Raw genomic sequence first — 144,179 nt, forward strand, 5'->3', positions numbered from 1 at the left:
ATCTAAATGCTGTTTCAGTGTTTGTAGTCCGTTTAGTATATCTTCACTTTTAATGGTGTCGTAAAAATTATCTGATATTATTATACTGTAAACTTTGTATGAGCCATTTGCTGATTCTATTACGTCTCCTTTCTGCGGTTTCTTTGACATGAGCTGTTGTAAATCTATTGCTTCTGTGTCCAGTAACAGTTTTCCAATGGGGGTTACCAATTTACAGTCCGCAGGTATGAAATGTGCGTAATGACCTTCCTCGGTGGTCAGGGTGTTTGGAGAGATAATAACCTCAAGTGTCTGTGAAGGTTGCACTTTTCTTCGCAGGTCATCTCCCTCCGTGGAAAGAGTGTCTGTGTCCAGAAGTGTGAACGGATAAGGGTCAACGGTACGGTCAAAGTTTTCCTGTGGTTGCTGGATTGCCGTTCCTATTGTTTCGTTAACAGGTTGTGGTTGTAAAATTCCCTCATTTGTTACAAGTGATAATGGTGTATGGTTAAGTAAATCCTGTTGCGGGTTTGCGATTATCGTGTTTTCCGTAATGGTATTTTCTGATGGTTCTTCGAATGAAATCAAGTTTACGTCTTCTTCTGTCGATGTGATTTTAGTAGAATTTGCTTGCGGATGAAAGTTTATTGTTTCCATGTGTTCATCTGGCATGCTTATCTCGTGCGATAAGTTAGGTAAGACTCTCGGTCTATCTGCTATTGGAGAATGTTGAACCTTCCCACGGGCTGGTTCTTCATCAGAGCTAGTGTTTTCCTCTTGATATTTCGGTCTCCTTTCCCTGTCCCTTTGTAGTTGCCGCACACGAAATCCTATGGAATCCGTGTCGATTTCTGGTTTCTGTCCTATGTGCTTGTAATCGGGGTCTTGAGGATCTCGGGGTATAAGTGGTAAGCAAGATGGTACTGGGTTACGTGATAATGCGTCTGCGTTCTTGTTCGTCTTTCCTGCTTTATGGATAACCTGATATTCGTACTCTAAGAGTCTGAGTCTCCACTTCATAAGTCGTGATGTCGGATCCTTGACAGAGTGTAACCAGACTAACGGTCGGTGATCTGTGACGAGTGTGAATTTTGTTCCATAAAGATACGGTCTGAAATATTGTACTGCGTAAACCATTGCAAGACATTCCTTTTCTGTAGCAGAATAATTCCTTTCGGCTTTATTTAAGGTACGAGATGCGTAGGCAATTGGTAGATCGTTTCCTATTTCTCCTTGACTAAGTACAGCTCCAATTGCGTAATCTGATGCGTCAGTGGTAACAATGAACGGTCGATTAAAATCCGGATATTGTAAAATTGGTTGTGTACAGAGTTCGTCGCGTAAATTTTCAAAACTTTTTTGCTGGTCTTCGGTCCACTTAAAACGAATTCCTTTACCTAATAACTGAACTAATGGTTTTGATTTAATAGAATAATCTTTTATGAAACGGCGATAATATCCTGTCAGTCCCAAGAACTGCTGGACATTTTTCTGTGTTTTAGGAATGGGAAATTCTTTTACAGCTTGTAATTTACGAGGATCTGGCTTAACACCATTTTCTGTTAAAATGTGTCCTAAATAAGTAACCTCCTTACGTAAGAATTCGCATTTATCAATCTGCAGTGTAAGTCCAAATTCTCTGAGCCGATTGAGTAATTTTTTTACTTTTATTTCATGTTCTCGTAGTGATGAAGAGAAAACAACCATATCGTCTATGAATACATGAGCGTTCTCTAGACCAGATATAACTTGATTCATTAAGCGTTGAAATGTCGGTGGTGCATTTTTTAAACCAAATGGCATGCGTACAAATTCAAAATGCCCATCCGGTGTTGTGAATGCTGTTTTCGGACAATCCTTAGGATCCATTTGAACTTGATGAAATCCATTTGCTATATCAAAAATTGTGAAATATTTTGCTCCTCCCAATTTATCTAGAATTTCGGTGATATTCGGCAAAGGAAATTTATCACTCAAAGTCTTTTCGTTTAAGGCTCGGAAATCGATTACCATACGCCAACGCTTATTGCCCTTAGCGTCTGGTTTCTTTGGTACAATCCATAACGGAGAATTATATGGTGAACTAGATGGCTGTATGACTCCTTGTAATAACAGAGCCTTTACTTGACGTTGTATTTCGTCTTGGTGTACTGGTGGATATCGGTATTGTCTTGTATTAATCGGTACGTCATCTGTTGTATGAATTGAATGGTAAAAATTCGGTACTTCTCCTAGTTTGTCTCCAGGCAAGTAAAATCTGTCTGAAAATTCGTCGACGATGTTGAATACATGTTTACGTTCTTCTGCATTGAGATGATCGGTTCTTAAAAGATTTCTAATTCGTGTTGCTCTATTTTCTGGTGTGTTTTCGGTCATATATGAAGAAATTGGGTCGTCGTCCGACGAGTCGTAAATATCGTAAGGATGAATGTATTGAGGTTCAATTTCGATGTCTACATCGTCTTCTCCGGTATTCGTTGCTAACGCGTAACAAATGCCGTCACGATTATATACTGCTGCTTCGCCAATGTATATATTTTCTGATGTTTCGAGTCGCGGTAAGTATCCCTCTTTAATATTTGGATTAGCTATGTGAATTGCAATTTGTTTTGTTGTTCGAGCTTCGATACGGTGTTTAGTCGATTTCGGATTTTTCTGCTGAGCTAAATCTCGGTAATTTGAAAAACGAAGTGGTCGAATAGGTTTATCTTTCAATACTAGTGTTCCATGATAATATGAAATTTCTGCTTCTTCTTGTAATAAAAATGGGCTGCCTATAATTCCATCGGCTTCTATTGCAAGGTTCTCTACTACGTAAAATAATGCAGGCTTACCGTGAATGTGAAGAATTGTGGTACCTATGCTATAAATAGGTGATTTTGTAAGTCCTGTGATTTCAATAACTTCTTTAGTGATACGTTTGGCTTGATCTCCGAGAACATCGCGCACTATTAAGTTAACTGCCGCGCCACCGTCAATTAAAAATTCAGCTGTTTCTAATTCTAATTCCGGAACTTTGATTTTTATTCTTGGTGCTGGGGTTTCCTTGATGAGGATTCTCCCGTGAATCTGACTATCTTTTGGCGAGGTCTTTGCAGATCGCTCACCGCCTCGCCTTTCCGTTGAGCGTTTTCTGAGTTTAAAGACTTGTTTGATTCGACTGAAGAATTTCGAGAGTATGATCGCTGTCTGAAATTTTGCGAATTCCTCCTACAACGTTTTTCATCGTGTCCTTGGGTATCACATCGCCAACAATATAGCTGCGAAGTATCATCCTTTTCACTGCGTTTTAAAACTGTAAACCGTTTTTCATCTTGATCTGTGCGTGGTGAATTTGAACGATAAGAAGGTGAATTCGATTGATTCCTGGATCGCACAGTCCATGCTGATGTACGTGGTCGTCCTTCTCTCTCGTCTTCAGAGTTAGATGGTCTCCTCTGTCGATCTCTATATCGATCGTGTCGTGTTGGAGATTGAGGGTATGAAATTTCATTTCGACGTTCGTTGCTGTGGTGATCCCTGTTGTTCCAGCCTCCTGGTGATGTGTTTCGTGCCAAATCACGACGACTTCTTAATTTCCTGTCTACCTCTAGCACAGCGTCAAAAGCTTCCTCTAAGTTTTTAATGTCTCTATTTTGTGCTGATACCTTAAAAGAGATGCGGTCTGGTAATCCATCTAGGAAATTTTCTAAAATATCCATTTCCATTTGTTTAATATTTTCCTCTGAATGTCTAGGATATTTCTCTTTAATCGCTCCTCTTGTACAATAAACAAGATGGCTTGTTCTATCGATGTAGTTTCTCAAACTTTCGTATTCCCTAATTTGAAGCCTGGCAATTTCTGTTTGAAATTGCGATAAGCTCTTTCCTGGTCCAAATCTTCTCTTCAAATGCTTGATCAACGCGGATACCGAAGTGAATTGATGTTCTAAAGTACTTCTTCGCGCCGGACCGGTGAGTTTAGTTAAAATAATTGTAAGGTATTCCCTTTCTGTTCCCTCAGGAATCAAGGTCAATCCATCTTCTACCAGTTGTGCAAAACGTGATAAAGGTGGATTCTCACCATCAAATGTTGGTATTGTTAACGCAACATTTTGTATGCAGGATCTTTGTGTCAAAAGTGTCATAGAATTTGCGATCGAAACTGTTAAGTTCATAAGATCGGCTGAAGAAATATTGGCTTGTTCATTCGCCATGTTGAATGAATTTGTTGGTTAAAGAATGTAACTAGGAAAACTAGTATATACCTCTTGTTACCCGATTGACTAGGAAAACTAGTATACAATCGTTGTTCAACAAAGTAATAGCCATGTGTCAAATTCCACGAAAGTAATTATGCCAGTGAAAATGATCTATGTGACTGTATCCCACCGCTGTCACCAGTTCTGTTACGTGGCCGACGGCTTGGCAGCGCGCGTGGCTATCAGAGGCTTTCTGATTGGCGGCCGCGTAACTTATTTTATTATCAATACAACCCGAGCGGTAAGATTGTATTGTGGTAGGAACTGTCACAAGGTTTCACTGGGTTTAAAGGAGAATGCTAATGTGGGTTTGACACAGCAATGTATATATTCTACAATCTTGGTCTATTACAGATGTTGTTGTCGCGAATATAGGTGTATAATGTGATATATTACCTATTTCCACTATGCTCGGTGTTCACGCACTGGCAATGCGGGGGTGTTGTGTGTGGTTGATTGTAATGCCAAATAGAAACACGACTCGCGGATTCTATAAGGTGAATGTTGCTCGAAGGGGACTTCAACCCGATCTCACTAATAGTAACCAACTCACTACCGTACACGACGTGCTCGACACGAGATGAACTCTGGTACTGCCCCCGATCGTTGGTACGAACGGGTTTATATACTAATTAAGAAGGGTGGTCTGGTTACTATTCGAGTGATCAGGCTGGGTCCACCTGCCTCTGCGACAGTTTAGAGTGGTTGCATCTGCTATTTGATTACGGCGGACCCATTGCTTTCCCAAGTGTTTGGTTCTGCTATCGGTGGGCCTTCTGTTTATTACGAGAGTAAATGGTCGGTTTGCCCGAGAGTTTTCCTTTCCAGATGTTTAAGCTTATTTGAAAGGAGACACGTTTGATAAAAACGGTCTGTCTACGTGACAGAGATGAATCTGCAAATATCTCGGAAACGAAGCGAGCTATGGCAAAATGATAAGAGACGTTTTTTGTAGAGAATTATGTTTCCTACAATTTATGTTCTATGATATTTTTTGATCAGAAGCGTAGTTTTCGAGATATATCGAGATATTTAAAAGTTCCGAAGCCGCACCAACATAATAGAGATACAGAAACACCGTGGCCCCTTTCTTTGAGATAACTCTGCACGATTGCGAGCTGGAAATGCCACTTCCAGTTTAGCTGTGCAGAAGAAGAACAACAAGAAGAAGAAATATCTCGAAATATGTCCATCAGGACCCTTCCCTTGAGATAAATCTGCAAATATCTCGGAAACGAAGCGAGCTATGGCAAAATGTTAAGAGACCTTTTTTGTAGAGAATAATGTTTCCTATAATTTACGTTCTATGACATTTTTTGATCAGAAGCGTAGTTTTCGAGATATATCGAGATATTTAAAAGTTCCGAAGCCGCACCAACATAATAGAGACACAGAAACACCGTGGCCCCTTTCTTTGAGATAACTCTGCACTATTGCGACCTGCAAATGCCACTTCCAGCTCAGCTGTGCAGAAGAAGAACAACAAGAAGAAGAAATATCTCGAAATATGTCCGACAGGCCCCTTCCCTTGAGATAAATCTGCAAATATCTCGGAAACGAAGCGAGCTATGGCGAAATGTTAAGAGACCTTTTTTGTAGAGAATTAAGTTTCCTACTTTTTATCTTCTATGATATTTTTTGATCAGATGCGTAGTTCTCGAGATATATCAAGATATTTAAAAGTTCCGAAGCCGCACCAACATAATAGAGATACAGAAACACCGTGGCCCCTTTCTTTGAGATAACTCTGCACTATTGCGCGCTGCAAATGCCACTTCCAGCTTAGCTGTGCAGAAGAAGAACAACAAGAAGAAGAAATATCTCGAAATATGTCCGTCAGGCCCCTTCCCTTGAGATAAATCTGCAAATATCTCGGAAACGAAGCGAGCTATGGCAAAATGTTGAGAGACCTTTTTTGTAGAGAATTAAGTTTCCTACTTTTTATGTTGTATGATATTTTTTGATCAGAGGCGTAGTTCTCGAGATATATCAAGATATTTAAAAGTTCCGAAGCCGCACCAACATAATAGAGATACAGAAACACCGTGGCCCCTTTCTTTGAGATAACTCTGCACTATTGCGAGCTGCAAATGCCACTTCCAGCTTAGCTGTGCAGAGGAAGAACAACAAGAAGAAGAAATATCTCGAAATATGTCCGTCAGGCCAGTTCCTTTGAGCTGAATCTGCAAATATCTCGGAAACGAAGCGAGCTATGGCAAAATGTTAAGAGACGTTTTTTGTAGAGAATTATGTTTCCTACAATTTATGTTCTATGATATTTTTTGATCAGAAGCGTAGTTTTCGAGATATATCGAGATATTTAAAAGTTCCGAAGCCGCACCAACATAATAGAGATACAGAAACACCGTGGCCCCTTTCTTTGAGATAACTCTGCACTATTGCGACCTGCAAATGCCACTTCCAGCTCAGCTGTGCAGAAGAAGAACAACAAGAAGAAGAAATATCTCGAAATATGTCCGTCAGGCCCCTTCCCTTGAGATAAATCTGCAAATATCTCGGAAACGAAGCGAGCTATGGCAAAATGTTAAGAGACCTTTTTTGTAGGGAATTAAGTTTCCTACTTTTTATGTTCTATGATATTTTTTGATCAGATGCGTAGTTCTCGAGATATATCAAGATATTTAAAAGTTCCGAAGCCGCACCAACATAATAGAGATACAGAAACACCGTGGCCCCTTTCTTTGAGATAACTCTGCACTATTGCGAGCTGCAAATGCCACTTCCAGCTTAGCTGTGCAGAGGAAGAACAACAAGAAGAAGAAGTATCTCGAAATATGTCCGTCAGGCCCGTTCCTTTGAGCTGAATCTGCAAATATCTCGGAAACGAAGCGAGCTATGGCAAAATGTTAAGAGACGTTTTTTGTAGAGAATTATGTTTCCTACAATTTATGTTCTATGATATTTTTTGATCAGAAGCGTAGTTTTCGAGATATATCGAGATATTTAAAAGTTCCGGAGCCGCACCAACATAATAGAGATACAGAAACACCGTGGCCCCTTTCTTTGAGATAACTCTGCACTAGTGCGAGCCGCAAATGCCACTTCCAGCTTAGCTGTGCAGAAGAACAACAACAAGAAGAAGAAATATCTCGAAATATGTCCGACAGGCCCCTTCCCTTGAGATAAATCTGCAAATATCTCGGAAACGAAGCGAGCTATGGCGAAATGTTAAGAGACCTTTTTTGTAGAGAATTAAGTTTCCTACTTTTTATCTTCTATGATATTTTTTGATCAGATGCGTAGTTCTCGAGATATATCAAGATATTTAAAAGTTCCGAAGCCGCACCAACATAATAGAGATACAGAAACACCGTGGCCCCTTTCTTTGAGATAACTCTGCACTATTGCGACCTGCAAATGCCACTTCCAGCTCAGCTGTGCAGAAGAAGAACAACAAGAAGAAGAAATATCTCGAAATATGTCCGACAGGCCCCTTCCCTTGAGATAAATCTGCAAATATCTCGGAAACGAAGCGAGCTATGGCGAAATGTTAAGAGACCTTTTTTGTAGAGAATTAAGTTTCCTACTTTTTATCTTCTATGATATTTTTTGATCAGATGCGTAGTTCTCGAGATATATCAAGATATTTAAAAGTTCCGAAGCCGCACCAACATAATAGAGATACAGAAACACCGTGGCCCCTTTCTTTGAGATAACTCTGCACTATTGCGCGCTGCAAATGCCACTTCCAGCTTAGCTGTGCAGAAGAAGAACAACAAGAAGAAGAAATATCTCGAAATATGTCCGTCAGGCCCCTTCCCTTGAGATAAATCTGCAAATATCTCGGAAACGAAGCGAGCTATGGCAGAATGTTAAGAGACCTTTTTTGTAGAGAATTAAGTTTCCTACTTTTTATGTTCTATGATATTTTTCGATCAGAGGCGTAGTTCTCGAGATATATCAAGATATTTAAAAGTTCCGAAGCCGCACCAACATAATAGAGATACAGAAACACCGTGGCCCCTTTCTTTGAGATAACTCTGCACGATTGCGAGCTGGAAATGCCACTTCCAGTTTAGCTGTGCAGAAGAAGAACAACAAGAAGAAGAAATATCTCGAAATATGTCCATCAGGACCCTTCCCTTGAGATAAATCTGCAAATATCTCGGAAACGAAGCGAGCTATGGCAATATGTTAAGAGACCTTTTTTGTAGAAAATAATGTTTCCTACAATTTACGTTCTATGATATTTTTTGATCAGAAGCGTAGTTTTCGAGATATATCGAAATATTTAAAAGTTCCGAAGCCGCACCAACATAATAGAGATACAGAAACACCGTGGCCCCTTTCTTTGAGATAACTCTGCACTATTGCGAGCTGCAAATGCCACTTCCAGCTTAGCTGTGCAGAAGAAGAACAACAAGAAGAAGAAATATCTCGAAATATGTCCGTCAGGCCCCTTCCCTTGAGATAAATCTGCAAATATCTCGGAAACGAAGCGAGCTATGGCAAAATGTTTAGAGACCTTTCTTGTAGAGAATTAAGTTTCCTACTTTTTATGTAGTATGATATTTTTTGATCAGATGCGTAGTTCTCGAGATATATCAAGATGTTTAAAAGTTCCGAAGTCGCACCAACATAATAGAGATACAGAAACACCGTGGCCCCTTTCTTTGAGATAACTCTGTACGATTGCGAGCTGGAAATGCCACTTCCAGTTTAGCTGTGCAGAAGAAGAACAACAAGAAGAAGAAATATCTCGAAATATGTCCATCAGGACCCTTCCCTTGAGATAAATCTGCAAATATCTCGGAAACGAAGCGAGCTATGGCAAAATGTTGAGAGACCTTTTCTGTAGAGAATAATGTTTCCTACAATTTACGTTCTATGACATTTTTTGATCAGAAGCGTAGTTTTCGAGATATATCGAGATATTTAAAAGTTCCGAAGCCGCACCAACATAATAGAGATACAGAAACACCGTGGCCCCTTTCTTTGAGATAACTCTGCACTATTGCGCGCTGCAAATGCCACTTCCAGCTTAGCTGTGCAGAAGAAGAACAACAAGAAGAAGAAATATCTCGAAATATGTCCGTCAGGCCCCTTCCCTTGAGATAAATCTGCAAATATCTCGGAAACGAAGCGAGCTATGGCAAAATGTTGGGAGACCTTTTTTGTAGAGAATTAAGTTTCCTACTTTTTATGTTCTATGATATTTTTTGATCAGAGGCGTAGTTCTCGAGATATATCAAGATATTTAAAAGTTCCGAAGCCGCACCAACATAATAGAGATACAGAAACACCGTGGCCCCTTTCTTTGAGATAACTCTGCACTATTGCGAGCTGCAAATGCCACTTCCAGCTTAGCTGTGCAGAGGAAGAACAACAAGAAGAAGAAGTATCTCGAAATATGTCCGTCAGGCCCGTTCCTTTGAGCTGAATCTGCAAATATCTCGGAAACGAAGCGAGCTATGGCAAAATGTTAAGAGACGTTTTTTGTAGAGAATTATGTTTCCTACAATTTATGTTCTATGATATTTTTTGATCAGAAGCGTAGTTTTCGAGATATATCGAGATATTTAAAAGTTCCGGAGCCGCACCAACATAATAGAGATACAGAAACACCGTGGCCCCTTTCTTTGAGATAACTCTGCACTATTGCGCGCTGCAAATGCCACTTCCAGCTTAGCTGTGCAGAAGAAGAACAACAAGAAGAAGAAATATCTCGAAATATGTCCGTCAGGCCCCTTCCCTTGAGATAAATCTGCAAATATCTCGGAAACGAAGCGAGCTATGGCAAAATGTTGGGAGACCTTTTTTGTAGAGAATTAAGTTTCCTACTTTTTATGTTCTATGATATTTTTTGATCAGAGGCGTAGTTCTCGAGATATATCAAGATATTTAAAAGTTCCGAAGCCGCACCAACATAATAGAGATACAGAAACACCGTGGCCCCTTTCTTTGAGATAACTCTGCACTATTGCGAGCTGCAAATGCCACTTCCAGCTTAGCTGTGCAGAGGAAGAACAACAAGAAGAAGAAGTATCTCGAAATATGTCCGTCAGGCCCGTTCCTTTGAGCTGAATCTGCAAATATCTCGGAAACGAAGCGAGCTATGGCAAAATGTTAAGAGACGTTTTTTGTAGAGAATTATGTTTCCTACAATTTATGTTCTATGATATTTTTTGATCAGAAGCGTAGTTTTCGAGATATATCGAGATATTTAAAAGTTCCGGAGCCGCACCAACATAATAGAGATACAGAAACACCGTGGCCCCTTTCTTTGAGATAACTCTGCACTAGTGCGAGCCGCAAATGCCACTTCCAGCTTAGCTGTGCAGAAGAACAACAACAAGAAGAAGAAATATCTCGAAATATGTCCGACAGGCCCCTTCCCTTGAGATAAATCTGCAAATATCTCGGAAACGAAGCGAGCTATGGCGAAATGTTAAGAGACCTTTTTTGTAGAGAATTAAGTTTCCTACTTTTTATCTTCTATGATATTTTTTGATCAGATGCGTAGTTCTCGAGATATATCAAGATATTTAAAAGTTCCGAAGCCGCACCAACATAATAGAGATACAGAAACACCGTGGCCCCTTTCTTTGAGATAACTCTGCACTATTGCGACCTGCAAATGCCACTTCCAGCTCAGCTGTGCAGAAGAAGAACAACAAGAAGAAGAAATATCTCGAAATATGTCCGACAGGCCCCTTCCCTTGAGATAAATCTGCAAATATCTCGGAAACGAAGCGAGCTATGGCGAAATGTTAAGAGACCTTTTTTGTAGAGAATTAAGTTTCCTACTTTTTATCTTCTATGATATTTTTTGATCAGATGCGTAGTTCTCGAGATATATCAAGATATTTAAAAGTTCCGAAGCCGCACCAACATAATAGAGATACAGAAACACCGTGGCCCCTTTCTTTGAGATAACTCTGCACTATTGCGCGCTGCAAATGCCACTTCCAGCTTAGCTGTGCAGAAGAAGAACAACAAGAAGAAGAAATAACTCGAAATATGTCCGTCAGGCCCCTTCCCTTGAGATAAATCTGCAAATATCTCGGAAACGAAGCGAGCTATGGCAGAATGTTAAGAGACCTTTTTTGTAGAGAATTAAGTTTCCTACTTTTTATGTTCTATGATATTTTTCGATCAGAGGCGTAGTTCTCGAGATATATCAAGATATTTAAAAGTTCCGAAGCCGCACCAACATAATAGAGATACAGAAACACCGTGGCCCCTTTCTTTGAGATAACTCTGCACGATTGCGAGCTGGAAATGCCACTTCCAGTTTAGCTGTGCAGAAGAAGAACAACAAGAAGAAGAAATATCTCGAAATATGTCCATCAGGACCCTTCCCTTGAGATAAATCTGCAAATATCTCGGAAACGAAGCGAGCTATGGCAAAATGTTAAGAGACCTTTTTTGTAGAAAATAATGTTTCCTACAATTTACGTTCTATGATATTTTTTGATCAGAAGCGTAGTTTTTGAGATATATCGAAATATTTAAAAGTTCCGAAGCCGCACCAACATAATAGAGATACAGAAACACCGTGGCCCCTTTCTTTGAGATAACTCTGCACTATTGCGAGCTGCAAATGCCACTTCCAGCTTAGCTGTGCAGAAGAAGAACAACAAGAAGAAGAAATATCTCGAAATATGTCCGTCAGGCCCCTTCCCTTGAGATAAATCTGCAAATATCTCGGAAACGAAGCGAGCTATGGCAAAATGTTTAGAGACCTTTCTTGTAGAGAATTAAGTTTCCTACTTTTTATGTAGTATGATATTTTTTGATCAGATGCGTAGTTCTCGAGATATATCAAGATGTTTAAAAGTTCCGAAGTCGCACCAACATAATAGAGATACAGAAACACCGTGGCCCCTTTCTTTGAGATAACTCTGCACGATTGCGAGCTGGAAATGCCACTTCCAGTTTAGCTGTGCAGAAGAAGAACAACAAGAAGAAGAAATATCTCGAAATACGTCCATCAGGACCCTTCCCTTGAGATAAATCTGCAAATATCTCGGAAACGAAGCGAGCTATGGCAAAATGTTGAGAGACCTTTTCTGTAGAGAATAATGTTTCCTACAATTTACGTTCTATGACATTTTTTGATCAGAAGCGTAGTTTTCGAGATATATCGAGATATTTAAAAGTTCCGAAGCCGCACCAACATAATAGAGATACAGAAACACCGTGGCCCCTTTCTTTGAGATAACTCTGCACTATTGCGCGCTGCAAATGCCACTTCCAGCTTAGCTGTGCAGAAGAAGAACAACAAGAAGAAGAAATATCTCGAAATATGTCCGTCAGGCCCCTTCCCTTGAGATAAATCTGCAAATATCTCGGAAACGAAGCGAGCTATGGCAAAATGTTGGGAGACCTTTTTTGTAGAGAATTAAGTTTCCTACTTTTTATGTTCTATGATATTTTTTGATCAGAGGCGTAGTTCTCGAGATATATCAAGATATTTAAAAGTTCCGAAGCCGCACCAACATAATAGAGATACAGAAACACCGTGGCCCCTTTCTTTGAGATAACTCTGCACTATTGCGAGCTGCAAATGCCACTTCCAGCTTAGCTGTGCAGAGGAAGAACAACAAGAAGAAGAAGTATCTCGAAATATGTCCGTCAGGCCCGTTCCTTTGAGCTGAATCTGCAAATATCTCGGAAACGAAGCGAGCTATGGCAAAATGTTAAGAGACGTTTTTTGTAGAGAATTATGTTTCCTACAATTTATGTTCTATGATATTTTTTGATCAGAAGCGTAGTTTTCGAGATATATCGAGATATTTAAAAGTTCCGGAGCCGCACCAACATAATAGAGATACAGAAACACCGTGGCCCCTTTCTTTGAGATAACTCTGCACTAGTGCGAGCCGCAAATGCCACTTCCAGCTTAGCTGTGCAGAAGAACAACAACAAGAAGAAGAAATATCTCGAAATATGTCCGACAGGCCCCTTCCCTTGAGATAAATCTGCAAATATCTCGGAAACGAAGCGAGCTATGGCGAAATGTTAAGAGACCTTTTTTGTAGAGAATTAAGTTTCCTACTTTTTATCTTCTATGATATTTTTTGATCAGATGCGTAGTTCTCGAGATATATCAAGATATTTAAAAGTTCCGAAGCCGCACCAACATAATAGAGATACAGAAACACCGTGGCCCCTTTCTTTGAGATAACTCTGCACTATTGCGACCTGCAAATGCCACTTCCAGCTCAGCTGTGCAGAAGAAGAACAACAAGAAGAAGAAATATCTCGAAATATGTCCGACAGGCCCCTTCCCTTGAGATAAATCTGCAAATATCTCGGAAACGAAGCCAGCTATGGCGAAATGTTAAGAGACCTTTTTTGTAGAGAATTAAGTTTCCTACTTTTTATCTTCTATGATATTTTTTGATCAGATGCGTAGTTCTCGAGATATATCAAGATATTTAAAAGTTCCGAAGCCGCACCAACATAATAGAGATACAGAAACACCGTGGCCCCTTTCTTTGAGATAACTCTGCACTATTGCGCGCTGCAAATGCCACTTCCAGCTTAGCTGTGCAGAAGAAGAACAACAAGAAGAAGAAATATCTCGAAATATGTCCGTCAGGCCCCTTCCCTTGAGATAAATCTGCAAATATCTCGGAAACGAAGCGAGCTATGGCAGAATGTTAAGAGACCTTTTTTGTAGAGAATTAAGTTTCCTACTTTTTATGTTCTATGATATTTTTCGATCAGAGGCGTAGTTCTCGAGATATATCAAGATATTTAAAAGTTCCGAAGCCGCACCAACATAATAGAGATACAGAAACACCGTGGCCCCTTTCTTTGAGATAACTCTGCACGATTGCGAGCTGGAAATGCCACTTCCAGTTTAGCTGTGCAGAAGAAGAACAACAAGAAGAAGAAATATCTCGAAATATGTCCATCAGGACCCTTCCCTTGAGATAAATCTGCAAATATCTCGGAAACGAAGCGAGCTATGGCAAAATGTTAAGAGACCTTTTTTGTAGAAAATAATGTTTCCTACAATTTACGTTCTATGATATTTTTTGATCAGAAGCGTAGTTTTCGAGATATATCGAAATATTTAAAAGTTCCGAAGCCGCACCAACATAATAGAGATACAGAAACACCGTGGCCCCTTTCTTTGAGATAACTCTGCACTATTGCGACCTGCAAATGCCACTTCCAGCTCAGCTGTGCAGAAGAAGAACAACAAGAAGAAGAAATATCTCGAAATATGTCCGTCAGGCCCCTTCCCTTGAGATAAATCTGCAAATATCTCGGAAACGAAGCGAGCTATGGCAAAATGTTAAGAGACCTTTTTTGTAGAGAATTAAGTTTCCTACTTTTTATGTTCTATGATATTTTTTGATCAGAAGCGTAGTTTTCGAGATATATCGAGATATTTAAAAGTTCCGAAGCCGCACCAACATAATAGAGATACAGAAGCACCGTGGCCCCTTTCTTTGAGATAACTCTGCACGATTGCGAGCTGGAAATGCCACTTCCAGTTTAGCTGTGCAGAAGAAGAACAACAAGAAGAAGAAATATCTCGAAATATGTCCATCAGGACCCTTCCCTTGAGATAAATCTGCAAATATCTCGGAAACGAAGCGAGCTATGGCAAAATGTTAAGAGACCTTTTTTGTAGAAAATAATGTTTCCTACAATTTACGTTCTATGATATTTTTTGATCAGAAGCGTAGTTTTCGAGATATATCGAAATATTTAAAAGTTCCGAAGCCGCACCAACATAATAGAGATACAGAAACACCGTGGCCCCTTTCTTTGAGATAACTCTGCACTAGTGCGAGCCGCAAATGCCACTTCCAGCTCAGCTGTGCAGAAGAAGAACAACAAGAAGAAGAAATATCTCGAAATATGTCCGACAGGCCCCTTCCCTTGAGATAAATCTGCAAATATCTCGGAAACGAAGCGAGCTATGGCGAAATGTTAAGAGACCTTTTTTGTAGAGAATTAAGTTTCCTACTTTTTATCTTCTATGATATTTTTTGATCAGATGCGTAGTTCTCGAGATATATCAAGATATTTAAAAGTTCCGAAGCCGCACCAACATAATAGAGATACAGAAACACCGTGGCCCCTTTCTTTGAGATAACTCTGCACTACTGCGAGCTGCAAATGCCACTTCCAGCTTAGCTGTGCAGAAGAAGAACAACAAGAAGAAGAAATATCTCGAAATATGTCCGTCAGGCCCCTTCCCTTGGGATAAATCTGCAAATATCTCGGAAATGAAGCGAGCTATGGCAAAATGTTAAGAGACCTTTTTTGTAGAGAATTAAGTTTCCTACTTTTTATGTTCTATGATATTTTTTGATCAGATGCGTAGTTCTCGAGATATATCCAGATATTTAAAAGTTCCGAAGCGGCACCAACATAATAGAGATACAGAAACACCGTGGCCCCTTTCTTTGAGGTAACTCTGCACTATTGCGAGCTGCAAATGCCACTTCCAGCTTAGCTGTGCAGAACAAGAACAACAAGAAGAAGAAATATCTCGAAATATGTCCCTCAGGCCCCTTCCCTTGAGATAAATCTGCAAATATCTCGGAAACCAAGCGAGCTATGGCAAAATGTTAAGAGACCTTATTTGTAGAGACTTAAGTTTCCTACTTTTTATGTTCTACGATATTTTTTGATCAGATGCGTAGTTCTCGAGATATATCAAGATATTTAAAAGTTCCGAAGCCGCACCAACATAATAGAGATACAGAAACACCGTGGCCCCTTTCTTTGAGATAACTCTGCACTATTGCGAGCTGCAAATGCCACTTCCAGCTTAGCTGTGCAGAAGAAGAACAACAAGAAGAAGAAATATCTCGAAATATGTCCGTCAGGCCCCTTCCCTTGAGATAAATCTGCAAATATCTCGGAAACGAAGCGAGCTATGGCAAAATCTTAAGAGACCTTTTTTGTAGAGAATTATGTTTCCTACAATTTACGTTCTCTGATATTTTTTGATCAGAAGCGTAGTTTTCGAGATATATCGAGATATTTAAAAGTTCCGAAGCCGCACCAACATAATAGAGATACAGAAACACCGTGGCCCCTTTCTTTGAGATAACTCTGCACTATTGCGAGCTGCAAATGCCACTTCCAGCTTAGCTGTGCAGAAGAAGAACAACCAGAAGAAGAAATATCTGGAAATATGTCCGTCAGGCCCCTTCCCTTGAGATAAATCTGCAAATATCTCGGAAACGAAGCGAGCTACGGCAAAATGTTAAGAGACCTTTTTTGTAGAAAATTAGGATTCCTACTTTTTATGTTCTATGATATTTTTTGAACAGATGCGTAGTTCTCGAGATATATCAAGATATTTAAAAGTTCCGAAGCCGCACCAACATAATAGAGATACAGAAACACCGTGGCCCCTCTCTTTGAGATAACTCTGCACAATTGCGAGCTGCAAATGCCACTTCCAGCTTAGCTGTGCAGAAGAAGAACAACAAGAAGAAGAAATATCTCGAAATATGTCCGTCAGGCCCCTTCCCTTGAGATAAATCTGCAAATATCTCGGAAACGAAGCGAGCTATGGCAAAATGTTAAGAGACCTTTTTTGTAGAGAATTATGTTTCCTACAATTTATGTTCTACGATATTTTTTGATCAGAAGCGTAGTTTTCGAGATATATCGAGATATTTAAAAGTTCCGAAGCCGCACCAACATAATAGAGATACAGAAACATCGTGGCCCCTTTCTTTGGGATAACTCTGCACTATTGCGAGCTGGAAATGCCACTTCCAGTTTAGCTGTGCAGAAGAAGAACAACAAGAAGAAGAAATATCTCGAAATATGTCCGTCAGGACTCTTCCCTTGAGATAAATCTGCAAATATCTCGGAAACGAAGCGAGCTATGGCAAAATGTTAAGAGACCTTTTTTGTAGAGAATTAAGTTTCCTACTTTTTATGTTGTATGATATTTTTTGATCAGATGCGTAGTTCTCGAGATATATCAAGATATTTAAAAGTTCCGAAGCCGCACCAACATAATAGAGATACAGAAACACCGTAGCCCCTTTCTTTGAGATAACTCTGCACTATTGCGACCTGCAAATGCCACTTGCAGCTTAGCTGTGCAGAAGAAGAACAACAAGAAGAAGAAATATCTGGAAATATGTCCGTCAGGCCCCTTCCCTTGAGATAAATCTGCAAATATCTCGGAAACGAAGCGAGCTACGGCAAAATGTTAAGAGACCTTTTTTGTAGAAAATTAGGATTCCTACTTTTTATGTTCTATGATATTTTTTGAACAGATGCGTAGTTCTCGAGATATATCAAGATATTTAAAAGTTCCGAAGCCGCTCCAACATAATAGAGATACAGAAACACCGTGGCCCCTTTCTTTGAGATAACTCTGCACTATTGCGCGCTGCAAATGGCACTTCCAGCTTAGCTGTGCAGAAGAAGAACAACAAGAAGAAGAAATATCTCGAAATATGTCCGTCAGGCCCCTTCCCTTGAGATAAATCTGCAAATATCTCGGAAACCAAGCGAGCTATGGCAAAATGTTAAGAGACCTTTTTTGTAGAGAATTATGTTTCCTACAATATATGTTCTATGATATTTTTTGATCAGAAGCGTAGTTTTCGAGATATATCGAGATATTTAAAAGTTCCGAAGCCGCACCAACATAATAGAGATACAGAAACATCGTGGCCCCTTTCTTTGGGATAACTCTGCACTATTGCGAGCTGGAAATGCCACTTCCAGTTTAGCTGTGCAGAAGAAGAACAACAAGAAGAAGAAATATCTCGAAATATGTCCGTCAGGACCCTTCCCTTGAGATAAATCTGCAAATATCTCGGAAACGAAGCGAGCTATGGCAAAATGTTAAGAGACCTTTTTTGTAGAGATTTAAGTTTCCTACTTTTTATGTTCTATGATATTTTTTGATCAGATGCGTAGTTCTCGAGATATATCAAGATATTTAAAAGTTCCGAAGCCGCACCAACATAATAGAGATACAGAAACACCGTGGCCCCTTTCTTTGAGATACCTCTGCACTACTGCGAGCTGCAAATGCCACTTCCAGCTTAGCTGTGCAGAAGAAGAACAACAAGAAGAAGAAATATCTCGAAATATGTCCGTCAGGCCCCTTCCCTTGGGATAAATCTGCAAATATCTCGGAAACGAAGCGAGCTATGGCAAAATGTTAAGAGACCTTTTTTGTAGAGAATTAAGTTTCCTACTTTTTATGTTCTATGATATTTTTTGATCAGATGCGTAGTTCTCGAGATATATCCAGATATTTAAAAGTTCCGAAGCGGCACCAACATAATAGAGATACAGAAACACCGTGGCCCCTTTCTTTGAGGTAACTCTGCACTATTGCGAGCTGCAAATGCCACTTCCAGCTTAGCTGTGCAGAAGAAGAACAACAAGAAGAAGAAATATCTCGAAATATGTCCCTCAGGCCCCTTCCCTTGAGATAAATCTGCAAATATCTCGGAAACCAAGCGAGCTACGGCAAACTGTTAAGAGACCTTATTTGTAGAGAATTAAGTTTCCTACTTTTTATGTTCTACGATATTTTTTGATCAGATGCGTAGTTCTCGAGATATATCAAGATATTTAAAAGTTCCGAAGCCGCACCAACATAATAGAGATACAGAAACACCGTGGCCCCTTTCTTTGAGATAACTCTGCACTATTGCGAGCTGCAAATGCCACTTCCAGCTTAGCTGTGCAGAAGAAGAACAACAAGAAGAAGAAATATCTCGAAATATGTCCGTCAGGCCCCTTCCCTTGAGATAAATCTGCAAATATCTCGGAAACGAAGCGAGCTATGGCAAAATCTTAAGAGACCTTTTTTGTAGAGAATTAAGTTTCCTACTTTTTATGTTCTATGATATTTTTTGATCAGATGCGTAGTTCTCGAGATATATCAAGATATTTAAAAGTTCCGAAGCCGCACCAACATAATAGAGATACAGAAACACCGTGGCCCCTTTCTTTGAGATAACTCTGCACTACTGCGAGCTGCAAATGCCACTTCCAGCTTAGCTGTGCAGAAGAAGAACAACAAGAAGAAGAAATATCTCGAAATATGTCCGTCAGGCCCCTTCCCTTGGGATAAATCTGCAAATATCTCGGAAACGAAGCGAGCTACGGCAAAATGTTAGGAGACCTTTTTTGTAGAGAATTAAGTTTCCTACTTTTTATGTTCTATGATATTTTTTGATCAGATGCGTAGTTCTCGAGATATATCCAGACTTTTAAAAGTTCCGAAGCGGCACCAACATAATAGAGATACAGAAACACCGTGGCCCCTTTCTTTGAGGTAACTCTGCACTTTTGCGAGCTGCAAATGCCACTTCCAGCTTAGCTGTGCAGAAGAAGAACAACAAGAAGAAGAAATATCTCGAAATATGTCCCTCAGGCCCCTTCCCTTGAGATAAATCTGCAAATATCTCGGAAACCAAGCGAGCTATGGCAAAAGTTTAAGAGACCTTATTTGTAGAGAATTAAGTTTCCTACTTTTTATGTTCTACGATATTTTTTGATCAGATGCGTAGTTCTCGAGATATATCAAGATATTTAAAAGTTCCGAAGCCGCACCAACATAATAGAGATACAGAAACACCGTGGCCCCTTTCTTTGAGATAACTCTGCACTATTGCGAGCTGCAAATGCCACTTCCAGCTTAGCTGTGCAGAAGAAGAACAACAAGAAGAAGAAATATCTCGAAATATGTCCGTCAGGCCCCTTCCCTTGAGATAAATCTGCAAATATCTCGGAAACGAAGCGAGCTATGGCAAAATCTTAAGAGACCTTTTTTGTAGAGAATTATGTTTCCTACAATTTACGTTCTCTGATATTTTTTGATCAGAAGCGTAGTTTTCGAGATATATCGAGATATTTAAAAGTTCCGAAGCCGCACCAACATAATAGAGATACAGAAACACCGTAGCCTCTTTCTTTGAGATAACTCTGCACTATTGCGACCTGCAAATGCCACTTGCAGCTTAGCTGTGCAGAAGAAGAACAACAAGAAGAAGAAATATCTCGAAATATGTCCCTCAGGCCCCTTCCCTTGAGATAAATCTGCAAATATCTCGGAAACCAAGCGAGCTATGGCAAAATGTTAAGAGACCTTATTTGTAGAGAATTAAGTTTCCTACTTTTTATGTTCTACGATATTTTTTGATCAGATGCGTAGTTCTCGAGATATATCAAGATATTTAAAAGTTCCGAAGCCGCACCAACATAATAGAGATACAGAAACACCGTGGCCCCTTTCTTTGAGATAACTCTGCACTACTGCGAGCTGGAAATGCCACTTCCAGTTTAGCTGTGCAGAAGAAGAACAACAAGAAGAAGAAACATCTCGAAATATGTCCATCAGGACCCTTCCCTTGAGATAAATCTGCAAATATCTCGGAAACGAAGCGAGCTATGGCAAAATGTTAAGAGACCTTTTTTGTAGAGAATTATGTTTCCTACAATTTATGTTCTATGATATTTTTTGATCAGAACCGTAGTTTTCGAGATATATCGAGATATTTAAAAGTTCCGAAGCCGCACCAACATAATAGAGATACAGAAGCACCGTGGCCCCTTTCGTTGGGATAACTCTGCACTATTGCGAGCTGGAAATGCCACTTCCAGTTTAGCTGTGCAGAAGAAGAACAACAAGAAGAAGAAATATCTCGAAATATGTCCGTCAGGACCCTTCCCTTGAGATAAATCTGCAAATATCTCGGAAACGAAGCGAGCTATCGCAAAACGTTAAGAGACCTTTTTTGTAGAGAATTAAGTTTTCTACTTTTTATGTTCTATGATATTTTTTGATCAGATGCGTAGTTCTCAAGATATATCAAGATATTTAAAAGCTCCGAAGCTGCACCAACATAATAGAGGTACAGAAACACCGTGGCCCCTTTCTTTGAGATAACTCTGCACTATTGCGAGCTGCAAATGCCACTTCCAGCTTAGCTGTGCAGAAGAAGAACAACAAGAAGAAGAAATATCTGGAAATATGTCCGTCAGGCCCCTACCCTTGAGATAAATCTGCAAATATCTCGGAAACGAAGCGAGCTACGGCAAAATGTTAAGAGACCTTTTTTGTAGAAAATTAGGATTCCTACTTTTTATGTTCTATGATATTTTTTGAACAGATGCGTAGTTCTCGAGATATATCAAGATATTTAAAAGTTCCGAATCCGCACCAACATAATAGAGATACAGAAACACCGTGGCCCCTTTCTTTGAGATAACTCTGCACTATTGCGCGCTGCAAATGGCACTTCCAGCTTAGCTGTGCAGAAGAAGAACAACAAGAAGAAGAAATATCTCGAAATATGTCCGTCAGGCCCCTTCCCTTGAGATAAATCTGCATATATCTCGGAAACGAAGCGAGCTATGGCAAAATGTTAAGAGACCTTTTTTGTAGAGAATTAAGTTTCCTACTTTTTATGTTCTACGATATTTTTTGATCAGATGCGTAGTTCTCGAGATATATCAAGATATTTAAAAGTTCCGAAGCCGCACCAACATAATAGAGATACAGAAACACCGTGGCCCCTTTCTTTGAGATAACTCTGCACTACTGCGAGCTGCAAATGCCACTTCCAGCTTAGCTGTGCAGAAGAAGAACAACAAGAAGAAGAAATATCTCGAAATATGTCCGTCAGGACCCTTCCCTTGAGATAAATCTGCAAATATCTCGGAAACGAAGCGAGCTATGGCAAAATGTTAAGAGACCTTTTTTGTAGAGATTTAAGTTTCCTACTTTTTATGTTCTATGATATTTTTTGATCAGATGCGTAGTTCTCGAGATATATCAAGATATTTAAAAGTTCCGAAGCCGCACCAACATAATAGAGATACAGAAACACCGTGGCCCCTTTCTTTGAGATAACTCTGCACTACTGCGAGCTGCAAATGCCACTTCCAGCTTAGCTGTGCAGAAGAAGAACAACAAGAAGAAGAAATATCTCGAAATATGTCCGTCAGGCCCCTTCCCTTGGGATAAATCTGCAAATATCTCGGAAACGAAGCGAGCTATGGCAAAATGTTAAGAGACCTTTTTTGTAGAGAATTAAGTTTCCTACTTTTTATGTTCTATGATATTTTTTGATCAGATGCGTAGTTCTCGAGATATATCCAGATATTTAAAAGTTCCGAAGCGGCACCAACATAATAGAGATACAGAAACACCGTGGCCCCTTTCTTTGAGGTAACTCTGCACTATTGCGAGCTGCAAATGCCACTTCCAGCTTAGCTGTGCAGAAGAAGAACAACAAGAAGAAGAAATATCTCGAAATATGTCCCTCAGGCCCCTTCCCTTGAGATAAATCTGCAAATATCTCGGAAACCAAGCGAGCTATGGCAAAATATTAAGAGACCTTATTTGTAGAGAATTAAGTTTCCTACTTTTTATGTTCTACGATATTTTTTGATCAGATGCGTAGTTCTCGAGATATATCAAGATATTTAAAAGTTCCGAAGCCGCACCAACATAATAGAGATACAGAAACACCGTGGCCCCTTTCTTTGAGATAACTCTGCACTATTGCGAGCTGCAAATGCCACTTCCAGCTTAGCTGTGCAGAAGAAGAACAACAAGAAGAAGAAATATCTCGAAATATGTCCGTCAGGCCCCTTCCCTTGAGATAAATCTGCAAATATCTCGGAAACGAAGCGAGCTATGGCAAAATCTTAAGAGACCTTTTTTGTAGAGAATTATGTTTCCTACAATTTACGTTCTCTGATATTTTTTGATCAGAAGCGTAGTTTTCGAGATATATCGAGATATTTAAAAGTTCCGAAGCCGCACCAACATAATAGAGATACAGAAACACCGTAGCCTCTTTCTTTGAGATAACTCTGCACTATTGCGACCTGCAAATGCCACTTGCAGCTTAGCTGTGCAGAAGAAGAACAACAAGAAGAAGAAATATCTCGAAATATGTCCCTCAGGCCCCTTCCCTTGAGATAAATCTGCAAATATCTCGGAAACCAAGCGAGCTATGGCAAAATGTTAAGAGACCTTATTTGTAGAGAATTAAGTTTCCTACTTTTTATGTTCTACGATATTTTTTGATCAGATGCGTAGTTCTCGAGATATATCAAGATATTTAAAAGTTCCGAAGCCGCACCAACATAATAGAGATACAGAAACACCGTGGCCCCTTTCTTTGAGATAACTCTGCACTACTGCGAGCTGGAAATGCCACTTCCAGTTTAGCTGTGCAGAAGAAGAACAACAAGAAGAAGAAACATCTCGAAATATGTCCATCAGGACCCTTCCCTTGAGATAAATCTGCAAATATCTCGGAAACGAAGCGAGCTATGGCAAAATGTTAAGAGACCTTTTTTGTAGAGAATTATGTTTCCTACAATTTATGTTCTATGATATTTTTTGATCAGAACCGTAGTTTTCGAGATATATCGAGATATTTAAAAGTTCCGAAGCCGCACCAACATAATAGAGATACAGAAGCACCGTGGCCCCTTTCTTTGGGATAACTCTGCACTATTGCGAGCTGGAAATGCCACTTCCAGTTTAGCTGTGCAGAAGAAGAACAACAAGAAGAAGAAATATCTCGAAATATGTCCGTCAGGACCCTTCCCTTGAGATAAATCTGCAAATATCTCGGAAACGAAGCGAGCTATCGCAAAACGTTAAGAGACCTTTTTTGTAGAGAATTAAGTTTTCTACTTTTTATGTTCTATGATATTTTTTGATCAGATGCGTAGTTCTCAAGATATATCAAGATATTTAAAAGCTCCGAAGCTGCACCAACATAATAGAGGTACAGAAACACCGTGGCCCCTTTCTTTGAGATAACTCTGCACTATTGCGAGCTGCAAATGCCACTTCCAGCTTAGCTGTGCAGAAGAAGAACAACAAGAAGAAGAAATATCTGGAAATATGTCCGTCAGGCCCCTACCCTTGAGATAAATCTGCAAATATCTCGGAAACGAAGCGAGCTACGGCAAAATGTTAAGAGACCTTTTTTGTAGAAAATTAGGATTCCTACTTTTTATGTTCTATGATATTTTTTGAACAGATGCGTAGTTCTCGAGATATATCAAGATATTTAAAAGTTCCGAAGCCGCACCAACATAATAGAGATACAGAAACACCGTGGCCCCTTTCTTTGAGATAACTCTGCACTATTGCGCGCTGCAAATGGCACTTCCAGCTTAGCTGTGCAGAAGAAGAACAACAAGAAGAAGAAATATCTCGAAATATGTCCGTCAGGCCCCTTCCCTTGAGATAAATCTGCAAATATCTCGGAAACGAAGCGAGCTATGGCAAAATGTTAAGAGACCTTTTTTGTAGAGAATTAAGTTTCCTACTTTTTATGTTCTACGATATTTTTTGATCAGATGCGTAGTTCTCGAGATATATCAAGATATTTAAAAGTTCCGAAGCCGCACCAACATAATAGAGATACAGAAACACCGTGGCCCCTTTCTTTGAGATAACTCTGCACTACTGCGAGCTGCAAATGCCACTTCCAGCTTAGCTGTGCAGAAGAAGAACAACAAGAAGAAGAAATATCTCGAAATATGTCCGTCAGGCCCCTTCCCTTGGGATAAATCTGCAAATATCTCGGAAACGAAGCGAGCTATGGCAAAATATTAAGAGACCTTTTTTGTAGAGAATTAAGTTTCCTACTTTTTATGTTCTATGATATTTTTTGATCAGATGCGTAGTTCTCGAGATATATCCAGATATTCAAAAGTTCCGAAGCGGCACCAACATAATACAGATACAGAAACACCGTGGCCCCTTTCTTTGAGGTAACTCTGCACTATTGCGAGCTGCAAATGCCACTTCCAGCTTAGCTGTGCAGAAGAAGAACAACAAGAAGAAGAAATATCTCGAAATATGTCCGTCAGGACCCTTCCCTTGAGATAAATCTGCAAATATCTCGGAAACGAAGCGAGCTATTGCAAAACGTTCAGAGACCTTTTTTGTAGAGAATTAAGTTTCCTACTTTTTATGTTCTATGATATTTTTTGATCAGATGCGTAGTTCTCGAGATATATCAAGATATTTAAAAGCTCCGAAGCTGCACCAACATAATAGAGGTACAGAAACACCGTGGCCCCTTTCTTTGAGATAACTCTGCACTATTGCGAGCTGCAAATGCCACTTCCAGCTTAGCTGTGCAGAAGAAGAACAACAAGAAGAAGAAATATCTCGAAATATGTCCGTCGGCCCCTTCCCTTGAGATAAATCTGCAAATATCTCGGAAACGAAGCGAGCTATGGCAAAATGTTAAGAGACCTTTTTTGTAGAGAATTAAGTTTCCTACTTTTTATGTTCTATGATATTTTTCGATCAGAGGCGTAGTTCTCGAGATATATCAAGATATTTAAAAGTTCCGAAGCCGCACCAACATAATAGAGATACAGAAACACCGTGGCCCCTCTCTTTGAGATAACTCAGCACAATTGCGAGCTGCAAATGCCACTTCCAGCTTAGCTGTGCAGAAGAGGAACAACAAGAAGAAGAAATATCTCGAAATATGTCCGTCAGGCCCCTTCCCTTGAGATAAATCTGCAAATATCTCGGAAACGAAGCGAGCTATGGCAAAATGTTAAGAGACCTTTTTTGTAGCGAATTAAGTTTCCTACTTTTTATGTTCTATGATATTTTTTGATCAGATGCGTAGTTCTCGAGATATATCAAGATATTTAAAAGTTCCGAAGCCGCACCAACATAATAGAGATACAGAAACACCGTGGCCCCTTTCTTTCAGATAGCTATGCACTATTGCGAGCTGCAAATGCCACTTCCAGCTTAGCTGTGCAGAAGAAGAACAACAAGAAGAAGAAATATCTCGAAATATGTCCGTCAGGCCCCTTACCTTGAGATAAATCTGCAAATATCTCGGAAACGAAGCGAGCTATGGCAAAATGTTAAGAGACCTTTTTTGTAGAGAATTAAGTTTCCTACTTTTTATCTTCTATGGTATTTTCTGATCAGATGCGTGGTTCTCGAGATATATCAAGATATTTAAAAGTTCCGAAGCCGCACCAACATAATAGAGATACAGAAACACCGTGGCCCCTCTCTTTGAGATAACTCTGCACAATTGCGAGCTGCAAATGCCACTTCCAGCTTAGCTGTGCAGAAGAGGAACAACAAGAAGAAGAAATATCTCGAAATATGTCCGTCAGGCCCCTTCCCTTGAGATAAATCTGCAAATATCTCGGAAACGAAGCGAGCTATGGCAAAATGTTAAGAGACCTTTTTTGTAGAGAATTATGTTTCCTACTTTTTATGTTCTATGATATTTTTTGATCAGACGCGTAGTTCTCGAGATATATCAAGATATTTAAAAGTTCCGAAGCCGCACCAACATAATAGAGATACAGAAACACCGTGGCTCCTTTCTTTGAGATAACTCTGCACTATTGCGACCTGGAAATGCCACTTCCAGTTTAGCTGTGCAGAAGAAGAACAACAAGAAGAAGAAATATCTCGAAATATGTCCGTTAGGCCCCTTCCCTTGAGATAAATCTGCAAATATCTCGGAAACGAAGCGAGCTATGGCAAAATGTTAACAGACTTTTTTGTAGAGAATTAAGTTTCCTACTTTTTATGTTCTATGATATTTTTTGATCAGACGCGTAGTTCTCGAGATATATCAAGATATTTAAAAGTTCCGAAGCCGCACCAACATAATAGAGATACAGAAACACCGTGGCCCCTTTCTTTGAGATAACTCTGCACCTTGCGAGCTGCAAATGCCACTTCCAGCTTAGCTGTGCAGAAGAAGAACAACAAGAAGAAGAAATATCTCGAAATATGTCCGTCAGGCTCCTTACCTTGAGATAAATCTGCAAATATCTCGGAAACGAAGCGAGCTATGGCAAAATGTTAAGAGACCTTTTTTGTAGAGAATTAAGTTTCCTACTTTTTATGTTCTATGATATTTTTTGATCAGACGCGTAGTTCTCGAGATATATCAAGATATTTAAAAGTTCCGAAGCCGCACCAACATAATAGAGATACAGAAACACCGTGGCCCCTTTCTTTGAGATAACTCTGCACCTTGCCAGCTGCAAATGCCACTTCCAGCTTAGCTGTGCAGAAGAAGAACAACAAGAAGAAGAAATATCTCGAAATATGTCCGTCAGGCCCCTTCCCTTGAGATAAATCTGCAAATATCTCGGAAACGAAGCGAGCTATGGCAAAATGTTAAGAGACCTTTTTTGTAGAGAATTAAGTTTCCTACTTTTTATGTTCTATGATATTTTTCGATCAGAGGCGTAGTTCTCGAGATATATCAAGATATTTAAAAGTTCCGAAGCCGCACCAACATAATAGAGATACAGAAACACCGTGGCCCCTCTCTTTGAGATAACTCTGCACTATTGCGAGCTGGAAATGCCACTTCCAGTTTAGCTGTGCAGAAGAAGAACAACAAGAAGAAGAAATATCTCGAAATATGTCGGTTAGGCCCCTTCCCTTGAGATAAATCTGCAAATATCTCGGAAACGAAGCGAGCTATGGCAAAATGTTAACAGACTTTTTTGTAGAGAATTAAGTTTCCTACTTTTTATGTTCTATGATATTTTTTGATCAGACGCGTAGTTCTCGAGATATATCAAGATATTTAAAAGTTCCGAAGCCGCACCAACATAATAGAGATACAGAAACACCGTGGCCCCTTTCTTTGAGATAACTCTGCACCTTGCGAGCTGCAAATGCCACTTCCAGCTTAGCTGTGCAGAAGAAGAACAACAAGAAGAAGAAATATCTCGAAATATGTCCGTCAGGCCCCTTCCCTTGAGATAAATCTGCAAATATCTCGGAAACGAAGCGAGCTATGGCAAAATGTTAAGAGACCTTTTTTGTAGAGAATTAAGTTTCCTACTTTTTATGTTCTATGATATTTTTTGATCAGACGCGTAGTTCTCGAGATATATCAAGATATTTAAAAGTTCCGAAGCCGCACCAACATAATAGAGATACAGAAACACCGTGGCCCCTTTCTTTGAGATAACTCTGCACCTTGCGAGCTGCAAATGCCACTTCCAGCTTAGCTGTGCAGAAGAAGAACAACAAGAAGAAGAAATATCTCGAAATATGTCCGTCAGGCCCCTTACCTTGAGATAAATCTGCAAATATCTCGGAAACGAAGCGAGCTATGGCAAAATGTTAAGAGACCTTTTTTGTAGAGAATTAAGTTTCCTACTTTTTATCTTCTATGATATTTTCTGATCAGATGCGTAGTTCTCGAGATATATCAAGATATTTAAAAGTTCCGAAGCCGCACCAACATAATAGAGATACAGAAACACCGTGGCCCCTCTCTTTGAGATAACTCTGCACAATTGCGAGCTGCAAATGCCACTTCCAGCTTAGCTGTGCAGAAGAGGAACAACAAGAAGAAGAAATATCTCGAAATATGTCCGTCAGGCCCCTTCCCTTGAGATAAATCTGCAAATATCTCGGAAACGAAGCGAGCTATGGCAAAATGTTAAGAGACCTTTTTTGTAGAGAATTATGTTTCCTACCTTTATGTTGTATGATATTTTTTGATCAGACGCGTAGTTCTCGAGATATATCAAGATATTTAAAAGTTCCGAAGCCGCACCAACATAATAGAGATACAGAAACACCGTGGCTCCTTTCTTTGAGATAACTCTGCACTATTGCGACCTGGAAATGCCACTTCCAGTTTAGCTGTGCAGAAGAAGAACAACAAGAAGAAGAAATATCTCGAAATATGTCCGTTAGGCCCCTTCCCTTGAGATAAATCTGCAAATATCTCGGAAACGAATCGAGCTATGGCAAAATGTTAAGAGACCTTTTTTGTAGAGAATTATGTTTCCTACTTTTTATGTTCTATGATATTTTTCGATCAGAGGCGTAGTTCTCGAGATATATCAAGATATTTAAAAGTTCCGAAGCCGCACCAACATAATAGAGATACAGAAACACCGTGGCCCCTCTCTTTGAGATAACTCTGCACTATTGCGAGCTGGAAATGCCACTTCCAGTTTAGCTGTGCAGAAGAAGAACAACAAGAAGAAGCAATATCTCGAAATATGTCCGTTAGGCCCCTTCCCTTGAGAGAAATCTGCAAATATCTCGGAAACGAAGCGAGCTATGGCAAAATGTTAACAGACTTTTTTGTAGAGAATTAAGTTTCCTACTTTTTATGTTCTATGATATTTTTTGATCAGACGCGTAGTTCTCGAGATATATCAAGATATTTAAAAGTTCCGAAGCCGCACCAACATAATAGAGATACAGAAACACCGTGGCCCCTTTCTTTGAGATAACTCTGCACCTTGCGAGCTGCAAATGCCACTTCCAGCTTAGCTGTGCAGAAGAAGAACAACAAGAAGAAGAAATATCTCGAAATATGTCCGTCAGGCCCCTTCCCTTGAGATAAATCTGCAAATATCTCGGAAACCAAGCGAGCTATGGCAAAATGTTAAGAGACCTTTTTTGTAGCGAATTAAGTTTCCTACTTTTTATGTTCTATGATATTTTTGGATCAGATGCGTAGTTCTCGAGATATATCAAGATATTTAAAAGTTCCGAAGCCGCACCAACATAATAGAGATACAGAAACACCGTGGCCCCTTTCTTTCAGATAGCTATGCACTATTGCGAGCTGCAAATGCCACTTCCAGCTTAGCTGTGCAGAAGAAGAACAACAAGAAGAAGAAATATCTCGAAATATGTCCGTCAGGCCCCTTCCCTTGAGATAAATCTGCAAATATCTCGGAAACGAAGCGAGCTATGGCAAAATGTTAAGAGACCTTTTTTGTAGAGAATTATGTTTCCTACTTTTTATGTTCTATGATATTTTTTGATCAGACGCGTAGTTCTCGAGATATATCAAGATATTTAAAAGTTCCGAAGCCGCACCAACATAATAGAGATACAGAAACACCGTGGCTCCTTTCTTTGAGATAACTCTGCACTATTGCGACCTGGAAATGCCACTTCCAGTTTAGCTGTGCAGAAGAAGAACAACAAGAAGAAGAAATATCTCGAAATATGTCCGTTAGGCCCCTTCCCTTGAGATAAATCTGCAAATATCTCAGAAACGAAGCGAGCTATGGCAAAATGTTAAGAGACCTTTTTTGTAGAGAATTAAGTTTCCTACGTTTTATGTTCTATGATATTTTTTGATCAGATGCGTAGTTCTCGAGATATATCAAGATATTTAAAAGTTCCGAAGCCGCACCAACATAATAGAGATACAGAAACACCGTGGCCCCTTTCTTTGAGATAACTCTGCACTATTGCGAGCTGCAAATGCCACTTCCAGCTTAGCTGTGCAGAAGAAGAACAACAAGAAGAAGAAATATCTCGAAATATGTCCGTCAGGCCCCTTCCCTTGAGATAAATCTGCAAATATCTCGGAAACGAAGCGAGCTATGGCAAAATGTTAAGAGACGTTTTTTGTAGAGAATTATGTTTCCTACAATTTATGTTCTATGATATTTTTTGATCAGAAGCGTAGTTTTCGAGATATATCGAGATATTTAAAAGTTCCGAAGCCGCACCAACATAATAGAGATACAGAAACACCGTGGCCCCTTTCTTTGAGATAACTCTGCACTAGTGCGAGCCGCAAATGCCACTTCCAGCTTAGCTGTGCAGAAGAAGAACAACAAGAAGAAGAAATATCTCGAAATATGTCCGTCAGGCCCCTTCCCTTGAGATAAATCTGCAAATATCTCGGAAACGAAGCGAGCTATTGCAAAATGTTAAGAGACCTTTTTTGTAGAGAATTGAGTTTCCTACTTTTTATGTTCTATGAAATTTTTTGATCAGATGCGTATTTCTCGAGATATATCAAGATATTTAAAAGTTAAGAAGCCGCACCAACATAATAGAGATACAGAAACACCGTGGCCCCTCTCTTTGAGATAACTCTGCACCTTGCGAGCTGCAAATGCCACTTCCAGCTTAGCTGTGCAGAAGAAGAACAACAAGAAGAAGAAATATCTCGAAATATGTCCGTCAGGCCCCTTACCTTGAGATAAATCTGCAAATATCTCGGAAACCAAGCGAGCTATGGCAAAATGTTAAGAGACCTTTTTTGTAGAGAATTAAGTTTCCTACTTTTTATCTTCTATGATATTTTCTGATCAGATGCGTAGTTCTCGAGATATATCAAGATATTTAAAAGTTCCGAAGCCGCACCAACATAATAGAGATACAGAAACACCGTGGCCCCTCTCTTTGAGATAACTCTGCACAATTGCGAGCTGCAAATGCCACTTCCAGCTTAGCTGTGCAGAAGAGGAACAACAAGAAGAAGAAATATCTCGAAATATGTCCGTCAGGCCCCTTCCCTTGAGATAAATCTGCAAATATCTCGGAAACGAAGCGAGCTATGGCAAAATGTTAAGAGACCTTTTTTGTAGAGAATTATGTTTCCTACCTTTATGTTGTATGATATTTTTTGATCAGACGCGTAGTTGTCGAGATATATCAAGATATTTAAAAGTTCCGAAGCCGCACCAACATAATAGAGATACAGAAACACCGTGGCTCCTTTCTTTGAGATAACTCTGCACTATTGCGACCTGGAAATGCCACTTCCAGTTTAGCTGTGCAGAAGAAGAACAACAAGAAGAAGAAATATCTCGAAATATGTCCGTTAGGCCCCTTCCCTTGAGATAAATCTGCAAATGTCTCGGAAACGAATCGAGCTATGGCAAAATGTTAAGAGACCTTTTTTGTAGAGAATTATGTTTCCTACTTTTTATGTTCTATGATATTTTTCGATCAGAGGCGTAGTTCTCGAGATATATCAAGATATTTAAAAGTTCCGAAGCCGCACCAACATAATAGAGATACAGAAACACCGTGGCCCCTCTCTTTGAGATAACTCTGCACTATTGCGAGCTGGAAATGCCACTTCCAGTTTAGCTGTGCAGAAGAAGAACAACAAGAAGAAGCAATATCTCGAAATATGTCCGTTAGGCCCCTTCCCTTGAGAGAAATCTGCAAATATCTCGGAAACGAAGCGAGCTATGGCAAAATGTTAACAGACTTTTTTGTAGAGAATTAAGTTTCCTACTTTTTATGTTCTATGATATTTTTTGATCAGACGCGTAGTTCTCGAGATATATCAAGATATTTAAAAGTTCCGAAGCCGCACCAACATAATAGAGATACAGAAACACCGTGGCCCCTTTCTTTGAGATAACTCTGCACCTTGCGAGCTGCAAATGCCACTTCCAGCTTAGCTGTGCAGAAGAAGAACAACAAGAAGAAGAAATATCTCGAAATATGTCCGTCAGGCCCCTTCCCTTGAGATAAATCTGCAAATATCTCGGAAACCAAGCGAGCTATGGCAAAATGTTAAGAGACCTTTTTTGTAGCGAATTAAGTTTCCTACTTTTTATGTTCTATGATATTTTTGGATCAGATGCGTAGTTCTCGAGATATATCAAGATATTTAAAAGTTCCGAAGCCGCACCAACATAATAGAGATACAGAAACACCGTGGCCCCTTTCTTTCAGATAGCTATGCACTATTGCGAGCTGCAAATGCCACTTCCAGCTTAGCTGTGCAGAAGAAGAACAACAAGAAGAAGAAATATCTCGAAATATGTCCGTCAGGCCCCTTCCCTTGAGATAAATCTGCAAATATCTCGGAAACGAAGCGAGCTATGGCAAAATGTTAAGAGACCTTTTTTGTAGAGAATTATGTTTCCTACTTTTTATGTTCTATGATATTTTTTGATCAGACGCGTAGTTCTCGAGATATATCAAGATATTTAAAAGTTCCGAAGCCGCACCAACATAATAGAGATACAGAAACACCGTGGCTCCTTTCTTTGAGATAACTCTGCACTATTGCGACCTGGAAATGCCACTTCCAGTTTAGCTGTGCAGAAGAAGAACAACAAGAAGAAGAAATATCTCGAAATATGTCCGTTAGGCCCCTTCCCTTGAGATAAATCTGCAAATATCTCAGAAACGAAGCGAGCTATGGCAAAATGTTAAGAGACCTTTTTTGTAGAGAATTAAGTTTCCTACGTTTTATGTTCTATGATATTTTTTGATCAGATGCGTAGTTCTCGAGATATATCAAGATATTTAAAAGTTCCGAAGCCGCACCAACATAATAGAGATACAGAAACACCGTGGCCCCTTTCTTTGAGATAACTCTGCACTATTGCGAGCTGCAAATGCCACTTCCAGCTTAGCTGTGCAGAAGAAGAACAACAAGAAGAAGAAATATCTCGAAATATGTCCGTCAGGCCCCTTCCCTTGAGATAAATCTGCAAATATCTCGGAAACGAAGCGAGCTATGGCAAAATGTTAAGAGACGTTTTTTGTAGAGAATTATGTTTCCTACAATTTATGTTCTATGATATTTTTTGATCAGAAGCGTAGTTTTCGAGATATATCGAGATATTTAAAAGTTCCGAAGCCGCACCAACATAATAGAGATACAGAAACACCGTGGCCCCTTTCTTTGAGATAACTCTGCACTAGTGCGAGCCGCAAATGCCACTTCCAGCTTAGCTGTGCAGAAGAAGAACAACAAGAAGAAGAAATATCTCGAAATATGTCCGTCAGGCCCCTTCCCTTGAGATAAATCTGCAAATATCTCGGAAACGAAGCGAGCTATTGCAAAATGTTAAGAGACCTTTTTTGTAGAGAATTGAGTTTCCTACTTTTTATGTTCTATGAAATTTTTTCATCAGATGCGTATTTCTCGAGATATATCAAGATATTTAAAAGTTAAGAAGCCGCACCAACATAATAGAGATACAGAAACACCGTGGCCCCTCTCTTTGAGATAACTCTGCACAATTGCGAGCTGCAAATGCCACTTCCAGCTTAGCTGTGCAGAAGAGGAACAACAAGAAGAAGAAATATCTCGAAATATGTCCGTCAGGCCCCTTCCCTTGAGATAAATCTGCAAATATCTCGGAAACGAAGCGAGCTATGGCAAAATGTTAAGAGACCTTTTTTGTAGAGAATTAAGTTTCCTACTTTTTATCTTCTATGATATTTTCTGATCAGATGCGTAGTTCTCGAGATATATCAAGATATTTAAAAGTTCCGAAGCCGCACCAACATAATAGAGATACAGAAACACCGTGGCCCCTCTCTTTGAGATAACTCTGCACAATTGCGAGCTGCAAATGCCACTTCCAGCTTAGCTGTGCAGAAGAGGAACAACAAGAAGAAGAAATATCTCGAAATATGTCCGTCAGGCCCCTTCCCTTGAGATAAATCTGCAAATATCTCGGAAACGAAGCGAGCTATGGCAAAATGTTAAGAGACCTTTTTTGTAGAGAATTATGTTTCCTACCTTTATGTTGTATGATATTTTTTGATCAGACGCGTAGTTCTCGAGATATATCAAGATATTTAAAAGTTCCGAAGCCGCACCAACATAATAGAGATACAGAAACACCGTGGCTCCTTTCTTTGAGATAACTCTGCACTATTGCGACCTGGAAATGCCACTTCCAGTTTAGCTGTGCAGAAGAAGAACAACAAGAAGAAGAAATATCTCGAAATATGTCCGTTAGGCCCCTTCCCTTGAGATAAATCTGCAAATATCTCGGAAACGAATCGAGCTATGGCAAAATGTTAAGAAACCTTTTTTGTAGAGAATTATGTTTCCTACTTTTTATGTTCTATGATATTTTTCGATCAGAGGCGTAGTTCTCGAGATATATCAAGATATTTAAAAGTTCCGAAGCCGCACCAACATAATAGAGATACAGAAACACCGTGGCCCCTCTCTTTGAGATAACTCTGCACTATTGCGAGCTGGAAATGCCACTTCCAGTTTAGCTGTGCAGAAGAAGAACAACAAGAAGAAGCAATATCTCGAAATATGTCCGTTAGGCCCCTTCCCTTGAGAGAAATCTGCAAATATCTCGGAAACGAAGCGAGCTATGGCAAAATGTTAACAGACTTTTTTGTAGAGAATTAAGTTTCCTACTTTTTATGTTCTATGATATTTTTTGATCAGACGCGTAGTTCTCGAGATATATCAAGATATTTAAAAGTTCCGAAGCCGCACCAACATAATAGAGATACAGAAACACCGTGGCCCCTTTCTTTGAGATAACTCTGCACCTTGCGAGCTGCAAATGCCACTTCCAGCTTAGCTGTGCAGAAGAAGAACAACAAGAAGAAGAAATATCTCGAAATATGTCCGTCAGGCCCCTTCCCTTGAGATAAATCTGCAAATATCTCGGAAACGAAGCGAGCTATGGCAAAATGTTAAGAGACCTTTTTTGTAGCGAATTAAGTTTCCTACTTTTTATGTTCTATGATATTTTTGGATCAGATGCGTAGTTCTCGAGATATATCAAGATATTTAAAAGTTCCGAAGCAGCACCAACATAATAGAGATACAGAAACACCGTGGCCCCTTTCTTTCAGATAGCTATGCACTATTGCGAGCTGCAAATGCCACTTCCAGCTTAGCTGTGCAGAAGAAGAACAACAAGAAGAAGAAATATCTCGAAATATGTCCGTCAGGCCCCTTCCCTTGAGATAAATCTGCAAATATCTCGGAAACGAAGCGAGCTATGGCAAAATGTTAAGAGACCTTTTTTGTAGAGAATTATGTTTCCTACTTTTTATGTTCTATGATATTTTTTGATCAGACGCGTAGTTCTCGAGATATATCAAGATATTTAAAAGTTCCGAAGCCGCACCAACATAATAGAGATACAGAAACACCGTGGCTCCTTTCTTTGAGATAACTCTGCACTATTGCGACCTGGAAATGCCACTTCCAGTTTAGCTGTGCAGAAGAAGAACAACAAGAAGAAGAAATATCTCGAAATATGTCCGTTAGGCCCCTTCCCTTGAGATAAATCTGCAAATATCTCAGAAACGAAGCGAGCTATGGCAAAATGTTAAGAGACCTTTTTTGTAGAGAATTAAGTTTCCTACGTTTTATGTTCTATGATATTTTTTGATCAGATGCGTAGTTCTCGAGATATATCAAGATATTTAAAAGTTCCGAAGCCGCACCAACATAATAGAGATACAGAAACACCGTGGCCCCTTTCTTTGAGATAACTCTGCACTATTGCGAGCTGCAAATGCCACTTCCAGCTTAGCTGTGCAGAAGAAGAGCAACAAGAAGAAGAAATATCTCGAAATATGTCCGTCAGGCCCCTTCCCTTGAGATAAATCTGCAAATATCTCGGAAACGAAGCGAGCTATGGCAAAATGTTAAGAGACGTTTTTTGTAGAGAATTATGTTTCCTACAATTTATGTTCTATGATATTTTTTGATCAGAAGCGTAGTTTTCGAGATATATCGAGATATTTAAAAGTTCCGAAGCCGCACCAACATAATAGAGATACAGAAACACCGTGGCCCCTTTCTTTGAGATAACTCTGCACTAGTGCGAGCCGCAAATGCCACTTCCAGCTTAGCTGTGCAGAAGAAGAACAACAAGAAGAAGAAATATCTCGAAATATGTCCGTCAGGCCCCTTCCCTTGAGATAAATCTGCAAATATCTCGGAAACGAAGCGAGCTATGGCAAAATGTTAAGAGACCTTTTTTGTAGAGAATTATGTTTCCTACTTTTTATGTTCTATGATATTTTTTGATCAGACGCGTAGTTCTCGAGATATATCAAGATATTTAAAAGTTCCGAAGCCGCACCAACATAATAGAGATACAGAAACACCGTGGCCCCTCTCTTTGAGATAACTCTGCACTATTGCGAGCTGCAAATGCCACTTCCAGCTTAGCTGTGCAGAAGAGGAACAACAAGAAGAAGAAATATCTCGGAATATGTCCGTCAGGCCCCTTCCCTTGAGATAAATCTGCAAATATCTCGGAAACGATGCCAGGTATGGGAAAATGTTAAGAGACATTTTTTGTAGAGAATTAGGTTCCCTACTTTTTATCTTCTATGATATTTTTTGATCAGATGCGTAGTTCTCGAGATATATCAAGATATTTAAAAGTTCCGAAGCCGCACCAACATAATAGAGATACAGAAACACCGTGGCCCCTTTCTTTGAGATAACTCTGCACTATTGCGAGCTGTAAATGCCACTTCCAGCTTAGCTGTGCAGAAGAAGAACAACAAGAAGAAGAAATATCTCGAAATATGTCCGTCAGGCCCCTTCCCTTGAGATATATCTGCAAATATCTCGGAAACGAAGCGAGCTATGGCAAAATGTGAAGAGACCTTTTTTGTAGAGAATTATGTTTCCTACAATTTACGTTCTATGATATTTTTTGATCAGAAGCGTAGTTTTCGAGATATATCGAGATATTTAAAAGTTCCGAAGCCGCACCAACATAATGGAGATACAGAAACACCGTGGCCCCTTTCTTTCAGATAACTATGCACTATTGCGAGCTGCCAATGCCACTTCCAGCTTAGCTGTGCAGAAGAAGAACAACAAGAAGAAGAAATATCTCGAAATATGTCCGTCAGGCCCCTTACCATGAGATAAATCTGCAAATATCTCGGAAACGAAGCGAGCTATGGCAAAATGTTAAGAGACCTTTTTTGTAGAGAATTAAGTTTCCTACTTTTTATCTTCTATGATATTTTCTGATCAGATTCGTAGTTCTCGAGATATATCAAGATATTTAAAAGTTCCGAAGCCGCACCAACATAATAGAGATACAGAAACACCGTGGCCCCTCTCTTTGAGATAACTCTGCACAATTGCGAGCTGCAAATGCCACTTCCAGCTTAGCTGTGCAGAAGAAGAACAACAAGAAGAAGAAATATCTCGAAATATGTCCGTCAGGCCCCTTCCCTTGAGATAAATCGGCAAGTATCTCGGAAACGAAGCGAGCTATGGCAAAATGTTAAGAGACCTTTTTTGTAGACAATTATGTTTCCTACAATTTATGTTCTATGATATTTTTTGATCAGATGCGTAGTTCTCGAGATATATCAAGATATTTAAAAGTTCCGAAGCCGCACCAACATAATAGAGATACAGAAACACCGTGGCCCCTCTCTTTGAGATAACTCTGCACTATTGCGAGCTGGAAATGCCACGTCCAGTTTAGCTGTGCAGAAGAAGAACAACAAGAAGAAGAAATATCTCGAAATATGTCCGTCAGGCCCCTTCCTTTGAGATAAATCTGCAAATATCTCGGAAACGAAGCGAGCTATGGCAAAATGTTAAGAGACCTTTTCTGTAGAGAATTAAGTTTTCTACTTTTTATGTTCCATGATATTTTTTGATCAGATGCGTAGTTCTCGAGATACATCAAGATCTTTAAAAGTTCTGAAGCTGCACCAACATAATAGAGATACAGAAACACCGTGGCCCCTTTCTTTGAGATAACTCTGCACTATTGCGAGCTGCAAATGCCACTTCCAGCTTAGCTGTGCAGAAGAAGAACAACAAGAAGAAGAAATATCACGAAATATGTCCGTTAGGCCCCTTCCCTTGAGATAAATCTGCAAATATCTCGGAAACGAAGCGAGCTATGGCAAAATGTTAACAGACCTTTTTTGTAGCGAATTAAGTTTCCTACTTTTTATGTTCTATGATATTTTTTGATCAGATGCGTAGTTCTCGAGATATATCAAGATATTTAAAAGTTCCGAAGCCGCACCAACATAATACAGATACAGAAACACCGTGGCCCATTTATTTCAGATAGCTATGCACTATTGCGAGCTGCAAATGCCACTTCCAGCTTAGCTGTGCAGAAGAAGAACAACAAGAAGAAGAAATATCTCGAAATATGTCCGTCAGGCCCCTTCCCTTGAGATATATCTGCAAATATCTCGGAAACGAAGCGAGCTATGGCAAAATGTGAAGAGACCTTTTTTGTAGAGAATTATGTTTCCTACAATTTATGTTCTATGATATTTTTTGATCAGAAGCGTAGTTTTCGAGATATATCGAGATATTTAAAAGTTCCGAAGCCGCACCAACATAATGGAGATACAGAAACACCGTGGCCCCTTTCTTTCAGATAACTATGCACTATTGCGAGCTGCAAATGCCACTTCCAGCTTAGCTGTGCAGAAGAAGAACAACAAGAAGAAGAAATATCTCGAAATATGTCCGTCAGGCCCCTTACCATGAGATAAATCTGCAAATATCTCGGAAACGAAGCGAGCTATGGCAAAATGTTAAGAGACCTTTTTTGTAGAGAATTAAGTTTCCTACTTTTTATCTTCTATGATATTTTCTGATCAGATTCGTAGTTCTCGAGATATATCAAGATATTTAAAAGTTCCGAAGCCGCACCAACATAATAGAGATACAGAAACACCGTCGCCCCTCTCTTTGAGATAACTCTGCACAATTGCGAGCTGCAAATGCCACTTCCAGCTTAGCTGTGCAGAAGAAGAACAACAAGAAGAAGAAATATCTCGAAATATGTCCGTCAGGCCCCTTCCCTTGAGATAAATCGGCAAGTATCTCGGAAACGAAGCGAGCTATGGCAAAATGTTAAGAGACCTTTTTTGTAGACAATTATGTTTCCTACAATTTGTGTTCTATGATATTTTTTGATCAGATGCGTAGTTCTCGAGATATATGAAGATATTTAAAAGTTCCGAAGCCGCACCAACATAATAGAGATACAGAAACACCGTGGCCCCTCTCTTTGAGATAACTCTGCACTATTGCGAGCTGGAAATGCCACGTCCAGTTTAGCTGTGCAGAAGAAGAACAACAAGAAGAAGAAATATCTCGAAATATGTCCGTCAGGCCCCTTCCCTTGAGATAAATCTGCAAATATCTCGGAAACGAAGCGAGCTATGGCAAAATGTTAAGAGACCTTTTCTGTAGAGAATTAAGTTTTCTACTTTTTATGTTCGATGATATTTTTTGATCAGATGCGTAGTTCTCGAGATACATCAAGATATTTAAAAGTTCTGAAGCTGCACCAACATAATAGAGATACAGAAACACCGTGGCCCCTTTCTTTGAGATAACTCTGCACTAGTGCGAGCCGCAAATGCCACTTCCAGCTTAGCTGTGCAGAAGAAGAACAACAAGAAGAAGAAATATCTGGAAATATGTCCGTTAGGCCCCTTCCCTTGAGATAAATCTGCAAATATCTCGGAAACGAAGCGAGCTATGGCAAAATGTTGAGAGACCTTTTTTGTAGAGAATTAAGTTTCCTACTATTTATGTTCTATGATATTTTTGGATCAGATGCGTAGTTCTCGAGATATATCAAGATATTTAAAAGTTCCGAAGCCGCACCAACATAATAGAGATACAGAAACACCGTGGCCCCTTTCTTTGAGATATATCTGCACTATTGCGAGCTGCAAATGCCACTTCCAGCTTAGCTGCGCAGAAGAAGAACAACAAGAAGAAGAAATATCTCGAAATATGTCCGTCAGGCCCCTTCCCTTGAGATAAATCTGCAAATATCTCGGAAACGAAGCGAGCTATGGCAAAATGTTAAGATACCTTTTTTGTAGAGAATTAAGTTTCCTACTTTTTATCTTCTATGATATTTTTTGATCAGACGCGTAGTTCTCGAGATATATCAAGATATTTAAAAGTTCCGAAGCCGCACCAACATAATAGAGATACAGAAACACCGTGGCCCCTTTCTTTGAGATAACTCTGCACTATTGCGAGCTGCAAATGCCACTTCCAGCTTAGCTGTGCAGAAGAAGAACAACAAGAAGAAGAAATATCTCGAAATATGTCCGTCAGGCCCCTTCCCTTGAGATAAATCTGCAAATATCTCGGAAACGAAGCGAGCTATGGCAAAATGTTAAGAGACCTTTTTTGACGAGAATTATGTTTCCTACAATTTATGTTCTATGATATTTTTTGATCAGAAGCGTAGTTTTCGAGATATATCGAGATATTTGAAAGTTCCGAGGCCGCACCAACATAATAGAGATACAGAAACACCGTGGCCCCTTTCGTTGAGATAACTCTGCACTAGTGCGAGCCGCAAATGCCACTTCCAGCTTAGCTGTGCAGAAGAAGAACAACAAGAAGAAGAAATATCTCGAAATATGTCCGTCAGGCCCCTTCCCTTGAGATAAATCTGCAAATATCTCGGAAACGAAGCGAGCTATGGCAAAATGTTAAGAGACCTTTTTTGTAGAGAATTAAGTTTCCTACTTTTTATGTTCTACGATATTTTTTGATCAGATGCGTAGTTCTCGAGATATATCAAGATATTCAAAAGTTCCGAAGCCGCACCAACATAATAGAGATACAGAAACACCGTGGCCCCTTTCTTTGAGATAACTCTGCACTATTGCGAGCTGCAAATGCCACTTCCAGCTTAGCTGTGCAGTGGAAGAACAACAAGAAGAAGAAATATCTCGAAATATGTCCGTCAGGCCCCTTCCCTTGAGATAAATCTGCAAATATCTCGGAAACGAAGCGAGCTATGGCAAAATGTTAAGAGACTTTTTTGTAGAGAATTAAGTTTCCTACTTTTTATGTTCTATGATATTTTTTGATCAGATGCGTAGTTCTCGAGATATATCAAGATATTCAAAAGTTTCGAAGCCGCACCAACATAATAGAGATACAGAAACACCGTGGCCCCTTTCTTTGAGATAACTCTGCACTATTGCGAGCTGCAAATGCCACTTCCAGCTTAGCTGTGCAGTGGAAGAACAACAAGAAGAAGAAATATCTCGAAATATGTCCGTCAGGCCAGTTCCTTTGAGCTGAATCTGCAAATATCTCGGAAACGAAGCGAGCTATGGCAAAATGTTAAGAGACGTTTTTTGTAGAGAATTATGTTTCCTACAATTTATGTTCTATGATGTTTTTTGATCAGAAGCGTAGTTCTCGAGATATATCAAGATATTTAAAAGTTCCGAAGCCGCACCAACATAATAGAGATACAGAAACACCGTGGCCCCTTTCTTTGAGATTACTCTGCACTATTGCGAGCTACAAATGCCACTTTCAGCTTAGCTGTACAGAAGAAGAACAACAAGAAGAAGAAATATCTCGAAATATGTCCGTCAGGCCCCTTCCCTTGAGATAAATCTGCAAATATCTCGGAACCGATGCCAGGTATGGGAAAATGTTAAGAGACCTTTTTTGTAGAGAATTAAGTTCCCTACTTTTTATCTTCTATGATATTTTTTGATCAGATGCGTAGTTCTCGAGATATATCAAGATATTTAGAAGTTCCGAAGCCGCACCAACATAATAGAGATACAGAAACACCGTGGCCCCTTTCTTTGAGATAACTCTGCACTATTGCGAGCTGTAAATGCCACTTCCAGCTTAGCTGTGCAGAAGAAGAACAACAAGAAGAAGAAATATCTCGAAATATGTCCGTCAGGCCCCTTCCCTTGAGATATATCTGCAAATATCTCGGAAACGAAGCGAGCTATGGCAAAATGTTAAGAGACGTTTTTTGTAGAGAATTATGTTTCCTACAATTTATCTTCTATGATATTTTTCGATCAGAAGCGTAGTTCTCGAGATATATCAAGATATTTAAAAGTTCCGAAGCCGCACCAACATAATAGGGATACAGAAACACCGTGGCCCCGTTCTTTGAGATAACTCTGCACTAGTGCGAGCCGCAAATGCCACTTCCAGCTTAGCTGTGCAGAAGAAGAACAACAAGAAGAAGAAATATCTCGAAATATGTCCGTCAGGCCCCTTCCCTTGAGATAAATATGCAAATATCTCGGAAACGAAGCGAGCTATGGCAAAATGTTAAGCGACCTTTTTTGTAGAGAATTAAGTTTCCTACTTTTTATGTTCTATGATATTTTTTGATCAGACGCGTAGTTCTCGAGATATATCAAGATATTTAAAAGTTCCGAAGCCGCACCAACATAATAGAGATACAGAAACACCGTGGCTCCTTTCTTTGAGATAACTCTGCACTATTGCGAGCTGCAAATGCCACTTCCAGCTTAGCTGTGCAGAGGAAGAACAACAAGAAGAAGAAATATCTCGAAATATGTCCGTCAGGCCCCTTCCCTTGAGATAAATCTGCAAATGTCTCGGAAACGAAGCGAGCTATGGCAAAATGTTAAGAGACCTTTTTTGTAGAGAATTAAGTTTCCTACTTTTTATGTTCTATGATATTTTTTGATCAGATGCGTAGTTCTCGAGATATATCAAGATATTTAAAAGTTCCGAAGCCGCACCAACATAATAGAGATACAGAAACACCGTGGCCCCTTTCTTTGAGATAACTCTGCACTATTGCGAGCTGCAAATGCCACTTTCAGCTAAGCTGTACAGAAGAAGAACAACAAGAAGAAGAAATATCTCGAAATATGTCCGTCAGGCCCCTTCCCTTGAGATAAATCTGCAAATATCTCGGAAACGAAGCGAGCTATGGCAAAATGTTAAGAGACCTTTTTTGTAGAGAATTAAGTTTCCTACTTTTTATGTTCTATGATATTTTTTGATCAGACGCGTAGTTCTCGAGATATATCAAGATATTTAAAAGTTCCGAAGCCGCACCAACATAATAGAGATACAGAAACACCGTGGCTCCTTTCTTTGAGATAACTCTGCACTATTGCGAGCTGCAAATGCCACTTCCAGCTTAGCTGTGCAGAGGAAGAACAACAAGAAGAAGAAATATCTCGAAATATGTCCGTCAGGCCCCTTCCCTTGAGATAAATCTGCAAATGTCTCGGAAACGAAGCGAGCTATGGCAAAATGTTAAGAGACCTTTTTTGTAGAGAATTAAGTTTCCTACTTTTTATGTTCTATCATATTTTTTGATCAGATGCGTAGTTCTCGAGATATATCAAGATATTTAAAAGTTCCGAAGCCGCACCAACATAATAGAGATACAGAAACACCGTGGCCCCTTTCTTTGAGATAACTCTGCACTATTGCGAGCTGGAAATGCCACTTCCAGCTTAGCTGTGCAGAAGAAGAACAACAAGGAGAAGAAATATCTCGAAATATGTCCGTCAGGCCACTTCCCTTGAGATAAATCTGCAAATATCTCGGAAACGAAGCGAGCTATGGCAAAATGTTAAGAGACCTTTTTTGTAGAGAATAATGTTTCCTACAATTTACGTTCTATGATATTTTTTGATCAGATGCGTAGTTCTCGAGATATATCAAGATATTTAAAAGTTCCGAAGCCGCACCAACATAATAGAGATACAGAAACACCGTGGCCCCTTTCTTTGAGATAACTCTGCACTATTGCGAGCTGCAAATGCCACTTCCAGCTTAGCTGTGCAGAGGAAGAACAACATGAAGAAGAAATATCTCGAAATATGTCCGTCAGGCCAGTTCCTTTGTGCTGAATCTGCAAATATCTCGGAAACGAAGCGAGCTATGGCAAAATGTTAAGAGACGTTTTTTGTAGAGAATTATGTTTCCTACAATTTATGTTCTATGATATTTTTTGATCAGAAGCGTAGTTCTCGAGATATATCAAGATATTTAAAAGTTCCGAAGCCGCACCAACATAATAGGGATACAGAAACACCGTGGCCCCGTTCTTTGAGATAACTCTGCACTAGTGCGAGCCGCAAATGCCACTTCCAGCTTAGCTGTGCAGAAGAAGAACAACAAGAAGAAGAAATATCTCGAAATATGTCCGTCAGGCCCCTTCCCTTGAGATAAATATGCAAATATCTCGGAAACGAAGCGAGCTATGGCAAAATGTTAAGCGACCTTTTTTGTAGAGAATTAAGTTTCCTACTTTTTATGTTCTATGATATTTTTTGATCAGATGCGTAGTTCTCGAGATATATCAAGATATTTAAAAGTTCCGAAGCCGCACCAACAGAATAGAGATACAGAAACACCGTGGCCCCTTTCTTTGAGATAACTCTGCACTATTGCGAGCTGCAAATGCCACTTTCAGCTTAGCTGTGCAGAAGAAGAACAACAAGAAGAAGAAATATCTCGAAATATGTCCGTCAGGCCCCTTCTCTTGAGATAAATCTGCAAATATCTCGGAAACGAAGAGAGCTATGGCAAAATGTTAAGAGACCTTTTTTGTAGAGAATTAGGTTTCCTACTTTTTATGTTCTATGATATTTTTTGATCAGATGAGTAGTTCTCGAGATATATCAAGATATTTAAAAGTTCCGAAGCCGCACCAACATAATAGAGATACAGAAACACCGTGGCCCCTTTCGTTGAGATAACTCTGCACTAGTGCGAGCCGCAAATGCCACTTCCAGCTTAGCTGTGCAGAAGAAGAACAACAAGAAGAAGAAATATCTCGAAATATGTCCGTTAGGCCCCTTCCCTTGAGATAAATCTGCAAATATCTCGGAAACGAAGCGAGCTATGGCAAAATGTTAAGAGACCTTTTTTGTAGAGAATTATGTTTCCTACAATTTATGTTCAATGATATTTTTTGATCAGAAGCGTAGTTTTCGAGATATATCGAGATATTTAAAAGTTCCGAAGCCGCACCAACATAATAGAGATACAGAAACACGGTGGCCCCTTTCTTTGAGAATACTCTGCACTAGTGCGAGCCGCAAATGCCACTTCCAGCTTAGCTGTGCAGAAGAAGAACAACAAGAAGAAGAAATATCTCGAAATATGTCCGTCAGGCCCCTTCCCTTGAGATAAATATGCAAATATCTCGGAAACGAAGCGAGCTATGGCAAAATGTTAAGAGACCTTTTTTGTAGCGAATCAAGTTTCCTACTTTTTATGTTCTATGACATTTTTTGATCAGATGCGTAGTTCTCGAGATATATCAAGATATTTAAAAGTTCCGAAGCCGCACCAACATAATAGAGATACAGAAACACCGTGGCCCCTTTCTTTGAGATAACTCTGCACTATTGCGACCTGCAAATGCCACTTCCAGCTCAGCTGTGCAGAAGAAGAACAACAAGAAGAAGAAATATCTCGAAATATGTCCGTCAGGCCACTTCCCTTGAGATAAATCTGCAAATATCTCGGAAACGAAGCGAGCTATGGCAAAATGTTAAGAGACCTTTTTTGTAGAGAATTAAGTTTCCTACTTTTTATGTTCGATGATATTTTTTGATCAGATGCGTAGTTCTCGAGATATATCAAGATATTTAAAAGTTCCGAAGCCGCACCAACATAATACAGATACAGAAACACCGTGGCCCCTTTCTTTGAGATAACTCTGCACTAGTGCGAGCCGCAAATGCCACTTCCAGCTTAGCTGTGCAGAAGAAGAACAACAAGAAGAAGAAATATCTCGAAATATGTCCGTCAGGCCACTTCCCTTGAGATAAATCTGCAAATATCTCGGAAACGAAGCGAGCTACGGCAAAATGTTAAGAGACCTTTTTTGTAGAGAATTAAGTTTCCTACTTTTTGTGTTCTATGATATTTTTTGATCAGATGCATAGTTCTCGAGATATATCAAGATATTTAAAAGTTCCGAAGCCGCACCAACATAATAGAGATACAGAAACACCGTGGCCCCTTTCTTTGAGATAACTCTGCACTATTGCGAGCTGGAAATGCCACTTCCAGTTTAGCTGTGCAGAAGAAGAACAACAAGAAGAAGAAATATCTCGAAATATGTCCGTTAGGCCCCTTCCCTTGAGATAAATCTGCAAATATCTCGGAAACGAAGCGAGCTATGGCAAAATGTTAAGAGACCTTTTTTGTAGAGAATTATGTTTCCTACAATTTATGATCAATGATATTTTTTGATCAGAAGCGTAGTTTTCGAGATATATCGAGATATTTAAAAGTTCCGAAGCCGCACCAACATAATAGAGATACAGAAACACGGTGGCCCCTTTCTTTGAGAATACTCTGCACTAGTGCGAGCCGCAAATGCCACTTCCAGCTTAGCTGTGCAGAAGAAGAACAACAAGAAGAAGAAATATCTCGAAATATGTCCGTCAGGCCCCTTCCCTTGAGATAAATATGCAAATATCTCGGAAACGAAGCGAGCTATGGCAAAATGTTAAGAGACCTTTTTTGTAGCGAATTAAGTTTCCTACTTTTTATGTTCTATGACATTTTTTGATCAGATGCGTAGTTCTCGAGATATATCAAGACATTTAAAAGTTCCGAAGCCGCACCAACATAATAGAGATACAGAAACACCGTGGCCCCTTTCTTTGAGATAACTCTGCACTATTGCGACCTGCAAATGCCACTTCCAGCTCAGCTGTGCAGAAGAAGAACAACAAGAAGAAGAAATATCTCGAAATATGTCCGTCAGGCCACTTCCCTTGAGATAAATCTGCAAATATCTCGGAAACGAAGCGAGCTATGGCAAAATGTTAAGAGACCTTTTTTGTAGAGAATTAAGTTTCCTACTTTTTATGTTCGATGATATTTTTTGATCAGATGCGTAGTTCTCGAGATATATCAAGATATTTAAAAGTTCCGAAGCTGCACCAACATAATAGAGGTACAGAAACACCGTGGCCTCTTTCTTTGAGATAACTCTGCACTATTGCGAGCTGCAAATGCCGCTTCGAGCTTAGCTGTGCAGAAGAAGAACAACAAGAAGAAGAAATATCTCGAAATATGTCCGTCAGACCCCTTCCCTTGAGATGAATCTGCAAATATCTCGGAAACGAAGCGAGCTATGGCAAAATGTTAAGAGACCTTTTTTGTAGAGAATAGTGTTTCCTACAATTTACGTTCTATGATATTTTTTGATCAGAAGCGTAGTTTTCGAGATATATCGAGATATTTAAACGTTCCGAAGCCGCACCAACATAATAGAGATACAGAAACACCGTGGCCCCTTTCTTTGAGATAACTCTGCACTATTGCGACCTGCAAATGCCACTTCCAGCTCAGCTGTGCAGAAGAAGAACAACAAGAAGAAGAAATATCTCGAAATATGTCCGTCAGGCCCCTTCCCTTGAGATAAATCTGCAAATATCTCGGAAACGAAGCGAGCTATGGCAAAATGTTAAGAGACCTTTTTTGTAGAGAATTAAGTTTCCTACTTTTTATGTTCTATGATATTTTTTGATCAGATGCGTAGTTCTCGAGATATATCGAGATATTTAAAAGTTCCGAAACCGCACCAACATAATAGAGATACAGAAACACCGTGGCCCCTTTCTTTGAGATAACTCTGCACTATTGCGAGCTGGAAATGCCACTTCCAGCTTAGCTGTGCAGAGGAAGAACAACAAGAAGAAGAAATATCTCGAAATATGTCAGTCAGGCCAGTTCCTTTGAGCTGAATCTGCAAATATCTCGGAAACGAAGCGAGCTATGGCAAAATGTTAAGAGACCTTTTTTGTAGAGAATTAAGTTTCCTACTTTTCATGTTCTATGATATTTTTTGATCAGATGCGTAGCTCTCGAGATATATCAAGATATTTAAAAGTTCCGAAGCCGCACCAACATAATAGAGATACAGAAACACCGTGGCCCCTTTCTTTGAGATAACTCTGCACTATTGCGAGCTGCAAATGCCACTTCCAGCTTAGCTGTGCAGAGGAAGAACAACAAGAAGAAGAAATATCTCGAAATATGTCCGTCAGGCCAGTTCCTTTGAGCTGAATCTGCAAATATCTCGGAAACGAAGCGAGCTATGGCAAAATGTTAAGAGACGTTTTTTGTAGAGAATTATGTTTCCTACAATTTATGTTCTATGATATTTTTTGATCAGAAGCGTAGTTTTCGAGATATATCGAGATATTTAAAAGTTCCGAAGCCGCACCAACATAATAGAGATACAGAAACACCGTGGCCCCTTTCTTTGAGATAACTCTGCACTAGTGAGAGCCGCAAATGCCACTTCCAGCTTAGCTGTGCAGAAGAAGAACGACAAGAAGAAGAAATATCTCGAAATATGTCCGTCAGGCCCCTTCCCTTGAGATAAATCTGCAAATATCTCGGAAACGAAGCGAGCTATGGCAAAATGTTAAGAGACCTTTTTTGTAGAGAATTAAGTTTCCTACAATTTATGTTCTATGATATTTTTTGATCAGAAGCGTAGTTTTCGAGATATATCGAGATATTTAAAAGTTCCGAAGCCGCACCAACATAATAGAGATACAGAAACACGGTGGCCCGTTTCTTTGAGATAACTCTGCACTATTGCGACCTGCAAATGCCGCTTCGAGCTTAGCTGTGCAGAAGAAGAACAACAAGAAGAAGAAATATCTCGAAATATGTCCGTCAGACCCCTTCCCTTGAGATGAATCTGCAAATATCTCGGAAACGAAGCGAGCTATGGCAAAATCTTAAGAGACCTTTTTTGTAGAGAATAATGTTTCCTACAATTTACGCTCTATGATATTTTTTGATCAGAAGCGTAGTTTTCGAGATATATCGAAATATTTAAAAGTTCCGAAGCCGCACCAACATAATAGAGATACAGAAACACCGTGGCCCCTTTCTTTGAGATAACTCTGCACTATTGCGACCTGCAAATGCCACTTCCAGCTCAGCTGTGCAGAAGAAGAACAACAAGAAGAAGAAATATCTCGAAATATGTCCGTCAGGCCCCTTCCCTTGAGATAAATCTGCAAATATCTCGGAAACGAAGCGAGCTATGGCAAAATGTTAAGAGACGTTTTTTGTAGAGAATTAAGTTTCCTACTTTTTATGTTCTATGATATTTTTTGATCAGATGCGTAGTTCTCGAGATATATCAAGATATTTAAAAGTTCCGAAGCCGCACCAACATAATAGAGATACAGAAACACCGTGGCCCCTTTCTTTGAGATAACTCTGCACTATTGCGAGCTGCAAATGCCACTTCCAGTTTAGCTGTGCAGAGGAAGAACAACAAGAAAAAGAAGTATCTCGAAATATGTCCGTCAGGCCCGTTCCTTTGAGCTGAATCTGCAAATATCTCGGAAACGAAGCGAGCTATGGCAAAATGTTAAGAGACGTTTTTTGTAGAGAATTATGTTTCCTACAATTTATGTTCTATGATATTTTTCGATCAGAAGCGTAGTTTTCGAGATATAACGAGATATTTAAAAGTTCCGAAGCCGCACCAACATAATAGAGATACAGAAACACCGTGGCCCCTTTCTTTGAGATAACTCTGCACTAGTGCGAGCCGCAAATGCCACTTCCAGCTTAGCTGTGCAGAAGAAGAACAACAAGAAGAAGAAATATCTCGAAATATGTCCGACAGGCCCCTTCCCTTGAGATAAATCTGCAAATATCTCGGAAACGAAGCGAGCTATGGCAAAATGTTAAGAGACCTTTTTTGTAGAGAATTAAGTTTCCTACTTTTTATGTTCTATGATATTTTTTGATCAGATGCGTAGTTCTCGAGATATATCAAGATATTTAAAAGTTCCGAAGCCGCACCAACATAATACAGATACAGAAACACCGTGGCCCCTTTCTTTGAGATAACTCTGCACTAGTGCGAGCCGCAAATGCCACTTCCAGCTTAGCTGTGCAGAAGAAGAACAACAAGAAGAAGAAATATCTCGAAATATGTCCGTCAGGCCCCTTCCCTTGAGATAAATCTGCAAATATCTCGGAAACGAAGCGAGGTATGGCAAAATGTTAAGAGACCTTTTTTGTAGAGAATTAAGTTTCCTACTTTTTATGTTCTATGCTATTTTTTGATCAGATGCGTAGTTCTCGAGATATATCAAGATATTTAAAAGTTCCGAAGCCGCACCAACATAATAGAGATACAGAAACACCGTGGCTCCTTTCTTTGAGATAACTCTGCACTATTGCGAGCTGGAAATGCCACTTCCAGTTTAGCTGTGCAGAAGAAGAACAACAAGAAGAAGAAATATCTCGAAATATGTCCGTTAGGCCCCTTCCCTTGAGATAAATCTGCAAATATCTCGGAAACGACGCGAGCTATGGCAAAATGTTAAGAGACCTTTTTTGTAGAGAATTAAGTTTCCTACTTTTTATGTTCTATGATATTTTTTGATCAGATGCGTAGTTCTCGAGATATATCAAGATATTTAAAAGTTCCGAAGCCGCACCAACATAATAGAGATACAGAAACACCGTGGCTCCTTTCTTTGAGATAACTCTGCACTATTGCGAGCTGGAAATGCCACTTCCAGTTTAGCTGTGCAGAAGAAGAACAACAAGAAGAAGAAATATCTCGAAATATGTCCGTTAGGCCCCTTCCCTTGAGATAAATCTGCAAATATCTCGGAAACGACGCGAGCTATGGCAAAATGTTGAGAGACCTTTTTTGTAGAGAATTAAGTTTCCTACTTTTTATGTTCTATGATATTTTTTGATCAGATGCGTAGTTCTCGAGATATATCAAGATATTTAAAAGTTCCGAAGCCGCACCAACATAATAGATATACAGAAACACCGTGGCCCCTTTCTTTGAGATAACTCTGCACTATTGCGACCTGCAAATGCCGCTTCGAGCTTAGCTGTGCAGAAGAAGAACAACAAGAAGAAGAAATATCTCGAAATATGTCCGTCAGGCCCCTTCCCTTGAGATAAATCTGCAAATATCTCGGAAACGAAGCGAGCTATGGCAAAATGTTAAGAGACCTTTTCTGTAGAGAATTAAGTTTGCTACTTTTTATGTTCTATGATATTTTTTGATCAGATGCGTAGTTCTCGAGATATATCAAGATATTTAAAAGTTCCGAAGCCGCACCAACATAATAGAGATACAGAAACACCGTGGCTCCTTTCTTTGAGATAACTCTGCACTATTGCGAGCTGGAAATGCCACTTCCAGTTTAGCTGTGCAGAAGAAGAACAACAAGAAGAAGAAATATCTCGAAATATGTCCGTTAGGCCCCTTCCCTTGAGATAAATCTGCAAATATCTCGGAAACGACGCGAGCTATGGCAAAATGTTGAGAGACCTTTTTTGTAGAGAATTAAGTTTCCTACTTTTTATGTTCTATGATATTTTTTGATCAGATGCGTAGTTCTCGAGATATATCAAGATATTTAAAAGTTCCGAAGCCGCACCAACATAATAGATATACAGAAACACCGTGGCCCCTTTCTTTGAGATAACTCTGCACTATTGCGACCTGCAAATGCCGCTTCGAGCTTAGCTGTGCAGAAGAAGAACAACAAGAAGAAGAAATATCTCGAAATATGTCCGTCAGGCCCCTTCCCTTGAGATAAATCTGCAAATATCTCGGAAACGAAGCGAGCTATGGCAAAATGTTAAGAGACCTTTTCTGTAGAGAATTAAGTTTGCTACTTTTTATGTTCTATGATATTTTTTGATCAGATGCGTAGTTCTCGAGATATATCAAGATATTTAAAAGTTCCGAAGCCGCACCAACATAATACAGATACAGAAACACCGTGGCCCCTTTCTTTGAGATAACTCTGCACTAGTGCGAGCCGCAAATGCCACTTCCAGCTTAGCTGTGCAGAAGAAGAACAACAAGAAGAAGAAATATCTCGAAATATGTCCGTCAGGCCCCTTCCCTTGAGATAAATCTGCAAATATCTCGGAAACGAAGCGAGGTATGGCAAAATGTTAAGAGACCTTTTTTGTAGAGAATTAAGTTTCCTACTTTTTATGTTCTATGATATTTTTTGATCAGATGCGTAGTTCTCGAGATACATCAAGATATTTAAAAGTTCCGAAGCCGCACCAACATAATAGAGATACAGAAACACCGTGGCCCCTCTCTTTGAGATAACTCTGCACTATAGCGAGCTGCAAATGCCACTTCCAGCTTAGCTGTGCAGAAGAAGAACAACAAGAAGAAGAAATATCTCGAAATATGTCCGTCAGACCCCTTGAGATGAATCTGCAAATATCTCGGAAACTAAGCGGGCTATGGCAAAATGTTAAGAGACCTTTTTTGTAGAGAATAATGTTTCCTACAATTTACGCTCTATGATATTTTTTGATCAGATGCGTAGTTCTCGAGATATATCAAGATATTTAAAAGTTCCGAAGCCGCACCAACATAATAGAGATACAGAAACACCGTGGCTCCTTTCTTTGAGATAACTCTGCACTATTGCGAGCTGGAAATGCCACTTCCAGTTTAGCTGTGCAGAAGAAGAACAACAAGAAGAAGAAATATCTCGAAATATGTCCGTTAGGCCCCTTCCCTTGAGATAAATCTGCAAATATCTCGGAAACGAAGCGAGCTATGGCAAAATGTTTAAAGACCTTTCTTGTAGAGAATTAAGTTTCCTACTTTTTATGTTCTATGATATTTTTTGATCAGATGCGTAGTTCTCGAGATATATCAAGATATTTAAAAGTTCCGAAGCCGCACCAACATAATACAGATACAGAAACACCGTGGCCCCTTTCTTTGAGATAACTCTGCACTAGTGCGAGCCGCAAATGCCACTTCCAGCTTAGCTGTGCAGAAGAAGAACAACAAGAAGAAGAAATATCTCGAAATATGTCCGTCAGACCCCTTGAGATGAATCTGCAAATATCTCGGAAACGAAGCGAGCTATGGCAAAATGTTAAGAGACCTTTTTTGTAGAGAATAATGTTTCCTACAATTTACGCTCTATGATATTTTTTGATCAGAAGCGTAGTTTTCGAGATATATCGAAATATTTAAAAGTTCCGAAGCCGCACCAACATAATACAGATACAGAAACACCGTGGCCCCTTTCTTTGAGATAACTCTGCACTAGTGCGAGCCGCAAATGCCACTTCCAGCTTAGCTGTGCAGAAGAAGAACAACAAGAAGAAGAAATATCTCGAAATATGTCCGTCAGGCCCCTTCCCTTGAGATAAATCTGCAAATATCTCGGAAACGAAGCGAGGTATGGCAAAATGTTAAGAGACCTTTTTTGTAGAGAATTAAGTTTCCTACTTTTTATGTTCTATGATATTTTTTGATCAGATGCGTAGTTCTCGAGATATATCAAGATATTTAAAAGTTCCGAAGCCGCACCAACATAATAGAGATACAGAAACACCGTGGCTCCTTTCTTTGAGATAACTCTGCACTATTGCGAGCTGGAAATGCCACTTCCAGTTTAGCTGTGCAGAAGAAGAACAACAAGAAGAAGAAATATCTCGAAATATGTCCGTTAGGCCCCTTCCCTTGAGATAAATCTGCAAATATCTCGGAAACGACGCGAGCTATGGCAAAATGTTAAGAGACCTTTTTTGTAGAGAATTAAGTTTCCTACTTTTTATGTTCTATGATATTTTTTGATCAGATGCGTAGTTCTCGAGATATATCAAGATATTTAAAAGTTCCGAAGCCGCACCAACATAATAGAGATACAGAAACACCGTGGCTCCTTTCTTTGAGATAACTCTGCACTATTGCTAGCTGGAAATGCCACTTCCAGTTTAGCTGTGCAGAAGAAGAACAACAAGAAGAAGAAATATCTCGAAATATGTCCGTTAGGCCCCTTCCCTTGAGATAAATCTGCAAATATCTCGGAAACGACGCGAGCTATGGCAAAATGTTGAGAGACCTTTTTTGTAGAGAATTAAGTTTCCTACTTTTTATGTTCTATGATATTTTTTGATCAGATGCGTAGTTCTCGAGATATATCAAGATATTTAAAAGTTCCGAAGCCGCACCAACATAATAGATATATAGAAACACCGTGGCCCCTTTCTTTGAGATAACTCTGCACTATTGCGACCTGCAAATGCCGCTTCGAGCTTAGCTGTGCAGAAGAAGAACAACAAGAAGAAGAAATATCTCGAAATATGTCCGTCAGGCCCCTTCCCTTGAGATAAATCTGCAAATATCTCGGAAACGAAGCGAGCTATGGCAAAATGTTAAGAGACCTTTTCTGTAGAGAATTAAGTTTGCTACTTTTTATGTTCTATGATATTTTTTGATCAGATGCGTAGTTCTCGAGATATATCAAGATATTTAAAAGTTCCGAAGCCGCACCAACATAATACAGATACAGAAACACCGTGGCCCCTTTCTTTGAGATAACTCTGCACTAGTGCGAGCCGCAAATGCCACTTCCAGCTTAGCTGTGCAGAAGAAGAACAACAAGAAGAAGAAATATCTCGAAATATGTCCGTCAGGCCCCTTCCCTTGAGATAAATCTGCAAATATCTCGGAAACGAAGCGAGGTATGGCAAAATGTTAAGAGACCTTTTTTGTAGAGAATTAAGTTTCCTACTTTTTATGTTCTATGATATTTTTTGATCAGATGCGTAGTTCTCGAGATATATCAAGATATTTAAAAGTTCCGAAGCCGCACCAACATAATAGAGATACAGAAACACCGTGGCCCCTCTCTTTGAGATAACTCTGCACTATAGCGAGCTGCAAATGCCACTTCCAGCTTAGCTGTGCAGAAGAAGAACAACAAGAAGAAGAAATATCTCGAAATATGTCCGTCAGACCCCTTGAGATGAATCTGCAAATATCTCGGAAACGAAGCGAGCTATGGCAAAATGTTAAGAGACCTTTTTTGTAGAGAATAATGTTTCCTACAATTTACGCTCTATGATATTTTTTGATCAGATGCGTAGTTCTCGAGATATATCAAGATATTTAAAAGTTCCGAAGCCGCACCAACATAATAGAGATACAGAAACACCGTGGCTCCTTTCTTTGAGATAACTCTGCACTATTGCGAGCTGGAAATGCCACTTCCAGTTTAGCTGTGCAGAAGAAGAACAACAAGAAGAAGAAATATCTCGAAATATGTCCGTTAGGCCCCTTCCCTTGAGATAAATCTGCAAATATCTCGGAAACGAAGCGAGCTATGGCAAAATGTTTAAAGACCTTTCTTGTAGAGAATTAAGTTTCCTACTTTTTATGTTCTATGATATTTTTTGATCAGATGCGTAGTTCTCGAGATATATCAAGATATTTAAAAGTTCCGAAGCCGCACCAACATAATACAGATACAGAAACACCGTGGCCCCTTTCCTTGAGATAACTCTGCACTAGTGCGAGCCGCAAATGCCACTTCCAGCTTAGCTGTGCAGAAGAAGAACAACAAGAAGAAGAAATATCTCGAAATATGTCCGTCAGACCCCTTGAGATGAATCTGCAAATATCTCGGAAACGAAGCGAGCTATGGCAAAATGTTAAGAGACCTTTTTTGTAGAGAATAATGTTTCCTACAATTTACGCTCTATGATATTTTTTGATCAGAAGCGTAGTTTTCGAGATATATCGAAATATTTAAAAGTTCCGAAGCCGCACCAACATAATAGAGATACAGAAACACCGTGGCCCCTTTCTTTGAGATAACTCTGCACTATTGCGACCTGCAAATGCCACTTCCAGCTCAGCTGTGCAGAAGAAGAACAACAAGAAGAAGAAATATCTCGAAATATGTCCGTCAGGCCCCTTCCCTTGAGATAAATCTGCAAATATCTCGGAAACGAAGCGAGCTATGGCAAAATGTTAAGAGACCTTTTTTGTAGAGAATTAAGTTTCCTACTTTTTATGTTCTATGATATTTTTTGATCAGAAGCGTAGTTGTCGAGATATAGCGAGATATTTAAAAGTTCCGAAGCCGCACCAACATAATAGAGATACAGAAACACCGTGGCCCCATTCTTTGAGATAAATCTGCACTAGTGCGAGCCGCAAATGCCACTTCCAGCTTAGCTGTGCAGAAGAAGAACAACAAGAAGAAGAAATATCTCGAAATATGTCCGTCAGGCCCCTTCCCTTGAGATAAATATGCAAATATCTCGGAAACGAAGCGAGCTATGGCAAAATGTTAAGAGACGTTTTTTGTAGAGAATTATGTTTCCTACAATTTATGTTCTATGATATTTTTCGATCAGAAGCGTAGTTTTCGAGATATATCGAGATATTTAAAAGTTCCGAAGCCGCACCAACATAATAGAGATACAGAAACACCGTGGCCCCTTTCTTTGAGATAACTCTGCACTAGTGCGAGCCGCAAATGCCACTTCCAGCTTAGCTGTGCAGAAGAAGAACAACAAGAAGAAGAAATATCTCGAAATATGTCCGTCAGGCCCCTTCCCTTGAGATAAATCTGCAAATATCTCGGAAACGAAGCGAGCTATGGCAAAATGTTAAGAGACCTTTTTTGTAGAGAATTAAGTTTCCTACTTTTTACGTTCTATGATATTTTTTGATCAGATGCGTAGTTCTCGAGATATATCAAGATATTTAAAAGTTCCGAAGCCGCACCAACATAATACAGATACAGAAACACCGTGGCCCCTTTCTTTGAGATAACTCTGCACTAGTGCGAGCCGCAGATGCCACTTCCAGCTTAGCTGTGCAGAAGAAGAACAACAAGAAGAAGAAATATCTCGAAATATGTCCGTCAGGCCCCTTCCCTTGAGATAAATCTGCAAATATCTCGGAAACCAAGCGAGGTATGGCAAAATGTTAAGAGACCTTTTTTGTAGAGAATTAAGTTTCCTACTTTTTATGTTCTATGATATTTTTTGATCAGATGCGTAGTTCTCGAGATATATCAAGATATTTAAAAGTTCCGAAGCCGCACCAACATAATAGAGATACAGAAACACCGTGGCTCCTTTCTTTGAGATAACTCTGCACTATTGCGAGCTGGAAATGCCACTTCCAGTTTAGCTGTGCAGAAGAAGAACAACAAGAAGAAGAAATATCTCGAAATATGTCCGTTAGGCCCCTTCCCTTGAGATAAATCTGCAAATATCTCGGAAACGAAGCGAGCTATGGCAAAATGTTTAGAGACCTTTCTTGTAGAGAATTAAGTTTCCTACTTTTTATGTAGTATGATATTTTTTGATCAGACGCGTAGTTCCCGAGATATATCAAGATATTTAAAAGTTCCGAAGCTGCACCAACATAATAGAGGTACAGAAACACCGTGGCCTCTTTCTTTGAGATAACTCTGCACTATTGCGAGCTGCAAATGCCGCTTCGAGCTTAGCTGTGCAGAAGAAGAACAACAAGAAGAAGAAATATCTCGAAATATGTCCGTCAGACCCTTTCCCTTGAGATGAATCTGCAAATATCTCGGAAACGAAGCGAGCTATGGCAAAATGTTAAGAGACCTTTTTTGTAGAGAATAATGTTTCCTACAATTTACGCTTTATGATATTTTTTGATCAGAAGCGTAGTTTTCGAGATATATCGAGATATTTAAAAGTTCCGAAGCCGCACCAACATAATAGAGATACAGAAACACCGTGGCCCCTTTCTTTGAGATAACTCTGCACTATTGCGAGCTGGAAATGCCACTTCCAGTTTAGCTGTGCAGAAGAAGAACAACAAGAAGAAGAAATATCTCGAAATATGTCCGTCAGGCCAGTTCCTTTGAGCTGAATCTGCAAATATCTCGGAAACGAAGAGAGCTATGGCAAAATGTTAAGAGACCTTTTTTGTAGAGAATTAAGTTTCCTACTTTTTATGTTCGATGATATTTTTTGATCAGATGCGTAGTTCTCGAGATATATCAAGATATTTAAAAGTTCCGAAGCTGCACCAACATAATAGAGGTACAGAAACACCGTGGCCTCTTTCTTTGAGATAACTCTGCACTATTGCGAGCTGCAAATGCCACTTCGAGCTTAGCTGTGCAGAAGAAGAACAACAAGAAGAAGAAATATTTCGAAATATGTCCGTCAGGCCCCTTCCCTTGAGATATATCTGCAAATATCTCGGAAACGAAGCTAGCTATGGCAAAATGTTAAGAGACCTTTTTTGTAGAGAATTACGTTTCCTACAATTTATGTTCTATGATATTTTTTGATCAGAAGCGTAGTTTTCGAGATATATCGAGATATTTAAAAGTTCCGAAGCCGCACCAACATAATAGAGATACAGAAACACCGTGGCCCCTTTCTTTGAGATAACTCTGCGCTAGTGCGAGCCCCAAATGCCACTTCCAGCTTAGCTGTGCAGAAGAAGAACAACAAGAAGAAGAAATATCTCGAAATATGTCCGTCAGGCCCCTTCCCTTGAGATAAATCTGCAAATATCTCGGAAACGAAGCGAGCTATGGCAAAATGTTAAGAGACCTTATTTGTAGAGAATTAAGTTTCCTACTTTTTATGTTCTATGATATTTTTTGATCAGATGCGTAGTTCTCGAGATATATCAAGATATTTAAAAGTTCCGAAACCGCACCAACATAATAGAGATACAGAAACACCGTGGCCCCTTTCTTTGAGATAACTCTGCGCTAGTGCGAGCCGCAAATGCCACTTCCAGCTTAGCTGTGCAGAAGAAGAACAACAAGAAGAAGAAATATCTCGAAATATGTCCGTCAGGCCCCTTCCCTTGAGATACATCTGCAAATATCTCGGAAACGAAGCGAGCTATGGCAAAATGTTAAGAGACCTTTTTTGTAGAGAATTAAGTTTCCTACTTTTTATGTTCTATGATATTTTTTGATCAGATGCGTAGTTCTCGAGATATATCAAGATATTTAAAAGTTCCGAAGCCGCACCAACATAATAGAGATACAGAAACACCGTGGCCCCTTTCTTTGAGATAACTCTGCACTATTGCGAGCTGCAAATGCCACTTCCAGCTTAGCTGTGCAGAGGAAGAACAACAAGAAGAAGAAATATCTCGAAATATGTCCGTCAGGCCAGTTCCTTTGAGCTGAATCGGCAAATATCTCGGAAACGAAGCGAGCTATGGCAAAATGTTAAGAGACGTTTTTTGTAGAGAATTATGTTTCCTACAATTTAAGTTCTATGATATTTTTTGATCAGAAGCGTAGTTTTCGAGATATATCGAGATATTTAAAAGTTCCGAAGCCGCACCAACATAATAGGGATACAGAAACACCGTGGCCCCTTTCTTTGAGATAACTCTGCACTAGTGAGAGCCGCAAATGCCACTTCCAGCTTAGCTGTGCAGAAGAAGAACAACAAGAAGAAGAAATATCTCGAAATATGTCCGTCAGGCCCCTTCCCTTGAGATATATCTGCAAATATCTCGGAAACGAAGCGAGCTATGACAAAATGTTAAGAGACCTTTTTTGTAGAGAATTATGTTTCCTACAATTTATGTTCTATGACATTTTCTGATCAGAAGCGTAGTTTTCGAGATATATCGAGATATTTAAAAGTTCCGAAGCCGCACCAACATAATAGAGATACAGAAACACCGTGGCCCCTTTCTTTGAGATAACTCTGCACTAGTGCGAGCCGCAAATGCCACTTCCAGCTTAGCTGTGCAGAAGAAGAACAACAAGAAGAAGAAATATCTCGAAATATGTCCGTCAGGCCCCTTCCCTTGAGATAAATCTGCAAATATCTCGGAAACGAAGCGAGCTATGGCAAAATGTGAAGAGACCTTTTTTGTAGAGAATTAAGTTTCCTACTTTTCATCTTCTATGATATTTTTTGATCAGATGCGTAGTTCTCGAGATATATCAAGATATTTAAAAGTTCCGAAGCCGCACCAACATAATAGAGATACAGAAACACCGTGGCCCGTTTCTTTGAGATAACTCTGCACTATTGCGAGCTGCAAATGCCACTTCCAGCTTAGCTGTGCAGAAGAAGAACAACAAGAAGAAGAAATATCTCGAAATATGTCCGTCAGGCCCCTTCCCTTGAGATATATCTGCAAATATCTCGGAAACGAAGCGAGCTATGGCAAAATGTTAAGAGACCTTTTTTGTAGAGAATTATGTTTCCTACTTTTTATGTTCTATGATATTTTTTGATCAGACGCGTAGCTCTCGATATATATCAAGATATTTAAAAGTTCCGAAGCCGCACCAACATAATAGAGATACAGAAACAGCGTGGCCCCTTTCTTTGAGATATCTCTGCACTATTGCGAGCTGCAAATGCCACTTCCAGCTTAGCTGCGCAGAAGAAGAACAACAAGAAGAAGAAATATCTCGAAATATGTCCGTCAGGCCCCTTCCCTTGAGATATATCTGCAAATATCTCGGAAACGAAGCGAGCTATGGCAAAATGTTAAGAGACCTTATTTGTAGAGAATTAAGTTTCCTACTTTTTATGTTCTATGATATTTTTTGATCAGATGCGTAGTTCTCGAGATATATCAAGATATTTAAAAGTTCCGAAACCGCACCAACATAATAGGGATACAGAAACACCGTGGCCCCTTTCTTTGAGATAACTCTGCACTAGTGAGAGCCGCAAATGCCACTTCCAGCTTAGCTGTGCAGAAGAAGAACAACAAGAAGAAGAAATATCTCGAAATATGTCCGTCAGGCCCCTTCCCTTGAGATATATCTGCAAATATCTCGGAAACGAAGCGAGCTATGACAAAATGTTAAGAGACCTTTTTTGTAGAGAATTATGTTTCCTACAATTTATGTTCTATGACATTTTCTGATCAGAAGCGTAGTTTTCGAGATATATCGAGATATTTAAAAGTTCCGAAGCCGCACCAACATAATAGAGATACAGAAACACCGTGGCCCCTTTCTTTGAGATAACTCTGCACTAGTGCGAGCCGCAAATGCCACTTCCAGCTTAGCTGTGCAGAAGAAGAACAACAAGAAGAAGAAATATCTCGAAATATGTCCGTCAGGCCCCTTCCCTTGAGATAAATCTGCAAATATCTCGGAAACGAAGCGAGCTATGGCAAAATGTGAAGAGACCTTTTTTGTAGAGAATTAAGTTTCCTACTTTTCATCTTCTATGATATTTTTTGATCAGATGCGTAGTTCTCGAGATATATCAAGATATTTAAAAGTTCCGAAGCCGCACCAACATAATAGAGATACAGAAACACCGTGGCCCCTTTCTTTGAGATAACTCTGCACTATTGCGAGCTGCAAATGCCACTTCCAGCTTAGCTGTGCAGAAGAAGAACAACAAGAAGAAGAAATATCTCGAAATATGTCCGTCAGGCCCCTTCCCTTGAGATATATCTGCAAATATCTCGGAAACGAAGCGAGCTATGGCAAAATGTTAAGAGACCTTTTTTGTAGAGAATTATGTTTCCTACTTTTTATGTTCTATGATATTTTTTGATCAGACGCGTAGCTCTCGATATATATCAAGATATTTAAAAGTTCCGAAGCCGCACCAACATAATAGAGATACAGAAACAGCGTGGCCCCTTTCTTTGAGATATCTCTGCACTATTGCGAGCTGCAAATGCCACTTCCAGCTTAGCTGCGCAGAAGAAGAACAACAAGAAGAGGAAATATCTCGAAATATGTCCGTCAGGCCCCTTCCCTTGAGATATATCTGCAAATATCTCGGAAACGAAGCGAGCTATGGCAAAATGTTAAGAGACCTTATTTGTAGAGAATTAAGTTTCCTACTTTTTATGTTCTATGATATTTTTTGATCAGATGCGTAGTTCTCGAGATATATCAAGATATTTAAAAGTTCCGAAACCGCACCAACATAATAGAGATACAGAAACACCGTGGCCCCTTTCTTTGAGATAACTCTGCACTATTGCGAGCTGTAAATGCCACTTTCAGCTTAGCTGTGCAGAAGAAGAACAACAAGAAGAAGAAATATCTCGAAATATGTCCGTCAGGCCCCTTCCCTTGAGATATATGTGCAAATATCTCGGAAACGAAGCGAGCTATGGCAAAATGTTAAGAGACCTTTTTTGTAGAGAATTATGTTTCCTACAATTTATGTTCTATGATATTTTTTGATCAGAAGCGCAGTTTTCGAGATATATCGAGATATTTAAAAGTTCCAAAGCCGCACCAACATAATAGAGATACAGAAACACCGTGGCCCCTTTCTTTGAGATAACTCTGCACTAGTGCGAGCCGCAAATGCCACTTCCAGCTTAGCTGTGCAGAAGAAGAACAACAAGAAGAAGAAATATCTCGAAATATGTCCGTCAGGCCCCTTCCCTTGAGATATATCTGCAAATATCTCGGAAACGAAGCGAGCTATGGCAAAATGTTAAGAGACCTTTTTTGTAGAGAATTAAGTTTCCTACTTTTCATCTTCTATGATATTTTTTGATCAGACGCGTAGCTCTCGATATATATCAAGATATTTAAAAGTTCCGAAGCCGCACCAACATAATAGAGATACAGAAACAGCGTGGCCCCTTTCTTTGAGATATCTCTGCACTATTGCGAGCTGCAAATGCCACTTCCAGCTTAGCTGCGCAGAAGAAGAACAACAAGAAGAAGAAATATCTCGAAATATGTCCGTCAGGCCCCTTCCCTTGAGATATATCTGCAAATATCTCGGAAACGAAGCGAGCTATGGCAAAATGTTAAGAGACCTTATTTGTAGAGAATTAAGTTTCCTACTTTTTATGTTCTATGATATTTTTTGATCAGATGCGTAGTTCTCGAGATATATCAAGATATTTAAAAGTTCCGAAGCCGCACCAACATAATACAGATACAGAAACACCGTGGCCCCTCTCTTTGAGATAACTCTGCACTATTGCGAGCTGGAAATGCCACTTCCAGTTTAGCTGTGCAGAAGAAGAACAAGAAGAAGAAATATCTCGAAATATGTCCGTTAGGCCCCTTCCCTTGAGATAAATCTGCAAATATCTCGGAAACTAAGCGAGCTATGGCAAAATGTTAAGAGACCTCTTTTGTAGAGAATTAAGTTTCCTACTTTTTATGTTCTATGATATTTTTTGATCAGATGCGTAGTTCTCGAGATATATCAAGATATTTAAAAGTTCCGAAGCCGCACCAACATAATAGGGATACAGAAACACCGTGGTCCCTTTCTTTGAGATAACTCTGCACTAGTGCGGATCGCAAATGCCACTTCCAGCTTAGCTGTGCAGAAGAAGAACAACAAGAAGAAGAAATATCTCGAAATATGTCCGTCAGGCCCCTTCCCTTGAGATAAATCTGCAAATATCTCGGAAACGAAGCGAGCTATTGCAAAATGTTAAGAGACCTTTTTTGTAGAGAATTATGTTTCCTACAATTTATGTTCTATGATATTTTTTGATCAGAAGCGTAGTTTTCGAGATACATCGAGATATTTAAAAGTTCCGAAGCCGCACCAACATAATAGAGATACAGAAACACCGTGGTCCCTTTCTTTGAGATAACTCTGCACTAGTGCGAGCCGCAAATGCCACTTCCAGCTTAGCTGTGCAGAAGAAGAACAACAAGAAGAAGAAATATCTCGAAATATGTCCGTCAGGCCCCTTCCCTTGAGATATATCTGCAAATATCTCGGAAACGAAGCGAGCTATGGCAAAATGTTAAGAGACCTTTTTTGTAGAGAATTATGTTTCCTACAATTTATGTTCTATGATATTTTTTGATCAGAAGCGTAGTTTTCGAGATATATCGAGATATTTAAAAGTTCCGAAGCCGCACCAACATAATAGAGATACAGAAACACCGTGGCCCCTCTCTTTGAGATAACTCTGCACTATTGCGAGCTGGAAATGCCACTTCCAGTTTAGCTGTGCAGAAGAAGAACAACAAGAAGAAGAAATATCTCGAAATATGTCCGTTAGGCCCCTTCCCTTGAGATAAATCTGCAAATATCTCGGAAACGAAGCGAGCTATGGCAAAATGTTAAGAGACCTCTTTTGTAGAGAATTAAGTTTCCTACTTTTTATGTTCTATGATATTTTTTGATCAGATGCGTAGTTCTCGAGATATATGAAGATATTTAAAAGTTCCGAAGCCGCACCAACATAATAGAGATACAGAAACACCGTGGCCCCTTTCTTTGAGATAACTCTGCACTATTGCGAGCTGTAAATGCCACTTCCAGCTTAGCTGTGCAGAAGAAGAACAACAAGAAGAAGAAATATCTCGAAATATGTCCGTCAGGCCCCTTCCCTTGAGATATATCTGCAAATATCTCGGAAACGAAGCGAGCTATGGCAAAATGTTAAGAGACCTTTTTTGTAGAGAATTATGTTTCCTACAATTTATGTTCTATGATATTTTTTGATCAGAAGCGTAGTTTTCGAGATATATCGAGATATTTAAAAGTTCCGAAGCCGCACCAACATAATAGAGATACAGAAACACCGTGGTCCCTTTCGTTGAGATAACTCTGCACTAGTGCGAGCCGCAAATGCCACTTCCAGCTTAGCTGTGCAGAAGAAGAACCACAAGAAGAAGAAATATCTCGAAATATGTCCGTCAGGCCCCTTCCCTTGAGATAAATCTGCACATATCTCGGGAACGAAGCGAGCTATGGCAAAATGTTAAGAGACCTTTTTTGTAGAGAATTAAGATTCCTACTTTTTATGTTCTATGATATTTTTTGATCAGATGCGTAGTTCTCGAGATATATCAAGTTATTTAAAAGTTCCGAAGCCGCACCAACATAATAGAGATACAGAAACACCGTGGCCCCTTTCTTTGAGATAACTCTGCACTATTGCGAGCTGCAAATGCCACTTCCAGCTTAGCTGTGCAGAGGAAGAACAACAAGAAGAAGAAATATCTCGAAATATGTCCGTCAGGCCAGTTCCTTTGAGCTGAATCTGCAAATATCGCGGAAACGAAGCGAGCTATGGCAAAATGTTGAGAGACGTTTTATGTAGAGAATTATGTTTCCTACGATTTATGTTCTATGATATTTTTTGATCAGAAGCGTAGTTTTCGAGATATATCGAGATATTTAAAAGTTCCGAAGCCGCACCAACATAATAGGGATACAGAAACACCGTGGCCCCTTTCTTTGAGATAACTCTGCACTAGTGCGGATCGCAAATGCCACTTCCAGCTTAGCTGTGCAGAAGAAGAACAACAAGAAGAAGAAATATCTCGAAATATGTCCGTCAGGCCCCTTCCCTTGAGATATATCTGCAAATATCTCGGAAACGAAGCGAGCTATGGCAAAATGTTAAGAGACCTTTTTTGTAGAGAATTATGTTTCCTACAATTTATGTTCTATGATATTTTTTGATCAGAAGCGTAGTTTTCGAGATACATCGAGATATTTAAAAGTTCCGAAGCCGCACCAACATAATAGAGATACAGAAACACCGTGGCCCCTTTCTTTGAGATAACTCTGCACTAGTGCGAGCCGCAACTGCCACTTCCAGCTTAGCTGTGCAGAAGAAGAACAACAAGAAGAAGAAATATCTCGAAATATGTCCGGCAGGCCCCTTCCCTTGAGATATATCTGCAAATATCTCGGAAACGAAGCGAGCTATGGCAAAATGTTAAGAGACCTTTTTTGTAGAGAATTAAGTTTCCTACTTTTTATGTTCTATGATATTTTTCGATCAGAGGCGTAGTTATCGAGATATATCAAGATATTTAAAAGTTCCGAAGCCGCACCAACATAATAGAGATACAGAAACACCGTGGCCCCTTTCTTTGAGATAACTCTGCACTAGTGCGAGCCGCAAATGCCACTTCCAGCTTAGCTGTGCAGAAGAAGAACAACAAGAAGAAGAAATATCTCCAAATATGTCCGTCAGGCCCCTTCCCTTGAGATAAATCTGCAAATATCTCGGAAACGAAGCGAGCTATGGCAAAATGTTAAGAGACCTTTTTTGTAGAGAATTAAGTTTCCTACTTTTTATGTTCTATGATATTTTTTGATCAGATGCGTAGTTCTCGAGATATATCAAGATATTTAAAAGTTCCGAAGCCGCACCAACATAATAGAGATACAGAAACACCGTGGCCCCTTTCTTTGAGATAACTCTGCACTATTGCGAGCTGCAAATGCCACTTCCAGCTTAGCTGTGCAGAGGAAGAACAACAAGAAGAAGAAATATCTCGAAATATGTCCGTCAGGCCAGTTCCTTTGAGCTGAATCTGCAAATATCTCGGAAACGAAGCGAGCTATGGCAAAATGTTAAGAGACGTTTTTTGTAGAGAATTATGTTTCCTACAATTTATGTTGTATGATATTTTTTGATCAGAAGCGTAGTTTTCGAGATATATCGAGATATTTAAAAGTTCCGAAGACGCACCAACATAGTAGAGATACAGAAACACCGTGGCCCCTTTCTTTGAGACAACTGTGCACTAGTGCGAGCCGCAAATGCCACTTCCAGCTTAGCTGTGCAGAAGAAGAACAACAAGAAGAAGAAATATCTCGAAATATGTCCGTCAGGCCCCTTCCCTTGAGATATATCTGCAAATATCTCGGAAACGAAGCGAGCTATGGCAAAATGTTAAGAGACCGTTTTTGTAGAGAATTAAGTTTCCTACTTTTTATGTTCTATGATATTTTTTGATCAGACGCGTAGTTCTCGAGATATATCAAGATATTTAAAAGTTCCGAAGCCGCACCAACATAATAGAGATACAGAAACACCGTGGCCCCTTTCCTTGAGATAACTCTGCACTATTGCGAGCTGCAAATGCCACTTCCAGCTTAGCTGTGCAGAAGAACAACAACAAGAAGAAGAAATATCTCGAAATATGTCCGTCAGGCCCCTTCCCTTGAGATAAATCTGCACATATCTCGGAAACGAAGCGAGCTATGGCAAAATGTTAAGAGACGTTTTTTGTAGAGAATTATGTTTCCTACTATTTATGTTGTATGATATTTTTTGATCCGAAGTGTAGTTTTCGAGATATATCCAGATATTTAAAAGTTCCGAAGCCGCACCAACATAATAGGGATACAGAAACACCGTGGCCCCTTTCTTTGAGATAACTCTGCACTAGTGCGAGCCGCAAATGCCACTTCCAGCTTAGCTGTGCAGAAGAAGAACAACAAGAAGAAGAAATATCTCGAAATATGTCCGTCAGGCCAGTTCCTTTGAGATGAATCTGCAAATATCTCGGAAACGAAGCGAGCTATGGCAAAATGTTAAGAGACGTTTTTTATAGAGAATTATGTTTCCTACAATTTATGTTCTATGATATTTTTTGATCAGAAGCGTAGTTTTCGAGATACATCGAGATATTTAAAAGTTCCGAAGCCGCACCAACATAATAGAGATACAGAAACACCGTGGCCCCTTTCTTTGAGATAACTCTGCACTATTGCGAGCTGCAAATGCCACTTCCAGCTTAGCTGTGCAGAGGAAGAACAACAAGAAGAAGAAATATCTCGAAATATGTCCGTCAGGCCAGTTCCTTTGAGATGAATCTGCAAATATCTCGGAAACGAAGCGAGCTATGGCAAAATGTTAAGAGACGTTTTTTGTAGAGAATTATGTTTCCTACAATTTATGTTCTATGATATTTTTTGATCAGAAGCGTAGTTTTCGAGATATATCGAGATATTTAAAAGTTCCGAAGACGCACCAACATAATAGAGATACAGAAACACCGTGGCCCCTTTCTTTGAGACAACTGTGCACTAGTGCGAGCCGCAAATGCCACTTCCAGCTTAGCTGTGCAGAAGAAGAACAACAAGAAGAAGAAATATCTCGAAATATGTCCGTCAGGCCCCTTCCCTTGAGATATATCTGCAAATATCTCGGAAACGAAGCGAGCTATGGCAAAATGTTAAGAGACCGTTTTTGTAGAGAATTAAGTTTCCTACTTTTTATGTTCTATGATATTTTTTGATCAGACGCGTAGTTCTCGAGATATATCAAGATATTTAAAAGTTCCGAAGCCGCACCAACATAATAGAGATACAGAAACACCGTGGCCCCTCTCTTTGAGATAACTCTGCACTATTGCGAGCTGGAAACGCCACTTCCAGTTTAGCTGTGCAGAAGAAGGACAACAAGAAGAAGAAATATCTCGAAATATGTCCGTTAGGCCCCTTCCCTTGAGATAAATCTGCAAATATCTCGGAAACGAAGCGACCTATGGCAAAATGTTAAGAGACCTTTTTTGTAGAGAATTAAGTTTCCTACTTTTTATGTTCTATGATATTTTTTGATCAGATGCGTAGTTCTCGAGATATATCAAGATATTTAAAAGTTCCGAAGCCGCACCAACATAATAGAGATACAGAAACGCCGTGGCCCCTTTCTTTGAGATAACTCTGCACTATTGCGAGCTGCAAATGCCACTTCCAGCTTAGCTGTGCAGAGGAAGAACAACAAGAAGAAGAAATATCTCGAAATATGTCCGTCAGGCCAGTTCCTTTGAGATGAATCTGCAAATATCTCGGAAACGAAGCGAGCTATGGCAAAATGTTAAGAGACGTTTTTTATAGAGAATTATGTTTCCTACAATTTATGTTCTATGATATTTTTTGATCAGAAGCGTAGTTTTCGAGATACATCGAGATATTTAAAAGTTCCGAAGCCGCACCAACATAATAGAGATACAGAAACACCGTGGCCCCTTTCTTTGAGATAACTCTGCACTATTGCGAGCTGCAAATGCCACTTCCAGCTTAGCTGTGCAGAGGAAGAACAACAAGAAGAAGAAATATCTCGAAATATGTCCGTCAGGCCAGTTCCTTTGAGATGAATCTGCAAATATCTCGGAAACGAAGCGAGCTATGGCAAAATGTTAAGAGACGTTTTTTATAGAGAATTATGTTTCCTACAATTTATGTTCTATGATATTTTTTGATCAGAAGCGTAGTTTTCGAGATACATCGAGATACTTAAAAGTTCCGAAGCCGCACCAACATAATAGAGATACAGAAACACCGTGGCCCCTTTCTTTGAGATAACTCTGCACTATTGCGAGCTGCAAATGCCACTTCCAGCTTAGCTGTGCAGAGGAAGAACAACAAGAAGAAGAAATATCTCGAAATATGTCCGTCAGGCCAGTTCCTTTGAGATGAATCTGCAAATATCTCGGAAACGAAGCGAGCTATGGCAAAATGTTAAGAGACGTTTTTTGTAGAGAATTATGTTTCCTACTATTTATGTTGTATGATATTTTTTGATCCGAAGTGTAGTTTTCGAGATATATCCAGATATTTAAAAGTTCCGAAGCCGCACCAACATAATAGGGATACAGAAACACCGTGGCCCCTTTCTTTGAGATAACTCTGCACTAGTGCGAGCCGCAAATGCCACTTCCAGCTTAGCTGTGCAGAAGAAGAACAACAAGAAGAAGAAATATCTCGAAATATGTCCGTCAGGCCCCTTCCCTTGAGATAAATCTGCAAATATCTCGGAAACGAAGCGAGCTATGGCAAAATGTTAAGAGACCTTTTTTGTAGAGAATTAAGTTTCCTACTTTTTATCTTCTATGATATTTTTTGATCAGATGCGTAGTTCTCGAGATATATCAAGATATTTAAAAGTTCCGAAGCCGCACCAACATAATAGAGATACAGAAACGCCGTGGCCCCTTTCTTTGAGATAACTCTGCACTATTGCGAGCTGCAAATGCCACTTCCAGCTTAGCTGTGCAGAGGAAGAACAACAAGAAGAAGAAATATCTCGAAATATGTCCGTCAGGCCAGTTCCTTTGAGATGAATCTGCAAATATCTCGGAAACGAAGCGAGCTATGGCAAAATGTTAAGAGACGTTTTTTATAGAGAATTATGTTTCCTACAATTTATGTTCTATGATATTTTTTGATCAGAAGCGTAGTTTTCGAGATATATCGAGATACTTAAAAGTTCCGAAGCCGCACCAACATAATAGAGATACAGAAACACCGTGGCCCCTTTCTTTGAGATAACTGTGCACTAGTGCGAGCCGCAAATGCCACTTCCAGCTTAGCTGTGCAGAAGAAGAACAACAAGAAGAAGAAATATCTCGAAATATGTCCGTCAGGCCCCTTCCCTTGAGATAAATCTGCAAATATCTCGGAAACGAAGCGTGCTATGGCAAAATGTTAAGAGACTTTTTTTGTAGAGAATTAAGTTTCCTACTTTTTATGTTCTATGATATTTTTCGATCAGAGGCGTAGTTATCGAGATATATCAAGATATTTAAAAGTTCCGAAGCCGCACCAACATAATAGAGATACAGAAACACCGTGGCCCCTTTCTTTGAGATAACTCTGCACGATTGCGAGCTGGAAATGCCACTTCCAGTTTAGCTGTGCAGAAAAAGAACAACAAGAAGAAGAAATATCTCGAAATATGTCCATCAGCACCCTTCCCTTGAGATAAATCTGCAAATATCTCGGAAACGAAGCGAGCTATGGCAAAATGTTAAGAGACCTTTTTTGTAGAGAATTATGTTTCCTACAATTTATGTTCTATGATATTTTTTGATCAGAAGCGTAGTTTTCGAGATATATCGAGATATGTAAAAGTTCCGAAGCTGCACCAACATAATAGAGGTACAGAAACACCGTGGCCTCTTTCTTTGAGATAACTCTGCACTATTGCGAGCTGCAAATGCCACTTCGAGCTTAGCTGTGCAGAAGAAGAACAACAAGAAGAAGAAATATCTCGAAATATGTCCGTCAGGCCCCTTCCCTTGAGATAAATCTGCAAATATCTCGGAAACGAAGAGAGCTATGGCAAAATGTTAAGAGACCTTTTTTGTAGAGAATTAAGTTTCCTACTTTTCATGTTCTATGATATTTTTTGATCAGATGCGTAGTTCTCGAGATATATCAAGATATTTAAAAGTTCCGAAGCAGCACCAACATAATAGAGATACAGAAACACCGTGGCCCCTTTCTTTGAGATAACTCTGCACTATTGCGAGCTGCAAATGCCACTTCCAGCTTAGCTGTGCAGAGGAAGAACAACAAGAAGAAGAAGTATCTCGAAATATGTCCGTCAGGCCAGTTCCTTTGAGCTGAACCTGCAAATATCTCGGAAACGAAACGAGCTATGGCAAAATGTTGAGAGACGTTTTTTGTAGAGAATTATGTTTCCTACAATTTATGTTCTATGATATTTTTTGATCAGAAGCGTACTTTTCGAGATATATCGAGATATTTAAAAGTTCCGAAGCCGCACCAACATAATAGAGATACAGAAACACCGTGGCCCCTTTCCTTGAGATAACTCTGCACTATTGCGAGCTGCAAATGCCACTTCCAGCTTAGCTGTGCAGAAGAACAACAACAAGAAGAAGAAATATCTCGAAATATGCCCGTCAGGCCCCTTCCCTTGAGATAAATCTGCACATATCTCGGAAACGAAGCGAGCTATGGCAAAATGTTAAGAGACGTTTTTTGTAGAGAATTATGTTTCCTACTATTTATGTTGTATGATATTTTTTGATCCGAAGTGTAGTTTTCGAGATATATCCAGATATTTAAAAGTTCCGAAGCCGCACCAACATAATAGGGATACAGAAACACCGTGGCCCCTTTCTTTGAGATAACTCTGCACTAGTGCGAGCCGCAAATGCCACTTCCAGCTTAGCTGTGCAGAAGAAGAACAACAAGAAGAAGAAATATCTCGAAATATGTCCGTTAGGCCCCTTCCCTTGAGATAAATCTGCAAATATCTCGGAAACGAAGCGACCTATGGCAAAATGTTAAGAGACCTTTTTTGTAGAGAATTAAGTTTCCTACTTTTTATGTTCTATGATATTTTTTGATCAGATGCGTAGTTCTCGAGATATATCAAGATATTTAAAAGTTCCGAAGCCGCACCAACATAATAGAGATACAGAAACGCCGTGGCCCCTTTCTTTGAGATAACTCTGCACTATTGCGAGCTGCAAATGCCACTTCCAGCTTAGCTGTGCAGAGGAAGAACAACAAGAAGAAGAAATATCTCGAAATATGTCCGTCAGGCCAGTTCCTTTGAGATGAATCTGCAAATATCTCGGAAACGAAGCGAGCTATGGCAAAATGTTAAGAGACGTTTTTTATAGAGAATTATGTTTCCTACAATTTATGTTCTATGATATTTTTTGATCAGAAGCGTAGTTTTCGAGATACATCGAGATATTTAAAAGTTCCGAAGCCGCACCAACATAATAGAGATACAGAAACACCGTGGCCCCTTTCTTTGAGATAACTCTGCACTATTGCGAGCTGCAAATGCCACTTCCAGCTTAGCTGTGCAGAGGAAGAACAACAAGAAGAAGAAATATCTCGAAATATGTCCGTCAGGCCAGTTCCTTTGAGATGAATCTGCAAATATCTCGGAAACGAAGCGAGCTATGGCAAAATGTTAAGAGACGTTTTTTGTAGAGAATTATGTTTCCTACAATTTATGTTCTATGATATTTTTTGATCAGAAGCGTAGTTTTCGAGATATATCGAGATATTTAAAAGTTCCGAAGACGCACCAACATAATAGAGATACAGAAACACCGTGGCCCCTTTCTTTGAGACAACTGTGCACTAGTGCGAGCCGCAAATGCCACTTCCAGCTTAGCTGTGCAGAAGAAGAACAACAAGAAGAAGAAATATCTCGAAATATGTCCGTCAGGCCCCTTCCCTTGAGATATATCTGCAAATATCTCGGAAACGAAGCGAGCTATGGCAAAATGTTAAGAGACCGTTTTTGTAGACAATTAAGTTTCCTACTTTTTATGTTCTATGATATTTTTTGATCAGACGCGTAGTTCTCGAGATATATCAAGATATTTAAAAGTTCCGAAGCCGCACCAACATAATAGAGATACAGAAACACCGTGGCCCCTTTCCTTGAGATAACTCTGCACTATTGCGAGCTGCAAATGCCACTTCCAGCTTAGCTGTGCAGAAGAACAACAACAAGAAGAAGAAATATCTCGAAATATGTCCGTCAGGCCCCTTCCCTTGAGATAAATCTGCACATATCTCGGAAACGAAGCGAGCTATGGCAAAATGTTAAGAGACGTTTTTTGTAGAGAATTATGTTTCCTACTATTTATGTTCTAGGATATTTTTTGATCCGAAGTGTAGTTTTCGAGATATATCCAGATATTTAAAAGTTCCGAAGCCGCACCAACATAATAGGGATACAGAAACACCGTGGCCCCTTTCTTTGAGATAACTCTGCACTAGTGCGAGCCGCAAATGCCACTTCCAGCTTAGCTGTGCAGAAGAAGAACAACAAGAAGAAGAAATATCTCGAAATATGTCCGTCAGGCCCCTTCCCTTGAGATAAATCTGCAAATATCTCGGAAACGAAGCGAGCTATGGCAAAATGTTAAGAGACCTTTTTTGTAGAGAATTAAGTTTCCTACTTTTTTACTTCTATGATATTTTTTGATCAGATGCGTAGTTCTCGAGATATATCAAGATATTTAAAAGTTCCGAAGCCGCACCAACATAATAGAGATACAGAAACACCGTGGCCCCTCTCTTTGAGATCACTCTGCACGATTGCGAGCTGGAAATGCCACTTCCAGTTTAGCTGTGCAGAAAAAGAACAACAAGAAGAAGAAATATCTCGAAATATGTCCATCAGCACCCTTCACTTGAGATAAATCTGCAAATATCTCGGAAACGAAGCGAGCTATGGCAAAATGTTAAGAGACCTTTTTTGTAGAGAATTATGTTTCCTACAATTTACGTTCTATGATATTTTTTGATCAGAAGCGTAGTTTTCGAGATATATCGAGATATGTAAAAGTTCCGAAGCCGCACCAACATAATAGAGATACAGAAACACCGTGGCCCCTTTCTTTGGGATAACTCTGCACTCTTGCGAGCTGCAAATGCCACTTCCAGCTTAGCTGTGCAGAAGAAGAACAACAAGAAGAAGAAATATCTCGAAATATGTCCGTCAGGCTACTTCCCTTGAGATAAATCTGCAAATATCCCGGAAACGAAGCGAGCTATGGCAAAATGTTAAGAGACCTTTTTTGTAGAGAATTAGGTTTCCTACTTTTTATGTTCGATGATATTTTTTGATCAGATGCGTAGTTCTCGAGATATATCAAGATATTTAAAAGTTCCGAAGCTGCACCAACATAATAGAGGTACAGAAACACCGTGGCCTCTTTCTTTGAGATAACTCTGCACTATTGCGAGCTGCAAATGCCACTTCGAGCTTAGCTGTGCAGAAGAAGAACAACAAGAAGAAGAAATATCTCGAAATATGTCCGTCAGGCCCCTTCCCTTGAGATAAATCTGCAAATATCTCGGAAACGAAGAGAGCTATGGCAAAATGTTAAGAGACCTTTTTTGTAGAGAATTAAGTTTCCTACTTTTCATGTTCTATGATATTTTTTGATCAGATGCGTAGTTCTCGAGATATATCAAGATATTTAAAAGTTCCGAAGCAGCACCAACATAATAGAGATACAGAAACACCGTGGCCCCTTTCTTTGAGATAACTCTGCACTATTGCGAGCTGCAAATGCCACTTCCAGCTTAGCTGTGCAGAGGAAGAACAACAAGAAGAAGAAGTATCTCGAAATATGTCCGTCAGGCCAGTTCCTTTGAGCTGAATCTGCAAATATCTCGGAAACGAAACGAGCTATGGCAAAATGTTAAGAGACGTTTTTTGTAGAGAATTATGTTTCCTACAAATTATGTTCTATGATATTTTTTTATCAGAAGCGTAGTTTTCGAGATATATCGAGATATTTAAAAGTTCCGAAGACGCACCAACATAATAGAGATACAGAAACACCGTGGCCCCTTTCTTTGAGATAACTCTGCACTAGTGCGAGCCGCAAATGCCACTTCCAGCTTAGCTGCGCAGAGGAAGAACAACAAGAAGAAGAAATATCTCGAAATATGTCCGTCAGGCCAGTTCCTTTGAGCTGAACCTGCAAATATCTCGGAAACGAAACGAGCTATGGCAAAATGTTGAGAGACGTTTTTTGTAGAGAATTATGTTTCCTACAATTTATGTTCTATGATATTTTTTGATCAGAAGCGTAGTTTTCGAGATATATCGAGATATTTAAAAGTTCCGAAGACGCACCAACATAATAGAGATACAGAAACACCGTGGCCCCTTTCTTTGGGATAACTCTGCACTCTTGCGAGCTGCAAATGCCACTTCCAGCTTAGCTGTGCAGAGGAAGAACAACAAGAAGAAGAAATATCTCGAAATATGTCCGTCAGGCCAGTTCCTTTGAGCTGAATCTGCAAATATCTCGGAAACGAAACGAGCTATGGCAAAATGTTAAGAGACGTTTTTTGTAGAGAATTATGTTTCCTACAATTTATGTTCTATGATATTTTTTGATCAGAAGCGTAGTTTTCGAGATATATCGAGATATTTAAAAGTTCCGAAGCCGCACCAACATAATAGAGATACAGAAACACCGTGGCCCCTTTCTTTGAGATAACTCTGCACTAGTGCGAGCCGCAAATGCCACTTCCAGCTTAGCTGTGCAGAAGAAGAACAACAAGAAGAAGAAATATCTCGAAATATGTCCGTCAGGCCCCTTCCCTTGAGATATATCTGCAAATATCTCGGAAACGAAGCGAGCTATGGCAAAATGTTGAGAGACCTTTTTTGTAGAGAATTATGTTTCCTACAATTTATGTTCTATGATATTTTTTGATCAGAAGCGTAGTTTTCGAGATATATCGATATATTTAAAAGTTCCGAAGCAGCACCAACATAATAGAGATACAGAAACACCGTGGCCCCTTTCTTTGAGATAACTCTGCACTATTGCGAGCTGTAAATGCCACTTCCAGCTTAGCTGTGCAGAAGAAGAACAACAAGAAGAAGAAATATCTCGAAATATGTCCGTCAGGCATCTTCCCCTGAGATAAATATGCAAATATCTCGGAAACGAAGCGAGCTATGGCAAAATGTTAAGCGACCTTTTATGTAGAGAATTAAGTTTCCTACTTTTTATGTTCTATGATATTTTTTGATCAGATGCGTAGTTCTCGAGATATATCAAGATATTTAAAAGTTCCGAAGCCGCACCAACATAATAGAGATACAGAAACACCGTGGCCCCTTTCTTTGAGATAACTCTGCACTCTTGCGAGCTGCAAATGCCACTTCCAGCTTAGCTGTGCAGAAGAAGAACAACAAGAAGAAGAAATATCTCGAAATATGTCCGTCAGGCCCCTTCCCTTGAGATATATCTGCAAATATCTCGGAAACGAAGCGAGCTATGGCAAAATGTTGAGAGACGTTTTTTGTAGAGAATTATGTTTCCTACAATTTATGTTCTATGATATTTTTTGATCAGAAGCGTAGTTTTCGAGATATATCGATATATTTAAAAGTTCCGAAGCAGCACCAACATAATAGAGATACAGAAACACCGTGGCCCCTTTCTTTGAGATAACTCTGCACTCTTGCGAGCTGCAAATGCCACTTCCAGCTTAGCTGTGCAGAAGAAGAACAACAAGAAGAAGAAATATCTCGAAATATGTCCGTCAGGCTACTTCCCTTGAGATAAATCTGCAAATATCCCGGAAACGAAGCGAGCTATGGCAAAATGTTAAGAGACCTTTTTTGTAGAGAATTAGGTTTCCTACTTTTTATGTTCGATGATATTTTTTGATCAGATGCGTAGTTCTCGAGATATATCAAGATATTTAAAAGTTCCGAAGCTGCACCAACATAATAGAGGTACAGAAACACCGTGGCCTCTTTCTTTGAGATAACTCTGCACTATTGCGAGCTGCAAATGCCACTTCGAGCTTAGCTGTGCAGAAGAAGAACAACAAGAAGAAGAAATATCTCGAAATATGTCCGTCAGGCCCCTTCCCTTGAGATAAATCTGCAAATATCTCGGAAACGAAGAGAGCTATGGCAAAATGTTAAGAGACCTTTTTTGTAGAGAATTAAGTTTCCTACTTTTCATGTTCTATGATATTTTTTGATCAGATGCGTAGTTCTCGAGATATATCAAGATATTTAAAAGTTCCGAAGCAGCACCAACATAATAGAGATACAGAAACACCGTGGCCCCTTTCTTTGAGATAACTCTGCACTATTGCGAGCTGCAAATGCCACTTCCAGCTTAGCTGTGCAGAGGAAGAACAACAAGAAGAAGAAGTATCTCGAAATATGTCCGTCAGGCCAGTTCCTTTGAGCTGAATCTGCAAATATCTCGGAAACGAAACGAGCTATGGCAAAATGTTGAGAGACGTTTTTTGTAGAGAATTATGTTTCCTACAATTTATGTTCTATGATATTTTTTGATCAGAAGCGTAGTTTTCGAGATATATCGAGATATTTAAAAGTTCCGAAGACGCACCAACATAATAGAGATACAGAAACACCGTGGCCCCTTTCTTTGGGATAACTCTGCACTCTTGCGAGCTGCAAATGCCACTTCCAGCTTAGCTGTGCAGAGGAAGAACAACAAGAAGAAGAAATATCTCGAAATATGTCCGTCAGGCCAGTTCCTTTGAGCTGAATCTGCAAATATCTCGGAAACGAAACGAGCTATGGCAAAATGTTAAGAGACGTTTTTTGTAGAGAATTATGTTTCCTACAATTTATGTTCTATGATATTTTTTGATCAGAAGCGTAGTTTTCGAGATATATCGAGATATTTAAAAGTTCCGAAGCCGCACCAACATAATAGAGATACAGAAACACCGTGGCCCCTTTCTTTGAGATAACTCTGCACTAGTGCGAGCCGCAAATGCCACTTCCAGCTTAGCTGTGCAGAAGAAGAACAACAAGAAGAAGAAATATCTCGAAATATGTCCGTCAGGCCCCTTCCCTTGAGATATATCTGCAAATATCTCGGAAACGAAGCGAGCTATGGCAAAATGTTGAGAGACCTTTTTTGTAGAGAATTATGTTTCCTACAATTTATGTTCTATGATATTTTTTGATCAGAAGCGTAGTTTTCGAGATATATCGATATATTTAAAAGTTCCGAAGCAGCACCAACATAATAGAGATACAGAAACACCGTGGCCCCTTTCTTTGAGATAACTCTGCACTATTGCGAGCTGTAAATGCCACTTCCAGCTTAGCTGTGCAGAAGAAGAACAACAAGAAGAAGAAATATCTCGAAATATGTCCGTCAGGCATCTTCCCCTGAGATAAATATGCAAATATCTCGGAAACGAAGCGAGCTATGGCAAAATGTTAAGCGACCTTTTATGTAGAGAATTAAGTTTCCTACTTTTTATGTTCTATGATATTTTTTGATCAGATGCGTAGTTCTCGAGATATATCAAGATATTTAAAAGTTCCGAAGCCGCACCAACATAATAGAGATACAGAAACACCGTGGCCCCTATCTTTGAGATAACTCTGCACTCTTGCGAGCTGCAAATGCCACTTCCAGCTTAGCTGTGCAGAAGAAGAACAACAAGAAGAAGAAATATCTCGAAATATGTCCGTCAGGCCCCTTCCCTTGAGATATATCTGCAAATATCTCGGAAACGAAGCGAGCTATGGCAAAATGTTGAGAGACCTTTTTTGTAGAGAATTATGTTTCCTACAATTTATGTTCTATGATATTTTTTGATCAGAAGCGTAGTTTTCGAGATATATCGATATATTTAAAAGTTCCGAAGCAGCACCAACATAATAGAGATACAGAAACACCGTGGCCCCTTTCTTTGAGATAACTCTGCACTCTTGCGAGCTGCAAATGCCACTTCCAGCTTAGCTGTGCAGAAGAAGAACAACAAGAAGAAGAAATATCTCGAAATATGTCCGTCAGGCTACTTCCCTTGAGATAAATCTGCAAATATCCCGGAAACGAAGCGAGCTATGGCAAAATGTTAAGAGACCTTTTTTGTAGAGAATTAAGTTTCCTACTTTTTATGTTCGATGATATTTTTTGATCAGATGCGTAGTTCTCGAGATATATCAAGATATTTAAAAGTTCCGAAGCTGCACCAACATAATAGAGGTACAGAAACACCGTGGCCTCTTTCTTTGAGATAACTCTGCACTATTGCGAGCTGCAAATGCCACTTCCAGCTTAGCTGTGCAGAAGAAGAACAACAAGAAGAAGAAATATCTCGAAATATGTCCGTCAGGCCCCTTCCCTTGAGATAAATCTGCAAATATCTCGGAAACGAAGAGAGCTATGGCAAAATGTTAAGAGACCTTTTTTGTAGAGAATTAAGTTTCCTACTTTTTATGTTCTATGATATTTTTCGATCAGAGGCGTAGTTCTCGAGATATATCAAGATATTTAAAAGTTCCGAAGCCGCACCAACATAATAGAGATACAGAAACACCGTGGCCCCTTTCTTTGAGATAACTCTGCACGATTGCGAGCTGGAAATGCCACTTCCAGTTTAGCTGTGCAGAAGAAGAACAACAAGAAGAAGAAATATCTCGAAATATGTCCATCAGGACCCTTCCCTTGAGATAAATCTGCAAATATCTCGGAAACGAAGCGAGCTATGGCAAAATGTTAAGAGACCTTTTTTGTAGGGAATTAAGTTTCCTACTTTTTATCTTCTATGATATTTTTTGATCAGATGCGTAGTTCTCGAGATATATCAAGATATTTAAAAGTTCCGAAGCCGCACCAACATAATAGAGATACAGAAACACCGTGGCCCCTTTCTTTGAGATAACTCTGCACTATTGCGCTCTGCAAATGCCACTTCCAGCTTAGCTGGGCAGAAGAAGAACAACAAGAAGAAGAAATATCTCGAAATATGTCCGTCAGGCCCCTTCCCTTGAGATAAATCTGCAAATATCTCGGAAACGAAGCGAGCTATGGCAAAATGTTAAGAGACCTTTTTTGTAGAGAATTCAGTTTCCTACTTTTTATGTTCTATGATATTTTTCGTTCAGAGGCGTAGTTCTCGAGATATATCAAGATATTTAAAAGTTCCGAAGCCGCACCAACATAATAGAGATACAGAAACACCGTGGCCCCTTTCTTTGAGATAACTCTGCACTATTGCGAGCTGTAAATGCCACTTCCAGCTTAGCTGTGCAGAAGAAGAACAACAAGAAGAAGAAATATCTCGAAATATGTCCGTCAGGCCCCTTCCCTTGAGATATATCTGCAAATATCTCGGAAACGAAGCGAGCTATGGCAAAATGTTAAGAGACCTTTTTTGGAGAGAATTATGCTCTCTACAATTTATGCTCTATGATATTTTTTGATCAGAAGCGTAGTTTTCGAGATATATCGAGATATTTAAAAGTTCCGAAGCCGCACCAACATAATAGAGATACAGAAACACCGTGGCCCCTTTCGTTGAGATAACTCTGCACTAGTGCGAGCCGCAAATGCCACTTCAAGCTTAGCTGTGCAGAAGAAGAACAACAAGAAGAAGAAATATCTCGAAATATGTCCGTCAGGCCCCTTCCCTTGAGATAAATCTGCAAATATCTCGGAAACCAAGCGAGCTATGGCAAAATGTGTAGGGACCTTATTTGTAGAGAATTAAGTTTCCTACTTTTTATGTTCTATGATATTTTTTGATCAGATGCGTAGTTCTCGAGATATATCAAGATATTTAAAAGTTCCGAAGCCGCACCAACATAATAGAGATACAGAAACACCGTGGCCCCTTTCTTTGCGATAACTCTGCACTATTGCGAGCTGCAAATGCCACTTCCAGCTTAGCTGTGCAGAAGAAGAACAACAAGAAGAAGAAATATCTCGAAATATGTCCGTCAGGCCCCTTCCCTTGAGATAAATCTGCAAATATCTCGCAAACGAAGCGAGCTATGGCAAAATGTTAAGAGACCTTTTTTGTAGAGAATTCAGTTTCCTACTTTTTATGTTCTATGATATTTTTCGATCAGAGGCGTAGTTCTCGAGATATATCAAGATATTTAAAAGTTCCGAAGCCGCACCAACATAATAGAGATACAGAAACACCGTGGCCCCTTTCTTTGAGATAACTCTGCACTATTGCGAGCTGTAAATGCCACTTCCAGCTTAGCTGTGCAGAAGAAGAACAACAAGAAGAAGAAATATCTCGAAATATGTCCGTCAGGCCCCTTCCCTTGAGATATATCTGCAAATATCTCGGAAACGAAGCGAGCTATGGCAAAATGTTAAGAGACCTTTTTTGTAGAGAATTATGCTTTCTACAATTTATGGTCTATGATATTTTTTGATCAGAAGCGTAGTTTTCGAGATATATCGAGATATTTAAAAGTTCCGAAGCCGCACCAACATAATAGAGATACAGAAACACCGTGGCCCCTTTCGTTGAGATAACTCTGCACTAGTGCGAGCCGCAAATGCCACTTCAAGCTTAGCTGTGCAGAAGAAGAACAACAAGAAGAAGAAATATCTGGAAATATGTCCGTCAGGCCCCTTCCCTTGAGATAAATCTGCAAATATCTCGGAAACGAAGCGAGCTACGGCAAAATGTTAAGAGACCTTTTTTGTAGAAAATTAGGATTCCTACTTTTTATGTTCTGTGATATTTTTTGAACAGATGCGTAGTTCTCGAGATATATCAAGATATTTAAAAGTTCCGAAGCCGCACCAATATAATAGAGATACAGAAACACCGTGGCCCCTTTCTTTGAGATAACTCTGCACTATTGCGCGCTGCAAATGCCACTTCCAGCTTAGCTGTGCAGAAGAAGAACAACAAGAAGAAGAAATATCTCGAAATATGTCCGTCAGGCCCCTTCCCTTGAGATAAATCTGCAAATATCTCGGAAACGAAGAGAGCTATGGCAAAATGTTAAGAGACCTTTTTTGTAGAGAATTAAGTTTCCTACTTTTTATGTTCTATGATATTTTTCGATCAGAGGCGTAGTTCTCGAGATATATCAAGATATTTAAAAGTTCCGAAGCCGCACCAACATAATAGAGATACAGAAACACCGTGGCCCCTTTCTTTGAGATAACTCTGCACGATTGCGAGCTGGAAATGCCACTTCCAGTTTAGCTGTGCAGAAGAAGAACAACAAGAAGAAGAAATATCTCGAAATATGTCCATCAGGACCCTTCCCTTGAGATAAATCTGCAAATATCTCGGAAACGAAGCGAGCTATGGCAAAATGTTAAGAGACCTTTTTTGTAGGGAATTAAGTTTCCTACTTTTTATCTTCTATGATATTTTTTGATCAGATGCGTAGTTCTCGAGATATATCAAGATATTTAAAAGTTCCGAAGCCGCACCAACATAATAGAGATACAGAAACACCGTGGCCCCTTTCTTTGAGATAACTCTGCACTATTGCGCTCTGCAAATGCCACTTCCAGCTTAGCTGGGCAGAAGAAGAACAACAAGAAGAAGAAATATCTCGAAATATGTCCGTCAGGCCCCTTCCCTTGAGATAAATCTGCAAATATCTCGGAAACGAAGCGAGCTATGGCAAAATGTTAAGAGACCTTTTTTGTAGAGAATTCAGTTTCCTACTTTTTATGTTCTATGATATTTTTCGTTCAGAGGCGTAGTTCTCGAGATATATCAAGATATTTAAAAGTTCCGAAGCCGCACCAACATAATAGAGATACAGAAACACCGTGGCCCCTTTCTTTGAGATAACTCTGCACTATTGCGAGCTGTAAATGCCACTTCCAGCTTAGCTGTGCAGAAGAAGAACAACAAGAAGAAGAAATATCTCGAAATATGTCCGTCAGGCCCCTTCCCTTGAGATATATCTGCAAATATCTCGGAAACGAAGCGAGCTATGGCAAAATGTTAAGAGACCTTTTTTGGAGAGAATTATGCTCTCTACAATTTATGCTCTATGATATTTTTTGATCAGAAGCGTAGTTTTCGAGATATATCGAGATATTTAAAAGTTCCGAAGCCGCACCAACATAATAGAGATACAGAAACACCGTGGCCCCTTTCGTTGAGATAACTCTGCACTAGTGCGAGCCGCAAATGCCACTTCAAGCTTAGCTGTGCAGAAGAAGAACAACAAGAAGAAGAAATATCTCGAAATATGTCCGTCAGGCCCCTTCCCTTGAGATAAATCTGCAAATATCTCGGAAACCAAGCGAGCTATGGCAAAATGTGTAGGGACCTTATTTGTAGAGAATTAAGTTTCCTACTTTTTATGTTCTATGATATTTTTTGATCAGATGCGTAGTTCTCGAGATATATCAAGATATTTAAAAGTTCCGAAGCCGCACCAACATAATAGAGATACAGAAACACCGTGGCCCCTTTCTTTGCGATAACTCTGCACTATTGCGAGCTGCAAATGCCACTTCCAGCTTAGCTGTGCAGAAGAAGAACAACAAGAAGAAGAAATATCTCGAAATATGTCCGTCAGGCCCCTTCCCTTGAGATAAATCTGCAAATATCTCGCAAACGAAGCGAGCTATGGCAAAATGTTAAGAGACCTTTTTTGTAGAGAATTCAGTTTCCTACTTTTTATGTTCTATGATATTTTTCGATCAGAGGCGTAGTTCTCGAGATATATCAAGATATTTAAAAGTTCCGAAGCCGCACCAACATAATAGAGATACAGAAACACCGTGGCCCCTTTCTTTGAGATAACTCTGCACTATTGCGAGCTGTAAATGCCACTTCCAGCTTAGCTGTGCAGAAGAAGAACAACAAGAAGAAGAAATATCTCGAAATATGTCCGTCAGGCCCCTTCCCTTGAGATATATCTGCAAATATCTCGGAAACGAAGCGAGCTATGGCAAAATGTTAAGAGACCTTTTTTGTAGAGAATTATGCTTTCTACAATTTATGGTCTATGATATTTTTTGATCAGAAGCGTAGTTTTCGAGATATATCGAGATATTTAAAAGTTCCGAAGCCGCACCAACATAATAGAGATACAGAAACACCGTGGCCCCTTTCGTTGAGATAACTCTGCACTAGTGCGAGCCGCAAATGCCACTTCAAGCTTAGCTGTGCAGAAGAAGAACAACAAGAAGAAGAAATATCTGGAAATATGTCCGTCAGGCCCCTTCCCTTGAGATAAATCTGCAAATATCTCGGAAACGAAGCGAGCTACGGCAAAATGTTAAGAGACCTTTTTTGTAGAAAATTAGGATTCCTACTTTTTATGTTCTGTGATATTTTTTGAACAGATGCGTAGTTCTCGAGATATATCAAGATATTTAAAAGTTCCGAAGCCGCACCAATATAATAGAGATACAGAAACACCGTGGCCCCTTTCTTTGAGATAACTCTGCACTATTGCGCGCTGCAAATGCCACTTCCAGCTTAGCTGTGCAGAAGAAGAACAACAAGAAGAAGAAATATCTCGAAATATGTCCGTCAGGCCCCTTCCCTTGAGATAAATCTGCAAATATCTCGGAAACGAAGCGAGCTATGGCAAAATGTTAAGAGACCATTTTTGTAGAGAATTAAGTTTCCTACTTTTTATGTTCTATGATATTTTTTGATCAGATGCGTAGTTCTCGAGATATATCCTGATATTTAAAAGTTCCGAAGCGGCACCAACATAATAGAGATACAGAAACACCGTGGCCCCTTTCTTTGAGGTAACTCTGCACTATTGCGAGCTGCAAATGCCACTTCCAGCTTAGCTGTGCAGAAGAAGAACAACAAGAAGAAGGAATATCTCGAAATATGTCCGTCAGGCCCCTTCCCTTGAGATAAATCTGCAAATATCTCGGAAACGATGCCAGTTATGGGAAAATGTTAAGAGACCTTTTTTGTAGAGAATTAAGTTTCCTACTTTTTATGTTCTATGATATTTTTTGATCAGATGCGTAGTTCTCGAGATATATCAAGATATTTAAAAGTTCCGAAGCCGCACCAACATAATAGAGATACAGAAACACCGTGGCCCGTTTCTTTGAGATAACTCTGCACTATTGCGCGCTGCAAATGCCACTTCCAGCTTAGCTGTGCAGAAGAAGAACAACAAGAAGAAGAAATATCTCGAAATATGTCCGTCAGGCCCCTTCCCTTGAGATAAATCTGCAAATATCTCGGAAACGAAGCGAGCTACCGCAAAATGTTAAGAGACCTTTTTTGTAGAAAATTATGTTTCCTACTTTTTATGTTCTATGATATTTTTTGATCAGATGCGTAGTTCTCGAGATATATCAAGATATTTAAAAGTTCCGAAGCCGCACCAACATAATAGAGATACAGAAACACCGGGGCCCCTTTCTTTGCGATAACTCTGCACTATTGCGAGCTGCAAATGCCACTTCCAGCTTAGCTGTGCAGAAGAAGAACAACAAGAAGAAGAAATATCTCGAAATATGTCCGTCAGGACCCTTCCCTTGAGATAAATCTGCAAATATCTCGGAAACGAAGTGAGCTATTGCAAAACGTTAAAAGACCTTTTTTGTAGAGAATTAAGTTTCCTACTTTTTATGTTCTATGATATTTTTTGATCAGATGCGTAGTTCTCGATATATATCAAGATATTTAAAAGCTCCGAAGCTGCACCAACATAATAGAGGTACAGAAACACCGTGGCCCCTTTCTTTGAGATAACTCTGCACTATTGCGAGCTGCAAATGCCACTTCCAGCTTAGCTGTGCAGAAGAAGAACAACAAGAATAAGAAATATTTTGAAATATGTCCGTCAGGCCCCTTCCCTTGAGATAAATCTGCAAATATCTCGGAAACGAAGCGAGCTACGGCAAAATGTTAAGAGACCTTTTTTGTAGAGAATTATGTTTCCTACAATTTACCTTCTCTGATATTTTTTGATCAGAAGCGTAGTTTTCGAGATATATCGAGATATTTAAAAGTTCCGAAGCCGCACCAACATAATAGAGATACAGAAACACCGTGGCCCCTTTCTTTGCGATAACTCTGCACTATTGCGAGCTGCAAATGCCACTTCCAGCTTAGCTGTGCAGAAGAAGAACAACAAGAAGAAGAAACATCTCGAAATATGTCCATCAGGACCCTTCCCTTCAGATAAATCTGCAAATGTCTCGGAAACGAAGCGAGCTATTGCAAAACGTTAAGAGACCTTTTTTGTAGAGAATTAAGTTTCCTACTTTTTATGTTCTATGATATTTTTTGATCAGATGCGTAGTTCTCGAGATATATCAAGATATTTAAAAGTTCCGAAGCCGCACCAACATAATAGAGATACAGAAACACCGTAGCCCCTTTCTTTGCGATAACTCTGCACTATTGCGAGCTGCAAATGCCACTTCCAGCTTAGCTGTGCAGAAGAAGAACAACAAGAAGAAGAAATATCTCGAAATATGTCCGTCAGGCCCCTTCCCTTGAGATAAATCTGCAAATATCTCGGAAACGAAGCGAGCTATGGCAAAATGTTAAGAGACCTTTTTTGTAGAGAATTAAGTTTCCTACTTTTTATGTTCTATGATATTTTTTGATCAGATGCGTAGTTCTCGATATATATCAAGATATTTAAAAGCTCCGAAGCTGCACCAACATAATAGAGGTACAGAAACACCGTGGCCCCTTTCTTTGAGATAACTCTGCACTATTGCGAGCTGCAAATGCCACTTCCAGTTTAGCTGTGCAGAAGAAGAACAACAAGAAGAAGAAATATCTCGAAATATGTCCGTCAGGCCCCTTCCCTTGAGATAAATCTGCAAATATCTCGGAAACGAAGCGAGCTATGGCAAAATGTTAAGAGACCTTTTTTGTAGGGAATTAAGTTTCCTACTTTTTATCTTCTATGATATTTTTTGATCAGATGCGTAGTTCTCGAGATATATCAAGATATTTAAAAGTTCCGAAGCCGCACCAACATAATAGAGATACAGAAACACCGTGGCCCCTTTCTTTGAGATAACTCTGCACTATTGCGCTCTGCAAATGCCACTTCCAGCTTAGCTGGGCAGAAGAAGAACAACAAGAAGAAGAAATATCTCGAAATATGTCCGTCAGGCCCCTTCCCTTGAGATAAATCTGCAAATATCTCGGAAACGAAGCGAGCTATGGCAAAATGTTAAGAGACCTTTTTTGTAGAGAATTCAGTTTCCTACTTTTTATGTTCTATGATATTTTTCGATCAGAGGCGTAGTTCTCGAGATATATCAAGATATTTAAAAGTTCCGAAGCCGCACCAACATAATAGAGATACAGAAACACCGTGGCCCCTTTCTTTGAGATAACTCTGCACTATTGCGAGCTGTAAATGCCACTTCCAGCTTAGCTGTGCAGAAGAAGAACAACAAGAAGAAGAAATATCTCGAAATATGTCCGTCAGGCCCCTTCCCTTGAGATATATCTGCAAATATCTCGGAAACGAAGCGAGCTATGGCAAAATGTTAAGAGACCTTTTTTGTAGAGAATTATGCTCTCTACAATTTATGTTCTATGATATTTTTTGATCAGAAGCGTAGTTTTCGAGATATATCGAGATATTTAAAAGTTCCGAAGCCGCACCAACATAATAGAGATACAGAAACACCGTGGCCCCTTTCGTTGAGATAACTCTGCACTAGTGCGAGCCGCAAATGCCACTTCAAGCTTAGCTGTGCAGAAGAAGAACAACAAGAAGAAGAAATATCTCGAAATATGTCCGTCAGGCCCCTTCCCTTGAGATAAATCTGCAAATATCTCGGAAACGAAGCGAGCTACGGCAAAATGTTAAGAGACCTTTTTTGTAGAAAATTAGGTTTCCTACTTTTTATGTTCTATGATATTTTTCGATCAGATGCGTAGTTCTCGAGATATATCAAGATATTTTAAAGTTCCGAAGCCGCACCAACATAATAGAGATACAGAAACACCGTAGCCCCTTTCTTTGCGATAACTCTGCACTATTGCGAGCTGCAAATGCCACTTCCAGCTTAGCTGTGCAGAAGAAGAACAACAAGAAGAAGAAATATCTCGAAATATGTCCGTCAGGCCCCTTCCCTTGAGATAAATCTGCAAATATCTCGGAAACGAAGCGAGCTATGGCAAAATGTTAAGAGACCTTTTTTGTAGAGAATTAAGTTTCCTACTTTTTATGTTCTATGATATTTTTCGTTCAGAGGCGTAGTTCTCGAGATATATCAAGATATTTAAAAGTTCCGAAGCCGCACCAACATAATAGAGATACAGAAACACCGTGGCCCCTTTCTTTGAGATAACTCTGCACTATTGCGAGCTGTAAATGCCACTTCCAGCTTAGCTGTGCAGAAGAAGAACAACAAGAAGAAGAAATATCTCGAAATATGTCCGTCAGGCCCCTTCCCTTGAGATATATCTGCAAATATCTCGGAAACGAAGCGAGCTATGGCAAAATGTTAAGAGACCTTTTTTGTAGAGAGTTATGCTCTATACAATTTATGTTCTATGATATTTTTTGATCAGAAGCGTAGTTTTCGAGATATATCGAGATATTTAAAAGTTCCGAAGCCGCACCAACATAATAGAGATACAGAAACACCGTGGCCCCTTTCGTTGAGATAACTCTGCACTAGTGCGAGCCGCAAATGCCACTTCAAGCTTAGCTGTGCAGAAGAAGAACAACAAGAAGAAGAAATATCTCGAAATATGTCCGTCAGGCCCCTTCCCTTGAGATAAATCTGCAAATATCTCGGAAACGAAGCGAGCTACGGCAAAATGTTAAGAGACCTTTTTTGTAGAAAATTAGGTTTCCTACTTTTTATGTTCTATGATATTTTTCGATCAGATGCGTAGTTCTCGAGATATATCAAGATATTTAAAAGTTCCGAAGCCGCACCAACATAATAGAGATACAGAAACACCGTAGCCCCTTTCTTTGCGATAACTCTGCACTATTGCGAGCTGCAAATGCCACTTCCAGCTTAGCTGTGCAGAAGAAGAACAACAAGAAGAAGAAATATCTCGAAATATGTCCGTCAGGCCCCTTCCCTTGAGATAAATCTGCAAATATCTCGGAAACGAAGCGAGCTATGGCAAAATGTTAAGAGACCTTTTTTGTAGGGAATTAAGTTTCCTACTTTTTATCTTCTATGATATTTTTTGATCAGATGCGTAGTTCTCGAGATATATCAAGATATTTAAAAGTTCCGAAGCCGCACCAACATAATAGAGATACAGAAACACCGTGGCCCCTTTCTTTGAGATAACTCTGCACTATTGCGCTCTGCAAATGCCACTTCCAGCTTAGCTGGGCAGAAGAAGAACAACAAGAAGAAGAAATATCTCGAAATATGTCCGTCAGGCCCCTTCCCTTGAGATAAATCTGCAAATATCTCGGAAACGAAGCGAGCTATGGCAAAATGTTAAGAGACCTTTTTTGTAGAGAATTCAGTTTCCTACTTTTTATGTTCTATGATATTTTTCGACCAGAGGCGTAGTTCTCGAGATATATCAAGATATTTAAAAGTTCCGAAGCCGCACCAACATAATAGAGATACAGAAACACCGTGGCCCCTTTCTTTGAGATAACTCTGCACTATTGCGAGCTGTAAATGCCACTTCCAGCTTAGCTGTGCAGAAGAAGAACAACAAGAAGAAGAAATATCTCGAAATATGTCCGTCAGGCCCCTTCCCTTGAGATATATCTGCAAATATCTCGGAAACGAAGCGAGCTATGGCAAAATGTTAAGAGACCTTTTTTGTAGAGAATTATGCTCTCTACAATTTATGTTCTATGATATTTTTTGATCAGAAGCGTAGTTTTCGAGATATATCGAGATATTTAAAAGTTCCGAAGCCGCACCAACATAATAGAGATACAGAAACACCGTGGCCCCTTTCGTTGAGATAACTCTGCACTAGTGCGAGCCGCAAATGCCACTTCAAGCTTAGCTGTGCAGAAGAAGAACAACAAGAAGAAGAAATATCTCGAAATATGTCCGTCAGGCCCCTTCCCTTGAGATAAATCTGCAAATATCTCGGAAACGAAGCGAGCTACGGCAAAATGTTAAGAGACCTTTTTTGTAGAAAATTAGGTTTCCTACTTTTTATGTTCTATGATATTTTTCGATCAGATGCGTAGTTCTCGAGATATATCAAGATATTTAAAAGTTCCGAAGCCGCACCAACATAATAGAGATACAGAAACACCGTGGCCCCTTTCTTTGAGATAACTCTGCACTATTGCGAGCTGTAAATGCCACTTCCAGCTTAGCTGTGCAGAAGAAGAACAACAAGAAGAAGAAATATCTCGAAATATGTCCGTCAGGCCCCTTCCCTTGAGATATATCTGCAAATATCTCGGAAACGAAGCGAGCTATGGCAAAATGTTAAGAGACCTTTTTTGTAGAGAATTATGCTCTCTACAATTTATGTTCTATGATATTTTTCGATCAGATGCGTAGTTCTCGAGATATATCAAGATATTTAAAAGTTCCGAAGCCGCACCAACATAATAGAGATACAGAAACACCGTAGCCCCTTTCTTTGCGATAACTCTGCACTATTGCGAGCTGCAAATGCCACTTCCAGCTTAGCTGTGCAGAAGAAGAACAACAAGAAGAAGAAATATCTCGAAATATGTCCGTCAGGCCCCTTCCCTTGAGATAAATCTGCAAATATCTCGGAAACGAAGCGAGCTATGGCAAAATGTTAAGAGACCTTTTTTGTAGGGAATTAAGTTTCCTACTTTTTATCTTCTATGATATTTTTTGATCAGATGCGTAGTTCTCGAGATATATCAAGATATTTAAAAGTTCCGAAGCCGCACCAACATAATAGAGATACAGAAACACCGTGGCCCCTTTCTTTGAGATAACTCTGCACTATTGCGCTCTGCAAATGCCACTTCCAGCTTAGCTGGGCAGAAGAAGAACAACAAGAAGAAGAAATATCTCGAAATATGTCCGTCAGGCCCCTTCCCTTGAGATAAATCTGCAAATATCTCGGAAACGAAGCGAGCTATGGCAAAATGTTAAGAGACCTTTTTTGTAGAGAATTCAGTTTCCTACTTTTTATGTTCTATGATATTTTTCGACCAGAGGCGTAGTTCTCGAGATATATCAAGATATTTAAAAGTTCCGAAGCCGCACCAACATAATAGAGATACAGAAACACCGTGGCCCCTTTCTTTGAGATAACTCTGCACTATTGCGAGCTGTAAATGCCACTTCCAGCTTAGCTGTGCAGAAGAAGAACAACAAGAAGAAGAAATATCTCGAAATATGTCCGTCAGGCCCCTTCCCTTGAGATATATCTGCAAATATCTCGGAAACGAAGCGAGCTATGGCAAAATGTTAAGAGACCTTTTTTGTAGAGAATTATGCTCTCTACAATTTATGTTCTATGATATTTTTTGATCAGAAGCGTAGTTTTCGAGATATATCGAGATATTTAAAAGTTCCGAAGCCGCACCAACATAATAGAGATACAGAAACACCGTGGCCCCTTTCGTTGAGATAACTCTGCACTAGTGCGAGCCGCAAATGCCACTTCAAGCTTAGCTGTGCAGAAGAAGAACAACAAGAAGAAGAAATATCTCGAAATATGTCCGTCAGGCCCCTTCCCTTGAGATAAATCTGCAAATATCTCGGAAACGAAGCGAGCTACGGCAAAATGTTAAGAGACCTTTTTTGTAGAAAATTAGGTTTCCTACTTTTTATGTTCTATGATATTTTTCGATCAGATGCGTAGTTCTCGAGATATATCAAGATATTTAAAAGTTCCGAAGCCGCACCAACATAATAGAGATACAGAAACACCGTGGCCCCTTTCTTTGAGATAACTCTGCACTATTGCGAGCTGTAAATGCCACTTCCAGCTTAGCTGTGCAGAAGAAGAACAACAAGAAGAAGAAATATCTCGAAATATGTCCGTCAGGCCCCTTCCCTTGAGATATATCTGCAAATATCTCGGAAACGAAGCGAGCTATGGCAAAATGTTAAGAGACCTTTTTTGTAGAGAATTATGCTCTCTACAATTTACGTTCTATGATATTTTTTGATCAGAAGCGTAGTTTTCGAGATATATCGAGATATTTAAAAGTTCCGAAGCCGCACCAACATAATAGAGATACAGAAACACCGTGGCCCCTTTCGTTGAGATAACTCTGCACTAGTGCGAGCCGCAAATGCCACTTCAAGCTTAGCTGTGCAGAAGAAGAACAACAAGAAGAAGAAATATCTCGAAATATGTCCGTCAGGCCATTTCCCTTGAGATAAATCTGCAAATATCTCGGAAACGAAGCGAGCTATGGCAAAATGTTAAGAGACCTTTTTTGTAGAGAATTAAGTTTCCTAGTTTTTATGTTCTATGATATTTTTTGATCAGATGCGTAGTTCTCGAGATATATCAAGATATTTAAAAGTTCCGAAGCCGCACCAACATGATAGAGATACAGAAACACCGTGGCCCCTTTCTTTGAGATAACTCTGCACTATTGCGAGCTGCAAATGCCACTTCCAGCTTAGCTGTGCAGAGGAAGAACAACAAGAAGAAGAAGTATCTCGAAATATGTCCGTCAGGCCAGTTCCTTTGAGCTGAATCTGCAAATATCTCGGAAACGAAGCGAGCTATGGCAAAATGTTAAGAGACGTTTTTTGTAGAGAATTATGTTTCCTACAATTTATGTTCTATGATATTTTTTGATCAGAAGCGTAGTTTTCGAGATATATCGAGATATTTAAAAGTTCCGAAGCCGCACCAACATAATAGAGATACAGAAACACCGTAGCCCCTTTCTTTGCGATAACTCTGCACTATTGCGAGCTGCAAATGCCACTTCCAGCTTAGCTGTGCAGAAGAAGAACAACAAGAAGAAGAAATATCTCGAAATATGTCCGTCAGGCCCCTTCCCTTGAGATAAATCTGCAAATATCTCGGAAACGAAGCGAGCTATGGTAAAATGTTAAGAGACCTTTTTTGTAGAGAATTAAGTTTCCTACTTTTTATGTTCTATGATGTTTTTCGTTCAGAGGCGTAGTTCTCGAGATATATCAAGATATTTAAAAGTTCCGAAGCCGCAACAACATAATAGAGATACAGAAACACCGTGGCCCCTTTCTTTGAGATAACTCTGCACGATTGCGAGCTGGAAATGCTACTTCCAGTTTAGCTGTGCAGAAGAAGAACAACAAGAAGAAGAAATATCTCGAAATATGTCCATCAGGACCCTTCCCTTGAGATAAATCTGCAAATATCTCGGAAACGAAGCGAGCTATGGCAAAATGTTAAGAGACCTTTTTTGTAGAGAATTATGTTTCCTACAATTTATGTTCTATGATATTTTTTGATCAGAAGCGTAGTTTTCGAGATATATCGAGATATTTAAAAGTTCCGAAGCCGCACCAACATAATAGAGATACAGAAACACCGTGGCCCCTTTCTTTGGGATAACTCTGCACTATTGCGAGCTGGAAATGCCACTTCCAGTTTAGCTGTGCAGAAGAAGAACAACAAGAAGAAGAAATATCTCGAAATATGTCCGTCAGGACCCTTCCCTTGAGATAAATCTGCAAATATCTCGGAAACGAAGCGAGCTATTGCAAAACGTTAAGAGACCTTTTTTGTAGAGAATTAAGTTTCCTACTTTTTATGTTCTATGATATTTTTTGATCAGATGCGTAGTGCTCGAGATATATCAAGATATTTAAAAGCTCCGAAGCTGCACCAACATAATAGAGGTACAGAGACACCGTGGCCCCTTTCTTTGAGATAACTCTGCACTATTGCGGGCTGCAAATGCCACTTCCAGCTTAGCTGTGCAGAAGAAGAACAACAAGAATAAGAAATATTTCGAAATATGTCCGTCAGGCCCCTTCCCTTGAGATAAATCTGCAAATATCTCGGAAACGAAGCGAGCTACGGCAAAATGTTAAGAGACCTTTTTTGTAGAAAATTAGGTTTCCTACTTTTTATGTTCTATGATATTTTTTGATCAGATGCGTAGTTCTCGAGATATATCAAGATATTTAAAAGTTCCGAAGCCGCACCAACATAATAGAGATACAGAAACACCGTGGCCCCTTTCTTTGCGATAACTCTGCACTATTGCGAGCTGCAAATGCCACTTCCAGCTTAGCTGTGCAGAAGAAGAACAACAAGAAGAAGAAATATCTCGAAATATGTCCGTCAGGCCCCTTCCCTTGAGATAAATCTGCAAATATCTCGGAAACGAAGCGAGCTATGGCAAAATGTTAAGAGACCTTTTTTGTAGGGAATTAAGTTTCCTACTTTTTATCTTCTATAATATTTTTTGATCAGATGCGTAGTTCTCGAGATATATCAAGATATTTAAAAGTTCCGAAGCCGCACCAACATAATAGAGATACAGAAACACCGTGGCCCCTCTCGTTGAGATAACTCTGCACTATTGCGAGCTGGAAATGCCACTTCCAGTTTAGCTGTGCAGAAGAAGAACAACAAGAAGAAGAAATATCTCGAAATATGTCCGTCAGGCCCCTTCCCTTGAGATAAATCTGCAAATATCTCGGAAACGAAGCGAGCTATGGCAAAATGTTTAGAGACCTTTCTTGTAGAGAATTAAGTTTCCTACCTTTTATGTAGTATGATATTTTTTGATCAGATGCGTAGTTCTCGAGATATATCAAGATATTTAAAAGTTCCGAAGCCGCACCAACATAATAGAGATACAGAAACACCGTGGCCCCTTTCTTTGAGATAACTCTGCACTATTGCGCTCTGCAAATGCCACTTCCAGCTTAGCTGGGCAGAAGAAGAACAACAGGAAGAAGAAATATCTCGAAATATGTCCGTCAGGCCCCTTCCCTTGAGATAAATCTGCAAATATCTCGGAAACGAAGAGAGCTATGGCAAAATGTTAAGAGACCTTTTTTGTAGAGAATTCAGTTTCCTACTTTTTATGTTCTATGATATTTTTCGATCAGAGGCGTAGTTCTCGAGATATATCGAGATATTTAAAAGTTCCGAAGCCGCACCAACATAATAGAGATACAGAAACACCGTGGCCCCTTTCGTTGAGATAACTCTGCACTAGTGCGAGCCGCAAATGCCACTTCAAGCTTAGCTGTGCAGAAGAAGAACAACAAGAAGAAGAAATATCTCGAAATATGTCCGTCAGGCCCCTTCCCTTGAGATAAATCTGCAAATATCTCGGAAACGAAGCGAGCTATGGCAAAATGTTAAGAGACCTTTTTTGTAGCGAATTAAGTTTCCTACTTTTTATGTTCTATGATATTTTTTGATCAGATGCGTAGTTCTCGAGATATATCGAGATATTTAAAAGTTCCGAAGCCGCACCAACATAATAGAGATACAGAAACACCGTGGCCCCTTTCTTTGAGATAACTCTGCACTATTGCGAGCTGCAAATGCCACTTCCAGCTTAGCTGTGCAGAAGAAGAACAACAAGAAGAGGAAATATCACGAAATATGTCCGTCAGGCCCCTTCCCTTGAGATAAATCTGCAAATATCTCGGAAACGAAGCGAGCTATGGCAAAATGTTAAGAGACCTTTTTTGTAGAGAATTAAGTTTCCTACTTTTTATCTTCTATGATATTTTCTGATCAGATGCGTAGTTCTCGAGATATATCAAGATATTTAAAAGTTCCGAAGCCGCACCAACATAATACAGATACAGAAACACCGTGGCCCCTCTCTTTGAGATAACTCTGCACAATTGCGAGCTGCAAATGCCACTTCCAGCTTAGCTGTGCAGAAGAGGAACAACAAGAAGAAGAAATATCTCGAAATATGTCCGTCAGGCCCCTTCCCTTGAGATAAATCTGCAAATATCTCGGAAACGAAGCGAGCTATGGCAAAATGTTAAGCGACCTCTTTTGTAGAGAATTAAGTTTCCTACTTTTTATGTTCTATGATATTTTTTGATCAGACGCGTAGTTCTCGAGATATATCAAGATATTTAAAAGTTCCGAAGCCGCACCAATATAATAGAGATACAGAAACACCGTGGCCCCTTTCTTTGAGATAACTCTGCACTATTGCGAGCTGCAAATGCCACTTCCAGCTTAGCTGTGCAGAAGAAGAACAACAAGAAGAAGAAATATCTCGAAATATGTCCGTCAGGCCCCTTACCTTGAGATAAATCTGCAAATATCTCGGAAACGAAGCGAGCTATGGCAAAAAGGTTAAGAGACCTTTTTTGTAGAGAATTAAGTTTCCTACTTTTTATCTTCTATGATATTTTCTGATCAGATGCGTAGTTCTCGAGATATATCAAGATATTTAAAAGTTCCGAAGCCGCACCAACATAATACAGATACAGAAACACCGTGGCCCCTCTCTTTGAGATAACTCTGCACAATTGCGAGCTGCAAATGCCACTTCCAGCTCAGCTGTGCAGAAGAGGAACAACAAGAAGAAGAAATATCTCGAAATATGTCCGTCAGGCCCCTTCCCTTGAGATATATCTGCATATATCTCGGAAACGAAGCGAGCTATGGCAAAATGTTAAGAGAACTTTTTTGTAGAGAATTATGTTTCCTACAATTTATGTTCTATGATATTTTTTGATCAGAAGCGTAGTTTTCGAGATATATCGAGATATTTAAAAGTTCCGAAGCCGCACCAACATAATAGAGATACAGAAACACCGTGGCCCCTTTCTTTGAGATAACTCTGCACTAGTGCGAGCCGCAAATGCCACTTCCAGCTTAGCTGTGCAGAAGAAGAACAACAAGAAGAAGAAATATCTCGAAATATGTCCGTTAGGCCCCTTCCCTTGAGATAACCTGCAAATATCTCGGAAACGAAGCGAGCTATGGCAAAATGTTAAGAGACCTTTTTTGTAGAGAATTAAGTTTCCTACTTTTTATGTTCTATGATACTTTTTGATCAGATGCGTAGTTTGTCGAGATATATCAAGATATTTAAAAGTTCCGAAGCCGCACCAACATAATAGAGATACAGAAACACCGTGGCCCCTTTCTTTGAGATAACTCTGCACTATTGCGAGCTGCAAATGCCACTTCCAGCTTAGCTGTGCAGAAGAAGAACAACAAGAAGAAGAAATATCTCGAAATATGTCCGTCAGGCCCCTTCCCTTGAGATAAATCTGCAAATATCTCGGAAACGAAGCGAGCTATGGCAAAATGTTAAGAGACCTTTTTTGTAGGGAATTAAGTTTCCTACTTTTTATCTTCTATAATATTTTTTGATCAGATGCGTAGTTCTCGAGATATATCAAGATATTTAAAAGTTCCGAAGCCGCACCAACATAATAGAGATACAGAAACACCGTGGCCCCTCTCGTTGAGATAACTCTGCACTATTGCGAGCTGGAAATGCCACTTCCAGTTTAGCTGTGCAGAAGAAGAACAACAAGAAGAAGAAATATCTCGAAATATGTCCGTCAGGCCCCTTCCCTTGAGATAAATCTGCAAATATCTCGGAAACGAAGCGAGCTATGGCAAAATGTTTGGAGACCTTTCTTCTAGAGAATTAAGTTTCCTACCTTTTATGTAGTATGATATTTTTTGATCAGATGCGTAGTTCTCGAGATATATCAAGATATTTAAAAGTTCCGAAGCCGCACCAACATAATAGAGATACAGAAACACCGTGGCCCCTTTCTTTGAGATAACTCTGCACTATTGCGCTCTGCAAATGCCACTTCCAGCTTAGCTGGGCAGAAGAAGAACAACAAGAAGAAGAAATATCTCGAAATATGTCCGTCAGGCCCCTTCCCTTGAGATAAATCTGCAAATAGCTCGGAAACGAAGAGAGCTATGGCAAAATGTTAAGAGACCTTTTTTGTAGAGAATTCAGTTTCCTACTTTTTATGTTCTATGATATTTTTCGATCAGAGGCGTAGTTCTCGAGATATATCGAGATATTTAAAAGTTCCGAAGCCGCACCAACATAATAGAGATACAGAAACACCGTGGCCCCTTTCGTTGAGATAACTCTGCACTAGTGCGAGCCGCAAATGCCACTTCAAGCTTAGCTGTGCAGAAGAAGAACAACAAGAAGAAGAAATATCTCGAAATATGTCCGTCAGGCCCCTTCCCTTGAGATAAATCTGCAAATATCTCGGAAACGAAGCGAGCTATGGCAAAATGTTAAGAGACCTTTTTTGTAGCGAATTAAGTTTCCTACTTTTTATGTTCTATGATATTTTTTGATCAGATGCGTAGTTCTCGAGATATATCGAGATATTTAAAAGTTCCGAAGCCGCACCAACATAATAGAGATACAGAAACACCGTGGCCCCTTTCTTTGAGATAACTCTGCACTATTGCGAGCTGCAAATGCCACTTCCAGCTTAGCTGTGCAGAAGAAGAACAACAAGAAGAGGAAATATCACGAAATATGTCCGTCAGGCCCCTTCCCTTGAGATAAATCTGCAAATATCTCGGAAACGAAGCGAGCTATGGCAAAATGTTAAGAGACCTTTTTTGTAGAGAATTAAGTTTCCTACTTTTTATCTTCTATGATATTTTCTGATCAGATGCGTAGTTCTCGAGATGCAAATGCCACTTCCAGCTTAGCTGTGCAGAAGAGGAACAACAAGAAGAAGAAATATCTCGAAATATGTCCGTCAGGCCCCTTCCCTTGAGATATATCTGCATATATCTCGGAAACGAAGCGAGCTATGGCAAAATGTTAAGAGAACTTTTTTGTAGAGAATTTTGTTTCCTACAATTTATGTTCTATGATATTTTTTGATCAGAAGCGTAGTTTTCGAGATATATCGAGATAGTGCAAATATCTCGGAAACGAAGCGAGCTATGGCAAAATGTTTAGAGACCTTTCTTGTAGAGAATTAAGTTTCCTACCTTTTATGTAGTATGATATTTTTTGATCAGATGCGTAGTTCTCGAGATATATCAAGATATTTAAAAGTTCCGAAGCCGCACCAACATAATAGAGATACAGAAACACCGTGGCCCCTTTCTTTGAGATAACTCTGCACTATTGCGCTCTGCAAATGCCACTTCCAGCTTAGCTGGGCAGAAGAAGAACAACAAGAAGAAGAAATATCTCGAAATATGTCCGTCAGGCCCCTTCCCTTGAGATAAATCTGCAAATATCTCGGAAACGAAGCGAGCTATGGCAAAATGTTAAGAGACCTTTTTTGTAGAGAATTCAGTTTCCTACTTTTTATGTTCTATGATATTTTTCGATCAGAGGCGTAGTTCTCGAGATATATCAAGATATTTAAAAGTTCCGAAGCCGCACCAACATAATAGAGATACAGAAACACCGTGGCCCCTTTCTTTGAGATAACTCTGCACTATTGCGAGCTGTAAATGCCACTTCCAGCTTAGCTGTGCAGAAGAAGAACAACAAGAAGAGGAAATATCACGAAATATGTCCGTCAGGCCCCTTCCCTTGAGATAAATCTGCAAATATCACGGAAACGAAGCGAGCTATGGCAAAATGTTAAGAGACCTTTTTTGTAGCGAATTAAGTTTCCTACTTTTTATGTTCTATGATATTTTTTGATCAGATGCGTAGTTCTCGAGATATATCAAGATATTTAAAAGTTCCGAAGCCGCACCAACATAATAGAGATACAGAAACACCGTGGCCCCTTTCTTTCGGATAGCTATGCACTATTGCGAACTGCAAATGCCACTTCCAGCTTAGCTGTGCAGAAGAAGAACAACAAGAAGAAGAAATATCTCGAAATATGTCCGTCAGGCCCCTTACCTTGAGATAAATCTGCAAATATCTCGGAAACGAAGCGAGCTATGGCAAAAAGGTGAAGAGACCTTTTTTGTAGAGAATTAAGTTTCCTACTTTTTATCTTCTATGATATTTTCTGATCAGATGCGTAGTTCTCGAGATATATCAAGATATTTAAAAGTTCCGAAGCCGCACCAACATAATACAGATACAGAAACACCGTGGCCCCTCTCTTTGAGATAACTCTGCACAATTGCGAGCTGCAAATGCCACTTCCAGCTTAGCTGTGCAGAAGAGGAACAACAAGAAGAAGAAATATCTCGAAATATGTCCGTCAGGCCCCTTCCCTTGAGATAAATCTGCAAATATCTCGGAAACGAAGCGAGCTATGGCAAAATGTTAAGAGACCTTTTTTGTAGAGAATTAAGTTTCCTACTTTTTATGTTCTATGATATTTTTTGATCAGACGCGTAGTTCTCGAGATATATCAAGATATTTAAAAGTTCCGAAGCCGCACCAACATAATAGAGATACAGAAACACCGTGGCCCCTTTCTTTGAGATAACTCTGCACTATTGCGAGCTGCAAATGCCACTTCCAGCTTAGCTGTGCAGAAGAAGAACAACAAGAAGAAGAAATATCTCGAAATATGTCCGTCAGGCCCCTTACCTTGAGATAAATCTGCAAATATCTCGGAAACGAAGCGAGCTATGGCAAAAAGGTTAAGAGACCTTTTTTGTAGAGAATTAAGTTTCCTACTTTTTATCTTCTATGATATTTTCTGATCAGATGCGTAGTTCTCGAGATATATCAAGATATTTAAAAGTTCCGAAGCCGCACCAACATAATACAGATACAGAAACACTGTGGCCCCTCTCTTTGAGATAACTCTGCACTAGTGCGAGCCGCAAATGCCACTTCCAGCTTAGCTGTGCAGAAGAAGAACAACAAGAAGAAGAAATATCTCGAAATATGTCCGTCAGGCCCCTTGCCTTGAGATAAATCTGCAAATATCTCGGAAACGAAGCGAGCTATGGCAAAATGTTAAGAGACCGTTTTTGTAGAGAATTAAGTTTCCTACTTTTTATGTTCTATGATATTTTTTGATCAGATGCGTAGTTCTCGAGATATATCAAGATATTTAAAAGTTCCGAAGCCGCACCAACATAATGGAGATACAGAAACACCGTGGCCCCTTTCTTTGAGATAATTCTGCACTATTGCGAGCTGCAAATGCCACTTTCAGCTTAGCTGTGCAGAAGAAGAACAACAAGAATAAGAAATATCTCGAAATATGTCCGTCAGGCCCCTTCCCTTGAGATAAATCTGCAAATATCTCGGAAACGAAGAGAGCTATGGCAAAATGTTGAGAGACCTTTTTTGTAGAGAATTAAGTTTCCTACTATTTATGTTCTATGATATTTTTTGATCAGATGCGTAGTTCTCGAGATATATCAAGATATTTAAAAGTTCCGAAGCCGCACCAACATAATAGAGATACAGAAACACCGTGGCCCCTTTCTTTGAGATAACTCTGCACTAGTGCGAGCCGCAAATGCCACTTCCAGCTTAGCTGTGCAGAAGAAGAACAACAAGAAGAAGAAATATCTCGAAATATGTCCGTCAGGCCCCTCCCCTTGAGATAAATCTGCAAATATCTCGGAAACGAAGCGAGCTATGGCAAAATGTTAAGAGACCTTATTTGTAGAGAATTATGTTTCCTACAATTTATGTTCTATGATATTTTTTGATCAGATGCGTAGTTCTCGAGATATATCAAGATATTTAAAAGTTCCGAAGCCGCACCAACATAATAGAGATACAGAAACACCGTGGCCCCCTTCTTTGAGATAACTCTGCACTATTGCGAGCTGCAAATGCCACTTCCAGCTTAGCTGTGCAGAAGAAGAACAACAAGAAGAAGAAATATCTCGAAATATGTCCGTCAGGCCCCTTCCCGTGAGATAAATCTGCAAATATCTCGGAAACGAAGCGAGCTATGGCAAAATGTTAAGAGACCTTTTTTGTAGAGAATTAAGTTTCCTACTTTTTATGTTCTATGATATTTTTTGATCAGATGCGTAGTTCTCGAGATATATCAAGATATTTAAAAGTTCCGAAGCCGCACCAACATAATAGAGATACAGAAACACCGTGGCCCCTTTCTTTGAGATAACTCTGCACTATTGCGAGCTGCAAATGCCACTTCCAGGTTAGCTGTGCAGAAGAAGAACAACAAGAAGAAGAAATATCTCGAAATATGTCCGTCAGGCCCCTTCCCATGAGATATATCTGCAAATATCTCGGAAACGAAGCGAGCTATGGCAAAATGTTAAGAGAACTTTTTTGTAGAGAATGATGTTTCCTACAATTTATGTTCTATGATATTTTTTGATCAGAAGCGTAGTTTTCGAGATATATCGAGATATTTAAAAGTTCCGAAGCCGCACCAACATAATAGAGATACAGAAACACCGTGGCCCCTTTCTTTGAGATAACTCTGCACTAGTGCGAGCCGCAAATGCCACTTCCAGCTTAGCTGTGCAGAAGAAGAACAACAAGAAGGAGAAATATCTCGAAATATGTCCGTTAGGCCCCTTCCCTTGAGATAAACCTGCAAATATCTCGGAAACGAAGCAAGCTATGGCAAAATGTTAAGAGACCTTTTTTGTAGAGAATTAAGTTTCCTACTTTTTATGTTCTATGATATTTTTTGATCAGATGCGTAGTTTTCGAGATATATCGAGATATTTAAAAGTTCCGAAGCCGCACCAACATAATAGAGATACAGAAACACCGTGGCCCCTTTCTTTGAGATAACTCTGCACTATTGCGAGCTGCAAATGCCACTTCCAGCTTAGCTGTGCAGAAGAAGAACAACAAGAATAAGAAATATCTCGAAATATGTCCGTCAGGCCCCTTCCCTTGAGATAAATCTGCAAATATCTCGGAAACGAAGAGAGCTATGGCAAAATATTGAGAGACCTTTTTTGTAGAGAATTAAGTTTCCTACTATTTATGTTCTATGATATTTTTTGATCAGATGCGTAGTTCTCGAGATATATCAAGATATTTAAAAGTTCCGAAGCCGCACCAACATAATAGAGATACAGAAACACCGTGGCCCCTTTCTTTGAGATAACTCTGCACTAGTGCGAGCCGCAAATGCCACTTCCAGCTTAGCTGTGCAGAAGAAGAACAACAAGAAGAAGAAATATCTCGAAATATGTCCGTCAGGCCCCTTGCCTTGAGATAAATCTGCAAATATCTCGGAAACGAAGCGAGCTATGGCAAAATGTTAAGAGACCGTTTTTGTAGAGAATTAAGTTTCCTACTTTTTATGTTCTATGATATTTTTTGATCAGATGCGTAGGTCTCGAGATATATCAAGATATTTAAAAGTTCCGAAGCCGCACCAACATAATAGAGATACAGAAACACCGTGGCCCCTTTCTTTGAGATAATTCTGCACTATTGCGAGCTGCAAATGCCACTTCCAGCTTAGCTGTGCAGAAGAAGAACAACAAGAATAAGAAATATCTCGAAATATGTCCGTCAGGCCCCTTCCCTTGAGATAAATCTGCAAATATCTCGGAAACGAAGAGAGCTATGGCAAAATGTTGAGAGACCTTTTTTGTAGAGAATTAAGTTTCCTACTATTTATGTTCTATGATATTTTTTGATCAGATGCGTAGTTCTCGAGATATATCAAGATATTTAAAAGTTCCGAAGCCGCACCAACATAATAGAGATACAGAAACACCGTGGCCCCTTTCTTTGAGATAACTCTGCACTAGTGCGAGCCACAAATGCCACTTCCAGCTTAGCTGTGCAGAAGAAGAACAACAAGAAGAAGAAATATCTCGAAATATGTCCGTCAGGCCCCTCCGCTTGCGATAAATCTGCAAATATCTCGGAAACGAAGCGAGCTATGGCAAAATGTTAAGAGACCTTATTTGTAGAGAATTATGTTTCCTACAATTTATGTTCTATGATATTTTTTGATCAGAAGCGTAGTTTTCGAGATATATCGAGATATTTAAAAGTTCCGAAGCCGCACCAACATAATAGAGATACAGAAACACCGTGGCCCCTTTCTTTGAGATACCTGTGCACTAGTGCGAGCCGCAAATGCCACTTCCAGCTTAGCTGTGCAGAAGAAGAACAACAAGAAGAAGAAATATCTTGAAATATGTCCGTCAGGCCCCTTCCCTTGAGATAAATCTGCAAATATCTCGGAAACGAAGCGAGCTATGGCAAAATGTTAAGAGACCGTTTTTGTAGAGAATTAAGTTTCCTACTTTTTATGTTCTATGATATTTTTTGATCAGATGCGTAGTTCTCGAGATATATCAAGATATTTAAAAGTTCCGAAGCCGCACCAACATAATAGAGATACAGAAACACCGTGGCCCCTTTCTTTGAGATAACTCTGCACTATTGCGAGCTGCAAATGCCACGTCCAGCTTAGCTGTGCAGAAGAAGAACAACAAGAATAAGAAATATCTCGAAATATGTCCGTCAGGCCCCTTCCCTTGAGATAAATCTGCAAATATCTCGGAAACCAAGCGAGCTATGGCAAAATGTTAAGAGACCTTTTTTGTAGAGAATCAAGTTTCCTACTTTTTATGTTCTATGATATTTTTTGATCAGATGCGTAGTTCTCGAGATATATCAAGATATTTAAAAGTTCCGAAGCCGCACCAACATAATAGAGATACAGAAACACCGTGGCCCCTTTCTTTGAGATAACTCTGCACTATTGCGAGCTGCAAATGCCACTTCCAGGTTAGCTGTGCAGAAGAAGAACAACAAGAAGAAGAAATATCTCGAAATATGTCCGTCAGGCCCCTTCCCTTGAGATATATCTGCAAATATCTCGGAAACGAAGCGAGCTATGGCAAAATGTTAAGAGAACTTTTTTGTAGAGAATTATGTTTCCTACAATTTATGTTCTATGATATTTTTTGATCAGAAGCGTAGTTTTCGAGATATATCGAGATATTTAAAAGTTCCGAAGCCGCACCAACATAATAGAGATACAGAAACACCGTGGCCCCTTTCTTTGAGATAACTCTGCACTATTGCGAGCTGCAAATGCCACTTCCAGCTTAGCTGTGCAGAAGAAGAACAACAAGAAGAAGAAATATCTCGAAATATGTCCGTCAGGCCCCTTCCCTTGAGATAAATCTGCAAATATCTCGGAAACGAAGAGAGCTATGGCAAAATGTTAAGAGACCTTTTTTGTAGAGAATTAAGTTTCCTACTTTTTATGTTCTATGATATTTTTTGATCAGATGCGTAGTTCTCGAGATATATCAAGATATTTAAGAGTTCCGAAGCCGCACCAACATAATAGAGATACAGAAACACCGTGGCCCCTTTCTTTGAGATAACTCTGCACTAGTGCGAGCCGCAAATGCCACTTCCAGCTTAGCTGTGCAGAAGAAGAACAACAAGAAGAAGAAATATCTCGAAATATGTCCGTCAGGCCCCTTGCCTTGAGATAAATCTACAAATATCTCGGAAACGAAGAGAGCTATGGCAAAATGTTAAGAGACCTTTTTTGTAGAGAATTAAGTTTCCTACAATTTATGTTCTATGATATTTTTTGATCAGAAGCGTAGTTTTCGAGATATATCGAGATATTTAAAAGTTCCGAAGCCGCACCAACATAATAGAGATACAGAAACACCGTGGCCCCTTTCTTTGAGATAACTTTGCACTATTGCGAGCTGTAAATGCCACTTTCAGCTTAGCTGTGCAGAAGAAGAACAACAAGAAGAAGAAATATCTCGAAATATGTCCGTCAGGCCCCTCCCCTTGCGATAAATCTGCAAATATCTCGGAAACGAAGCGAGCTATGGCAAAATGTTAAGAGACCTTATTTGTAGAGAATTATGTTTCCTACAATTTATGTTCCATGATATTTTTTGATCAGAAGCGTAGTTTTCGAGATATATCGAGATATTTAAAAGTTCCGAAGCCGCACCAACATAATAGAGATACAGAAACACCGTGGCCCCTTTCTTTGAGATACCTGTGCACTAGTGCGAGCCGCAAATGCCACTTCCAGCTTAGCTGTGCAGAAGAAGAACAACAAGAAGAAGAAATATCTTGAAATATGTCCGTCAGGCCCCTTCCCTTGAGATAAATCTGCAAATATCTCGGAAACGAAGCGAGCTATGGCAAAATGTTAAGAGACCGTTTTTGTAGAGAATTAAGTTTCCTACTTTTTATGTTCTATGATATTTTTTGATCAGATGCGTAGTTCTCGAGATATATCAAGATATTTAAACGTTCCGAAGCCGCACCAACATAATAGAGATACAGAAACACCGTGGCCCCTTTCTTTGAGATAACTCTGCACTATTGCGAGCTGCAAATGCCACGTCCAGCTTAGCTGTGCAGAAGAAGAACAACAAGAATAAGAAATATCTCGAAATATGTCCGTCAGGCCCCTTCCCTTGAGATAAATCTGCAAATATCTCGGAAACCAAGCGAGCTATGGCAAAATGTTAAGAGACCTTTTTTGTAGAGAATTAAGTTTCCTACTTTTTATGTTCTATGATATTTTTTGATCAGATGCGTAGTTCTCGAGATATATCAAGATATTTAAAAGTTCCGAAGCCGCACCAACATAATAGAGATACAGAAACACCGTGGCCCCTTTCTTTGAGATAACTCTGCACTATTGCGAGCTGCAAATGCCACTTCCAGGTTAGCTGTGCAGAAGAAGAACAACAAGAAGAAGAAATATCTCGAAATATGTCCGTCAGGCCCCTTCCCTTGAGATATATCTGCAAATATCTCGGAAACGAAGCGAGCTATGGCAAAATGTTAAGAGAACTTTTTTGTAGAGAATTATGTTTCCTACAATTTATGTTCTATGATATTTTTTGATCAGAAGCGTAGTTTTCGAGATATATCGAGATATTTAAAAGTTCCGAAGCCGCACCAACATAATAGAGATACAGAAACACCGTGGCCCCTTTCTTTGAGATAACTCTGCACTATTGCGAGCTGCAAATGCCACTTCCAGCTTAGCTGTGCAGAAGAAGAACAACAAGAAGAAGAAATATCTCGAAATATGTCCGTCAGGCCCCTTCCCTTGAGATAAATCTGCAAATATCTCGGAAACGAAGAGAGCTATGGCAAAATGTTAAGAGACCTTTTTTGTAGAGAATTAAGTTTCCTACTTTTTATGTTCTATGATATTTTTTGATCAGATGCGTAGTTCTCGAGATATATCAAGATATTTAAGAGTTCCGAAGCCGCACCAACATAATAGAGATACAGAAACACCGTGGCCCCTTTCTTTGAGATAACTCTGCACTAGTGCGAGCCGCAAATGCCACTTCCAGCTTAGCTGTGCAGAAGAAGAACAACAAGAAGAAGAAATATCTCGAAATATGTCCGTCAGGCCCCTTGCCTTGAGATAAATCTGCAAATATCTCGGAAACGAAGAGAGCTATGGCAAAATGTTAAGAGACCTTTTTTGTAGAGAATTAAGTTTCCTACAATTTATGTTCTATGATATTTTTTGATCAGAAGCGTAGTTTTCGAGATATATCGAGATATTTAAAAGTTCCGAAGCCGCACCAACATAATAGAGATACAGAAACACCGTGGCCCCTTTCTTTGAGATAACTTTGCACTATTGCGAGCTGTAAATGCCACTTTCAGCTTAGCTGTGCAGAAGAAGAACAACAAGAAGAAGAAATATCTCGAAATATGTCCGTCAGGCCCCTCCCCTTGCGATAAATCTGCAAATATCTCGGAAACGAAGCGAGCTATGGCAAAATGTTAAGAGACCTTATTTGTAGAGAATTATGTTTCCTACAATTTATGTTCTATGATATTTTTTGATCAGAAGCGTAGTTTTCGAGATATATCGAGATATTTAAAAGTTCCGAAGCCGCACCAACATAATAGAGATACAGAAACACCGTGGCCCCTTTCTTTGAGATACCTGTGCACTAGTGCGAGCCGCAAATGCCACTTCCAGCTTAGCTGTGCAGAAGAAGAACAACAAGAAGAAGAAATATCTTGAAATATGTCCGTCAGGCCCCTTCCCTTGAGATAAATCTGCAAATATCTCGGAAACGAAGCGAGCTATGGCAAAATGTTAAGAGACCGTTTTTGTAGAGAATTAAGTTTCCTACTTTTTATGTTCTACGATATTTTTTGATCAGATGCGTAGTTCTCGAGATATATCAAGATATTTAAAAGTTCCGAAGCCGCACCAACATAATAGAGATACAGAAACACCGTGGCCCCTTTCTTTGAGATAACTCTGCACTATTGCGAGCTGCAAATGCCACGTCCAGCTTAGCTGTGCAGAAGAAGAACAACAAGAATAAGAAATATCTCGAAATATGTCCGTCAGGCCCCTTCCCTTGAGATAAATCTGCAAATATCTCGGAAACCAAGCGAGCTATGGCAAAATGTTAAGAGACCTTTTTTGTAGAGAATTAAGTTTCCTACTTTTTATGTTCTATGATATTTTTTGATCAGATGCGTAGTTCTCGAGATATATCAAGATATTTAAAAGTTCCGAAGCCGCACCAACATAATAGAGATACAGAAACACCGTGGCCCCTTTCTTTGAGATAACTCTGCACTATTGCGAGCTGCAAATGCCACTTCCAGGTTAGCTGTGCAGAAGAAGAACAACAAGAAGAAGAAATATCTCGAAATATGTCCGTCAGGCCCCTTCCCTTGAGATATATCTGCAAATATCTCGGAAACGAAGCGAGCTATGGCAAAATGTTAAGAGAACTTTTTTGTAGAGAATTATGTTTCCTACAATTTATGTTCTATGATATTTTTTGATCAGAAGCGTAGTTTTCGAGATATATCGAGATATTTAAAAGTTCCGAAGCCGCACCAACATAATAGAGATACAGAAACACCGTGGCCCCTTTCTTTGAGATAACTCTGCACTATTGCGAGCTGCAAATGCCACTTCCAGCTTAGCTGTGCAGAAGAAGAACAACAAGAAGAAGAAATATCTCGAAATATGTCCGTCAGGCCCCTTCCCTTGAGATAAATCTGCAAATATCTCGGAAACGAAGAGAGCTATGGCAAAATGTTAAGAGACCTTTTTTGTAGAGAATTAAGTTTCCTACTTTTTATGTTCTATGATATTTTTTGATCAGATGCGTAGTTCTCGAGATATATCAAGATATTTAAGAGTTCCGAAGCCGCACCAACATAATAGAGATACAGAAACACCGTGGCCCCTTTCTTTGAGATAACTCTGCACTAGTGCGAGCCGCAAATGCCACTTCCAGCTTAGCTGTGCAGAAGAAGAACAACAAGAAGAAGAAATATCTCGAAATATGTCCGTCAGGCCCCTTGCCTTGAGATAAATCTGCAAATATCTCGGAAACGAAGAGAGCTATGGCAAAATGTTAAGAGACCTTTTTTGTAGAGAATTAAGTTTCCTACAATTTATGTTCTATGATATTTTTTGATCAGAAGCGTAGTTTTCGAGATATATCGAGATATTTAAAAGTTCCGAAGCCGCACCAACATAATAGAGATACAGAAACACCGTGGCCCCTTTCTTTGAGATAACTTTGCACTATTGCGAGCTGTAAATGCCACTTTCAGCTTAGCTGTGCAGAAGAAGAACAACAAGAAGAAGAAATATCTCGAAATATGTCCGTCAGGCCCCTCCCCTTGCGATAAATCTGCAAATATCTCGGAAACGAAGCGAGCTATGGCAAAATGTTAAGAGACCTTATTTGTAGAGAATTATGTTTCCTACAATTTATGTTCTATGATATTTTTTGATCAGAAGCGTAGTTTTCGAGATATATCGAGATATTTAAAAGTTCCGAAGCCGCACCAACATAATAGAGATACAGAAACACCGTGGCCCCTTTCTTTGAGATACCTGTGCACTAGTGCGAGCCGCAAATGCCACTTCCAGCTTAGCTGTGCAGAAGAAGAACAACAAGAAGAAGAAATATCTTGAAATATGTCCGTCAGGCCCCTTCCCTTGAGATAAATCTGCAAATATCTCGGAAACGAAGCGAGCTATGGCAAAATGTTAAGAGACCGTTTTTGTAGAGAATTAAGTTTCCTACTTTTTATGTTCTACGATATTTTTTGATCAGATGCGTAGTTCTCGAGATATATCAAGATATTTAAAAGTTCCGAAGCCGCACCAACATAATAGAGATACAGAAACACCGTGGCCCCTTTCTTTGAGATAACTCTGCACTATTGCGAGCTGCAAATGCCACGTCCAGCTTAGCTGTGCAGAAGAAGAACAACAAGAATAAGAAATATCTCGAAATATGTCCGTCAGGCCCCTTCCCTTGAGATAAATCTGCAAATATCTCGGAAACCAAGCGAGCTATGGCAAAATGTTAAGAGACCTTTTTTGTAGAGAATTAAGTTTCCTACTTTTTATGTTCTATGATATTTTTTGATCAGATGCGTAGTTCTCGAGATATATCAAGATATTTAAAAGTTCCGAAGCCGCACCAACATAATAGAGATACAGAAACACCGTGGCCCCTTTCTTTGAGATAACTCTGCACTATTGCGAGCTGCAAATGCCACTTCCAGGTTAGCTGTGCAGAAGAAGAACAACAAGAAGAAGAAATATCTCGAAATATGTCCGTCAGGCCCCTTCCCTTGAGATATATCTGCAAATATCTCGGAAACGAAGCGAGCTATGGCAAAATGTTAAGAGAACTTTTTTGTAGAGAATTATGTTTCCTACAATTTATGTTCTATGATATTTTTTGATCAGAAGCGTAGTTTTCGAGATATATCGAGATATTTAAAAGTTCCGAAGCCGCACCAACATAATAGAGATACAGAAACACCGTGGCCCCTTTCTTTGAGATAACTCTGCACTATTGCGAGCTGCAAATGCCACTTCCAGCTTAGCTGTGCAGAAGAAGAACAACAAGAAGAAGAAATATCTCGAAATATGTCCGTCAGGCCCCTTCCCTTGAGATAAATCTGCAAATATCTCGGAAACGAAGAGAGCTATGGCAAAATGTTAAGAGACCTTTTTTGTAGAGAATTAAGTTTCCTACTTTTTATGTTCTATGATATTTTTTGATCAGATGCGTAGTTCTCGAGATATATCAAGATATTTAAGAGTTCCGAAGCCGCACCAACATAATAGAGATACAGAAACACCGTGGCCCCTTTCTTTGAGATAACTCTGCACTAGTGCGAGCCGCAAATGCCACTTCCAGCTTAGCTGTGCAGAAGAAGAACAACAAGAAGAAGAAATATCTCGAAATATGTCCGTCAGGCCCCTTGCCTTGAGATAAATCTGCAAATATCTCGGAAACGAAGAGAGCTATGGCAAAATGTTAAGAGACCTTTTTTGTAGAGAATTAAGTTTCCTACAATTTATGTTCTATGATATTTTTTGATCAGAAGCGTAGTTTTCGAGATATATCGAGATATTTAAAAGTTCCGAAGCCGCACCAACATAATAGAGATACAGAAACACCGTGGCCCCTTTCTTTGAGATAACTTTGCACTATTGCGAGCTGTAAATGCCAGTTTCAGCTTAGCTGTGCAGAAGAAGAACAACAAGAAGAAGAAATATCTCGAAATATGTCCGTCAGGCCCCTCCCCTTGCGATAAATCTGCAATTATCTCGGAAACGAAGCGAGCTATGGCAAAATGTTAAGAGACCTTATTTGTAGAGAATTATGTTTCCTACAATTTATGTTCTATGATATTTTTTGATCAGAAGCGTAGTTTTCGAGATATATCGAGATATTTAAAAGTTCCGAAGCCGCACCAACATAATAGAGATACAGAAACACCGTGGCCCCTTTCTTTGAGATACCTGTGCACTAGTGCGAGCCGCAAATCCCACTTCCAGCTTAGCTGTGCAGAAGAAGAACAACAAGAAGAAGAAATATCTTGAAATATGTCAGTCAGGCCCCTTCCCTTGAGATAAATCTGCAAATATCTCGGAAACGAAGCGAGCTATGGCAAAATGTTAAGAGACCGTTTTTGTAGAGAATTAAGTTTCCTACTTTTTATGTTCTATGATATTTTTTGATCAGATGCGTAGTTCTCGAGATATATCAAGATATTTAAAAGTTCCGAAGCCGCACCAACATAATAGAGATACAGAAACACCGTGGCCCCTTTCTTTGAGATAACTCTGCACTATTGCGAGCTGCAAATGCCACGTCCAGCTTAGCTGTGCAGAAGAAGAACAACAAGAATAAGAAATATCTCGAAATATGTCCGTCAGGCCCCTTCCCTTGAGATAAATCTGCAAATATCTCGGAAACCAAGCGAGCTATGGCAAAATGTTAAGAGACCTTTTTTGTAGAGAATTAAGTTTCCTACTTTTTATGTTCTATGATATTTTTTGATCAGATGCGTAGTTCTCGAGATATATCAAGATATTTAAAAGTTCCGAAGCCGCACCAACATAATAGAGATACAGAAACACCGTGGCCCCTTTCTTTGAGATAACTCTGCACTATTGCGAGCTGCAAATGCCACTTCCAGGTTAGCTGTGCAGAAGAAGAACAACAAGAAGAAGAAATATCTCGAAATATGTCCGTCAGGCCCCTTCCCTTGAGATATATCTGCAAATATCTCGGAAACGAAGCGAGCTATGGCAAAATGTTAAGAGAACTTTTTTGTAGAGAATTATGTTTCCTACAATTTATGTTCTATGATATTTTTTGATCAGAAGCGTAGTTTTCGAGATATATCGAGATATTTAAAAGTTCCGAAGCCGCACCAACATAATAGAGATACAGAAACACCGTGGCCCCTTTCTTTGAGATAACTCTGCACTATTGCGAGCTGCAAATGCCACTTCCAGCTTAGCTGTGCAGAAGAAGAACAACAAGAAGAAGAAATATCTCGAAATATGTCCGTCAGGCCCCTTCCCTTGAGATAAATCTGCAAATATCTCGGAAACGAAGAGAGCTATGGCAAAATGTTAAGAGACCTTTTTTGTAGAGAATTAAGTTTCCTACTTTTTATGTTCTATGATATTTTTTGATCAGATGCGTAGTTCTCGAGATATATCAAGATATTTAAGAGTTCCGAAGCCGCACCAACATAATAGAGATACAGAAACACCGTGGCCCCTTTCTTTGAGATAACTCTGCACTAGTGCGAGCCGCAAATGCCACTTCCAGCTTAGCTGTGCAGAAGAAGAACAACAAGAAGAAGAAATATCTCGAAATATGTCCGTCAGGCCCCTTGCCTTGAGATAAATCTGCAAATATCTCGGAAACGAAGAGAGCTATGGCAAAATGTTAAGAGACCTTTTTTGTAGAGAATTAAGTTTCCTACAATTTATGTTCTATGATATTTTTTGATCAGAAGCGTAATTTTCGAGATATATCGAGATATTTAAAAGTTCCGAAGCCGCACCAACATAATAGAGATACAGAAACACCGTGGCCCCTTTCTTTGAGATAACTTTGCACTATTGCGAGCTGTAAATGCCACTTTCAGCTTAGCTGTGCAGAAGAAGAACAACAAGAAGAAGAAATATCTCGAAATATGTCCGTCAGGCCCCTCCCCTTGCGATAAATCTGCAATTATCTCGGAAACGAAGCGAGCTATGGCAAAATGTTAAGAGACCTTATTTGTAGAGAATTATGTTTCCTACAATTTATGTTCTATGATATTTTTTGATCAGAAGCGTAGTTTTCGAGATATATCGAGATATTTAAAAGTTCCGTAGCCGCACCAACATAATAGAGATACAGAAACACCGTGGCCCCTTTCTTTGAGATACCTGTGCACTAGTGCGAGCCGCAAATGCCACTTCCAGCTTAGCTGTGCAGAAGAAGAACAACAAGAAGAAGAAATATCTTGAAATATGTCCGTCAGGCCCCTTCCCTTGAGATAAATCTGCAAATATCTCGGAAACGAAGCGAGCTATGGCAAAATGTTAAGAGACCGTTTTTGTAGAGAATTAAGTTTCCTACTTTTTATGTTCTATGATATTTTTTGATCAGATGCGTAGTTCTCGAGATATATCAAGATATTTAAAAGTTCCGAAGCCGCACCAACATAATAGAGATACAGAAACACCGTGGCCCCTTTCTTTGAGATAACTCTGCACTATTGCGAGCTGCAAATGCCACGTCCAGCTTAGCTGTGCAGAAGAAGAACAACAAGAATAAGAAATATCTCGAAATATGTCCGTCAGGCCCCTTCCCTTGAGATAAATCTGCAAATATCTCGGAAACCAAGCGAGCTATGGCAAAATGTTAAGAGACCTTTTTTGTAGAGAATTAAGTTTCCTACTTTTTATGTTCTATGATATTTTTTGATCAGATGCGTAGTTCTCGAGATATATCAAGATATTTAAAAGTTCCGAAGCCGCACCAACATAATAGAGATACAGAAACACCGTGGCCCCTTTCTTTGAGATAACTCTGCACTATTGCGAGCTGCAAATGCCACTTCCAGGTTAGCTGTGCAGAAGAAGAACAACAAGAAGAAGAAATATCTCGAAATATGTCCGTCAGGCCCCTTCCCTTGAGATATATCTGCAAATATCTCGGAAACGAAGCGAGCTATGGCAAAATGTTAAGAGAACTTTTTTGTAGAGAATTATGTTTCCTACAATTTATGTTCTATGATATTTTTTGATCAGAAGCGTAGTTTTCGAGATATATCGAGATATTTAAAAGTTCCGAAGCCGCACCAACATAATAGAGATACAGAAACACCGTGGCCCCTTTCTTTGAGATAACTCTGCACTATTGCGAGCTGCAAATGCCACTTCCAGCTTAGCTGTGCAGAAGAAGAACAACAAGAAGAAGAAATATCTCGAAATATGTCCGTCAGGCCCCTTCCCTTGAGATAAATCTGCAAATATCTCGGAAACGAAGAGAGCTATGGCAAAATGTTAAGAGACCTTTTTTGTAGAGAATTAAGTTTCCTACTTTTTATGTTCTATGATATTTTTTGATCAGATGCGTAGTTCTCGAGATATATCAAGATATTTAAGAGTTCCGAAGCCGCACCAACATAATAGAGATACAGAAACACCGTGGCCCCTTTCTTTGAGATAACTCTGCACTAGTGCGAGCCGCAAATGCCACATCCAGCTTAGCTGTGCAGAAGAAGAACAACAAGAAGAAGAAATATCTCGAAATATGTCCGTCAGGCCCCTTGCCTTGAGATAAATCTGCAAATATCTCGGAAACGAAGAGAGCTATGGCAAAATGTTAAGAGACCTTTTTTGTAGAGAATTAAGTTTCCTACAATTTATGTTCTATGATATTTTTTGATCAGAAGCGTAGTTTTCGAGATACATCGAGATATTTAAAAGTTCCGAAGCCGCACCAACATAATAGAGATACAGAAACACCGTGGCCCCTTTCTTTGAGATAACTTTGCACTATTGCGAGCTGTAAATGCCACTTTCAGCTTAGCTGTGCAGAAGAAGAACAACAAGAAGAAGAAATATCTCGAAATATGTCCGTCAGGCCCCTTCCCTTGAGATATATCTGCAAATATCTCGGAAACGAAGCGAGCTATAGCAAAATGTTAAGAGACCTTTTTTGTAGAGAATTATGTTTCCTACAATTTATGTTCTATGATATTTTTTGATGAGAAGCGTAGTTTTCGAGATATATCGAGATATTTAAAAGTTCCGAAGCCGCACCAACATAATAGAGATACAGAAACACCGTGGCCCCTTTCTTTGAGATAACTCTGCACTAGTGCGAGCCGCAAATGCCACTTCCAGCTTAGCTGTGCAGAAGAAGAACAACAAGAAGAAGAAATATCTCGAAATATGTCCGTCAGGCCCCTTCCCTTGAGATAAATCTGCAAATATCTCGGAAACGAAGCGAGCTATGGCAAAATGTTAAGAGACCTTTTTTGTAGAGAATTAAGTTTCCTACTTATTATGTTCTATGATATTTTTTGATCAGATGCGTAGTTCTCGAGATATATCAAGATATTTAAAAGTTCCGAAGCCGCACCAACAGAATAGAGATACAGAAACACCGTGGCTCCTTTCTTTGAGATAACTCTGCACTATTGCGAGCTGGAAATGCCACTTCCAGTTTAGCTGTGCAGAAGAAGAACAACAAGAAGAAGAAATATCTCGAAATATGTCCGTTAGGCCCCTTCCCTTGAGATAAACCTGCAAATATCTCGGAAACGAAGCGTGCTATGGCAAAATGTTAAGAGACCTTTTTTGTAGAGAATTAAGTTTCCTACTTTTTATGTTCTATGATATTTTTTGATCAGATGCGTAGTTCTCGAGATATATCAAGATATTTAAAAGTTCCGAAGCCGCACCAACATAATAGAGATACAGAAACACCGTGGCCCCTTTCTTTGAGATAACTCTGCACTAGTGCGAGCCGCAAATGCCACTTCCAGCTTAGCGGTGCAGAAGAAGAACAACAAGAAGAAGAAATATCTCGAAATATGTCCATCAGCACCCTTCACTTGAGATAAATCTGCAAATATCTCGGAAACGAAGCGAGCTATGGCAAAATATTAAGAGACCTTTTTTGTAGAGAATTAAGTTTCCTACTTTTTATGTTCTATGATATTTTTTGATCAGATGCGTAGTTCTCGAGATATATCAAGATATTTAAAAGTTCCGAAGCCGCACCAACAGAATAGAGATACAGAAACACCGTGGCTCCTTTCTTTGAGATAACTCTGCACTATTGCGAGCTGGAAATGCCACTTCCAGTTTAGCTGTGCAGAAGAAGAACAACAAGAAGAAGAAATATCTCGAAATATGTCCGTCAGGCTACTTCCCTTGAGATAAACCTGCAAATATCTCGGAAACGAAGCGAGCTATGGCAAAATGTTAAGAGACCTTTTTTGTAGAGAATTATGTTTCCTACAATTTATGTTCTATGATATTTTTTGATCAGAAGCGTAGTTTTCGAGATATATCGAGATATTTAAAAGTTCCGAAGCCGCACCAACATAATAGAGATACAGAAACACCGTGGCCTCTTTCTTTGAGATAACTCTGCACTAGTGCGAGCCGCAAATGCCACTTCCAGCTTAGCTGTGCAGAAGAAGAACAACAAGAAGAAGAAATATCTCGAAATATGTCCGTCATGCCCCTTCCCTTGAGATAAATCTGCAAATATCTCGGAAACAAAGCGAGCTATGGCAAAATGTTAAGAGACCTTTTTTGTAGAGAATTAAGTTTCCTACTTTTTATGTTCTATGATATTTTTTGATCAGATGCGTAGTTCTCGAGATATATCAAGATATTTAAAAGTTCCGAAGCCGCACCAACATAATAGAGATACAGAAACACCGTGGCCCCTTTCTTTGAGATATCTCTGCACTATTGCGAGCTGCACATGCCACTTCCAGCTTAGCTGTGCAGAAGAAGAACAACAAGAAGAAGAAATATCTCGAAATATGTCCGTTAGGCCCCTTCCCTTGAGATAAACCTGCAAATATCTCGGAAACGAAGCGAGCTATGGCAAAATGTTAAGAGACCTTTTTTGTAGAGAATTAAGTTTCCTACTTTTTATGTTCTATGATATTTGTTGATCAGATGCGTAGTTCTCGAGATATATCAAGATATTTAAAAGTTCCGAAGCCGCACCAACATAATAGAGATACAGAAACACCGTGGCCCCTTTCTTTGAGATAACGCTGCACTAGTGCGAGCCGGAAATGCCACTTCCAGCTTAGCTGTGCAGAAGAAGAACAACAAGAAGAAGAAATATCTCGAAATATGTCCGTCAGGCCCCTTCCCTTGAGATAAATCTGCAAATATCTCGGAAACGAAGCGAGCTATGGCAAAATGTTAAGAGACCTTTTTTGTAGAGAATTAAGTTTCCTACTTATTATGTTCTATGATATTTTTTGATCAGATGCGTAGTTCTCGAGATATATCAAGATATTTAAAAGTTCCGAAGCCGCACCAACAGAATAGAGATACAGAAACACCGTGGCTCCTTTCTTTGAGATAACTCTGCACTATTGCGAGCTGGAAATGCCACTTCCAGTTTAGCTGTGCAGAAGAAGAACAACAAGAAGAAGAAATATCTCGAAATATGTCCGTTAGGCCCCTTCCCTTGAGATAAACCTGCAAATATCTCGGAAACGAAGCGAGCTATGGCAAAACGTTAAGAGACCTTTTTTGTAGAGAATTATGTTTCCTACAATTTATGTTCTATGATATTTTTTGATCAGAAGCGTAGTTTTCGAGATATATCGAGATATTTAAAAGTTCCGAAGCCGCACCAACATAATAGAGATACAGAAACACCGTGGCCCCTTTCTTTGAGATAACTGTGCACTAGTGCGAGCCGCAAATGCCACTTCCAGCTTAGCTGTGCAGAAGAAGAACAACAAGAAGAAGAAATATCTCGAGATATGTCCGTTAGGCCCCTTCCCTTGAGATAAACCTGCAAATATCTCGGAAACGAAGCGAGCTATGGCAAAATGTTAAGAGACCTTTTTTGTAGAGAATTAAGTTTCCTACTTTTTATGTTCTATGATATTTTTTGATCAGATGCGTAGTTCTCGAGATATATCAAGATATTTAAAAGTTCCGAAGCCGCAACAACATAATAGAGATACAGAAACACCGTGGCCCCTTTCTTTGAGATAACTCTGCACTAGTGCGAGCCGCAAATGCCACTTCCAGCTTAGCTGTGCAGAAGAAGAACAACAAGAAGAAGAAATATCTCGAAATATGTCCGTCAGGCCCCTTCCCTTGAGATAAATCTGCAAATATCTCCGAAACGAAGCGAGCTATGGCAAAATGTTAAGAGACCTTTTTTGTAGAGAATTAAGTTTCCTACTTTTTATGTTCTATGATATTTTTTGATCAGATGCGTAGTTCTCGAGATATATCAAGATATTTAAAAGTTCCGAAGCCGCAACAACATAATAGAGATACAGAAACACCGTGGCCCCTTTCTTTGAGATAACTCTGCACTAGTGCGAGCCGCAAATGCCACTTCCAGCTTAGCTGTGCAGAAGAAGAACAACAAGAAGAAGAAATATCTCGAAATATGTCCGTCAGGCCCCTTCCCTTGAGATAAATCTGCAAATATCTCGGAAACGAAGCGAGCTATGGCAAAATGTTAAGAGACCTTTTTTGTAGAGAATTAAGTTTCCTACTTTTTATGTTCTATGATATTTTTTGATCAGATGCGCAGTTCTCGAGATATATCAAGATATTTAAAAGTTCCGAAGCCGCACCAACATAATAGAGATACAGAAACACCGTGGCCCCTTTCTTTGAGATAACTCTGCACTATTGCGAGCTGCAAATGCCACTTCCAGCTTACTGTGCAGAAGAAGAACAACAAGAAGAAGAAATATCTCCAAATATGTCCGTCAGGCCCCTTCCCTTGAGATAAATCTGCAAATATCTCGGAAACGAAGCGAGCTATGGCAAAATGTTAAGAGACTTTATTTGTAGAGAATTAAGTTTCCTACTTTTTATGTTCTACGATATTTTTTGATCAGATGCGTAGTTCTCGAGATATATCAAGATATTTAAAAGTTCCGAAGCCGCACCAACATAATAGAGATACAGAAACACCGTGGCTCCTTTCTTTGAGATAACTCTGCACTATTGCGAGCTGGAAATGCCACTTCCAGTTTAGCTGTGCAGAAGAAGAACAACAAGAAGAAGAAATATCTCGAAATATATCCGTCAGGCCCTTTCCCTTCAGATGAATCTGCAAATATCTCGGAAACGAAGCGAGCTATGGCAAAATGCTAAGAGACCTTTTTTGTAGAGAATTATGTTTCCTACAATTTATGTTCTATGATATTTTTTGATCAGAAGCGTGGTTTTCGAGATATATCGAGATATTTAAAAGTTCCGAAGCCGCACCAACATAATAGAGATACAGAAACACCGTGGCCCCTTTCTTTGAGATAACTCTGCACTAGTGCGAGCCGCAAATGCCACTTCCAGCTTAGCTGTGCAGAAGAAGAACAACAAGAAGAAGAAATATCTCGAAATATGTCCGTCAGGCCCCTTCCCTTGAGATAAATCTGCAAATATCTCCGAAACGAAGCGAGCTATGGCAAAATGTTAAGAGACCTTTTTTGTAGAGAATTAAGTTTCCTACTTTTTATGTTTTATGATATTTTTTGATCAGATGCGTAGTTCTCGAGATATATCAAGATATTTAAAAGTTCCGAAGCCGCACCAACATAATAGAGATACAGAAACACCGTGGCCCCTTTCTTTGAGATAACTCTGCACTAGTGCGAGCCGCAAATGCCACTTCCAGCTTAGCTGTGCAGAAGAAGAACAACAAGAAGAAGAAATATCTCGAAATATGTCCGTCAGGCCCCTTCCCTTGAGATAAATCTGCAAATATCTCGGAAACGAAGCGAGCTATGGCAAAATGTTAAGAGACCTTTTTTGTAGAGAATTAAGTTTCCTACTTTTTATGTTCTATGATATTTTTTGATCAGATGCGTAGTTCTCGAGATATATCAAGATATTTAAAAGTTCCGAAGCCGCACCAACATAATAGAGATACAGAAACACCGTGGCCCCTTTCTTTGAGATAACTCTGCACTATTGCGAGTTGCAAATGCCACTTCCAGCTTAGCTGTGCAGAAGAAGAACAACAAGAATAAGAAATATCTCGAAATATGTCCGTCAGGCCCCTTCCCTTGAGATAAATCTGCAAATATCTCGGAAACGAAGAGAGCTATGGCAAAATGTTAAGAGACCTTTTTTGTAGAGAATTAAGTTTCCTACTTTTTATGTTCTATGATATTTTTTGATCAGATGCGTAGTTCTCGAGATATATCAAGATATTTAAAAGTTCCGAAGCCGCACCAACATAATAGAGATACAGAAACACAGTGGCCCCTTTCTTTGAGATAACTCTGCACTATTGCGAGCTGCAAATGCCACTTCCAGCATAGCTGTGCAGAAGAAGAACAACAAGAAGAAGAAATATCTCGAAATATGTCCGTCAGGCCCTTTCCCTTCAGATAAATCTGCACATATCTCGGAAACGAAGCGAGCTATGGCAAAATGCTAAGAGACCTTTTTTGTAGAGAATTATGTTTGCTACTTTTTATGTTCTATGATATTTTTTGATCAGATGCGTAGTTCTCGAGATATATCAAGATATTTAAAAGTTCCGAAGCCGCACCAACATAATAGAGATACAGAAACACCGTGGCCCCTTTCTTTGAGATAACTCTGCACTATTGCGAGTTGCAAATGCCACTTCCAGCTTAGCTGTGCAGAAGAAGAACAACAAGAATACGAAATATCTCGAAATATGTCCGTCAGGCCCCTTCCCTTGAGATAAATCTGCAAATATCTCGGAAACGAAGAGAGCTATGGCAAAATGTTAAGAGACCTTTTTTGTAGAGAATTAAGTTTCCTACTTTTTATGTTCTATGATATTTTTTGATCAGATGCGTAGTTCTCGAGATATATCAAGATATTTAAAAGTTCCGAAGCCGCACCAACATAATAGTGATACAGAAACACCGTGGCCCCTTTCTTTGAGATAACTCTGCACTATTGCGAGCTGGAAATGCCACTTCCAGCTTAGCTGTGCAGAAGAAGAACAACAAGAAGAAGAAATATCTCGAAATATGTCCGTCAGGCCCCTTCCCTTGAGATATATCTGCAAATATCTCGGAAACGAAGCGAGCTATGGCAAAATGTGAAGAGACCTTTTTTGTAGAGAATTATGTTTCCTACAATTTATGTTCTCTGATATTTTTTGATCAGAAGCGTAGTTTTCGAGATATATCGAGATATTTAAAAGTTCCGAAGCCGCACCAACATAATAGAGATACAGAAACACCGTGGCCCCTTTCTTTGAGATAACTCTGCACTAGTGCGAGCCGCAAATGCCACTTCCAGCTTAGCTGTGCAGAAGAAGAACAACAAGAAGAAGAAATATCTCGAAATATGTCCGTCAGGCCCCTTCCCTTGAGATAAATCTGCAAATATCTCGGAAACGAAGAGAGCTATGGCAAAATGTTAAGAGACCTTTTTTGTAGAGAATTAAGTTTCCTACTTTTTATGGCCTATGATATTTTTTGATCAGATGCGTAGTTCTCGAGATATATCAAGATATTTAAAAGTTCCGAAGCCGCACCAACATAATAGAGATACAGAAACACCGTGGCCCCTTTCTTTGAGATAACTCTGCACTATTGCGAGCTGGAAATGCCACTTCCAGTTTAGCTGTGCAGAAGAAGAACAACAAGAAGAAGAAATATCTCGAAATATGTCCGTCAGGCCCCTTCCCTTGAAATAAATCTGCAAATATCTCGGAAACGAAGCGAGCTATGGCAAAATGTTAAGAGACCTTTTTTGTAGAGAATTAAGTTTCCTACTTTTTATGTTCTATGATATTTTTTGATCAGATGCGCAGTTCTCGAGATATATCAAGATATTTAAAAGTTCCGAAGCCGCACCAACATAATAGAGATACAGAAACACCGTGGCCCCTTTCTTTGAGATAACTCTGCACTATTGCGAGCTGCAAATGCCACTTCCAGCTTACTGTGCAGAAGAAGAACAACAAGAAGAAGAAATATCTCGAAATATGTCCGTCAGGCCCGTTCCCTTGAGATAAATCTGCAAATATCTCGGAAACGAAGCGAGCTATGGCAAAATGTTAAGAGACCTTTTTTGTAGAGAATTATGCTCTCTACAATTTATGTTCTATGATATTTTTTGATCAGAAGCGTAGTTTTCGAGATATATCGAGATATTTAAAAGTTCCGAAGCCGCACCAACATAATAGAGATACAGAAACACCGTGGCCCCTTTCGTTGAGATAACTCTGCACTATTGCGAGCTGCAAATGCCACTTCCAGCTTAGCTGTGCAGAAGAAGAACAACAAGAAGAAGAAATACCTCGAAATATGTCCTTCAGGCCCCTTCCCTTGAGATATATCTGCAAATATCTCGGAAACGAAGCGAGCTATGGCAAAATGTTAAGAGACCGTTGTTGTAGAGAATTATGTTTCCTACTTTTTATGTTCTATGATATTTTTTGATCAGACGCGTAGTTCTCGAGATATATCAAGATATTTAAAAGTTCCGAAGCCGCACCAACATAATAGAGATACAGAAACACCGTGGCCCCTTTCTTTGAGATAACTCTGCACTATTGCGAGCTGCAAATGCCACTTCCAGCTTAGCTGTGCAGAAGAAGAACAACAAGAAGTAGAAATATCTCGAAATATGTCCGTCAGGCCCCTTCCCTTGAGATAAATCTGCAAATATCTCGGAAACGAAGAGAGCTATGGCAAAATGTTAAGAGACCTTTTTTGTAGAGAATTAAGTTTCCTACTTTTTATGTTCTATGATATTTTTTGATCAGATGCGTAGTTCTCGAGATATATCAAGATATTTAAAAGTTCCGAAGCCGCACCAACATAATAGAGATACAGAAACACCGTGGCCCCTTTCTTTGAGATAACTCTGCACTATTGCGAGCTGGAAATGCCACTTCCAGTTTAGCTGTGCAGAAGAAGAACAACAAGGAGAAGAAATATCTCGAAATATGTCCGTTAGGCCCCTTCCCTTGAGATAAATATGCAAATATCTCGGAAACGAAGCGAGCTATGGCAAAATGTTAAGAGACCTTTTTTGTAGAGAATTAAGTTTCCTACAATTTACGTTCTATGATATTTTTTGATCAGAAGCGTAGTTTTCGAGATATATCGAGATATTTAAAAGTTCCGAAGCCGCACCAACATAATAGAGATACAGAAACACCGTGGCCCCTTTCTTTGAGATAACTCTGCACTATTGCGACCTGCAAATGCCACTTCCAGCTCAGCTGTGCAGAAGAAGAACAACAAGAAGAAGAAATATCTCGAAATATGTCCGTCAGGCCCCTTCCCTTGAGATAAATCTGCAAATATCTCGGAAACGACGCGAGCTATGGCAAAATGTTAAGAGACCTTTTTTGTAGAGAATTAAGTTTCCTACTTTTTATGTTCTATGATATTTTTTGATCAGATGCGTAGTTCTCGAGATATATCAAGATATTTAAAAGTTCCGAAGCCGCACCAACATAATAGAGATACAGAAACACCGTGGCCCCTTTCTTTGAGATAACTCTGCACTATTGCGAGCTGCAAATGCCACTTCCAGCTTAGCTGTGCAGAAGAAGAACAACAAGAAGAAGAAATATCTCGAAATATGTCCGTCAGGCCCCTTCCCTTGAGATAAATCTGCAAATATCTCGGAAACGAAGCGAGCTATGGCAAAATGTTTAGAGACCTTTCTTGTAGAGAATTAAGTTTCCTACTTTTTATGTAGTATGATATTTTTTGATCAGATGCGTAGTTCTCGAGATATATCAAGATATTTAAAAGTTCCGAAGCCGCACCAACATAATAGAGATACAGAAACACCGTGGCCCCTTTCTTTGGGATAACTCTGCACTATTGCGAGCTGCAAATGCCGCTTCGAGCTTAGCTGTGCAGAAGAAGAACAACAAGAAGAAGAAATATCTCGAAATATGTCCGTTAGGCCCCTTCCCTTGAGATAAATCTGCAAATATCTCGGAAACGAAGCGAGCTATGGCAAAATGTTAAGAGACCTTTTTTGTAGAGAATTATGTTTCCTACAATTTATGTTCTATGATATTTTTTGATCAGAAGCGCAGTTTTCGAGATATATCAAGATATTTAAAAGTTCCGAAGCCGCACCTACATAATAGAGATACAGAAACACCGTGGCCCCTTTCTTTAAGATAACTCTGCACTATTGCGAGCTGCAAATGCCACTTCCAGCTTAGCTGTGCAGAGGAAGAACAACAAGAAGAAGAAATATCTCGAAATATGTCCGTCAGGCCAGTTCCTTTGAGCTGAATCTGCAAATATCTCGGAAACGAAGAGAGCTATGGCAAAATGTTAAGAGACCTTTTTTGTAGAGAATTAAGTTTCCTACTTTTTATGTTCGATGATATTTTTTGATCAGATGCGTAGTTCTCGAGATATATCAAGATATTTAAAAGTTTCGAAGCTGCACCAACATAATAGAGGTACAGAAACACCGTGGCCTCTTTCTTTGAGATAACTCTGCACTATTGCGAGCTGCAAATGCCACTTCGAGCTTAGCTGTGCAGAAGAAGAACAACAAGAAGAAGAAATATCTCGAAATATGTCCGTCAGGCCCCTTCCCTTGAGATAAATCTGCAAATATCTCGGAAACGAAGCGAGGTATGGCAAAATGTTAAGAGACCTTTTTTGTAGAGAATTAAGTTTCCTACTTTTTATGTTCTATGATATTTTCTGATCAGATGCGTAGTTCTCGAGATATATCAAGATATTTAAAAGTTCCGAAGCCGCACCAACATAATAGAGATACAGAAACACCGTGGCCCCTTTCTTTGAGATAACTCTGCACTATTGCGAGCCGCAAATGCCACTTCCAGCTTAGCTGTGCAGAGGAAGAACAACAAGAAGAAGAAGTATCTCGAAACATGTCCGTCAGGCCCGTTCCTTTGAGCTGAACCTGCAAATATCTCGGAAACGAAGCGAGCTATGGCAAAATGTTAAGAGACCTTTTTTGTAGAGAATTAAGTTTCCTACTTTTTATGTTCTATGATATTTTTTGATCAGATGCGTAGTTCTCGAGATACATCAAGATATTTAAAAGTTCCGAAGCCGCACCAACATAATAGAGATACAGAAACACCGTGGCCTCTTTCTTTGAGATAACTCTGCACTATTGCGAGCTGCAAATGCCACTTCGAGCTTAGCTGTGCAGAAGAAGAACAACAAGAAGAAGAAATATCTCGACATATGTCCGTCAGGCCCCTTCCCTTGAGATAAATCTGCAAATATCTCGGAAACGAAGCGAGGTATGGCAAAATGTTAAGAGACCTTTTTTGTAGAGAATTAAGTTTCCTACTTTTTATGTTCTATGATATTTTCTAATCAGATGCGTAGTTCTCGAGATATACCAAGATATTTAAAAGTTCCGAAGCCGCACCAACATAATAGAGATACAGAAACACCGTGGCTCCTTTCTTTGAGATAACTCTGCACTATTGCGAGCTGGAAATGCCACTTCCAGTTTAGCTGTGCAGAAGAAGAACAACAAGAAGAAGAAATATCTCGAAATATGTCCGTCAGGCCCCTTCCCTTGAGATAAATCTGCAAATATCTCGGAAACGACGCGAGCTATGGCAAAATGTTAAGAGACCTTTTTTGTAGAGAATTAAGTTTCCTACTTTTTATGTTCTATGATATTTTTTGATCAGATGCGTAGTTCTCGAGATAGATCAAGATATTTAAAAGTTCCGAAGCCGCACCAACATAATAGAGATACAGAAACACCGTGGCCCCTTTCTTTGAGATAACTCTGCACTATTGCGAGCTGCAAATGCCACTTCCAGCTTAGCTGTGCAGAAGAAGAACAACAAGAAGAAGAAATATCTCGAAATATGTCCGTCAGGCCCCTTCCCTTGAGATAAATCTGCAAATATCTCGGAAACGAAGCGAGCTATGGCAAAATGTTTAGAGACCTTTCTTGTAGAGAATTAAGTTTCCTACTTTTTATGTAGTATGATATTTTTTGATCAGATGCGTAGTTCTCGAGATATATCAAGATATTTAAAAGTTCCGAAGCCGCACCAACATAATAGAGATACAGAAACACCGTGGCCCCTTTCTTTGGGATAACTCTGCACTATTGCGAGCTGCAAATGCCGCTTCGAGCTTAGCTGTGCAGAAGAAGAACAACAAGAAGAAGAAATATCTCGAAATATGTCCGTTAGGCCCCTTCCCTTGAGATAAATCTGCAAATATCTCGGAAACGAAGCGAGCTATGGCAAAATGTTAAGAGACCTTTTTTGTAGAGAATTATGTTTCCTACAATTTATGTTCTATGATATTTTTTGATCAGAAGCGCAGTTTTCGAGATATATCAAGATATTTAAAAGTTCCGAAGCCGCACCTACATAATAGAGATACAGAAACACCGTGGCCCCTTTCTTTAAGATAACTCTGCACTATTGCGAGCTGCAAATGCCACTTCCAGCTTAGCTGTGCAGAGGAAGAACAACAAGAAGAAGAAATATCTCGAAATATGTCCGTCAGGCCAGTTCCTTTGAGCTGAATCTGCAAATATCTCGGAAACGAAGAGAGCTATGGCAAAATGTTAAGAGACCTTTTTTGTAGAGAATTAAGTTTCCTACTTTTTATGTTCGATCATATTTTTTGATCAGATGCGTAGTTCTCGAGATATATCAAGATATTTAAAAGTTCCGAAGCTGCACCAACATAATAGAGGTACAGAAACACCGTGGCCTCTTTCTTTGAGATAACTCTGCACTATTGCGAGCTGCAAATGCCACTTCGAGCTTAGCTGTGCAGAAGAAGAACAACAAGAAGAAGAAATATCTCGAAATATGTCCGTCAGGCCCCTTCCCTTGAGATAAATCTGCAAATATCTCGGAAACGAAGCGAGGTATGGCAAAATGTTAAGAGACCTTTTTTGTAGAGAATTAAGTTTCCTACTTTTTATGTTCTATGATATTTTCTGATCAGATGCGTAGTTCTCGAGATATATCAAGATATTTAAAAGTTCCGAAGCCGCACCAACATAATAGAGATACAGAAACACCGTGGCCCCTTTCTTTGAGATAACTCTGCACTATTGCGAGCCGCAAATGCCACTTCCAGCTTAGCTGTGCAGAGGAAGAACAACAAGAAGAAGAAGTATCTCGAAACATGTCCGTCAGGCCCGTTCCTTTGAGCTGAACCTGCAAATATCTCGGAAACGAAGCGAGCTATGGCAAAATGTTAAGATACGTTTTTTGTAGAGATTTATGTTTCCTACAATTTATGTTCTATGATATTTTTTGATCAGAAGCGTAGTTTTCGAGATATATCGAGATATTTAAACGTTCCGAAGCCGCACCAACATAATAGAGATACAGAAACACCGTGGCCCCTTTCTTTGAGATAACTCTGCACTAGTGCGAGCCGCAAATGCCACTTCCAGCTTAGCTGTGCAGAAGAAGAACAACAAGAAGAAGAAATATCTCGAAATATGTCCGTCAGGCCCCTTCCCTTGAGATACATCTGCAAATATCTCGGAAACGAAGCGAGCTATGGCAAAATGTTAAGAGACCTTTTTTGTAAAGAATTATGTTTCCTACAATTTATGTTCTATGATATTTTTTGATCAGAAGCGTAGTTTTCGAGATATATCGAGATATTTAAAAGTTCCGAAGCCGCACCAACATAATAGAGATACAGAAACACCGTGGCCCCTTTCTTTGAGATAACTCTGCACTATTGCGACCTGCAAATGCCACTTCCAGCTCAGCTGTGCAGAAGAAGAACAACAAGAAGAAGAAATATCTCGAAATATGTCCGTCAGGCCCCTTCCCTTGAGATAAATCTGCAAATATCTCGGAAACGAAGCGAGCTATGGCAAAATGTTAAGAGACCTTTTTTGTAGAGAATTAAGTTTCCTACTTTTTATGTTCTATGATATTTTTTGATCAGATGCGTAGTTCTCGAGATACATCAAGATATTTAAAAGTTCCGAAGCCGCACCAACATAATAGAGATACAGAAACACCGTGGCCTCTTTCTTTGAGATAACTCTGCACTATTGCGAGCTGCAAATGCCACTTCGAGCTTAGCTGTGCAGAAGAAGAACAACAAGAAGAAGAAATATCTCGAAATATGTCCGTCAGGCCCCTTCCCTTGAGATAAATCTGCAAATATCTCGGAAACGAAGCGAGGTATGGCAAAATGTTAAGAGACCTTTTTTGTAGAGAATTAAGTTTCCTACTTTTTATGTTCTATGATATTTTCTAATCAGATGCGTAGTTCTCGAGATATACCAAGATATTTAAAAGTTCCGAAGCCGCACCAACATAATAGAGATACAGAAACACCGTGGCTCCTTTCTTTGAGATAACTCTGCACTATTGCGAGCTGGAAATGCCACTTCCAGTTTAGCTGTGCAGAAGAAGAACAACAAGAAGAAGAAATATCTCGAAATATGTCCGTCAGGCCAGTTCCTTTGAGCTGAATCTGCAAATATCTCGGAAACGAAGAGAGCTATGGCAAAATGTTAAGAGACCTTTTTTGTAGAGAATTAAGTTTCCTACTTTTTATGTTCTATGATATTTTTTGATCAGAAGCGTAGTTTTCGAGATATATCGAGATATTTAAAAGTTCCGAAGCCGCACCAACATAATAGAGACACAGAAACACCGTGGCCCCTTTCTTTGAGATAACTCTGCACTAGTGCGAGCCGCAAATGCCACTTCCAGCTTAGCTGTGCAGAAGAAGAACAACAAGAAGAAGAAATATCTCGAAATATGTCCGTCAGGCCCCTTCCCTTGAGATAAATATGCAAATATCTCGGAAACGAAGCGAGCTATGGCAAAATGTTAAGAGACCTTTTTTGTAGAGAATTAAGTTTCCTACTTTTTATGTTCTATGACATTTTTTGATCAGATGCGTAGTTCTCGAGATATATCAAGAAATTTAAAAGTTCCGAAGCCGCACCAACATAATAGAGATACAGAAACACCGTGGCCCCTTTCTTTAAGATAACTCTGCACTATTGCGAGCTGCAAATGCCACTTCCAGCTTAGCTGTGCAGAGGAAGAACAACAAGAAGAAGAAATATCTCGAAATATGTCCGTCAGGCCAGTTCCTTTGAGCTGAATCTGCAAATATCTCGGAAACGAAGCGGGCTATGGCAAAATGTTAAGAGACCTTTTTTGTAGAGAATTAAGTTTCCTACTTTTCATGTTCTATGATATTTTTTGATCAGATGCGTAGCTCTCGAGATATATCAAGATATTTAAAAGTTCCGAAGCCGCACCAACATAATAGAGATACAGAAACACCGTGGCCCCTTTCTTTGAGATAACTCTGCACTATTGCGAGCTGCAAATGCCACTTCCAGCTTAGCTGTGCAGAGGAAGAACAACAAGAAGAAGAAATATCTCGAAATATGTCCGTCAGGCCAGTTCCTTTGCGCTGAATCTGCAAATATCTCGGAAACGAAGCGAGCTATGGCAAAATGTTAAGAGACGTTTTTTGTAGAGAATTATGTTTCCTACAATTTATGTTCTATGATATTTTTTGATCAGAAGCGTAGTTTTCGAGATATATCGAGATATTTAAAAGTTCCGAAGACGCACCAACATAATAGAGATACAGAAACACCGTGGCCCCTTTCTTTGAGATAACTGTGCACTAGTGCGAGCCGCAAATGCAACTTCCAGCTTAGCTGTGCAGAAGAAGAACAACAAGAAGAAGAAATATCTCGAAATATGTCCGTCAGGCCCCTTCCCTTGAGATATATCTGCAAATATCTCGGAAACGAAGCGAGCTATGGCAAAATGTTAAGAGACCGTTTTTGTAGAGAATTATGTTTCCTACTTTTTATGTTCTATGATATTTTTTGATCAGACGCGTAGTTCTCGAGATATATCAAGATATTTAAAAGTTCCGAAGCCGCACCAACATAATAGAGATACAGAAACACCGTGGCCTCTTTCTTTGTGATAACTCTGCACTATTGCGAGCTGCAAATGCCACTTCCAGCTTAGCTGTGCAGAAGAAGAACAACAAGAAGAAGAAATATCTCGAAATATGTCCGTCAGGCCCCTTCCCTTGAGATATATCTGCAAATATCTCGGAAACGAAGCGAGCTATGGCAAAATGTTAAGAGACCTTTTTTGTAGAGAATTATGTTTCCTACAATTTAGGTTCTATGATATTTTTTGATCAGAAGCGTAGTTTTCGAGATATATCGAGATATTTAAAAGTTCCGAAGCCGCACCAACATAATAGAGATACAGAAACACCGTGGCCCCTTTCTTTGAGATAACTCTGCACTATTGCGAGCCGCAAATGCCACTTCCAGCTTAGCTGTGCAGAGGAAGAACAACAAGAAGAAGAAGTATCTCGAAACATGTCCGTCAGGCCCGTTCCTTTGAGCTGAACCTGCAAATATCTCGGAAACGAAGCGAGCTATGGCAAAATGTTGAGATACGTTTTTTGTAGAGAATTATGTTTCCTACAATTTATGTTCTATGATATTTTTTGATCAGAAGCGTAGTTTTCGAGATATATCGAGATATTTAAACGTTCCGAAGCCGCACCAACATAATAGAGATACAGAAACACCGTGGCCCCTTTCTTTGAGATAACTCTGCACTAGTGCGAGCCGCAAATGCCACTTCCAGCTTAGCTGTGCAGAAGAAGAACAACAAGAAGAAGAAATATCTCGAAATATGTCCGTCAGGCCCCTTCCCTTGAGATACATCTGCAAATATCTCGGAAACGAAGCGAGCTATGGCAAAATGTTAAGAGACCTTTTTTGTAAAGAATTATGTTTCCTACAATTTATGTTCTATGATATTTTTTGATCAGAAGCGTAGTTTTCGAGATATATCGAGATATTTAAAAGTTCCGAAGCCGCACCAACATAATAGAGATACAGAAACACCGTGGCCCCTTTCTTTGAGATAACTCTGCACTATTGCGACCTGCAAATGCCACTTCCAGCTCAGCTGTGCAGAGGAAGAACAACAAGAAGAAGAAATATCTCGAAATATGTCCGTCAGGCCCCTTCCCTTGAGATAAATCTGCAAATATCTCGGAAACGAAGCGAGCTATGGCAAAATGTTAAGAGACCTTTTTTGTAGAGAATTAAGTTTCCTACTTTTTATGTTCTATGATATTTTTTGATCAGATGCGTAGTTCTCGAGATACATCAAGATATTTAAAAGTTCCGAAGCCGCACCAACATAATAGAGATACAGAAACACCGTGGCCTCTTTCTTTGAGATAACTCTGCACTATTGCGAGCTGCAAATGCCACTTCGAGCTTAGCTGTGCAGAAGAAGAACAACAAGAAGAAGAAATATCTCGAAATATGTCCGTCAGTCCCCTTCCCTTGAGATAAATCTGCAAATATCTCGGAAACAAAGCGAGGTATGGCAAAATGTTAAGAGACCTTTTTTGTAGAGAATTAAGTTTCCTACTTTTTATGTTCTATGATATTTTCTGATCAGATGCGTAGTTCTCGAGATATACCAAGATATTTAAAAGTTCCGAAGCCGCACCAACATAATAGAGATACAGAAACACCGTGGCTCCTTTCTTTGAGATAACTCTGCACTATTGCGAGCTGGAAATGCCACTTCCAGTTTAGCTGTGCAGAAGAAGAACAACAAGAAGAAGAAATATCTCGAAATATGTCCGTCAGGCCCCTTCCCTTGAGATAAATCTGCAAATATCTCGGAAACGAAGCGAGCTATGGCAAAATGTTTAGAGACCTTTCTTGTAGAGAATTAAGTTTCCTACTTTTTATGTAGTATGATATTTTTTGATCAGATGCGTAGTTCTCGAGATATATCAAGATATTTAAAAGTTCCGAAGCCGCACCAACATAATAGAGATACAGAAACACCGTGGCCCCTTTCTTTGGGATAACTCTGCACTATTGCGAGCTGCAAATGCCGCTTCGAGCTTAGCTGTGCAGAAGAAGAACAACAAGAAGAAGAAATATCTCGAAATATGTCCGTTAGGCCCCTTCCCTTGAGATAAATCTGCAAATATCTCGGAAACGAAGCGAGCTATGGCAAAATGTTAAGAGACCTTTTTTGTAGAGCATTATGTTTCCTACAATTTATGTTCTATGATATTTTTTGATCAGAAGCGCAGTTTTCGAGATATATCAAGATATTTAAAAGTTCCGAAGCCGCACCTACATAATAGAGATACAGAAACACCGTGGCCCCTTTCTTTAAGATAACTCTGCACTATTGCGAGCTGCAAATGCCACTTCCAGCTTAGCTGTGCAGAGGAAGAACAACAAGAAGAAGAAATATCTCGAAATATGTCCGTCAGGCCAGTTCCTTTGAGCTGAATCTGCAAATATCTCGGAAACGAAGAGAGCTATGGCAAAATGTTAAGAGACCTTTTTTGTAGAGAATTAAGTTTCCTACTTTTTATGTTCGATCATATTTTTTGATCAGATGCGTAGTTCTCGAGATATATCAAGATATTTAAAAGTTCCGAAGCTGCACCAACATAATAGAGGTACAGAAACACCGTGGCCTCTTTCTTTGAGATAACTCTGCACTATTGCGAGCTGCAAATGCCACTTCGAGCTTAGCTGTGCAGAAGAAGAACAACAAGAAGAAGAAATATCTCGAAATATGTCCGTCAGGCCCCTTCCCTTGAGATAAATCTGCAAATATCTCGGAAACGAAGCGAGGTATGGCAAAATGTTAAGAGACCTTTTCTGTAGAGAATTAAGTTTCCTACTTTTTATGTTCTATGATATTTTCTGATCAGATGCGTAGTTCTCGAGATATATCAAGATATTTAAAAGTTCCGAAGCCGCACCAACATAATAGAGATACAGAAACACCGTGGCCCCTTTCTTTGAGATAACTCTGCACTATTGCGAGCCGCAAATGCCACTTCCAGCTTAGCTGTGCAGAGGAAGAACAACAAGAAGAAGAAGTATCTCGAAACATGTCCGTCAGGCCCGTTCCTTTGAGCTGAACCTGCAAATATCTCGGAAACGAAGCGAGCTATGGCAAAATGTTAAGATACGTTTTTTGTAGAGAATTATGTTTCCTACAATTTATGTTCTATGATATTTTTTGATCAGAAGCGTAGTTTTCGAGATATATCGAGATATTTAAACGTTCCGAAGCCGCACCAACATAATAGAGATACAGAAACACCGTGGCCCCTTTCTTTGAGATAACTCTGCACTAGTGCGAGCCGCAAATGCCACTTCCAGCTTAGCTGTGCAGAAGAAGAACAACAAGAAGAAGAAATATCTCGAAATATGTCCGTCAGGCCCCTTCCCTTGAGATACATCTGCAAATATCTCGGAAACGAAGCGAGCTATGGCAAAATGTTAAGAGACCTTTTTTGTAAAGAATTATGTTTCCTACAATTTATGTTCTATGATATTTTTTGATCAGAAGCGTAGTTTTCGAGATATATCGAGATATTTAAAAGTTCCGAAGCCGCACCAACATAATAGAGATACAGAAACACCGTGGCCCCTTTCTTTGAGATAACTCTGCACTATTGCGACCTGCAAATGCCACTTCCAGCTCAGCTGTGCAGAAGAAGAACAACAAGAAGAAGAAATATCTCGAAATATGTCCGTCAGGCCCCTTCGCTTGAGATAAATCTGCAAATATCTCGGAAACGAAGCGAGCTATGGCAAAATGTTAAGAGACCTTTTTTGTAGAGAATTAAGTTTCCTACTTTTTATGTTCTATGATATTTTTTGATCAGATGCGTAGTTCTCGAGATACATCAAGATATTTAAAAGTTCCGAAGCCGCACCAACATAATAGAGATACAGAAACACCGTGGCCTCTTTCTTTGAGATAACTCTGCACTATTGCGAGCTGCAAATGCCACTTCGAGCTTAGCTGTGCAGAAGAAGAACAACAAGAAGAAGAAATATCTCGAAATATGTCCGTCAGGCCCCTTCCCTTGAGATAAATCTGCAAATATCTCGGAAACGAAGCGAGGTATGGCAAAATGTTAAGAGACCTTTTTTGTAGAGAATTAAGTTTCCTACTTTTTATGTTCTATGATATTTTCTAATCAGATGCGTAGTTCTCGAGATATACCAAGATATTTAAAAGTTCCGAAGCCGCACCAACATAATAGAGATACAGAAACACCGTGGCTCCTTTCTTTGAGATAACTCTGCACTATTGCGAGCTGGAAATGCCACTTCCAGTTTAGCTGTGCAGAAGAAGAACAACAAGAAGAAGAAATATCTCGAAATATGTCCGTCAGGCCAGTTCCTTTGAGCTGAATCTGCAAATATCTCGGAAACGAAGAGAGCTATGGCAAAATGTTAAGAGACCTTTTTTGTAGAGAATTAAGTTTCCTACTTTTTATGTTCGATGATATTTTTTGATCAGATGCGTAGTTCTCGAGATATATCAAGATATTTAAAAGTTCCGAAGCTGCACCAACATAATAGAGGTACAGAAACACCGTGGCCTCTTTCTTTGAGATAACTCTGCACTATTGCGAGCTGCAAATGCCACTTCGAGCTTAGCTGTGCAGAAGAAGAACAACAAGAAGAAGAAATATCTCGAAATATGTCCGTCAGGCCCCTTCCCTTGAGATAAATCTGCAAATATCTCGGAAACGAAGCGAGGTATGGCAAAATGTTAAGAGACCTTTTTTGTAGAGAATTAAGTTTCCTACTTTTTATGTTCTATGATATTTTCTGATCAGATGCGTAGTTCTCGAGATATACCAAGATATTTAAAAGTTCCGAAGCCGCACCAACATAATAGAGATACAGAAACACCGTGGCTCCTTTCTTTGAGATAACTCTGCACTATTGCGAGCTGGAAATGCCACTTCCAGTTTAGCTGTGCAGAAGAAGAACAACAAGAAGAAGAAATATCTCGAAATATGTCCGTCAGGCCCCTTCCCTTGAGATAAATCTGCAAATATCTCGGAAACGAAGCGAGCTATGGCAAAATGTTTAGAGACCTTTCTTGTAGAGAATTAAGTTTCCTACTTTTTATGTAGTATGATATTTTTTGATCAGATGCGTAGTTCTCGAGATATATCAAGATATTTAAAAGTTCCGAAGCCGCACCAACATAATAGAGATACAGAAACACCGTGGCCCCTTTCTTTGGGATAACTCTGCACTATTGCGAGCTGCAAATGCCGCTTCGAGCTTAGCTGTGCAGAAGAAGAACAACAAGAAGAAGAAATATCTCGAAATATGTCCGTTAGGCCCCTTCCCTTGAGATAAATCTGCAAATATCTCGGAAACGAAGCGAGCTATGGCAAAATGTTAAGAGACCTTTTTTGTAGAGAATTATGTTTCCTACAATTTATGTTCTATGATATTTTTTGATCAGAAGCGCAGTTTTCGAGATATATCAAGATATTTAAAAGTTCCGAAGCCGCACCTACATAATAGAGATACAGAAACACCGTGGCCCCTTTCTTTAAGATAACTCTGCACTATTGCGAGCTGCAAATGCCACTTCCAGCTTAGCTGTGCAGAGGAAGAACAACAAGAAGAAGAAGTATCTCGAAATATGTCCGTCAGGCCAGTTCCTTTGAGCTGAATCTGCAAATATCTCGGAAACGAAGAGAGCTATGGCAAAATGTTAAGAGACCTTTTTTGTAGAGAATTAAGTTTCCTACTTTTTATGTTCGATGATATTTTTTGATCAGATGCGTAGTTCTCGAGATATATCAAGATATTTAAAAGTTCCGAAGCTGCACCAACATAATAGAGGTACAGAAACACCGTGGCCTCTTTCTTTGAGATAACTCTGCACTATTGCGAGCTGCAAATGCCACTTCGAGCTTAGCTGTGCAGAAGAAGAACAACAAGAAGAAGAAATATCTCGAAATATGTCCGTCAGGCCCCTTCCCTTGAGATAAATCTGCAAATATCTCGGAAACGAAGCGAGGTATGGCAAAATGTTAAGAGACCTTTTTTGTAGAGAATTAAGTTTCGTACTTTTTATGTTCTATGATATTTTCTGATCAGATGCGTAGTTCTCGAGATATATCAAGATATTTAAAAGTTCCGAAGCCGCACCAACATAATAGAGATACAGAAACACCGTGGCCCCTTTCTTTGAGATAACTCTGCACTATTGCGAGCCGCAAATGCCACTTCCAGCTTAGCTGTGCAGAGGAAGAACAACAAGAAGAAGAAGTATCTCGAAACATGTCCGTCAGGCCCGTTCCTTTGAGCTGAACCTGCAAATATCTCGGAAACGAAGCGAGCTATGGCAAAATGTTAAGATACGTTTTTTGTAGAGAATTATGTTTCCTACAATTTATGTTCTATGATATTTTTTGATCAGAAGCGTAGTTTTCGAGATATATCGAGATATTTAAACGTTCCGAAGCCGCACCAACATAATAGAGATACAGAAACACCGTGGCCCCTTTCTTTGAGATAACTCTGCACTAGTGCGAGCCGCAAATGCCACTTCCAGCTTAGCTGTGCAGAAGAAGAACAACAAGAAGAAGAAATATCTCGAAATATGTCCGTCAGGCCCCTTCCCTTGAGATACATCTGCAAATATCTCGGAAACGAAGCGAGCTATGGCAAAATGTTAAGAGACCTTTTTTGTAAAGAATTATGTTTCCTACAATTTATGATCTATGATATTTTTTGATCAGAAGCGTAGTTTTCGAGATATATCGAGATATTTAAAAGTTCCGAAGCCGCACCAACATAATAGAGATACAGAAACACCGTGGCCCCTTTCTTTGAGATAACTCTGCACTATTGCGACCTGCAAATGCCACTTCCAGCTCAGCTGTGCAGAAGAAGAACAACAAGAAGAAGAAATATCTCGAAATATGTCCGTCAGGCCCCTTCCCTTGAGATAAATCTGCAAATATCTCGGAAACGAAGCGAGCTATGGCAAAATGTTAAGAGACCTTTTTTGTAGAGAATTAAGTTTCCTACTTTTTATGTTCTATGATATTTTTTGATCAGATGCGTAGTTCTCGAGATACATCAAGATATTTAAAAGTTCCGAAGCCGCACCAACATAATAGAGATACAGAAACACCGTGGCCTCTTTCTTTGAGATAACTCTGCACTATTGCGAGCTGCAAATGCCACTTCGAGCTTAGCTGTGCAGAAGAAGAACAACAAGAAGAAGAAATATCTCGAAATATGTCCGTCAGGCCCCTTCCCTTGAGATAAATCTGCAAATATCTCGGAAACGAAGCGAGGTATGGCAAAATGTTAAGAGACCTTTTTTGTAGAGAATTAAGTTTCCTACTTTTTATGTTCTATGATATTTTCTAATCAGATGCGTAGTTCTCGAGATATACCAAGATATTTAAAAGTTCCGAAGCCGCACCAACATAATAGAGATACAGAAACACCGTGGCTCCTTTCTTTGAGATAACTCTGCACTATTGCGAGCTGGAAATGCCACTTCCAGTTTAGCTGTGCAGAAGAAGAACAACAAGAAGAAGAAATATCTCGAAATATGTCCGTCAGGCCAGTTCCTTTGAGCTGAATCTGCAAATATCTCGGAAACGAAGAGAGCTATGGCAAAATGTTAAGAGACCTTTTTTGTAGAGAATTAAGTTTCCTACTTTTTATGTTCGATGATATTTTTTGATCAGATGCGTAGTTCTCGAGATATATCAAGATATTTAAAAGTTCCGAAGCTGCACCAACATAATAGAGGTACAGAAACACCGTGGCCCCTTTCTTTGAGATAACTCTGCACTATTGCGAGCCGCAAATGCCACTTCCAGCTTAGCTGTGCAGAGGAAGAACAACAAGAAGAAGAAGTATCTCGAAATATGTCCGTCAGGCCCGTTCCTTTGAGCTGAATCTGCAAATATCTCGGAAACGAAGCGAGCTATGGCAAAATGTTAAGATACGTTTTTTGTAGAGAATTATGTTTCCTACAATTTATGTTCTATGATATTTTTTGATCAGAAGCGTAGTTTTCGAGATATATCGAGATATTTAAAAGTTCCGAAGCCGCACCAACATAATAGAGATACAGAAACACCGTGGCCCCTTTCTTTGAGATAACTCTGCACTAGTGCGAGCCGCAAATGCCACTTCCAGCTTAGCTGTGCAGAAGAAGAACAACAAGAAGAAGAAATATCTCGAAATATGTCCGTCAGGCCCCTTCCCTTGAGATAAATCTGCAAATATCTCGGAAACGAAGCGAGCTATGGCAAAATATTAAGAGACCTTTTTTGTAAAGAATTATGTTTCCTACAATTTATGTTCTATGATATTTTTTGATCAGAAGCGTAGTTTTCGAGATATATCGAGATATTTAAAAGTTCCGAAGCCGCACCAACATAATAGAGATACAGAAACACCGTGGCCCCTTTCTTTGAGATAACTTTGCACTATTGCGACCTGCAAATGCCACTTCCAGCTCAGCTGTGCAGAAGAAGAACAACAAGAAGAAGAAATATCTCGAAATATGTCCGTCAGGCCCCTTCCCTTGAGATAAATCTGCAAATATCTCGGAAACGAAGCGAGCTATGGCAAAATGTTAAGAGACCTTTTTTGTAGAGAATTAAGTTTCCTACTTTTTATGTTCTATGATATTTTTTGATCAGATGCGTAGTTCTCTAGATATATCAAGATATTTAAAAGTTCCGAAGCCGCACCAACATAATAGAGATACAGAAACACCGTGGCCCCTTTCTTTGAGATAACTCTGCACTAGTGCGAGCCGCAAATGCCACTTCCAGCTTAGCTGTGTAGAAGAAGAACAACAAGAAGAAGAAATATCTCGAAATATGTCCGTCAGGCCCCTTCCCTTGAGATAAATATGCAAATATCTCGGAAACGAAGCGAGCTATGGCAAAATGTTAAGAGACCTTTTTTGTAGAGAATTAAGTTTCCTTCTTTTTATGTTGTATGATATTTTTTGATCAGATGCGTAGTTCTCGAGATATATCAAGATATTTAAAAGTTCCGAAGCCGCACCAACATAATAGAGATACAGAAACACCGTGGCCCCTTTCTTTGAGATAACTCTGCACTATTGCGAGCCGCAAATGCCACTTCCAGCTTAGCTGTGCAGAGGAAGAACAACAAGAAGAAGAAGTATCTCGAAATATGTCCGTCAGGCCCGTTCCTTTGAGCTGAATCTGCAAATATCTCGGAAACGAAGCGAGCTATGGCAAAATGTTAAGATACGTTTTTTGTAGAGAATTATGTTTCCTACAATTTATGTTCTATGATATTTTTTGATCAGAAGCGTAGTTTTCGAGATATATCGAGATATTTAAAAGTTCCGAAGCCGCACCAACATAATAGAGATACAGAAACACCGTGGCCCCTTTCTTTGAGATAACTCTGCACTAGTGCGAGCCGCAAATGCCACTTCCAGCTTAGCTGTGCAGAAGAAGAACAACAAGAAGAAGAAATATCTCGAAATATGTCCGTCAGGCCCCTTCCCTTGAGATAAATCTGCAAATATCTCGGAAACGAAGCGAGCTATGGCAAAATGTTAAGAGACCTTTTTTGTAAAGAATTATGTTTCCTACAATTTATGTTCTATGATATTTTTTGATCAGAAGCGTAGTTTTCGAGATATATCGAGATATTTAAAAGTTCCGAAGCCGCACCAACATAATAGAGATACAGAAAAACCCTGGCCCCTTTCTTTGAGATAACTTTGCACTATTGCGACCTGCAAATGCCACTTCCAGCTCAGCTGTGCAGAAGAAGAACAACAAGAAGAAGAAATATCTCGAAATATGTCCGTCAGGCCCCTTCCCTTGAGATAAATCTGCAAATATCTCGGAAACGAAGCGAGCTATGGCAAAATGTTAAGAGACCTTTTTTGTAGAGAATTTAGTTTCCTACTTTTTATGTTCTATGATATTTTTTGATCAGATGCGTAGTTCTCTAGATATATCAAGATATTTAAAAGTTCCGAAGCCGCACCAACATAACAGAGATACAGAAACACCGTGGCCCCTTTCTTTGAGATAACTCTGCACTAGTGCGAGCCGCAAATGCCACTTCCAGCTTAGCTGTGCAGAAGAAGAACAACAAGAAGAAGAAATATCTCGAAATATGTCCGTCAGGCCCCTTCCCTTGAGATAAATATGCAAATATCTCGGAAACGAAGCGAGCTATGGCAAAATGTTAAGAGACCTTTTTTGTAGAGAATTAAGTTTCCTACTTTTTATGTTCTATGACATTTTTTGATCAGATGCGTAGTTCTCGAGATATATCAAGATATTTAAAAGTTCCGAAGCCGCACCAACATAATAGAGATACAGAAACACCGTGGCCCCTTTCTTTGAGATAAGTCTGCACTATTGCGAGCTGCAAATGCCACTTCCAGCTTAGCTGTGCAGAGGAAGAACAACAAGAAAAAGAAGTATCTCGAAATATGTCCGTCAGGCCCGTTCCTTTGAGCTGAATCTGCAAATATCTCGGAAACGAAGCGAGCTATGGCAAAATGTTAAGAGACGTTTTTTGTAGAGAATTATGTTTCCTACAATTTATGTTCTATGATATTTTTCGATCAGAAGCGTAGTTTTCGAGATATATCGAGATATTTAAAAGTTACGAAGCCGCACCAACATAATAGAGATACAGAAACACCGTGGCCCCTTTCTTTGAGATAACTCTGCACTAGTGCGAGCCGCAAATGCCACTTCCAGCTTAGCTGTGCAGAAGAAGAACAACAAGAAGAAGAAATATCTCGAAATATGTCCGACAGGCCCCTTCCCTTGAGATAAATCTGCAAATATCTCGGAAACGAAGCGAGCTATGGCGAAATGTTAAGAGACCTTTTTTGTAGAGAATTAAGTTTCCTACTTTTTATCTTCTATGATATTTTTTGATCAGATGCGTAGTTCTCGAGATACATCAAGATATTTAAAAGTGCCGAAGCCGCACCAACATAATACAGATACAGAAACACCGTGGCCCCTTTCTTTGAGATAACTCTGCACTAGTGCGAGCCGCAAATGCCACTTCCAGCTTAGCTGTGCAGAAGAAGAACAACAAGAAGAAGAAATATCTCGAAATATGTCCGTCAGGCCCCTTCCCTTGAGATGAATCTGCAAATATCTCGGAAACGAAGCGAGCTATGGCAAAATGTTAAGAGACCTTTTTTGTAGAGAATTAAGTTTCCTACTTTTTATGTTCTATGATATTTTTTGATCAGATGCGTAGTTCTCGAGATATATCAAGATATTTAAAAGTTCCGAAGCCGCACCAACATAATAGAGATACAGAAACACCGTGGCTCCTTTCTTTGAGATAACTCTGCACTATTGCGAGCTGGAAATGCCACTTCCAGTTTAGCTGTGCAGAAGAAGAACAACAAGAAGAAGAAATATCTCGAAATATGTCCGTTAGGCCCCTTCCCTTGAGATAAATCTGCAAATATCTCGGAAACGACGCGAGCTATGGCAAAATGTTAAGAGACCTTTTTTGTAGAGAATTAAGTTTCCTACTTTTTATGTTCTATGATATTTTTTGATCAGATGCGTAGTTCTCGAGATATATCAAGATATTTAAAAGTTCCGAAGCCGCACCAACATAATAGAGATACAGAAACACCGTGGCCCCTTTCTTTGAGATAACTCTGCACTATTGCGAGCAGGAAATGCCACTTCCAGTTTAGCTGTGCAGAAGAAGAACAACAAGAAGAAGAAATATCTCGAAATATGTCCGTTAGGCCCCTTCCCTTGAGATAAATCTGCAAATATCTCGGAAACGAAGCGAGCTATGGCAAAATGTTAAGAGACCTTTTTTGTAGAGAATTAAGTTTCCTACTTTTTATGTTCTATGATATTTTTTGATCAGAAGCGTAGTTTTCGAGATATATCGAGATATTTAAAAGTTCCGAAGCCGCACCAACATAATAGAGATACAGAAACACCGTGGCCCCTTTCTTTGAGATAACTCTGCACTAGTGCGAGCCGCAAATGCCACTTCCAGCTTAGCTGTGCAGAAGAAGAACAACAAGAAGAAGAAATATCTCGAAATATGTCCGTCAGGCCCCTTCCCTTGAGATATATCTGCAAATATCTCGGAAACGAAGCGAACTATGGCAAAATGTTAAGAGACCTTTTTTGTAGAGAATTATGTTTCCTACAATTTATGTTCTATGATATTTTTTGATCAGAAGCGTAGTTTTCGAGATATATCGAGATATTTAAAAGTTCCGAAGCCGCACCAACATAATAGAGATACAGAAACACCGTGGCCCCTTTCTTTGAGATAACTCTGCACTAGTGAGAGCCGCAAATGCCACTTCCAGCTTAGCTGTGCAGAAGAAGAACAACAAGAAGAAGAAATATCTCGAAATATGTCCGTCAGGCCCCTTCCCTTGAGATAAATCTGCAAATATCTCGGAAACGAAGCGAGCTATGGCAAAATGTTAAGAGACCTTTTTTGTAGAGAATTAAGTTTCCTACTTTTTATGTTCTATGATATTTTTTGATCAGAAGCGTAGTTTTCGAGATATATCGAGATATTTAAAAGTTCCGAAGCCGCACCAACATAATAGAGATACAGAAACACCGTGGCCCCTTTCTTTGAGATAACTCTGCACTATTGCGAGCCGCAAATGCCACTTCCAGCTTAGCTGTGCAGAGGAAGAACAACAAGAAGAAGAAGTATCTCGAAATATGTCCGTCAGGCCCGTTCCTTTGAGCTGAATCTGCAAATATCTCGGAAACGAAGCGAGCTATGGCAAAATGTTAAGATACGTTTTTTGTAGAGAATTATGTTTCCTACAATTTATGTTCTATGATATTTTTTGATCAGAAGCGTAGTTTTCGAGATATATCGAGATATTTAAAAGTTCCGAAGCCGCACCAACATAATAGAGATACAGAAACACCGTGGCCCCTTTCTTTGAGATAACTCTGCACTAGTGCGAGCCGCAAATGCCACTTCCAGCTTAGCTGTGCAGAAGAAGAACAACAAGAAGAAGAAATATCTCGAAATATGTCCGTCAGGCCCCTTCCCTTGAGATAAATCTGCAAATATCTCGGAAACGAAGCGAGCTATGGCAAAATGTTAAGAGACCTTTTTTGTAAAGAATTATGTTTCCTACAATTTATGTTCTATGATATTTTTTGATCAGAAGCGTAGTTTTCGAGATATATCGAGATATTTAAAAGTTCCGAAGCCGCACCAACATAATAGAGATACAGAAAAACCCTGGCCCCTTTCTTTGAGATAACTTTGCACTATTGCGACCTGCAAATGCCACTTCCAGCTCAGCTGTGCAGAAGAAGAACAACAAGAAGAAGAAATATCTCGAAATATGTCCGTCAGGCCCCTTCCCTTGAGATAAATCTGCAAATATCTCGGAAACGAAGCGAGCTATGGCAAAATGTTAAGAGACCTTTTTTGTAGAGAATTTAGTTTCCTACTTTTTATGTTCTATGATATTTTTTGATCAGATGCGTAGTTCTCTAGATATATCAAGATATTTAAAAGTTCCGAAGCCGCACCAACATAACAGAGATACAGAAACACCGTGGCCCCTTTCTTTGAGATAACTCTGCACTAGTGCGAGCCGCAAATGCCACTTCCAGCTTAGCTGTGCAGAAGAAGAACAACAAGAAGAAGAAATATCTCGAAATATGTCCGTCAGGCCCCTTCCCTTGAGATAAATATGCAAATATCTCGGAAACGAAGCGAGCTATGGCAAAATGTTAAGAGACCTTTTTTGTAGAGAATTAAGTTTCCTACTTTTTATGTTCTATGACATTTTTTGATCAGATGCGTAGTTCTCGAGATATATCAAGATATTTAAAAGTTCCGAAGCCGCACCAACATAATAGAGATACAGAAACACCGTGGCCCCTTTCTTTGAGATAAGTCTGCACTATTGCGAGCTGCAAATGCCACTTCCAGCTTAGCTGTGCAGAGGAAGAACAACAAGAAAAAGAAGTATCTCG

Source organism: Osmia lignaria, unplaced genomic scaffold (genome assembly GCF_051020975.1).
Source record: "Osmia lignaria lignaria isolate PbOS001 unplaced genomic scaffold, iyOsmLign1 scaffold0012, whole genome shotgun sequence".
Classification (NCBI taxonomy): domain Eukaryota; kingdom Metazoa; phylum Arthropoda; class Insecta; order Hymenoptera; family Megachilidae; genus Osmia; species Osmia lignaria.